The sequence below is a fragment of the Jaculus jaculus genome, chromosome 5 (genome assembly GCF_020740685.1).
Source record: "Jaculus jaculus isolate mJacJac1 chromosome 5, mJacJac1.mat.Y.cur, whole genome shotgun sequence".
Taxonomy (NCBI): domain Eukaryota; kingdom Metazoa; phylum Chordata; class Mammalia; order Rodentia; family Dipodidae; genus Jaculus; species Jaculus jaculus.
Window position 1 is genome coordinate 115,512,922 of NC_059106.1, and position 144,179 is coordinate 115,657,100.

The window sequence follows — 144,179 nt, forward strand, 5'->3', positions numbered from 1 at the left end:
AATACCTTTGGATATGCCCTCTAACCCTGTGGCTCTTACAATTTTTGTGGCCCCTCTTCCTCAAATTTCCCTGAGCTGCAGTGGGTACATTTTAAGCCTAATTCAGTGTGAAACTCTCAGGAACTTCTGGATTTCTGCATTGAGTATCCTCAACATCTGTCTCCATTACTCTGGTGCAGATTGTCATACCCACCATGGAAGCAGCACTCTTGTTCACCTCACCAAGTCCTCTGTGATTTCACCAAGGCCTTGGCCGAAGTGTGCAGGGTAGTTTATCTCCTCAGGTCTCAATATCTTGTAAAAGAAGAATAGATTCTACAACAGAGAATGAAGTCACCATGGATTAAATGTCATAAACATTTTTAATTTAATTTAGAGAGGTTTTGATGGATGTAGCCCCTTTTTTTTTGTACAAAGACTAGTGGAAGCTTGTCATTGGAGACCATAAACTTGGTCTCCATGGGATTCTGACCTGTTTTCTAGTTCCAGCTATGGGTTTATTTCCACTGAGAAGATCTCTTAGCTGATCAGAAAGCTACTGGTTAACCAAAGCTGAGTGACACCATTGAACTAATGTGTAAATCTTGTTCAGGCTGGTTGCTTTTGAGTAGTTGTAACCCCTGCTTGCTCATAACATTGTTGGCCACTTTCCCCCAGTAGCTCATGTAGCACTTTCCCGCACTAAGTGGGCTTCCCATCTGGGACTGATTCCCTTCCAGATTCTAGCCTGGCCTCTTGGTGTTCAGTGTCAGCAGCATGTAATGTCTTCTGCAACAGGGTCTTACCTTGTACCTCAGGCAGGTAATAAAGTGCTTTGAAAGAAACCTGTCTTGTTTTGTGGACCTCGTAGGTCACTCTGAACAACAGCTCAATATAGGTAGCAACTGACTTCTGGCACTTGGTGTTATAAGCCAGAGTCAAATATTTTAAAGTTGGACTTCATCCCACCCTCTCTAGTGCCCTTCTTACAGGACAATCCCCTCATACTCATGTAGGGAGTTTTATCTTTTAGTGTACTATAGAGAAAGATTTTTTTTGGAACCAGTTCATTTTGGGTTTAGTTTTCTGTTTATTTCCTCACAACCACCCCATTCCTCTCCCTGCCCACCCTTCTATCCCTATTGGCTATCCCTTGAGTTGCCTGTAAATTATGCCAGCAACTCAAGCTGTTCTAAGTTAGGAACCACAGATGAGTGAGAACATAGGGCATTTTTCTTTCTGTGTTTTGTGAGTTCACTGAGCATGTTCTGTTCCAAGTCTGTTCACTTCCCTACAAATTTATTGTATCATTTTTTTTCTTACTGCTGAGTACAATTCCATTGTACTCATCTTCATGAGTCATTATTTCAATAATGGACAACTGGGTTGATCCCAGTTCTTAGCTATTATGAATTGAGCAGCCATAACCATATTTGAGGAGACATCTCTGTAGCAGAGCATGGACCATTTAGGATAAATAAGGGAATAATTGAGTCTGTTGGTCAGGAGTCTCCATATTGACTTCCATAGTGGTTGTACAAGTTTGCACTCCTACCAGGAGTGAATGAGGGTTCTTCTTTCCCCACACCCTTGCCAACACTTATTGTAATTTGATTTTGTTTGTTTGTTTTTCAAGACAGGATTTCACTCTAGCCAAGGGTGACCTGGAATTCACTTTGTAGTCTCAAGCTGGCCTTGAACTCAACTCATAGGGATTCTCCTGTTCTGACACAACTGGCTGTCATTTGATTTTTTAATGATTGACATCTGGGCAGGAGTAAGGTGAAATCTCAAAATTGTTTTAATTAGCATTTCTCTGAAGGTTGAGGATATTGAACATTTTCATATGCGTTTGTTAGTCATTTGTATTTCTTTCTTTGAGAACTCCCTATTTAATTAATTGCACCATTTTTTAAAAATTTTTATTAACATTTTCCATGATTATAAAATATATCCCATGGTAATTCCCTCCCTCCCCACCCCCACACTTTCCCATTTGAAATTCCATTCTCCATCATATTACCTCCCCACTACAATCATTGTAATTACATATATACAATATCAACCTATTAAGTATCCTGCTCCCTTCCTTTCTCTACCCTTTATGACTCCTTTTTAACTTACTGGCCTCTGCTAATAAGTATTTTCATTCTCACGCAGAAGCCCAGTCATCTGTAGCTAGGATCCACATATGAGAGAGAACATGTGGCGCTTGGCTTTCTGGGTCTGGGTTACCTCACGTAGTATAATACTTTCTAGGTCCATCCATTTTTCTGCAAATTTCATAACTTCATTTTTCTTTACCGCTGAGTAGAACTCCATTGTATAAATGTGCCACATCTTCATTATCCACTCATCTGTTGAGGGACATCTAGGCTGGTTCCATTTCCCAGCTATTATAAGTTGAGCAGCAATAAACATGGTTGAGCACGTACTTCTAAGGAAATGAGATGAGTCCTTTGGATATATGCCTAGTAGTGCTATAGCTGGGTCATATGGTAGATCACTCTCTAGCTGTTTTAGGAACCTCCACACTGTTTTCCACAATGGCTGGACCAGATTGCATTCCCACCAGAAGTGCAGAAGGGTTCCTTTTCTTCTACATCCCCGCCAACATTTATGATCATTTGTTTTCATGATGGTGGCCAATCTGACAGGAGTGAGATGGAATCTCAATGTAGTTTTAATCTGCATTTCCCTGATGACTAGTGACGTAGAACATTTTTTTAGATGCTTATATACCATTCGTATTTCTTCCTTTGAGAACTCTCTATTTAGCTCCATAGCCCATTTTTTGATTGGCTTGTTTGATTCCTTATTATTTAACTTTTTGAGTTCTTTGTATATCCTAGATATTAATCCTTTATCAGATATATAGCTGGCGAAGATTTTTTCCCATTCTGTAGGTTGCCTGTTTGCTTTTTTCACAGTGTCCTTTGCAGTGCAAAATCTTTGTAATTTCATTAGGTCCCAGTGGTTAATCTGTGGTTTTATTGCCTGAGCAATTGGGGTGGTATTCAGAAAGTCTTTGCCAAGACCAATATGTTGAAGGGTTTCCCCTACTTTTTCCTCTAGCAGTTTCAGAATTTCAGGTCTGATGTTAAGGTCTTTAATCCATTTGGACTTAATTCTTGTGCATGGCGAGAGAGAAGAATCTATTTTCATCCTTCTGCAGATATATATCCGGTTTTCAAAACACCATTTGCTGAAGAGGCTGTCTCTTCTCCAATGAGTATTTTTGGGATTTTTATCGAATATCAGGTGGTTATAGCTACTTGGGCTTACATCTGGGTCCTCTATTCTGTTCCACTGATCTACATGTCTGTTTTTGTGCCAGTACCATGCTGTTTATGTTACTATGGCTCTGTAGTATAGGTTAAAATCAGGTATGGTGATACCACCAGCCTCTTTTTTGTTGCTCAGTATTATTTTAGATATTCGAGGTTTTTTGTGATTCCAAATGAATTTTTGGATTGTTTTTTCTATTTCCATGAAGAAAGCCTTTGGAATTTTGATAGGGATTGCATTAAATGTGTAGATTGCTTTAGGTAAGATTGCCATTTTCACAATATTGATTCTTCCAATCCAGGAACAAGGGATGTTTCTCCACTTTCTAGTGTCTTCTGCAATTTCTCACATGAATGTTTTAAAGTTCTCATTGTAGAGATTCGTTACTTCCTTGGTTAGGTTTATTCCAAGGTACTTTATTTATTTATTTTTTTTTGATGCAACTGTGAATGGGAGTAATTCTCTGATTTCATCCTCTGTGTGTTTGTTGTTAGCATATATGAAGGCTACTGATTTCTGTGTATTTATTTTGTATCCTGCTCCATTGCTGTAGGTTTTGATCAGCTCTAACAGCTTGCTAGTAGAGTCTTTAGGGTCCTTTATGTATAGAATCATGTCATCTGCAAATAATGATAACTTGATTTCTTCCTTTCCAATTTGTATCCCTTATATGTGTGTCTCTTGCCTTATTGCTATGGCTAAGACTTCCCAAGCTATATTAAATAAGAGTGGGGACAGTGGACACCCTTGTCTTGTTCCTGATTTTAGTGGGAAAGCTTCCAGTTTTTCCCCATTTAGTAATATGTTAGCTGTAGGCTTGTCATAAATAGCCTTTATTATATTGAGATATGTTCCTTCTATTCCCAGTCTCTGTAGGACTTTTATCATGAAGGGATGTTGGATTTTGTCAAATGCTTTCTCTGCATCTAATGAGATGATCATGTGATTTTTGTCCTTCAACCTGTTTATGTAATGTATTACATTTATAGATTTGCATATGTTGAACCATCCCTGCATCTCTGGGATAAAGCCTACTTGATCTTTTTGATATACTCTTGTATTCTGTTTGCCAATATTTTGTTGAGAATTTTTGCATCTATGTTCATGAGGGAGATTGGTCTGTAGTTTTCTTTTTTTGTTCTATCTTTTCCTGGTTTTGGTATCAGGGTGATGCTGGCCTCATAGAAGGAGTTTGGTAGAATTCCTTCATTTTCTATTTCCTGGAAAAGCTTAAGAAGCAATGGTGTTAGCTCTTCCTTAAAAGTCTGGCAAAATTCAGCAGTGAATCCGTCCGGGCCTGGGCTTTTTTAGTTGGGAATTGCACCATTGTTTGAGTTTTTATTGTTTAGTTTTTTGAGTTCCTTATAGATTTTAGATATTAGGCATCTGTCAGAGATATAGCTGATAAAGAGCTTCTCCCATTCTGTGAGTAGTCTACTGACTCTCCTTATGGTATGTTTATGTATACAAAATGTTTTTAGCTTCATGAGGTCCCACTGGATGGGGAATGTTTAATTTCCTGGGCTATTGGAATATTGTTCCAGAAACTGTCCCACCCACATACTGAGGAGAGTTCCCCCTATTTTTTCTTCTAATGCTTTATGAGTTTAAGGTCTTATACTGAGGTCTTTAATCCATTTGGATTTGATTATTGCGCATGGTGAGATGAGTAGGTCTAGTTTCTTTTTCCAACAAGTTCAGTATGTCCAGCACCATTTGTTGAAGATGCTATCTTTTCTCCAGTATACAATGATGACTCCTTTACCAAAGATCAACTAGCTGTAGTTACTTGAACTAAAGACAGCAGAAAGAAGGAGCTTTTTTTTTTTAATCCACCTTGTTAACTTGTGTCTTTTAATGAGTGAGTTAAGACCATTAATATTTAAGGTTATAACTGTGAGGCTTGATTTTATCCCTGTCAATATGTAGGTTTTATGAAGTTTGGTGCTTTCTTGGAATGTGCACTTTTTGAGCCTTCTCCAGTTTTGGTTATTGTGATCTTTCCCTTATGGGCTCTTGAGGCTGGTTCTTTGACTCATTTGGGTTGGTGTATTCCCTGAAGTATTCTCTGTAGTTTTGGCTTTGTAATTATATGAACACAGAGCTGGCTTTTTAATGAAAAGTTTTCTTGTCATCATCTCTTATGAGGAATACTTTCACTGGGTACAGTAGTGTTGGTTAGAATCCATAATTTTTAGACTTTGAAGTGTTACATTTCAGGCCCTTCTGGCTTTCAGATTTTCTATTGAGAAATCTGAGGTAGTTCTGATGGAATTGCCTTTGTATGTGATGTGCTGTTTCCTTCTTGCTTCTTTGATCACTCTCTCTTTGTTTTTGTTGTCTACAGTTTTAAATATAATGTGCCATGAAGAGCTTCTACTTTGGGCCAGTCTGTGTGGAGTTCTGTGAGTTTCTTATACCCTGGGTGGGTTTCTTTTGAGAGGGAGGATGAGTTTTCTTCAATAATTTTTTTGAGTATGTTGTCCATGCCTTTGGATAAAATTCTTCCCCTTCTGGTATATCTATGACATGAATACTTGGTAATTTTAAGTTATCCCATGTTTCTCTCATGTTCTGTTTACATGACTATTTTTGAATTTATCAAATTATTGGGGTTCCCAAACTGTTTCTCCTTTCTTGTCTTCCAGATCTGATGTTATGTTCTCTACCTGATTAACTCTGTTATTGAGTAATTCTAGGGAGGCTTTCATAAGCTCTATTTGAGTTGTATTTTCTGTTGCCTTTTTCTGTATAGTATCTTCCCTATGTTATGTTCCAATTTCAGGTCATGATTTGATCTCATTGCTGCATCTTGGAATTCATTCTTGCATTTAATTATGTATTCAATAAGCTTAGTCAACTAGTTATTGAGATCTATTTTCTAAATTTACCTTTGATTTATTTATCTCTCTTTTGAGGTCTCTGTTTTTCTTCAATTAAGTTAAGCCTAGTGACAAAAGCTGTGTCCTGTAAGAGATGATACTGCTCAATTGCATTTATTCAATTGTTGGCCTTTAGATGAGTTGCTTCCTTTACAGTGATTTGCTTGGTCAGGGTAAATAAGCTTGTTGAGCTTTCATTTTGGGATTCAATTTCTGTTGTCCCTTCTATATTTTTACTGGAGACTACCATTGTGGAGCTAGGCAGACTTTCTGGAAGTCTCTGTTGTTCTGTGTTCATATTTTGCATTGTGGTCTAACATCTTCTGGTAAATGTCTCTTTTTATTAAGGTGGAAGCAAGTAGTTGCCTATGTAGAATCTTCAGTGGGTGTTCCATTTTGGATTTTCCTATATTGGAGTGTTATGGTAGTGTATCCATAGATAAATAGGTTCTGGGGGTTATACTTTTGCCTATAGCTCTGGGCTCATGGCTGATAGGGGAGCTATGGTTGCACATTTGGAATCTCTTCAACCCATGACCATGGCTGTAATTTGTCTGTCAGGCTTTAGCACTTAGCATTGCTGAACTGAGCAGGCCTTTGAGGACTAACTGGTAAGCCCCTGGTGAGTAGTTGCCAGATAATTCTTTGCTTCCCATGTGGGGCACGAGAGATGTGCCAAGAAGGCACTGGTAGGAAGAAGCCAGTAGTGTGTATGTATAGAGGGGGAAGGGTAGGAATGAAGAGCCTGCAGGGGGCACCAGGCTCCAGGTACTATCCTGGAGCTTGGGTCCACAGAATTAGCACCAATTGGCTATACAGGCCCCCCCCCCACAGAACCTTAGAATAGCCCAGTATATACAGGCCATAGACATGTCCCACACACTCAGGGGATGGCATGCACAGGCTACAGACTCACTGAGCCCCTCACCAGCCCTGAAGGCACAGACTTCACACATGCCTAACCCATCATCAGCCCAGCTGGAGAGGGAAGGTCTCATATATTCTGAGTACCTCAAAAGCCCCCAGAGCCACATATTTTAATTTTAATATTTTCCTGCCATCTCCAGGGCCTTTATTACTAGATGATTCCCCCCATACTCCTTCCTGGTCCCATCTTATTTTTCAACCTTTTAATTTTTAAAAAAAATTTATTTGAGAGAGAGAGAGAGAGAAAAAGATAGATAGATAGAGAGCTAAGATGGGTGTACCAGATCCTTTAGCCACTATAAATTAACTCCAGATGCATGTGCCACCTTGTGCATCTGACTTTCCTGGGTACCCAGGACCCAGGAAAAGAAATATTAAACTACTCTAAACATATAAACAAACAATAACTCATTCTGAGCTTGAATGCTTTTATTAGAAAAGTATTTCACATAGTTAGCATGAAAGATTATTTCTCATGTCACATAAACTATTCCACTAGCACATGCCAAGACTTGATCCATAGCATGGATTAGGCACTACACATTGATCATTGATATAAGTCTGTACACATAATAGCAGGAGAATTGCTCTATGAGATTTTCCTCAGATTTGTTTCTATTGTCTCACTGTTTCTTCGTGGGCTTGCTTCACTTTCTGAAGAAATATAAATACTAATAGGTATGTCCTTCAGCCTTGGCCCATGCAAAACACTCTGAACTTTTCTGCTTTTTATCTTTTAATAATGATTGAATTGGCATGGAGTTCTAGATCAAGTCATATTTTCTTAGCACTTTGACGAAAACTGTTATTATTATTTGATGCATTGCTGCTGATGTAAAGTCAGCTTTCAGGTGGGTAGTCATTCATCTTCAAGTAGTTTGTTTACTTTTTGAATAAGGATTTTTATATTTTTTTAAATTTATTTTTATTATTTATATATATACATATATATATATATATATATATATATATATATGGACATATTTAGTATGTAAACAACACATGCCGGTACCATCCTTTCCCTCCTCCCTGCCCCTTTCTGAAGAGAACTTCCAGGTTAGTGATTCAGGTCAATCCCATGAGGATTGTGGGTAATGCATTATGGGGGGAGCAATCAGTTATGAGGGAGAGGCAATATCTCTGGACAAAATGTCCCAACTTGTGGCTCTAACAATCTTTCTGCTCCCTTTTCCACAAAATTTCCTGACCCATGCTGGGAGTATATTGATTCTACTTCAGTGATGGGTACTTATGAGCCTCTGGATCTCTGTTTTGGTAGGTGTTGAGTATCCTTGGTGTCTATATCCTTCACTCTTGTGTGGATATCAGATTCACTAAGAAAGCAGCACTCTTCCTCATTTCTCTAATTTTTCTGTGGTTTCAGCTGGGGCCAGGGTGGAATGCACTGGGTCATTTATCTCCTCAGGTCCAGCTCCAATCTGAAAAAGAGAAGCAGATTCTCCAATGGGCAATGAAGCCAGCACCAGTTAAATATGATAGCCATTATTAATTTAGAGAGAATTGAAAGAGTATAGACCCTCTTATAGCCCAAGAGTAGTGGGAGCTTGACGATGGAAAGCATAATCATTATCTGCATATAATTCTGCCTTGTTTCTCAGTTCCAGATATGGTTTCATTTCCACTGAGCATATCTGTTTGCCAGTCCAAGAGTAGTTGGTTACCCACCATGGCTGTGTGCCACTATCATACTTGTGTGAGCATCATATTAGTTGTTTGCTTCTGAATTGCTTAGCTTTTGAGTTGTTTGGACAGACATTGGCCCCTTTCCACCAGTTGCTCATGTAGCACCTTTCAGCACTAAATGGGATAATTCTCTGGCTCTCCTCAAAATTCCAACCAGTTCTCTCCATGCTCCATGCAGATAGTGTATGGTGTGTCTTCAGCTGTAGATTCTTACCACTAACCTTTGTTGGGTAATCAAGTGCTATGACAGAAGTCTGTCTGACAGAAATTTGTTTTGGGTGATCTAGCAGGTCTCTCTGTGGATATTAACCACATCCTGGTATGGGGAATTATAGGACAGTGCCAAGAGAAAAGACAAAACAGACAAAAAATAAATAGAGCAGGAGAAATTTAAGGTTAGGTTCTGTCTCACCCTCTGCAGGACCCTTCGATTCAGGTCCTCCCCCTAAAGTCCTCTTGAGGGTTCCACATTTTAGTCTGACTTCCAGGATATAAGATTATATGGTACAAGTTCAATTGGGCTTAAGAAATCTTTTGACATCATACAATGTAGGTTTAGTTTAACCTTTCTTGGGACCCAGTTTGATTTTTATTTTAGTGAGAGAGAGAGAGAGAGAGAGAGAGAGAGAGAGAGAGAGAGAGAGAGAGGAGAAAGATGCATATGCAACCTTGTTCATCTGGCTTACATGGGTATTGGGAAATCAAACCTGGTCCTGGAAAAACAAACCAATCCAAAGCTTCAGACATAAAGATAAAACTAAGAATATGACAGAAATAAATGAAATTTTAAAATTCCAAAAATACTAAAAATTAATGAAGCAATGAGTTGGTTCTAGGCAGATGAGAAACATTAATCAAAAAACACAGAAGACTCCAATTACTAATATTACTGTTGAAAAATGAGACATTATAACCATATAGCAATAAAACTTGGAGAATAATCAGGACATACTTCAAAGTTTATATTGTACTAAACCAGAAAAAAATAAATAGATGAATTTCCAGATTCATATTACCTAACAAATTTTAACCAAGTGAGATAAATAATTTAAACATAATCATAAGAAAATTAGAATTAAATGTTAATAAAAAATTTTCTACAACAACAAAAAGTCTAGTTCCAGACCATTTTTACAGCAAAATTATATCTGACTTTTAAGGAACTAAAACCAATGCTTCAAAAATTATTCCAGAAAATAGAAAAGGAAAGAAAGTTTTCCAATTCTACCTATGAAGCTACCATTAGACTTACACCAAAACTAGACAGAAATGCCAACAACAAAACACACTGTAAAACAATATCACTGATAAATGGTAAAGTTTTCTATGAAATACTTATAAGATTCAGAGATTCAGGGGTGGTTAAACATTATAAATCAACAAATATATTATATCACTTAAATTGATTCAAGAAAAACAAGTATATGATCATCTCAATAGATATAGAAAATACCATTAACAAAACCTAACATTTTTTTTTAATGATAAAAACACTGGAGAGACTAGGGATAAGGGAAACATAAAAGTTGCCTCTCCCCATTGTTATTTACCATAGGGATTGAATTTTTTTTTTGCTTGAATTTTTTTTAAACAAATTATTTATTTATTTGAGGCAGAGACAGAAAGAGAGGAAGAGGGACACATAGAGAGAGAATGAGTATACCAGGGCCTCCAGCCACTGCAAATGAACTCCAATACATGCACCATTTTGTGCATCTGGCTTACATGGGTCCTGGGGAATTGAACCTGGGCCCTTTGGCTTTTCAGGCAAGTGCCTTAATTGCTAAGCCAACTCTCCAGCCCTTGCTTGAATTTTTTACTAGAGTAACCAGACAAGAGAAACAAATAAAATGGGATACAAACTAGAAAGCAAGAAGTCAAATTATTCTTATTTGCACATGATGTAATTCTATATACAAGATCTAAAGTATAGAGAATTCTTACAGCTGACAAAATTTTTATTTTTGGCTTTTTGACATAGGGTCTTGTATTAGCCCCAACTGACCTAAAATTCAATATATAGTGGCCTCGCACTTACAGTGATACTCCTACCTCTGCCTTCTGAGTTCTGGGATTAAAGGCATGCACCACTTTGCCTGTTACTGATAAACTTTTAAGAAAGGTAGTAAATACAAAAGAAACACAAAAAATAATATTCTTCTTATATGTTAATCATAAGCATATTGAGAAAAAGTCAGGGTAACAGTACCATAAACAACAGCCACAAAAATTCAATATCTCAAAATATTCCTAGACAAGGAAATGAAAGACCTCTACAATGAAACTTTTAAAACACAGAAGAAAGTCATTGAGGAAAATACCATAAGGCGGAAAAATCTCCCACAATCATGTAGTAAAAGAATTAATGTCATAAGAATGGCCATCCTACCAAAATAAATATACCGATTCAATGTAATTCCAATGAAGATTATGCACAATTCTTCAAATAAATAAAAACAATTAATCATAAAACTTATAGGGTTGAACAAAAGACCCCAGACAAAACTATCTTCAGCAAAAATGACTGCTAGAGGTATCACCATACCTTATTTCAAGTTATATTACACAGTCATAGTAATAAAAATAGCATAGTACTGACACAAGAACAGTCATATAGAACAATGGACTATGAAAGATAAGATTAGGCCCATGTAACTACATTCATCTCATTTTAGATAAAGCAACCACGGAAAAGGCAGCATTATCCACAAATGGTGCCATACAAATTGTATGTTAACTTATGGAAGAATTAAATTGATCCTTTTCTCTCACCCTGCATAAAAATCAACTCCAAATGGATCAAAGGCTTCAATGTAATATCTGAAACTCTGAAATGACTGGAGAAAAGTAAGTAGAACACTAAAGATACAGGTATAGAGAAGGACTTTAAATTTTTGACAACATCCATGATTATAAACGATATCCCAATGTAATTCCCTCCCTCCCCCCACTTTTCCATTTGAAACTCCATCATAACCCCTCCCCCTCACAATCAGTTTCCTTTTATTTTGATGTCATGATCTTTTCCTCCTATAATGATGGTCTTGTGTATGTTGTGTCAGGCACTGTGAGGTCATAGATATCCAGACCATTTTGTGTCTGGAAGAGCATGTTGTAAGGAGTCCTACCCTTTCTTTAGCTCTTACATTCTTTCTGCAACCTCTTCCACAATGGACCCTGAGCCTTGGAAGGTGTGCCAGAGATATTTCAGTGCTATGCACTCCTTTGTCACTTCTCATACCAAGATGCCTTCTGAGTCATCTCAAGGTTACCATATGAAAGGAGAAGGTTCTCTAACCAGAAGTGAGAGTAGCATTAACATGTGGGTATAGATATTAAGAGAAGTGCTTACTGGGCATTTTGATGAGCACAGAATATACATTTAGACAGCCACAGATGTTACATTCCTAAGGCTCATGACTACCCCTGTTGTAGATTTTCAGTACCAGGTATGTATTCCCTCCCATGAAGCAGGCCTCTAGTCAAATTAGAAGGCGGTTTCTCCCATAGCAGACATGCCACTATTGAACCCGTTGGTTCATTTGGCCGGAGTGGCCAAATGTAAGGCTTACAGTGTACACTGCTGAGTATCTTCATTGGTAATTTGTCTCTCTTCCATTGAACTCCAGGCAGTGTGGCTTTTTCCAGCTTTCTTTCAGCTGATTTACATGGAGGAGGTTTCAGCTCAGCTCCAGCAGGATTTCTCGGTGATCTTGCAGCCCAAGTATATTAAGTATTTAGCAATAAGGTCTTACCATCTATTCCTGGTGGCAAATCAAGGGGCCTCAGCAATGGCCTGTAATGTTTTGGGGTCATCAGGGATCTCCCTGGCCAACAACTCACTTGAAGGTATCCCATCCCTGGCACTAAAATTTTTCTAGTGACAACCTATGGCTCTTGTGTGTTCCATTGTCCAAAAAAAGTAGGTTTCCATATGACTTGTTTGGATCCTCTTAGATTTTGATTAGCCTTCCCTCCACCTTTCCTTTACTCAATCTCTTCCCCTGACCTTACTTAGACCTTTTCACCCCCATTAATCTGTTCTTCTACTTACATATATACAATACCTTCCTATTAAGTCTCCCCTCCCTCCCTTTCTATTTCCTTTATATCTCCTTTCTACCTTACTGGCCTCTGCTACTGAGTTTTCTTCCTACTCACAGAGAAGTCCAATAATTTGTAGCTAGGATCCACATATGATAGAGAGCATGTGACGTTTGGCTCTCTGGGCCTTGATTACCTCACTTAGTGTAATACTTTCCAGATCCATCCATTTTCCTGCAAATTTCATAACTTCATTTTTCTTTGCTGCTAAATATAACTCCATCATGCAAATGTCCCACATCTTCATTATCCACTTATCAATTTTCTGAGTTTGTGAACATTTTTTAACATGAGGGACAGTGGACAATGTGTTTCTGTAAGGATTTAGACTTGGTGCCCCTGGGTTGATGGGACAGGCTCTGCATGTGAAGCAAATAGAAGTACATTGGTTACAGCATTGTCCATAGCACTCCTATTTTGTAGAAATTGAGATAACTACAGGCAGAGGTTTTTCAACATGCACTTTTCTATGCAGTGAATTCATATTTTGTGCTGCACAGAGGCGAGTTCTGTGACAGAAGCTCATTTCTGATACACAACCACTCAACAACTCACCAGATTTTATACTCATGAGGATGGTTGAATATCAGCCCTATCTGGGAAGAAGGAATAATCACAAAGATGTGGACCTGAAGGGGTTCGAACCTTGTGACAAAAACAAAGAGAAGCCCAGTAAATATCACTGAAGCCAGTCTGTGTCAGGCACTTACACAGATGGTAACTCATTTAGCTTTCACATGCATCCTGCCATGCAAAGATTCTGCTTATTTTTTTAATTAATAGAAGTATATGACCTTGGTGCATGACCCAGAGCACCCAGAGCAGAACTAGACTTTACCAAATATGATACTTAATGGATGCGAGGCCTTGGAGCTATCACCCATTCTTGGTTGTTATTTAGACCTGGCTTTACAAGGCTGAAGACTTTTCTAGCCCTAACACCCATGGCTAGTTTATTCCAACTGCTTGCCAGTCTGTTCCTCACACACGCCAGAGACATTGTTGGCTGACATGGCACTTTCCTTCTCATTTACGTGATTGTGATTTACAAATATACACATTCTTTGTGCATGCCAACTGCTCTCTTCAGAGAAGACCAGAGCCCAATACTCCACTAGAAGAAGCTGGCTCAGTAAGAGCTTCAGAGGCTACTGATGGCTGGCTTGGAAATTCATCCTTCGAAATATGCCAAAGAAGGGTGCCAGTTTACTCAGCAGGAGAGCCAAAGCCTCACGGAGAGAGGGATATAGGCATTCTGAGCTACTCCTTCTTTAAGACAAAGGTAACAGCATGCCAGTTTTGGTGGCAGCCATGGGCACTACAGTTACTACTCATAAATATGATGAATGTAAGTTTCAGAATCATATCTAGGAGGTAAAGGCAGTCTAAACAACTGGAGAGCTTAGGCTTTTTTTTTTGGTGGGGGGGATGTGCCAGTGACTCCTTTATTAGAGACACTTGTCCAGCCAGGAGGTCTGCAGTCATCACTTGTTTCCTTTCTGATATTCCTATTGGATAAGGTATCTCACCCACCAACGCTAGCAAGGAACAGTATTAGCAGGTATCAGTTGCCTGTGCATGGGTACTAATTTATGAGTTCTGTTTATGTATCTATACTATAAACATATGTGCCATATTTGTATAGTGGGTCCCAAGAAATGTATCAAAGATCTAATAAGGCCATTTATATAAGCAGAAGGAAGACAAAACACTTGGAAAAGTTTAATACTGGTGGTGTCTTTGTTCATGGTACCTTCATGTAAAAAAAATGATAGTACAACAGATTTTCTCACCCAATTATTATTAGGCAATAGAGCTTTTTAGCACTTTTATACAGATAGTCATGTAGGATCCCATGCAGTATGTGCATCATCTTTTTAAGTAGAGGAGTAAGTTTGCAAGACAGTTTCAAGCATTCTTATGGGGGGAAAAAAGTAGAAATGTATGCTTAGGAGGCTTTATAGAGACAGAGTCTGGGGTTGTGCTTGGCTCAGGAAATAAGAAGTTTGCTTGATGAACCAGCAAGTTATACAAGGTTTAAAGCACACAGAAATCTCAACTCCATGCATTTCATCCATAACCTACTGTTATCTTCTGATAGTATGAAAAGGCCATTCATGATTTATATTTCTGTTGAATAAACAGGCTGATGACTTTTCTAAGTATCTAAAGTTTAATAAGTTAATTTTCCCTCTAGTGGGTATGAGGAGAAATAATAAAAGCTGGTTAAAGGCATTATCCAAACTCCCTTCTTTGTGATATATGACACAATATTTATTCTAAAAGTCTTGCATGTGAATGAAAAAATAAGAATGCATTGTGTTGATTTTGCAACTTAATATCCATTTAAGTTTGAATTTATGGCAGAAAGAACTATAAAGTTGCAAATAAATATCATCTAAAAGCAAAACATATGCAATCCCCATATCCCACTATAAAAGTCTGGAATTTTTCTCAGGCATCCTTCAGAAATGCTTTATAGGCTTCAACATGTCCATCAATCCTCCTGCTGCTGAATTCAGATTCCAAATTTCCCCCTGCCTTCATTTCTACTGGGATAACAACTATACACCCCATCTTGAGGTCTCCTTTTCACAGCTTGAAAGACTGACTTTCAGAACAATGATCAGAGCCTTTGTATGTGATATTTTCAAATTTTATATGTGCCTTTTCCACATTTGTCAGGTCTTCTTCAAACTTACCCTTTTCTGCAGTGACTTTAATTTGGTGATACTTCAGTAATCAAGACCCTGTCTCTTAGACAAGATTCAATCTCCTTATCTGCAGTCAATAAAAGCTGAAGAAGGAAATATAATCCTATGGTCTAGAGAAGAAAATAAAACCTGGATTTCAGAGTAGAGGTGATTACATGGCAGAGAGAAAGATTTGCATGGTGAAAAGATTATGTTTAGGGTACAATTTGTTGGAAAATCTTGGCTTTACAATAAGAGTTGTGAGGCTTCAGAGAAGTACTTTAACTTTCTTGAGAATTTGTTCTCTATAGGCAAATAAGGTAAAATGTCTTATTCCAATGGTCCTAATGGATAACAAAGATGTGGTATATCTACACAATGGAATTCTATACAGCAGTAAGAAAAAACGACATAAAGAAATTTGAGGAAAAATGGTTGAACCTGGAACAGATCATTCTCAGCGAACTTACCCAATCACAGAAAAAAAATCGACACATAGTCTCACTCATCTGCAACACCTAACCTGAATCTGCCCAAGATGCCTTACATACCCAGCAAGCACCTCATGGACTAGACAATAAGATGGATGGGAGGGCGGGGAGGGAATCAAAGGGTGGAAAACAGTAATGTGGACACAAACAGCAATGGCACCATAAAATTCTACTTCCTAAAAGACAGACCAAATGGGTGAACCTTCACTAGACCCTTACAGGAAACACGTGAACTACAAGACACTGGAAAGGGTAGGATCAAGACTGACCTAAATCTCCTACATCTTCCCTCCCTCCCTCTCCCCCTCTCCCCTCTATCTCTCTCCTCTCTAACTCTTGTATATTAGTTATCTTTTTCCTCAATTTCTTAGTGGACACTGACCTGTAACCCCCACTTCCAGCTTGGGGCTACCATCCACAATGAGCTTTTGATCAGAGAAACCTACAAGGTTTCCCAAAACAATGACAGACTTATGTCAGAGTACTTGATGACCCACCAAAGGCCAGCGATAAGACCCTATTGATGAAGACTCCATATGCAGCTGACACGTAAAATGGAATGACATGGCTGGAAGCCAGGAGAGAGTCAGTCCCCAGACAGTCAGCGTGTCTAGTGCCAGAAGGCGCTACATAGGCGACTGGGGGAAATGACCAAGATCTGTCCAAGCAACACATTGTTTAACCTAATTAGCAACAAATAACCGGATGTGATGCCCACACAAGTGCAATAGTGGTACACAGCCATGGTGAGGAATCAATTGCTCTTGATTTGGCTAACTGATCCACTCAGTGGTACTAGACCCATAGCTGGAGCTGGGAAACAAGTCAGAACCATACCCAAACACAAGCCCACTCTACAATATTAAGCTACCATCAATCACGGGGTATAAGAGGGCCTAAACCTACCATACTGTCTATCAAAAAAGTAAGTCTTATCTCAATTTTCCGGGTGCTAACTTACTCTCCATTGGAGAATCTGCTTCTCTTTTCCAGATAGATGCAGATCCTAAGAAGAGAGCTGCCCCAACATACCTCAAAAGGGGCCCAACTGAAACTAAGGATAACTGGAGAAATAAGCAAGGGTGATGTTTTCCTGTGAACCGGATACCAGCACAAAGGGGAAGGAGATCAATGCAGAGAAAAATCAACTCCTACCAAATCAGAGAGCCAGAGCCTCAGAGGCCCCCAACACCTCAGCACTGAAGCAGACCAAAAATGAACCCAACATGGCTCAGGGAAATTTTGCGGAAGAGGGGGTGGAAAGAATGTCAGAGTTACATGTTGGGTCATGATTTGCAGAGACATTTATCATACCAATAACTGGGGGCTAACGCCACAATGCACAACCCATTTTCATTAAGAAGGAGGGTCTAATGGGAAGGGGTAGATCACAGATGAGCCTAAATAATGGTACCAAACTGCCTGTATTTACTGAAAAGAAAACTAATAAATTAAATTAAAAAAAAAAGAATCTCAAAAAAAAAAAGAGTAAAGGACTATCAATGTTGAATTATTTTCTTATTAGCTGTCCTGCTGTGATCATAGCTTTAGTGATGGAGCTATTAGAAATGGTGATGAGTGACTTGGTATAAATAGTGTTGTTGGAGATAGTTGTGGTCATGTTAATGGTGGTTATGGCAGTAGTTGTAGTTGCAAAGAAGTCTGTGATGGTATAGGATATGATGGTATCAGAGTTGATGGTGTTAGTAATTGAGGTGTTTGAAGATGACATCGGTATGTTGGAGGTAACAATGGCATAAGTGTTAGAGGTAGAAGAGAAGGTGGTAATATTAGTTGTAATAGAGGTGTTGATATCATTGCTCATGATTTTGAATGAGGTAGTATTGGCAAAAATAATACTGGTAAATGATGTTAGAAGAAGAAGAGTTGGCGTGTTGTTGTATTGCTTTAAAGATGGAAGATGTGGTATTTTGTAAGGAAAAATGACAGTGGTAGTGGGAGAAGTGTTCGAATTAGAGAAGGTAATAGGAGTGGTAAAATGTCAGCTGGAATTTTTGGTGGTGATGATGAAAAGTGGTAAGTTGTCCAATCCTTGAGCTTTGTCAAAGTTAAATGAAAGTACTAAGCATAAGTCCTTGCTTCTATGGTATAACTATGTGGAACTAGTAAGATAATAGACTACAAATATTTCCCAACCCTACAGTTTCCATGTTGTATAGATTTCTATAATTTGAGATATTTTTTGTTATCTCTAAGCAATTTCTTGTTCAAAGGCCTCTGTTAATTTTTTTTTGTTCATTTTTTATTTATTTATTTGAGAGTGACAGACAGAGAGAAAGACAGATAGAGGGAGAGAGAGAGAATGGGCATGCCAGGGCTTCCAGCCACTGCAAACGAACTCCAGACGCGTGCGCCCCCTTGTGCATCTGGCTAACGTGGGACCTGGGGAACTGAGCCTCGAACCGGGGTCCTTAGGCTTCACAGGAAAGCGTTTAACCGCTAAGCCATCTCTCCAGCCCCTCTGTTAAAATTTTTATACTTCATAGATTTCTGTCTTTATCTATTAGATTTTGTGGCCTAAACTTATACTAAAACTATTATACTAAAAGATATATAAGCAAGATTTACCACATAGGATAGTTATAAAAGATAACAAGTTTAAATTAGTTTCTTTGCATAAATAAATGTTTTGTAATTATCATTCATTATTGTTATCATATAAATAATTTCATATAATACTTACAGAATGGTATTAAACAGATTTTTACTATTTTAGAGTTTAGAGAAAACTTAGTTTCTCAAGCCCTCATAATTATCTTGGAAAGATAACTTTCCAAGGTCACACACATAGTTGGAGATCAAAATGGATTGCTTCCTTCCACGTCTGAGCCTCTGTTATGTATGTGCTTTGCTATCCTGACTCCCCATGTGGACCCAAGAGAAAGATGTGGTATAATTCTTGTCTCCAAGCCAGTACCCAGTAGAATCAGCCACACAACAAGTGGCTTCTGAATGCTTGTGCATGGGCTGGTAAGAGTAGATCACATCCAAATATTGAGGGTATATTTACAAAGATGGGAGCAATTCTGCCTAAGAATCAAAGGGTGTTATAGTTATGACCAGTCCCAATGTCCCCTCTGAGCAAAAAGCTCTAGCTTTCCAGGCTCTGAGAAGTTAAGCAGACGAGTACCAATCTGAAGAAAACCCTACAACATTTTCCCAGGAGATGCCTTTGGCCAAGGCTCTAGCATTGAGTGTCCTTGAAAGGAAGCACAGATTTTTTGGTCCTTTGGGCAAGGGCAGGCTCTGGTGTCTGGGCTGAGGATGAAATCTATACTCCACATCTGGCAACTGGGGAGTTGAGGAAGGCTGATGTGGTCAGCAGTCAGGGGAGCAAGGCCATTTCAGAGTGGTTAAACTGGAGTAATCCGAGTATAGCAGGGTCTGACTCATCCTCCACAAGGGGAGCTCCCAGTTGGGTGGAACCCGACACCTGAGCCCATCTGTGGCTTTGCCCTAGCTGGCCCTGCCCTGCTCTGTCCTGTCTAGAACAGCTCAACTCATCTAGACCAGTTCAGACCTCTCTGGGCATTAGTCCAGAGGAACTGAACCTATGCTACAGAGCCAGGAGCTCTGAGGAAAGGCAGTGATGTCAGCGAGGGTGGGATGCGGTGTGTACACAGTGCACTGACTTGTCTCTGGGTCACTGTGTCCATTTGTGAATCCTCACTGTGAGTGTTTCCTGTGATCTTGTTCTGGAGAGCTAGGCATACATTTGTGGGAAACCTGAGTGTATCGTTGGTTTGGACAACATAGTTGGCTTGCCAAATTTGATTGATTGAAGAATAACCATCACTAAGGGCTTAAAAAAAAACTCCCCTCATTAACAAGCTCTAGACTAAGGACTTGGGGGATTTACGAAAGTGAAAGAAAATTGGCCCTTAAACTCAAATGTGTGCAGTCAGCCACACACCACACACTTTTGCCCAGGATTACTTGTGTGGGTCACGGGACAAGATGCAGAGAACAGTGGCTCATGGCTCATGGTGGTTTGGTGTAGCCCTAGACATTGGTGAGGGGTGCTGGTGGAAGATATGCAGTAGAGTCTGCCTCCCTTCTTCAAATATTAGCACAATTTGATACATACAGAATCGTTGTGTATTCCTTTTGTAAAATCAACATTTTTAATATTTTAAAAATATTTCTAAGAGAGTATACATGTCAATATTTTCTTATTTTCCACTCTTGGCAAAGAACCACAACATCAAGATGGGGAACACTGGCCTCTGATCTTTGTGGTTCCTCCTTACCTCCTCCATTTACATGGCACTCTTACTGTTCTCTCTTAACACTGTGCAGATTCAGGGTGGGATGGTGTGGGGAAAGGGGAAGTGGAAAGGTGCTGTTACACTTGGGTTAATGCATCTCCTTATTTTTCTCTGCAAAAGGGACTGCATGAAGGAGGAAGTTACAGAAATGTGGGTGAAGCACTCAGATCTAAGAGACAGAATCTGAGGAGGTTAACAGGCCCTTTAGAGAGTGTTGCAGTTATCTACCCATTGTGGGGACAGATACACAAACAGAAGCAGCTTATGGGAGTAAGGGTTTTTTCAGGCTTACAGAGATTCCAGGGAAAGTTTCATCATGGCAGAATAAGCTGGCTCACTTCAGCATCTACAGCAGAGACCACCAGCAAGTTCAAGTTGGCTCTATACAGCTAGAATGGCTTGACTCAAGATCTGCTTAGTGACCCAGCTCCTCCAGCAGGGTTCCACCTGATGAAGACTAAGCAGGAAGCTTAATCAAAAAAAAAAAAAATCTAAGGCTATGGGATCATGCATTTATATACAAACCACCATAAAGGTAAATTGAGGTGTGGGAAGACTGTCTGAAGAGAAGATGGACAAAATGAGAAAGGAAGAGGAAGATGGAGGGAGATAGAAAAGCAGAAATGAAAAAAGACACACATAGAGAACAAGTCATGCTTGACTATCAGATAATGTTCTGATGACACATCTGAAGGCAATGCCTGGGCCTCTTCCTACATTACAAGTTGCTCTGTAGGCCTCCTAGTAAAATTTTACAGCCTATGGTATCTTGTCTATCCTTATAACACAAAATGTATCATGACAGAGAGAGAACAATCATAGCCCTGCCCAATATGTTTGTTTTTGCCTTCTGATGAACTCGAAGGAGAAGGAATGTTTACCTTTACTTGTGTCAACACTTCAAGGAAATTTGAGACAGTCCCTTAAAATCTATTCTTAGATATTTGATGGTATCTCCTTCCATAGAAGAGAGAATCGCTAGGGAGAGTTTTAAGGCAATCAATAAAGGGGGTTGCCATCTTAGTTTAAAAACTTACATGTTAACCTTAAGCCCTGATGTAGAACTCTGGACCTGATGTTGCTTCCCAGGTGTTTTTAAAATCTTGTAATATACCAGACATAAGCCTCAGAGTAGGGTATGTTAGAAGAATACATATGTGAGAAAGTAAAAGTAAAAGGGCTTTGCTTGCTTACCCCTTCTCTGTACTGTGGCTAGTCATCTGCCAGTGGACATTGTGAATTTGAACCAAGTTTTTTATTCACCCGGAGAATAAAAGGATGCCAAGAAATTGACAAAGAGGGGCTGCCTGAAGTGTCCCATCCTCTTAGAAAGCAAAGTGTCCCATCTTCATCTGACACCATAAATGGCCTTCCTGAACTTCTATGTCTTCAGTCTGTGCCATAATATTTCATTCAACTACCCATTTGTTACGCACACATTCTGAAAGCAAGTGATGTTAATGTAAATAATTTGGGAAGCATTGTTCCATCTGTTGGAAATGTTCAGTAGTTGCTTCTCCCCTTGTCTAAACTGGGGCAGCTACTCTCAGGCAAGTTTGGGAGGTAAATGAACTGTCTGAATGCTTTTCTTGGCAGTTGCTCTTATTAGTGGGAGGTGGCAGTAACGAGAACATGAGGAAGACAGAAAGTGTTTACGTAAAAGTCATGGCCAAATGGCGAGGGAGAGTTAAGATAAATCATAAGCTGTCAATGATGACAACTTCAGACTGCTACTAGTTCACTCCTGTTTATGGAGTTTCAGATACTGCAATTAGATGCTGAGTTTAGCAAAGTCCTATTGGAAGAAGTTTCTAACAGTGTATATGTCAATGTTAGAGGCAAAAAGTAGCATCCATGCAGAAGGCAAAAATGACAATAAATTTACAATAGTAGTATTTTTTAAATGAGGGGCTAAAAATACTACTATTGGAAATTATATTTCATGTTCTTTCATTTTTTTTTTTGAGTAATGGTTATATTTTACTATTCCAGCGGCTCATTTGGCTTAGAACTGTGTCCTGTTTTTAATTTTAAAACTGCATCAGCTCACAGTCATATCGTCGTGTAATAAGTTATGGACTGTTACACACCTTGCTGCCTCTGGACCCATTTTTTTCCCCCCTCTTCTGAAAATAAACTTTCCATTAGTGGAATATATCATAATATGATCTTTCCTGGAAAGGAAAGGTAAACCTAAATTTGTTTCTATATTCTCACATGGGTCTTTGCATCATTGGGTTGGCCCAAAATGTTGGGATGGGGTGGGTGGGTATCAGTATTTGTTTTCAGAATGAGATGGGAGTATCTTTCCTTTGCCACTCACTTTGTGTTTGGTACCATCATGTTTGGTTAGAACAACATGAAGCCTTGAGTGTGAACTTGGAGTCAAAACATCTCATTCTGATCACTTAGATTTTCTTTTCTTTTCTTTTAATAAGGGAGGGAGGGAGGGAGGGTTCTGTGTCCCATTTGGGAGGGTGTCTGTACTAAGGGTTTAGAGACACTTTGGAAGCTCATATAACCTCGTTGGAAACTGCCTTTAGCCATACTCCTTGACCTTCTAGATGAGTAACAAAAAGATGAAGTACTTGGATATTAAGCCATGTTATTTTAATTTACCACTCTCCCCCCACAACATTCTCTGTATCTTAAGATTGTTATTGTGGAGCCAATTGTTTCTGTAGAGCTAGGTAAGATGGTGCACACCTTTAACCCAGAACTCTGGAGGCAGAGGTAGGAAGATCACTGTGAGGTTGAGGCCAGCCTGAGACTACAGAATGAGTTCCAGGTCAGCCTGGGCTAGAGTGAGACCCTACCTCAAAAAAAAAAAAAAAATGTTATTGTGGGATGATTTTCTTGCCAAACCTCTTTGTCAAGCAAAATTAGTGGCCTAATGGGAGCTGAAGTGAACAGCTTTTGGGTGAACTTAAATGGACTTTGGTGAGTTTGCAATTCCACTTTATATTCATAAAGATAGTGTTTTTAAAACTCTGAAAGAAAATCTGCTTTCTCTAAAAACTCATCTTTGGAGTGAAGGGTTAAGTGTCCAAAGGTTGTAACCGGTTCTGAGGTCAGAGGGAGCTAGCCTGGCACCTGGACTCTGCCCCTCCACAGCTGACAGATTCCAACAGAAGTGTACTTAAATTCTCCAGTAGACAGTGCTGGGCGGGGCAAGGGAGGGGGCAGGGCTGGGTTATTAAGATACAGGTTACTGTATTTTAACCAGTGGTTGTTGGGGAGGGGTGCATGGAGAAAACAGTCATTTCCTGTTTTTGAAAGAAAAACTTAAAAATGTAATTTTTGTTAAATCAAAATGGGAAATAATTCTAATGTCCCTAGCCACAAGGGACCAGTTCCATGCAAACAGTGGGAGCTTAAAATTTTGAAAATAATTTTTTGGGAAAGGGAAAATTGGCTTTCTGTTGAATTGGCAAATGTTCCAGTGGAGCTGTTTTTGTTGGGATGTGTTAAATTGTATGTACATGGACCAGAGTCCTTGCTGAGTTTACAAGAAAAAGATGGTTGGGAAAAATCTTGATTTTTGTTGTTGTTGTTAATTTATCTCAATAAAAGCCCACTGGAACTCTTTAAAAAATGACAATAAAAGTCCCTTCTTCAGCCATTTCTGGTGATTCTCTGTCCAACAAGAAGACTGACTTCTATCGCTCTCTAAATTCCAGATTGTAAGTCAGCTGTGATTGATGACACTTTTGCCAACTGATAAATAATGGTATAATATTATGGTGAAGGGGAAAAGGGATAAAAGAACGGGGTTCAGTTGTATTTCTTGTCCAAGGCAGTTTTTCTGTGCTAGTGACTTTCAAATTGCAGCTTGGTGCATGTAAACAAAAGACCACAATGCCTTTAACAATTTTCTCCAAATTTCTTAGTAGGTGAATATCCATATGAAGATTTGTCTCTTGTGAAGCTTTGGTGTTTCCTTAGTCAAGGTCTTTCTCTGTTCGTAAGGCTCCTTCATACATTAATGTAATGCATCAGTGATGGGTCTCAGAGACCAGCACAGTTTATCCTTGCATGCATGGTTGTGAAGAGCTGTAAACAGCTCCTCTGTGATATATATACCAATTCTCTGTGTCAAAAATTTATTGAGTGATGGATGGGGTCCAGACACAATGGAGAAGGTTGCTATGATGGTAAATTTTATCTACTTGATTGGATATAGAATCACTATGGAAACAAACTACTGGACTTACATGTGAGGGAGTTACTAGATTAAATTGAGTTAGGAAGACACATCCTGAACGTGGGTTATACAATCCCATGGGCTGAGCATCCCAGAATGTACAAGAAGGCGAAAGTGAGCTGAGCACTAGCTTTCATCTATCCCTACTTCCGGACTGCAAATACAAAGTAGCCAGGTGCCTCATGTGCCCATGACACCATGCCTTCCCAGCCATGATGACATGTGCCCTTAACCTGTGAGCTAATAAGCCCTTCCTTCCTTAACTTGCCTTTGTCAGATATTTCATCATAGCTACAAGAAAAGTACCAGTTCAGTGGCTGGCCACACTATGAGAGAGAGTGTAATCAGAAAAAAAAAAAAAAAAGGATTGGAAATATGACAGAAGTTTACATAAGTTATTAAGAAAGGAGAAGATTCAAATTTCAAAGAATATGGGAAAAAATGGCATTTCATTGTTGTCTTAAGTTTTCCTGATGGACAAGAAAAGTCAGGTCATTCTGCAGATGAAACAGCTCTGAAGAAGAAAACCAAAGGCATGCTCAGGCTGGAGATTCCTTTGTTGTCTTGTTTGGTAAGATGGTAATTTCAAAGGATTGTGGTAGAAAGGACAATGGGATGACTGACTGTCAGATTTATAAGAATGAAATAATTGGCAGAGGGAAAAATAAAGCAGCACCATGGAAACAAAATAATGTCTTACCTCTTTCTTTTACTTTTCCTTAAAAGTAGCCATTCTGTGAAGAATTTTGGAAGAGACCAATATACTAGAATTTCAAATTGTGGCATCTTTGCAGAGACAACTGATTTCTTTTATGAAAGAAAATCAAACTAATATTATCTGATATTAATTTGGTAAAAAAATTAAAATTGCAAGACTTAAAGTGGGAGAGATGAGATTTTTAAAGATTATATTATGTATTTATTTACTTATAGAGGGAGAGCGAGAAAGAGAAGGACAAAGAGAGAATGAGAATGGGTACCCCAGGGCTTCTTACCAGTGCAAATGAACTCCAGATGCATGTGTCAATTTGCATATCTGGCTTTATGTGGGTATTGGGGAATCAAACCCAGGCCAATAGACTTTGCAAGCAAACACTTAACTGTTGAGCAATCTCCCTAGCACAGAAAGATGGGATTAGAGAAATCAATATTGTGTTTTGATTGAAATATGAAATGCTCCTCTCTCCTCAGGTTCATATAATGAACACTTGGTCTCTGTTGGTGGTGCTGTTTTGTGAGGTTATGGAAACTTGAGGAGGTATGACCTAGTTGAAAGATGCAGGTCACTAGGACTGTGCTTTCAGAGGTTATTCCTGGTTCCTCAGGTATCTTATTCCTACTCTGCTTCTTGTTGCCATAAAGTGAGTAGTGCCACATTTTTGTTTCTATTATGTTCTGTCAACAAAGCCAAGCAAGGATCATGGACTAAATAAAAGTTTGAGCTAAAATAAATCCTTCTTACATTGTTTACATCAGGTATTTTTTCCACAGTAACAAAACTAGCTAATACAGTGAACATTTCAGAATTGACCAATAGCTTGAGATATAGAACTTGGGAAATCACGACAGAGATAGAAAGGGTCCATTGAAGCCCACTTCCTCCTTCTATCTGCTATGGGTTGAATTGTATCTCTCCAAAAGATATTGTAGTCCCTGGCTGTTATCCTTGAAAATGATCTAATATGGAAATGGGCTTTTTGCTGAAATGAAGTTAGCAAGAGCTTTTAAGATAAGCCCTAATTCAAACTGACTGTCTTTACCAAAAAAGCAAGTTTTGCACATGCTCATGTACATACACGTGCAAACCAAGTGAAACTTAGGCAGAAATCTGGGTGATGCATCTATAAGCCCTGGAATGCCAAAGATTGCCAGCAATCACCAGACGCACAGCAAGAGACACAGAACAGATCCCCTCACAAACCCCAGAAGGGGGCATCAGCATTGCCAATACCTTGATCTTGGATTTAAAACCTCCATAACCTAGAGACAGTATACATCTGTTGCTGAAGCCACACAGTGCAGGGTACTTTGCAATGAAGTCCCATCCAATGAATGCGGAACCAAACTATGAACTTAGCTTTGAAATAGTCTGGCTGATAGGGAGAGAATTTCAGATAGATTGGAGCTATGTATGCGTCAACCAAGAGGAATGGAGTTCCAGATGGTTCTGAGCAGTAAAAAATGACTGTCCAGACCAGGGGCTGTATGTGTCAAGCTAGACATGGCCATTTGATACTATTCAAATGAAAATTGATTGGATAGCAATGAGCCTCAAAAGATTTTAGATTGAAGAGTCCTGCAGAATACAAACAAATGCTTCACTGCAAATAAAAGTAAATTTTTTGACTGAAAAAATATGTTTATTTTATTATACATATTTAATGTAAATAATCATGTGACATGGGTTATGAAAACATGTGCTTCAAAAGGGATAACATATTTTTTTTCTTCAAGCATTGAAGGTTTTAAACTTTAGATGGGTTTTAAACAGTTGTGTTTATAACTTACATGCAACAACTTCTCAAAACTTAGCCTACAGCACATAGTATTTTCAATAAAACAAAGTAATATATATTTTTTTCACAATTTCTTACTTATTCCTTGGTAAAGAAACAGTATTTTGATGTCTTAGGATGTTTCCTAAAGTGTCTTAAGTGCTTAAAAAGAAGGCTGTGCCATTTTACCATGGAGTGAGCATACCTATTTGATATTCCTTTCCTTTTCTCCTCAGCAACACAGCCAAAGAACCCCAGAAGGGTGTTGCACTAAGAACAAAAATTAATTTTTACTCTTCACAAGAAAAGTAGCTACAAAATAACGTGGTGTCTCCTTTATGCCAATTTGAGTAAGACATGAGCATCAAAGGGGATCATCTGTTAGAAATGGCCCCTTTTCCAGAACACCCCCAGGCCATCTTCAGATTTTTAGTTTAGACAACCATGCTGCCTACTTTGCTATAATCCTGTGTCTGGCTGGTACATCCTTGAGTAGGTTTCCTGTGATGATTGCTGTAGAAGAGCTTTGTTCTGATGCCATCATTGTCTCCCTCACATTGACCTGGAATTTCCCCTGTACTCTAGGTTCAGAGAGTGAATAATTTTTCTCTCTTCTCAACTGACAGCAAGCTGAAATTGGATGAGACTTCTTAAAGACCTAACGGCAACTGAAGTTGAACTCACAGTCAAGTTGGTATCTAGACCCAAACCTTCCCTCAACATCTAAGCGATACCCTTCTGTGGTCAATTCATGGATATGCAAGCTCGGCTTGGTCTTATTTCAAGAAGACCAGTGTAGGAGTGTGTGGTGGTGTTTCCCTGAGGGGACATCCTGGTCCATATTCACAAATAAGTATCCATTTGATACCAGGGAATTAGCCACTTCAATAAACATAGCCAATTAAAGATTAATAACGACAACTGCATATCAATAATAAATGAGCTATTATTCATCAAATTATTTTTTGGATTGTCACAAAAATGAAGAGATAAATTTTCTTATCTTATGGAACTTGGACTTTATGGAGAGAAAATGTAGGAGGAAAGAAAACAAACAAAAAACCTTGCTGGTGAGATTAGTGCCCTGAAGAAAATTAAAGGATGGATGTGAAAAGTTACAAGAGGCTAGCAGCACCTGACAAGGGAAGGGAAGATTGATAATGCTTTCCGAAAGAATGAAACAATCACCTTACATTGTAGGGTAGAATAAGTATCACAAGAATGGTGTGCAAGGAGACACAGTGGAGGGGGAGCTCCTTCTCTGAGCTACATTCAATGGGGTATGTCCTGTACAGATTTCTTGCTGCCCTTTGCCATTGGCTTGTGAGGGTTAACAAAAAATTATGCAACCCTTAAGCCACGGTACCCCATTAAAGCAAAAATTTAGGAGCTTCTTAATGTTTAAAAGTCTGTCAGAGAGGGAAGTTGCAACTGAGATATGATATTCAAAACTTTCTTTTCATAACACTCTCTTATAATGCATTTCAGTCCTCAAAAAGTACAACAGAGGAAGAAAAGACTGCCATGACCATCCTAGCATTCTTGTCAGTATGAATTTCCTGTCACAGAAAATTCTTGGAGATGAGTACAATCTAGCTGTGCCTTGGATTTTATGCCCTTGAATAATACCATTAACAATTTTGGGGTCACCGGGCGTGGTGGCACACACCCTTAATCCCAGCACTCGGGAGGCAGAGGTAGGAGGATCACTGTGAGTTCGAGGCCACCCTGAGACTATGCAGTTAAATCCAGATCAGCCTGAGACAGAGCGAGACCCTACCCGGCAAAACAAAACAAACAAACAAACAAACAAACAAACAAACAAATGTAAAATGAGTTTAGTAATGTTTAAATCATAGCATAATTGTAAGAAATACAAAACATGGGGAAATGCATGGAATAGTTCATATTTGGGGTCCATTTGTGTGTGTGTGTGTGTGTAATGTATGTACATGTGAGTGCAGATGTAGATGTACTATGTATATGCAAGTGGAGGACAGAGAAGGTTGTCAGTTGTCCTTCTCTGCCATTCTTCCACCTTATTTCCTTGAGAGAGAGTCTCTCACTGAACCTATTGCTCCCTGTTTTTGGTGAAACTGACTAACCAGAAAGTCCCAGAGATTCTCATATGTCTGCCTCCTTCAATGCAGCCCTGGCATTACAGGCATGCACATCCATAGTGGCTTCTTACATGGGTTGTAAGGCTCCAACTCTGGTCCTCATGCTTGAACAATAAGTACTTTCATCCACTGAGCAATCTTCCCATTCCTGGGATACTTATCAACCACACTGTACAGTGGAAAATTTAGGGTTTGTTCATTCTATGACATTCACTCACTTATTATACTAGAAACTAGCTTATGAAAAAAAAAAAAATTACCTGGGGAAGGGAACTCACCTACACAGCTCCCAGCACAGCCTATCAGAGCAGCAACCCACTGACCCAGCCAGCCTACCTGAGCCCACAGCACAGAAAAGAGGGAATCAAGCTAGTGAAGAACATAGCTGAGACCAAAGCCATTCCAAAAGGTAACAAACAGAACATAATTATACCAGGTTTTAATTATACCAGGTTAGTACCCACCACAAACTTGGTGTATAGACCTGCATTGGAAGTGCTAAATGTATCTTCCATACCAAGGTAGTTTGTGTGTTAAATCTGATGTTTGGATATGCCATTCTTTTTTTAATTTATTTTTTAAATCTTATTTTATTTTTTCTCAAATAAATATTTGGGGGTTGTCATTTGCTGCTTACTGATTTATAGTGCCTTTTCCTCCTCTTCTGTCATTCACAGGGGCAAGGTTTCACTTGGTCAGAAGCTGATCTTGGAACCCTCTACAGACCAGAAATCTCAGCCTCCCAGTTGACAGGATCAAGGGTGTGGAGCAACACACATTCTTATGGTCTTTGACTTTGTTAGAGGATCTGTTTATTTTAATACCCACTCTTGCATAAATATTCTGTATTGGTTTTCATTAAATGTGTATATTGTTCAGTTAAATTTTAGAATTTGTCTTTAGTTTGCTCCACGTAGCCTACTAGAATACTTTCAAAGAAGGCATTCCCAACACCTAGGATCAACTTTGCTGTTACTCTAAGAGTCTTTTAACAGCCACACCTAGTATCATAAGCTCCTACCCTGAAGATATATAACATCAGTTTTATACATCTAATAATACTAATAGTACAGATAATCAGAAAACCAATGCATCAAACTAATCCAAGATACAAAAGTCTGTACATTATAATACAAGCAAAACAAAATATCAAGACAATATAATTCCACAAAAATTATAAATCCATTAGAAATGACCGCCAGTGAGACTGAGTTAGAGAAAATGCCTGAGAAAGAGAAAGATTACAAAAGAATGATTATAACTATGTTCAGAGAAATCAAAGAGGATAAAAGAAGACACAGGAAACCAATTTAATGAAATAAAGAGATCAGTACAAGACATGAGTAAGGAAATATAAATACTTAAGAAAAAATAGCCAGAAATACTAGCAATGAAAAAGTCAGTGAGTCAAATAAAAAAGTATGTAGAAAGTCTCACCAATAGAATCGTTGAAGGAGAGAACAGAATATCTAAGCTAGAAGACCAGGTTGGAGATCTAATACTATCTAACAAAGAGAAAGATAAGCTAATAGGAAGGTAAGAGTGAGAATTTCAAGATATTTGGGGAATTATGAAAAGATCAGACATAAGAATTCAGGGTATAGTAGAAGGAGAAGAATTTTACTCCAAAAGCATAGTAGGTATTTTCAACAAAATCATAGAAGAAAAATTTCCCCAAATTGGTAAAGAGAGGCCAATGATACAAGAAGCCTTTAGAACACCAGACAAAACCTGAGAAGAACCTCTCCTCACCATATTATAATTAAACTACCAAACACTCAAAACAAAGAAAATATATTGGAAACAGTTAGAGAGAAAAGGCAGGTCACTTATAAAGGAAAGATCATCAGGATAGCTACAGATTACTCAATGCAAACTTTAAAAGCCAGAAGGGCTTGGAATGATGAATTACAAATTCTCAAAGACAACTGTCAACCAAGAAGAATTTACCCAGAAAAGCTATCTATTTAAATTGATGGAGAAATCAGAACATTCCCCAACAAAAATAGGCTACATGAATATATGACAACTAAGCCATCTCTACAGAAAATGCTTGAAGAGATCCTCCATGCTGAAAATAAAGGAAAGCACACATATTAGGAAATAGGAAAAAAAATAAATGAATTACACTTGAAAAACAATTAATACAAGAGAGTAAATGGAGAAAAGGAGGCACTACAAAATAAGAAGAATGGCAAGTATAACTATGTACTTTTCAATAATAACTCTTAATATCAATGGCCTTACTATTCCAACCAATGGACATAGGCTTGAAGTTTGGATTAAAAGGCATGATCCTTCTGTTTATTGTCACCAATGCCACTTAATGTTAATATCCATATATTAATGCTACTCTCAAGTTTGGTTAGAGTGGCTTTTCTTTTCAGTTGGCAGTGACCACTGAGATGACTCAAAAGGAACCATAGTGCTGAGAAGTGATGGAAGAGTATTTGGCATTGAAACATTTCTATCACACCCTCCTCCAAAACTCAGGGTCCATTGAGAAAGAGGTGGCAGAAAGAATATAAGAACTAATGGGAGGGTAGGCTGCTTACAGTGCAACTGTCCAGACAGAAATTGGCCTCGATATCCACAACCTTGCAATGCTAAGCAATACCTTTACAAGACCCCCATGATAAGAGGAAAAGATGATAACATCAAAATAAAAAATAGACTAATGGAGAGAGGGAGGGGATATGATGGAGAGTAGACTTGTGAAGGGGAGGTAATTATCATGGTTTATTGTCTGTAAATATAGAAGTTGTCAATTAAAAAAATGACTGATTTAAAGTCATGTTTAAAATTATTCACAATAGGATAGATTAAATCATAAGCCCAGCTGTTCACTTGTGGCTAGTGAAGTGCAGCTGACCTAGGGGCTGTGTACTCCTTAACTGGGTCCAAGAGACGTATTAGTGTGTCTGGCACCTGTGCAGTCATGGCTAGTGAGGTGCAGACCAGTTTTGTGCCCCAAACTAGGACTGTCTTGTTTGGTACCTGTGTGGTCTGGGTGGATGAGGTGCAGGTGTTTTTGAGGCCTGTGTTCTGGGATAGAGGGAGGTCTCTGCATACTTGGTGCCTATGTGTCAGGGGCTGGTGGGCTGTAGACATGTTTGGAACCTGTGCATTCAGCCAATGATGCAGTTAGGTTCACATTGCTGGAAGAAATTGCCCAACCAACAGCAGCTTTGGGTAAAAAAGAGTTTATTTTGGGTTACAAACTTGAGGGAAAGCTCAATGATGGCAGGGGGAAAAGATGGAATGAGCAGAGTGTGGATATCACCCCCAGGCCAACATAAAATGGGCAATAGCAACAGGAGAGTGTGCCAAACACTGGCAAGGGGAAACTGACTATAATACCCATAAGGAAGCCCTCAACAGTACACTTCCTCCAGGAGGTGTTAATTCCCAAATCTCCATTAACTGTGAACCTAGCATTCAGAACAACTAATTTTATGGGGGACACCTGAATCAAATCACCACATTCCAACCCTGGCCCCCCAAAACAGATAATCATACATTATGTAAAATGCAATTCATTCAGTTCAACTTTAAAAGTCCCATTAGTTTTTATCAATTCTAATGATGTTCAAACATTCACATAGTCCAAGATCTTTAAACTGAGCCATAATACCAAAAAATTCCCCTCCAAACCTATAATGGTACAGAATAAACATTCACATTGCAAATTATTGCATTGGTAATAGCCAAGAAATGTTCACCAATACAAGATTTAAGACAACCAAGGCAAATATCAAATTCTGTGGCTTCAACTCCAAAAACTAGCCAGTGACAAATTTCCAAATCCAATAATTACAACCAGCAACAAAAGACTGCATTCTTTCTGTTGTCCCAATGCAGGTCACCTGGCCCAATCTCAATGTTTGGGGCCTGCGGCTCTCAGCCTAGGTGAGGTGCTAGTGTGTTTGGGGCTTGTGTGCTCAGGGCGGGAGAGTTGCAGGTGTAACTGGGTTACATGCATGTGGAAAGACTTGCTTAGGGACTGTGTGCATGAGGCTGAATAGGTGCAGGCATGTTTGGGACCTATGCATTGGGAGTAGGCAAGGCACCCACTTGAGGGTCCTGTGAACTCAGAGAAGGGGAGGATTGCCGTTATGTTTGGGGTCTGGCCTGAGGTTGGTTAGGCAGTTCTGATTACTGGCATGTTTGTGACAACCTACAGGAGATTCCCATAACTCCTTCAAGTTTGAAGACAACATATTAGACTGGAGTAACCAAACCACCAAGCATGTGCATATACCACTATTGTACACATGCTTTTGTGGCTGATTGAAATTGCAACCTCCAAAACAGAATACTCACTATAGATCCTACAAGTGGAACTTTTTGCTTGCTCCTTAATAAAATAATACTTTTACCCCAAGATGTTTAGACTCCAACACACACACACACACACACACACACACACACACACACACACACACAAACAAACAAAAACTGCAAAAAAAACAAACAGATATTCACCAAGATTTCCTACTTCCACATTGGGAATCCCCAAGTAAAACATAAGGAAACACCGTAAACTGAATCCCTAAGTGGAACAATAAGCAGTGTGAACCTCACTAAACAAATCCTGCACTGGATAAAAGTCATCCCCAAACCAATAATTGCATAAGTGAAATGCAACAGAATTATCTCTTACAACACACAGCTTTCATCACTAGGTTTACCTTAATTGAGAAAAACCAGAGAGACCTCAAAATTGAGATAAATGAAATGAAGATGAGTCAACAAGTAGATCTTAATAACCAGCTGATTAATCTTAGTAAAGATATGTCAAATGCAAGAAAAAATTCCAGAAAGGCTCAAGAAAATCATACTTTGCCCTAAAATTGGAACTCAATAAAAGGATGGATATGATACAGAAAAATGAAACAGAAATTAAATAGAGTTTGTAAGGCCTCTCTGTAAATCTTTGCTAACAGAATTAAACATGTGGAGTACAGAAACAGAACTTCAGATCTGGAAGACAAGCCAGAAGAAATGATTCAGGGGTCCAAACCTGTAACAAGTTCAAAAACTTGTATGGACAGGATATGAGGGAATTGTGGGAAACTCTAAAATGACAAACATTCATATCATTGATGTACTCAAATTGGAAGACATTCAGGATAAAGGCATGTAGAGAATATACAACAAAACTATTGAAGAAAACTTTCCCACTCTCTCAAAAGAGAGATCCATTCAGACACAAAAAGCTCAGAGAAACCAGACTAGACCAAAGAAAAAACTCTCCAAGACAAACCATAGTTAAAACACTAAGCAATGAAGACAGAGTTCTAAAAACAGCAAGAGATAAACAATTCATTACATACAAAGGCTGTGGTAATGTCAATCCCAACAGAATTATCTCAGATTTTTCAAGAGAAACCATGAAAGTCAGAAAAGTTAGGGATAGTGCACTCCAATGTCTAAAACACTATGGTTTCCAACCAAAACTATGGTATCCATCAAAAGTATATCTCCTAATAGGTGGTGAAAGGAAAGCATTCCATGATAAAAGCCAGCTCTATGATTATATGAACACAAAGCTGAACCTACAGAGAATACTTCAGTGAATATTCCATACAGAAGAGTCAAACAACCAAATTCAAGAACCTACTAGAGGAAGAACACAAACTACATCAGGTACAAAAACATACAAAGCCCAAGGAATTACCAAACCCCATAAAACCTCCAAAATGGCAAGGATTAAATCAAGCCTCACAGTTATAAACTTAAATAATAATAATGTTCTTAACTTACCTATCAAAAGACACAAATTAACAGGTGAATCAGAAAACATGTATCCTTCTATTTGTTGTCTTTAAGAAATCTACCTCACCCCTAAGGATTTATACCTTTTCAGGGTAAATTGATTTTCTAAAAATATGAAAATAATAAACAAATGGGTGTGGCTATGTTAACATTTGTCAAAACAGACTTTAAACCAAAAGTAATCAAAAAGGACCCAGAAGGCCTCATTTCATTCATGAAGGGAATGATTCAAAAAGAAGACATCACAATCATAAATCAATATACACCAAAAAAAGGTTGGCACCATTTCCTATAAAATAAACTTGAAAGAAAAAACAGAAATAATCCCCACTACCATCATAGTAGGGGACTTCAATACTCCACTATCATCAATGGACAGATCATCCAAGAAGAAAATCAACAGGGAAAAATAACTCTTAAAATACTATAGATCAATGAGACCAAACACACATCCACAGAATATTCCATCCCAATTCTAAAGAATGCACATTCTTCTCAGCTGCTCACAGAGTCTTCTCCAAAATAAATCATATATTAGGACATAAATCATGCCTCCATTAATTCAGAAAAATTTACATGATGTCCTGCATCATATCAGACCACAATGCTTTAAAGCTAGAAATTAACAAGAGAAACAACATAAATTTCATCGGCTCCTGGAGACTAAACACTTAATGTGACAGGAAAGAAATTTAAAAGGAAATTGTAAAATTTCATGAGTTGAATGATAATGAAAACTCAACATACCAAAACTTATAAGACACACACAATGAAAATAGTTCTAAGAGGAAAATTCATAGCACCAAATACCTTAAAAGCAAAGACAGAGAGATTGCAAATTAATAATCTAAGAATTTACCTGAAAATATTGGAAAGACATGAACAGTCCAACACAAAGAGTTACAGATGGAAAAGCCGGGTGTGGTGGCGCATGCCTTTAATCCCAGCACTTGGAGGCAGAGGTAGGAGGATTGCCATGAGTTCAAGGCCACCCTGAGATGACAGAGTTAATTCCAGGTCAGCCTGGACCATAGTGAGACCCAACCTCAAAAAAACAAAAACAAAAACAAAAAAAAAAAAAAAAGAGTTACAGATGGAAAGAAATAAGAATAGAGCAGCAATCAATGAAATTGAAAATAAGAAAACAACTTTTTTATTTTTTTGTGTTTTTTTTTTAATTTATTTGAGAGCAACAAAGAGAGAAAGAGTGAGAGAGAGAGAGAGAGAGGGAGAGAATGGGTGTGTCAGGGCTTCCGGCCACTGCAAATGAACTCCAGATGCCTGCACCCCCTTGTGCATCTGGATAACGTGGATCCTGGGGAATCAAGCCTCAAACCAGGGTTCTTAGGCTTCACAGGCAAGCACTTAACCACTAAGCCATTTCTCCAGCATAGAAAACAAGTTTTTGAAATGATTAAAGGAAGAGCTGGTTCTTTAAAAGGAACAAACAAGATTGATAAAACCCTGGTGAATTCAATTTAATGAAAAAAGGAAAGAGAAATCCCACATTACCAAAATTAAAGATGAAAATAAAGAGATCACAAAAGACATCAATAAAGTTGTAAGAATCATAAGGATATATTTCCAAAACCACTACTACACAAAATTCGATAACCTGGAAGAAATTTATGAATTTCTAGCAATATACCTCCTACCAAAACTAAATTCAGGGCTTTTTCACATAACTGGAGAACAAGGAATGCTCCTCAAATCCAAACCTAACAGAGATACAGCAAGGAGAAAAACAAAACAAAACAAAACAAAACAAAACAAAACAAAAAAACCCAAAAACTGTAGATCTGTATCCCTGATAAACTTAGATACAAAATTCCTGACAAAATCCATGCAAAACAAATTCAACAACACATCAGAAAGCATTATCCACTTCAGTCAAGCTGGCTTCTTCCTGGTGATTCAAAGATGGGTAAAAATATGAAAATCAATTAAACATAAGTACATGCTCATTTTAATAGATACAGAGAAGGCCTTCAACAAAACAATGACTCATAATCAAAATGCTAGAGAAACTGAGTATTGAGAGATTATGTCTCAACAAATAGAGGCTTTATACAAAGCACCTAAAGCTCAAATCATACTTCATGGGGAAAGACTCAAGTAGATTCCATTAAGATTGGAACAAAGACAGAGGTGCCCACTCTCACCATTGTTCTTCATCATAGCACTAGAAATGTAGCCTAAGTAATAAGACAGGAAGAAGTTAAATAAGCCATATTTGCAGATGACATTATCCTATACATAAATGATCCAAAAGACTCTACCATTAAACTCCTAAAGTTGATAAATTCCTTCAGCAAACTAACAGGATGCCAAATCAACATACAAATATTAGTAGCTTTTCTATATGTAAAATACAAAAACACGGAGAAGGAAATTAGGGAGGCCATTCTCTTTTCAATAGACACACAAATAACTGAAATATATTTGAATAACACTGATCAAAGATGTGAAAGACCTATATAATGAAAGCATAAAAGGACTCAAGAAAGAAAACGAGGAGGACAGAAGAAGATAGAAAGACTTACCATGCTCCTAGATAGGTTTAATTAATGTTGGGAGAATTGCAATTCTACCAAAACATTCATTACAATACCAATAAACATCCCCAAATCTTCTTCACAGAGATAGGAAAAATAAATTCAAAATTCATATGGAATAGCCAAAGACCTCAGATATCCAAACATATACTTAGCAAAAGAAATATCTCTGGAGATATTATCACCATACCAAATCTAACACTGTACTACCAAGCAATAATAAAAGAAAAAAATAACTGCATGAGACTAGCATAATAACAGACATATACACCAGTGGAACAGAATTAATGACCCATCCTTACTTCAGGCAATGACAGCTACTTGATCTTTGACAAAGGAACCACCAACATACATTGGAAAAAGACAGCATCTTCAACAAATGGTGCTGTACAAATTGGATAACCACATGTAAAAAATGCAAATAGAAGGAGACAAAAAGGGAGGGGATGAGAGACACAAATCTAGACCCAAACAGCAATGGTACCATAAAATTCTACTTCCTAAAAGGCAGAGAAAATGGTTGAACTTTCACCAAGCCCTTAGAGAGAACACCTGAGCCACAAGACACTGGAGAGGGTATGATGAAGACTGACCTTATCTTCAACAGCCCCCCCCCACTCTCTCTCTCTGCCTCTCTCTTCTCTCTAACTCTTTTATATTAATTATCTTTTTCTTCCATATCTTAGTGGGCACTGACCTGTAACTCCCAGTACCAGCAGGTGGCTATCATCCACAATGAGCAGTAGATCAGAGAGACTTACAAGGTTTCCTAAAAGAAAGACAGATTTCTGTCAGAGTATTTGATGACCCACCAAAGGATAGTGGTAAGGCCCTACTGCTGAAGACACCATATGTGGTTGATGCGTAAAATGGAATGACATGATTGGAAGCTGGAAGAGAGTCAGTCCCAAGACTGTCAGCATGTGTAGTGCCAGAAGGTGCTACATGGGCGACTGGGGGAAAATGACCAATATCTGTCCAAGCAACTCATGGTCTAACCTACTTAGCAGCAAATAACCTGTAGTGATGCTCAAACAAGTGCAATAGTGGCACACAGCCATGGTGGGAAACCAACTGCTCTTGATTTGGCTAACTGATCCCCTCAGTGGTATGGGACCCATAGCTGGAGCTATAAAACAAGTCAGAACCATATCCAAATGTGAACCCGCTCTCCATTACCAAGCTACTACCAATCATGGGCTACAAGAGGGCCTACACCTATTAAATTCTCTCTAAAAAAATAAGGGTTATCCCATTTATATGGTGCTAACCTTACTCTCTGTTGGATAATCTGCTTCTCTTTTCCAGATAGATGCAGATCCTACGGAGACAACCACCCCATCATACCTCAAAAGGGCCCAGGCTGAAACTAAGAACAACTGGCAAAACAAGCAAGGGTGCTGTTTTCTTGGTGAACGAGGTACCAGCCCAAGGGTGAAGGAGATCAACACAGAGAACAATCAAATCCTACCAAATAAGATATCCAGAGACACAGGGGCACCCAACACCTCATCACTGAAACAGACCAAAAATGAACCCAACATGGCTCAGGGAAATTTTGCAGAAGAGGGGGCACAAAGAATGTCAGAGCCACTTGTTGGGTCATGATACACAGAGACATTTCTCCTACCCATAACTGTGGGCTAACTCCAGAATGGATGACCCATATACCTCCACAAGGAGGGGCCACGGGTATCGGGTAAGAAATGGATGAGCCTGATAGTGGTACCAACTTAACTGTATTCACTGAGTACAAAACTAATTAATAAAAAATAATCCAAAAAATGCAAATAGATCTACTCCTGTCACCATACACAAAAATCAACTCCAAATGGAAAGACCTCAATATAAGATATAAAACAGTTAAATGTCTAGAATAATAAAAAAAAAAACCTGGGATTACCATGATAAAGGAGTAGGAAAAGACTTCCTGAATTTTCTGTAGCCCAGGGAACAAACAATTACTCACCCAGAAGGATCTCACAAAGCTAAAAAACTTTTCTATAGACAAACATATCACCAACAGAAGCAAAAGACTACCAACAGAATGGAGAAAATCTTCACCAGCTACCCCTGAAGCCTAATACCTTTCCCTATATAGGAACTCAAAAAACTAAGCAACAAAAATTCAAAAAATCCACATGAAAAATTGGCAGAGAATTGAAAATGAAATGCTTGCAGGAAGAATTACAAATGGCTAATACTCACCTAAGAAAATGCTCACCATCCTTAACTATCAGGGACATTCAAATTAAAACAGCTATGAGATTCCAACATACTATAAAATGGATGGAAATCATTAAAAAGTCAAATGGCAATAAATGTTTGCAAGGATGTGGGGAAAGAGGAACCTTCATTCACTGCTGATAGTTGTGCATACTTTTACAAATCTATGGGAATCAATATGGAGACCCCTTAAAAAAGATGAAAATAGAACTACCCACTGACCCAGCCATTCCTCTACTGAACATCTATCCTAAATGCTCCACTCCTCACTGCAGAGATATTTCTTCAACCATGTTTGTAGCTGCTCAATTCACAATAGCTAAGAGCTGGAATCAATTTAGACACATGCCATTTGATGAATGGATAATGTAGATATGGTACATTTATATAATGGAATACTACTCAGATATATGGAAAAATGACATAATGAAATATGTAGGAAAAAGGATGGACGTGGGTCAGATCATGCTAAGAAAACTCAAACATACACAGAAAAACACTACATGTTCTCACTTATCTGTGTTTTCAGATAAGTTACCTATGTCTTGGTACAGGCAACTTGTGAGATAAATAATAGGGATGGAAGTGTGTCAGGGAAAAGTAATTGGATGGTAGGGGGAGATACACACAAAACTAAATCCCAAAATTAATTGGTATCATAGAAACATTTCTCCTGGATAGGAGAATAAAAGACATAACATTCAACAAGTATATCCAGGGGTTGTCTGGTAAGAAGGGACCTGGAGAGGGTGGGATGAAGCCTAAGTAAACCATTTAGCTCTGGCTTGTAACTCCCAGGGCCAGATATTATTTATAACGCACATTGATCTGTTAATTGGAGAGACCCAAGAGGTCCCCACAATAAGACAGGCTGCTGTGAAAGCACTTAAGTAACCATCAAAGATAAAAGGTAAGACCCTGCTGCTAAAGACATCCCATGCTACCTATAGAGATCATCGATTATTGGCTGGAATATGGAAGGAAGCCAGTTCCAAGATGGTTAGCCCATATTGTGCTGTAAAGCACTACATGAGCTACTAGCGTAAAAATGACCAATGTTGTGAACAAGCAAGGAACACCACTGTATGAAAGCAACCAGCCTGTCAATATGTACACACCAGTGCAAAGGTTATATCCAGCCTAGGGGGACAACCAATAGCTTTGTGATTGGCTGAGAGATCCACTCAGTGGAAAGGAATTTATAGATAGAAGTGGGAACTGCATCTGAATCCTATGTAGATCAAGATTATCAACTCCAGAGAGAAGCTCCCACTATTTGTTGGCCAAAAGACAGGTTATTGCCATCAAAAAGAACAATTCTTAGCCCCTTTAACCTATGATCTTACTCTCTATTGGAGAGTCTGTTTTTTTTTTTTTTTTTTTTTCTTCTTCAGATGGCAGTGAGAACTGAGAATAACCAAAATTTATTAACAAGACAAGAAAACATAGGTGGCTCCCTGGCAGAAGATGAACCATCCCTTGAACTTCAGCTAGGGCCCAAGTGAAACCACAGAGGAACTGGCAAGATGAGTAAGACTGCTGCTTCCACTGGAAGCCTGACAAACTGTGCCTGGGTGATGGAGTCAGGTGTTAAAGATTTTCAAAATGTACCAAAGCAGAAATACAGAAGCTGCTGAGAACACACCGCTGAAGTAGACTTAAAGCACACCCACCATGATCAGGGGATTTTGTGGAAGAGTGAAAGGAAAGATTGCAATAGCTTGTTATAGACAGCTTCAGGTTGCTAAGATAAACTTCTAGACCAGGCACTGTTATGGAAGGAAGGGATTTATTGAAGTTTACAGATGCAGAGGAAGTTCCATAATGGTAGAAGAAGCTGATCTGCTTTCACAGGTCCAAGCAAACAGAGGGAGGGAGGGAGGGAGGGAGGGAGGGAGGGAGAGAGAGAGAGAGAGAGAGAGAGAGAGAGAGAGAGAGAGAGAGAGAGAGAGAGAAAGAGAGAGAGAAACCACAAGCCGAAAGCCAAAAGCTACACAGCACACTTCAGAAATTTCAGGTGGAACTAGGTACTTTGCATACCTTTAGACTGGAATTTCAAACCTACCACCACATTGTAAGATGTGCCCACTGGCACCTCCAACCAAGTGGCTGCAGATCTAAAATACAAACTAATAAAACACTGCATATATTGGGGGCCATCTATTCAAACTACCACAGAACCACAGGATAGGAGGTAATATCCAGAGGCACTGCCTCCATCCCCCAAATGGCTGACTGCTGCTCTCACAGCCCATAACCCACAACCCCTTGGTGAATGCCAGCAAACCCACTGAGGAAGGCCCTCAGTGGAATGGGGGTAGGGGCAAGGAAATGATTGTACCAACACAGGATGTGTCCATACAAATTTTCTACTTAATAAAACAGTAGAAAAATGAAATAAATTGTGAAAACCAGTGAAGATATACAACATGTAGCTTAAGCCTAACTAAATATAAAATGTCAGTGATGGTCTTTACCTGCTCTGGTTTCAAATGAGGGAGCCATTTCATCAGGAGCTTGTAGCCTCACTGGGGGAGGTAGGCAAGCAAGCAAGGCTATAATATAAGACCTACCTCTGCTGGCCTACCTCCCCCAGTGAGGCTACAACCTCTTAAAGGCTCTACAACAATGCCACCAAGGGGCTGTGAGAACATTTAACATCCAAAACATTGTGAGGAGTATACTTATAACTTATGCATTTTATGCCCTTGTAACATGTGGGAGAATAATATTTTACATTCTAAGCTACAAGCAGAAGTATCTATCTCTTTTTCACTATCAAGTCATAATGTGGATGTATATGTATGTGTCTATATGCATAAGTCTCTGAGTATTTAGATAGTAAAATGTTCTAAAAGTGAGAAGACATATTTATAAACATTTATTTATAAATAAAGAAGCCCTAGTCTATCTAAATAATATTAATGAGGTCAATCATATCTCTCCCATAATTGGAAGTAAATATGCATTTAATACAATTTTATGTACTTATTCTTATAGTTGTCTCACGAAAATACTCACTTTAGGTAGATACTTAAGTATTTTGGGTGAACACATATATTAGTAATATGCATATACATTAGTTTTCAAGTTAAAAATATAAAAACATACTTTGTATGGATACATCATCAGGTGTTATTATCATCTTTTTCTACCTTTCTGCCCCCATGCAACTAGATGCCCTCCTTAGTGGTATTCCTCATGGGGTCTTGAGTTATGCATTGTGGGAGCAACAGTCGGTTGTTGTGGGGAGGAAGTGCCTCTTGGCATGACATCCCAATCTGTGGCTTTTATAGTCTTCCTCTACCCCTCTTCCACAAATTTTAAGTCTACTTCAGTGATGAGATCTTAGGAGCCTCTAGCTCTCTACTTTGGTATGTGTTGTGAATACTCAAATTTAAAACATTTTTGTTTTTAGAACCTTTTAAGATTCTGGTAAAATTGGACCTTTTGCTCCCCACAAGTTGCTCTTGGTAAGGTGATTTCTACCAGCAATGTGAACTGGACTGCAATAGTAAAGTGGTACAGAAGAGTGGGGTTGCTGCTAGACACCTGACTGTGTGGCTTTGGCCTTTTGGAGTTGATTTTCAAGAGGAATGTGGGAGGATTTGAAAGCTTGGCCTAAGAGATGCCTTACAGTGCTGTAAGAACAGCTTGATGGATTATTCTGGTCGGCAAGACCTGAATACAGTAAGAACTATGGACTGTGAGGTTTGGCTTATGAGGATGAGAAAGAGCTTTGCTTGTGCTGGGCTAGCAGTTTGTGTGAGAAGCTTGCTCTTATGCCAGTGTCCTGAGTTGTGCAGGGTTGCTTTGTGTAGAAATGAACTGGTGTGAGCAGAGGGATATGGCACAGAAAGAAAAATCTTTGGGTGGACCCGTTCAGCAGCAACTGAGAGAATACAACCTTTGAGACTGGGCTAGCTGTCCTGAGTTGGGGAAACAGGAAGATTCTTTTGAAAGGGCCTGAGTGCTCACGGAGTGTCCTATTCTTCAAAGCCTGCTTTATTCCCCCCCTCCCCATTAACAAATTGGCACCCTACTGTTATCGTGGAGTATATATCCCCATGGGCCCATGAGGATGAACCATGGCTTGCAGTGGAGACCCAGTGGAGATGCTGAGACCACGAGAAGGCTGCCAAGGAGAGCTGCCGGCCCTGATGAAGTTTTCGAGGACTGTGAGTAGCCTAGCTGGAGGGGCAGAATTGGAATGCTAAAGACTTGTTGCTGGTTAGAATTATCGGACTTGAAGATTTGCCACTGGCTAGAGTTGTTGGACTTGAAGCAACAGAGTTCGATGTTTGCCCTGGTTGTTTTACATCTTGTATTGGTTGAATGTTTCTTTGCTATGCCCAATGCCATCTATTGCAGTGTGAAAATTTATTCTGTGCCATTATGGGTTTATTGAGGTTATTATTTTATTTATTTATTTATTTATTTATTTATTTATTTATTTATTTATTTGAGAGCGTCAGACACAGAGAGAAAGACAGATAGAGGGAGAGAGAGAGAATGGGCGCGCCAGGGCTTCCAGCCTCTGCAAACGAACTCCAGATGCGTGCGCCCCTTTGTGCATCTGGCTAAACGTGGGACCTGGGGAACCAAGCCTCAAACCGGGGTTCTTAGGCTTCACAGGCAAGCGCTTAACTGCTAAGCCATCTCTCTCCAGCCCGAGGTTATATTTTGGTATTTTGGCTCAGTTAAAAGATCTTGGACTATGGGGATGTATGAACATATTTGGAATTGATAAAAAAAACTATGGGACTTTTAAAGTTAGATGAATGCATTGCATTTTACATCATGTATGCTTATCAGTTTATGGGGGCCAGGGGCAGAATATGGTGGTTTGATTCAGGTGTCCCCCATAAACTTAGATATTCTGAATGCTAGGTTCCCAGCTGATGGATATTTGGGAATTAATGCCTCCTGGAGGGAGTGTGTTGTTGGAGGTAGGCTTATGGGTATTATATCCAGTTTCCCCATGCCAGTATTTGCCACATGCTCCTGTTACTATGGTCCACCTTATGTTGGCCAGGGGGTGATGTCTACCCTCTGCTCATGCCATCATTGTCCCCTGCCATCATGGAGCTTCCCCTAGAGCATATAAGCCAAAAGAAATCTTTTTTCCCAGAAGTTGCTCTTGGTTGGGTGATTTCTACCAGCAATGTGAACCAGACTACAACATTCACTCACAGTCATTCACCCACAAGAATTATCAGCCTACCATGAAACTTTGTCAGTACTCAGTACATGGTCCATTCTTGGTATTGAACACACTGTCAGTTTAGAAAAACATACAATGGCATGGATTCAATATCATAGTATTACCAAATAGTTTTATTGTCCCAAGATAATTAGAAATTCTTTCTGAAAATAAATTCTCAGTGTGAAACTTCTGTTCTTGACAGTATTTTAAACTATAGTCACACATTCCTTAAAGTAAGTACATTTCAAATTTCATACTGTAAAAAGTGATAGTAAATTAAGTAATTGATTGATATACTAATTAGCCTGATTTACTCATCTATGCTGTGTACACATATCAATGCATTATACTATACTCCACAAGTGTATCCAATTATGTTTCTTCCACAAAATAGTGTTTTAAAATAAGAGACAGAGAATACCACAGAAAACAGGGAGAACCATGCCTACCTTGTGCTACCATTTGTAGAAAATAGAAAGTAACTCTGTGTTTAATTATATCCAGACATTGCAATGACTGATAAAAACATCAAGTGACTTTCAATAGATATTCTAATTAATATCACAATTCTTGTTTAAACTCAGATTATTTTTAATGACTATAACAAAAGTTTTGGACTCAGATAACCCTAAAACATATTTACATATTTATATTTTCTCAAAATAACCTTCCTGGGTGTCCTTTTCCTTTTCACATAGTTGTCATTTTAATTCTTGTTGGAGTCTGGCTCCCTAAGAGTTTAAAATTTTCCAAGTAAAGGTTTACAAGGGTTCACACTATTGCTTCCAACCTTGAACCATGACAGATATGGGTTAGGGCCCATGTACGTTTTGTAAAATCAACTCAATGGAATTATGATGGTCATAGAAATTAAGAAAACAGTCATTTAATCATCATGACCAGATCCTCACTTTCTTTTCAAAGGAATAAGTTATTAAATTGTGTCAGATTTCTTGTTTAGTAGGGCCTCAACTAACCATTGTTAGGGCAATTTAGTATAAAATTTCTCTTTTCCTCCAATTATGGGATAAGATCAGGTAGGAAGGTCTGGACTATGAATATGTGTTCCACTTCTTTATACTTGATATTGGGACTCACACTCCCTTTGTGCCTGTCAACTAGGAAACAGATATAAGAGAATCTATCTGCCAGGTCATGAGAGAGAATGTTTTATGGAAAAGCTGTTTTTTAATGACAGTGTACTTTTCAATTGTCTGTCGTTTTCTTTAAAGACTGTTTCTGAAATGTCTCCAAGTTAATTTAATTTCCTTTTCCATGTAGTGTCTTCCATATTTATTATCTCTGTCTCCCTGTTCCATGTGAGTTACCCAAGGATGCTATGATTCCAAGAAAAGATACTCCATTTAGAGCTGGGGGGTCTGGATTGGGATCTGAGAGCAGCCGTGTGTCTAAACATATTATGAGAGAGCTCTGCCTTTGTTTACTTGGTACTGCACAAGCTGATAATAAAGAGTACTTCAATTTCTTGTTTATTCCAGCCCATTTTTATAATCCCTTTGTGGACTTTATAGAAAACAACTGTAGGATTCTGACAGAATTCAAATTTTCCTGGCTGTTTATCCCTAGAAGAATACCATCTTACATTACCTAAAATTTGTCCATCTTTCTAAAGCATCACTTTTCCTTTTAAAATAAATTTACCTAAATGTCTTCTATATTTAAAAGATATGCACAATCCCTTTTCAATGACATTCTAATAAAAGATGGTATGTAAATCATAGCTAGGTAAAGAAATAATTGGAAAGTACTGTTTTGGAGTGCCAGATATCATGGCACAGAGGTTCCAATTACAAAACGTAGCAACAGGATCAGGCTTTTTAGATAGCGATATTACCAAGGATGTACAGATCTGACCACATTTGGAGTGGTAAAACGGGTTCTTGTTCCATATGTTTGATTTCAACCAATGTCATTTTGCCATGTGGGATAGGAAAGAGGTACATCAATTGTGGTGGATTACTGGCAAGTCATCATTATCTATTCAGAGGATACCACAGTCAACATGGCTCTTGTTCAGACAGTTTCTGAAAGTTAGAGGTGAGAACATGGCAAGTCATTACAAATCTTAAATTTAAATTTATCACTGGAAACATAAAACACTTTGAAAAGCAGGAATACATAGACTATAATGAAACTTAAAACTTATTTTTTTTTATTTTTGTACTCAGTGAATACAGTCAAGTTTTTACCATTGTTAGCCTCCTCCCTGTCCTCCCCCCTCCACAGGGACCCTCCTTGTTGGAGTATATAGATCATGCACTGTGAGGTTAGCCTTCAGTTTTGGGTAGGAGGAAATGTCTCTGTGTATCATGACCCAATGTGTGGTTTTGACATTCTTTATGCCCCCTCTTCAGCAAATTTCCCTGAGCTATGTTGGGTTCATATTAGATCTGCTTCTGTGTTGAGATCTTGGGAGCCTCTGTGTCTCTGGATATCTGGTTTGGTAGGGGTTGATTGTTCTCTGTGTCTATCCCCTTCACCACTGTACTGGTTCCTGGTTCACCAAGAAAACAGCTTTCTTGCATGTTTCCCCAATTATTCTTAGTTTCAGCTGGGACCATTTGAGGTATGATGGAGTGGTTTGCCTCTTAGGATCTGCATATATCTGAAAAATAGAAGCAGATTGTCCAACGGAGAGTAGAGTTAGCACCAAGTAAATGTGATAATCATTTTTTTTAAGAGAATGTAATATGTGTAGGCCCTCTTGTAGCCCATGATTGGTGGGAGTTTGATAATGGAGAGCAGGCTCAATTTTGGATATGGTTCTGACTTGTTTCCTAGCTCCAGCTAAGGGTTCTATTCCACTGAGCAGATCAGTTAGCCCAATAGAGAGCAGTTGGTTTCATACCATGGTTTTTCCCACTATTGCCCTTGTGTGAGCATCACATCAAGTTGTTTGCTGCTAAGTAGGTTAGACCATGCATTGCTTCCACAAATATTGCTCCTTTTCCCCCGGTTGCTCACGTAGCACCTTGCAGGACTAGACATGGTAACTATCTGGGGACTGAATCTCTTCCAGCTTCCAGCCATGTCACTCCATTTTATGTGCCAACAGCATATGGTATCTTCAGAAGTAGGGTCTTGTGACTAACCTATTATGGGTCATCAAAGACTCTGACAGAAATATATCTTCTTTTGTGAAACCTTGTAGGTCTCTGTGATCAAAAACTCATGTGGATAATATCCATATGCTGGTACTGAGAGTTACAGGCCAGTGCCCAAGAAGAGAAAGAAGAAAAAGATAAGTGATATAAAAGAGAGAGTGTGAAGAGGGAGACAGAGAAAGAGAGAGAGAGAGAGAGAGAGAGAGAGAGAGAGAGAGAGAGAGAGAGAGAGAGAGAAAGAGAGAGAGGGAGAGGGAGAAAGAAAGAGAGACAGGAGGAGATAAAGGTCAGTTTTCATCATACTGTCTCCAGGGCCTTGTGAATTGGGTGTTCCCTCTAAGGGCCTAGCAAAGTTTCAACCATTTTTTCAGTCTTTTAGGATGTAGAGTTTTATGGTATAATTGCCATTTAGGTCCAGTTTTGTATCTCCCACTTCTCCCCTCCCCCTCTCCTCTCTTCCTTCCCATCCTATTGTCTGGTCCTCCAGATGCTTGCTAGGTATGTTGACAACTTGTGTAGATTCAGGTTAGGAGCTGTAGATGAGTGAGACTATGTGGCAATTATCTTTCTGTGATTGGGTGAGATTACTGAGAATGATTTGTTCCAGGTTCATCCATTTTTCTTCAAATTTCATTGTGTCATTTTTCCTTCTGTGTAGATTTCCATCATGTAGATATATCACATCTTAGTTATCTGTTTTTCTAACAATGGACATCTGGTTTGATTCCAGCTCTTAGCTATTATGAACTAAGCAGCTATAAATACGGTTGAGCAAATCTCTGTGAATTGAGGCATGAAGCATTTAAGGTACATGCCCAGTAAGGGAATAACTGGGTGTGATTGTAACTCTATAGTCAGCTTTTTTAGGAGTCTCCATATTGCTTTCCAAAGTGGTCATACCATCTTAAATTCCCACCAATAGTGGATGATGATTCGTATTTGTCCATATCCTCTCCAGCATTTATTTTCATTTGATTTTTTGATGTTTGCTATTCTTACTGGGGTAAGGTGGAATCTCATAGTTGTTTTAATTTGCATTTCTCTGATGATTAGGGATGATGAACATTTTCTTTAAGTGTGTGTTTGCCATTAGTATTTCTTCCTCTGTGAACTGGCTGTCCAGTCCTTTGCCCCATTTTATGAGTGTTTTTTTTTGACTTTTTATTGTTTAGGGTTTTGAGTTCTTTATAGATACTAGAGATTAGGCCTCTGTCAGTTGGATATTCAGCAATATTTTCCCCCATTCTGTGGGTAATCTATTGGCTCTGCTCATTGTATGTTTGTCTGTGAAGAAACTTTTTAGCATCAAAGGATAACATTGGTTGAATGAATGATTAAGATCCTGTGCTACTGGGGTTTTGTTCAGCAAGTCTTTTTCCATTCCTACATCATGGAATGTTCTTCCTAAATTCTCTTCCAGTAGTAGCCAAGTTTCCAGTCTTATATTGAGATCTTTGAACCATTTGGACTTGAATATTGTGCATGGCAAGATGTGTGGTTCAAGTTTCAATTTCCTGTATAGGCTTCTCCAGTTTGTCCAGCCATTGTTTGAAGATTCATTCTTTTTTTCCAGCCCACATTGTTAGGGCCTTTGTCAAATACCAAGTAGCTATAGTTACTTGACCCAAAGTCTGTGTCATCAATTCTATTTCATTGTTCTATACTCCTGTTTTTATGCCAGCACCATGCTGTTTTTATTAATATGGCTTTGTAATATAGTTTTAGAACAGGTATGGTGATACCTCCAGAGGTGTTTCTTTTGCTGAGCATATGCTTGGAAATCCAAGGCCTTCTGCTTTTCCATATGAACTTTGAGATCATTTTTTTTAATCGCTGTGAAGAACGATGTTGGGATTATGATTGGAATTGCATTAAATCTGTATATTGCCTTTGGTAGGATTGCCATTTTCACAATATTAATTCTGCCTATCCAGGACCATAGGAGGTCTTTCCATTTTCTGAAAACCTCCTCAATTTCTTTTTTGAGTGTCTTTATGTTCTCATTGTGGAGATCTTCCACTTCCTTGGTTAATGTTATTCCAAGGTGTTTTTGTTGTTGCTGTTGTTATAATTGAAAATGGGACAATGTCATTTTTTTCTCTGTATCTTTGTCATTTGCATATAGAAAGGCTACTTATTTTGTGCATAAATTTTGTATCCTGTTACTTTGTTGAAGGAGTTTATTACCTTTAAGAGTTTTGGGATGGAGGCTCTTGGGGTCTCTTATGTATAGAATCATGTCATCTGCAAATGGCATTAACTTAACTTCTTCCTTTCTTTTATTTCTTTCTCCTGTCTTATTGTTTAAGCTAGGACTTCCAGTACTATATTTAAGAGCAGAGGTAAGAGTGGACACCCCTGTCTTGTTCCTTATCTAATGGGAATTCCTTCAGTCTCTCTCCATTATTATTTTGGCTTTAGGTGCTTTATATGTAGCCATTATTGTGTTAAGATAAAAACCATCCATGCCTATTCTCTCCAATGTTTTGTTCATGAAATCATGTTGTATTTTTTCAAAGGCCTTTTCTGCATCTATCAAAATGATCATGTAGTTTTTGTGTTTAACCTTGTTTATGTATTGATTGATTTACATATGTTGAACCACTCCTGCATTCCTGAGATGAATCCTACTTGATCAAGGTGGATAATGCTTTTGATGTGTTTTTGGATTCGGTTTGTGAGGATTTTATTCAGGATCTTTTTGCATCTAAGTTCATCAGAGAAATAGTCCAGCAGTTTTCATTTCTTGTGGCATCTCTGCCAGGTTTTGGTTTGTTTGTTTTTTTTTTTTTTTGTTTTTCAAGGTAGTGTCTCACTCTAGCTCAGGCTGGCCTCAAACTCATGGTGATCCTCCTACCTATGCCTCCCAAGAGCTGGGATTAAAGGCGTGCGCCACCACACCCGCCTTCTGCCAGGTTTTGGTATTAGGGTGATTATAGCTTCATAGAACAAGTTGGAGAGCTTTCCCTGTTCTCCAATTGTGTGGCATACTTTGAGAAATACTGGTTTTAGTTCTTCCATGAAGGTTTGATAGAATTCAGCTAGAAGCCATCTGGTACTGAACTCTTCTTTTGGGGAAGTTTTTTTTTATTATTATTACCTTTTCAATCTCGATGAATGGATAGGTTTGTTTAGGAGATTAATCGGTTCTGAGTTTAGCTTTGGTAAATGGTATGCGTCTAGGAATTTATCCATTTCCTCTATATTTTCCAGTTTTGTGGAGTAGAGGTTTTTGAAGTAAGACCTGATGATGTTCCCAATTTCACTTATGTCTGTTGTAATCTCTCCTTGTTCATTTCTAACTTTGTTAATTTGAAGCGTCTCTCTTTATTATTTTTTTTTTTTCTGGATCAAATTGGCCAGTGCTTTTTCAACCTTCCTTATAATTTTTATTTAATTTTTATTAACATTTTCCATGATTACAAAATATATCCCATGGTAATTCCCTCCCTCCCCACCCCCACACTTTCCCATTTGAAATTCCATACTCCATCATATTACCTCCCCATTACAATCATTGTAATTACATATATACAATATCAACCTATTAAGTATCCTCCTCCCTTCCTTTCTCTTCCCTTTGTGTCTCATTTTCAACTTACTGGCCTCTGCTACTAAGTATTTTCACTCTCACACAGAAGCCCAATCATCTGTAGCTAGGATCCACATACGAGGGAGAACATGTGGCACTTGGTTTTCTGGGCCTGGGTTACCTCACTTAGTATAATCTATTCCAGGTCCATCAATTTTTCTGCAAATTTCATAACTTCATTTTTCTTTACTGCTGAGTAGAACTCCATTGTATAAATGTGCCACATCTTCATTATCCACTCATCAGTTGAGGGACATCTAGGCTGGTTCCATTTCCCAGCTATTATGAGTTGAGCAGCAATAAACATGGTTGAGCATGTACTTCTAAAGAAATGAGATGAGTCCTTTGGATATATGCCTAGGAGTGCTATAGCTGGGTCATATGGTAGATCAATCTTTAGCTGTTTTAGGAACCTTCACACTGTTTTCCACAATGGCTGGACCAGATTGCATTCCCACCAGCAGTGTAGAAGGGTTCCTTTTTCTCCACATCCCTGCCAACATTTATGATCATTTGTTTTCATGATGGTGGCCAATCTGACAGGAGTGAGATGGAATCTCAATGTAGTTTTAATCTGCATATCCCTGATGACTAGTGACGTAGAACATTTTTTTTAGATTCTTATATGCCATTCATATTTCTTCCTTTGACAATGCTCTATTTAGCTCCATAGCCAATTTTTTGATTGGCTTGTTTGATTCCTTATTATTTAACTTATTGAGTTCTTTGTATATGCTATATATTCTATCAGATATATAGCTGGCAAAGATATTTTCCCATTCTGTAGGTTGCCTCTTTGCTTTTATCACTGTGTCCTTTGCAGTGCAAAATCTTTGTAATTTCATGAGGTCCCAGTGATTAATCTGTGGTTTTATTGCCTGAGAAATTGGGGTTGTATTCAGAAAGTCTTTGCCAAGACCAATATGTTGGAGGGTTTCCCCTACTTTTTCCTCTAGCAGTTTCAGAGTTTCAGATCTGATGTTAAGGTCTTTAATCCATTTGGACTTAATTCTTGTGCATGGCGAGAGAGAAGAATCTAATTTCATCCTTCTGCAGATATATATCCAGTTTTCAAAACACCATTTGCTGAAGAGGCTGTCTCTTCTCCAATGACTGTTTTTGGCATTTTTATCTAATATCAGATGGCTATAGTTACTTGGGCTTACATCTGGGTCCTCTATTCTGTTCCACTGATCTACATGTCTGTTTTTGTGCCAGTACCATGCTGTTTTTGTTACTATGGCTCTGTAGTATAGGTTAAAATCAGGTATGGTGATACCACCAGCCTCTTTTTTGTTGCTCAGTATTATTTTAGATATTCGAGGTTTTTTGTGATTCCAAATGAATTTTTGGATTGTTTTTTCTATTTCCATGAAGAAAGCCTTTGGAATTTTGATAGGGATTGCATTAAATGTGTAGATTGCTTTAGGTAAGATTGCCATTTTCACAATATTGATTCTTCCAATCCAGGAACAAGGGATGTTTCTCCACTTTCTAGTGTCTTCTGCAATTTCTCACATGAATGTTTTAAAGTTCTCATTGTAGAGATTCGTTACTTCCTTGGTTAGGTTTATTCCAAGGTACTTTATTTTTTTTTGATGCAACTGTGAATGGGAGTGATTCTCTGATTTCATCCTCTGTGTGTTTGTTGTTAGCATATATGAAGGCTACTGATTTCTGTGTATTTATTTTGTATCCTGCTACATTGCTGTAGGTTTTGATCAGCTCTAACAGTTTATTAGTAGAGTCTTTAGGGTCCTTTATGTATAGAATCATGTCATCTGCAAATAATGATAACTTGATCTCTTCCTTTCTAATTTGTATCCCTTTTATGTGTGTCTCTTGCCTTATTGCTATGGATAAGACTTCCAAAACTATATTAAATAAAAGTGGGGACAGTGAACACCCTTGTCTTGTTCCTGATTTTAGTGGGAAAGCTTCCAGTTTTTCCCCATTTAGTAATATGTTGGCTGTAGGCTTGCCATAAATAGCCTTTATTATATTGAGATATATTCCTTCTATTTCCAGTCTCTGTAGGACTTTTATCATGAAGGGATGTTGGATTTTGTCAAATGCTTTCTCTGTGTCTAATGAGATGATCATGTGATTTTTGTCCTTCAACCCGTTTATGTAATGTATTACATTTATAGATTTGCGTATGTTGAACCATCCCTGCATCTCTGGGATAAAGCCTACTTGGTCAGGGTGAATGATCTTTTTGATATACTCTTGTATTCTGTTTGCCAATATTTTGTTGAGAATTTTTGCCTCTATGTTCATGAGGGAGATTGGTCTGTAGTTTTCTTTTTTTGTTCTATCTTTTCCTGGTTTTGGTATCAGGGTGATGTTGGCCTCATAGAAGGAGTTTGGTAGAATTCCTTCATTTTCTATTTCCTGGAAAAGCTTAAGAAGCAATGGTGTTAAGCAATGGTGTTATCTCTTCCATTAAAGTCCGGTAAAATTCAGCAGTGAATCCATCTGGGCCTGGGCTTTTTTTAGTTGGGAGATTATTGATAACTGTTCGGATCTCCATGTTTGTTATAGGTCTATTTAAGTGATTAATCTTATTTTGATTTAATTTAGGTAGGTCATATAAATCAAGGAAATCATCCATTTCTTTCAGATTTTCATACTTTGTGGAGTATATGCTTTTATAGTATGTCCCTATGATTTTTTTTATTTCTCTGGAATTGTTGTGATGTTACCTTGTTCATCTCTGATTTTATTAATTTGTGTCTCTTCTCTCTTTCTTTTGGTCAGATTTGCTAAGGGTTTATCAATCTTGTTTATCCTTTCAAAGAACCAACTCTTTGTTTCATTAATTCTTTGGATTGTTCTTTTTGTTTCTATTTCATTAATTTCTGCCCTAATCTTTATTATTTCTTCCCAGCTACTGATTTTTGATTTGCCTTGTTCTTCTTTTTCCAAGGCTTTAAGGTGAAGCATTAGGTCATTTACTTGTGACCTTTCTAATTTCTTAATATAGGCACTTAAGGCTATAAATTTACCTCTTAGAACTGCCTTCATTGTGTCCCTGAGATTTTGGTATGTTGTGTTCTCATTATCATTTGACTATATAAATTTTTTGATTTCCTTCTTGATTTCTGCATTGACCCATTCGTCATTTAGTAGTGTATTCTTTAGTTTCCATGATTTTGTGTATGCTCTATAGCCTTTCTTGCTACTGTTTTGTAGTTTAATTCCTTTGTGGTCAGATAGAATGCAAGGAATTATTTCAATTTTCCTGAATTTGTTAAGATTTGCTTTGTGTCCTAATATATGGTCTATTTTAGAGAATGTTCCATGTGCTGCTGAAAAGAATGTATATTCTGCAGCATTTGGATGAAATGTCCTGTATATATCTGTTAAGTCCATTCCTTCTATGACCTCATTTAGTCCAGTTGCTTCTCTGTTTATTTTTTCCCGGGATTACCTGTCAATTGATGAGAGTGGGGTGTTAAAGTCACCCACCACCACTGTGTTTGGTGTTATCTGTGACCTTAGTTCTAATAGTGTTTGTTTGACGAATTTGGGAGCCCCCATGTTAGGTGCATATATGTTTAGGATTGTAATATCCCCTTGCTGGAGTGTACCCTCAATCATTATAAAGTGACCTTCCTTATCTTTCTTGACTAACGTTGGACTAAAGTCTATCTTGTCTGATAGACTTTAATAGGCCCATTTGCTTGAAACACCGTCTTCCAACCTTTCACCCTGAGATAATGTCTATCCTTTGTAGAAAGGTGAGTTTCTTGGAGAAATTGTAGGATCCTGCTTTTTAACCCAGTCTGCGAATCTATGTCTTTTCATTGGGGCCTTGAGGCTGTTGATATTAAGAGATATTATTGAAAGTTTGTTTTTATGTTTGTCTTTTTTTTTTTTTTTTGTGGTCCGGTTCTACCTGTGCTCTCTTGTGTCAACTAGTATTTGAGTATTGCTTGTTTTTTCTAGGTTTCTTATATGTGTGCTTTTCCTTTTCTTCAGCATGGAGGATTCGATCAAGTATTCTCTGTAGAGCTGGTTTTGTCTTCAAATACTCCTTTAACCTGCTTTTTTCATGGAATGTCCTCATTTCTCCTTCTATTTGAATAGATAACTTTGCAGGATAAAGTAACCTTGGTTGATAGTTGTTATCTTTCAGAACTTGGAATATATCACTCCAAGTCCTTCTGGCTTTAAAAGTTTGTGTTGAATAATCTGCTGTAATCCTGATGGGCTTGCTTTTGTAGGTAACTTGATTCTTCTCTCTAACTGCTTTCTATATATATATATATTGGTGTGTGTGTTTGGAAGTTTGATTATAATGTGGCAAGGAGAGTTTCTTTCCGGGTTTTGTCTGGCTGGGGTTCTAAAGGCTTCCTGTATCTGCATTGGCACCTCTTTCCCAATTTGGGGGAAATTTTCTTCTATGATTTTGTTGAAGATGCCTACTATGCCGTTGGAGTGGATTTCTTCTCCTTCTACTATGCACTGAATTCTTACATTGGATCTTTTCATAGTGTCCCAAATACCTTGAAATTCCCACTTATACTTTTCTATAAGTTTGTCATTCTCTTTGTTGGACTGTATTAGATCTGCCACCTTGTCTTCTAGCTTAGATATTCTGTCCTCTCCCTCATCCATCCTACTGGTGAGATTTTCTACAGTGTTTTTTATTTCATTAACTGTGTTCTCCATTGCTAGTAATTCTGACTGGTTTTTCTTTATTATTTCTATTTCCTTATTTATGTCTTGTATTGCCTTCTTTATTTCATTAAATTGGTGTCCTGCATCTTCTTTGTTTCCTTTGATTTCCTCTTTGATTTCTTCTTTGTTTCTTTTGATTTGTTCTTTGACCTCTTTGAACATATTTATAATCATTCTTTTGAACTCTTTCTCAGGCATTTCCTCTAACTCATTCTCGCTGGAGGACATTTCTGATGCATTAATACTTTTAGGTGGATTTATATCGTCTTGCTTTTTAGTGTGTCTTGTGTTATAATGTATATATTTTTGCATCTTGGATTAAGTTAATGCTTGGATTTTCTAGCTAGCTGGGTATTCTTAGCTGTATCAATTGATTTGATGTAATATATTTTCAGGGTAGGAGCTTAAGGTGTTAGGTATGGCTCTTAAGACTCTCAGAGTATCTACAAAGATGTTCGTAGGGGTTGAGTTTCCATGCTATAGGAGTATTCAAGCAGGCTGAGTGGAATAAAATACAGGTAGATTCTAAAGTTTAACTAAGCATTGTACACATTCAATCAAAAACAGCTCCAAGTATGTATGCACGAGTAATTATTATATTGACCAGATCCCCTATCAACAAAGAGGTTAAGATTTCTGGTCTGTTGAGGGATCCAAGTCAGCTTGAGACCAAGTGAGACTCTTCCCTGGTGCAATCCAAGTTACCTTGGATGATTTTGGTCTCAATTTGCTGCCTGGGTCGTCAGGCTGCTGTTCTGATTTCTGGAGCTGGGCACTGGCTTTTCCTGTGGGACAAACTGAGCCTGGCAAGTGTGGCCCTGTAGATCAGCACCCCTGCTGCTGGAACTGCTGCTCAAGCTGCTGCTGCTGGGTCTGTAGCTGCTGCTGCTGAAGCTGCTGCTGCTGGACCCACCACTGCTGCTGCCTCTGCTGCTGCTGTAGCTGCCACTGCTGGAGCCACCACTGCTGCTGAAGCTGCTGCTGTTGGGTCCACTGCTGCTGCTGCCACTGAAGCTGCTGCTGCTGGGTCTGCTGCTGCTGCTGCAACTGGAGCTGCTACTGCTGGGGCCACTGTTATTGGTGCCGGAGCCACTGATGTTGCTGCCAAACTCTGCTCCTGCTTGGGTCCCGCTGTCTGCTCAATTTGGCGTGGCCGGGTCCCGGGACCACTGCTCTGTTCTCTGGAGCTGGGCTTAGGCAGTGGGGGAAGGGAGGGAGCCACAGATGCTCTGGTTCTCTCGCTGCTCCACATGTTCTTCTACCTCGCGGTCTGCTCCTCCATTGCTCACTGCCGCTCTCCCTTCACGTTTCCTGAGTTGCAGAGAGCGCCAGTGTGAGGGGAAGATCCAGCACCTGTCTTTTCCTGCAGCTGAAGCTAAGCCTGCCGGCTTTCTGGTGCACCGCCGCCGCTGCCACTGAGGTTGGCTGAGCTGATGGAGCCGCTTTTGCCAGCCTGTGCGGGCTCTGGATGCTCTGGATCTCTTCTACTTCTCTGCTGCCGCTTCAATTTCCTATACTCCTCGCTTTTTAGTAAAAGTGTATATTTTGCTGAGTTTTTTTGGTCTTTTTTTCCTCCTAGGCTGCTTTGGCATGGTACCTATGCCACCATCTTAACCGGAAGCCACATCTCAATCTTCTTTATCTTTTCAAAGAAGCAGCCTTTTGTTTCATCAATGTTCTTAGTATCCAGTTCATTAATTTCTGCTCTAATCTTAATTATTATTATTTTTTTTGAGTTTTTGGGTGGATTCTTCTTTCTTTTCCAGTGCCTTTAAGTGGATGGTTAGGTTTTTGATTTGGGATCTCTCTGTCTTTTTTATGAAGGCATTTCATGCTATGAATTTTCCCCTGAGGACCACATTCATTGTGTCCCATAATATTTGGTACAATGTGTTATCATTGTCATTCATTTCTAGAAATTTCACAATTTCAATTTTTATTTCTTACATTACCCATTTGCTGTTTAAAAGTATGCTGTTCAGTTTCCAGAAGCCAATGGGTTTCTTGGTGTGTCTTTTGTTGTTAATTTCTAGCAATATAACATTGTGATCTAATATAATGCAGGAGATTATGTCAATCTTCCTATGTATATGGATGCAGGCTTTGTGACCTAGTATATGTTCTGTTTTAGAGACGGTTCCATGGGCTGCTCAAAAGAATGTGTAGTCCATTGAATTGGGGTGGAATGTTTTGTGTATGTCCAGAAGATGTCTATGATTTTTTTGAGCTCTCTCCCTTCCCTGTTGAGTTTCTGATTGAATGATCTATCTATTGTTCATAATGGTATATTGAAGTGCCCAACTATGATGGTGCTGGTGGTTATTTCTGTTTTATTTTCAAGTAGATTTGTTTTATGAATTGTGGTACACCTGTGTTTGGTGCATGAAGATGGATGATTGTCTTATCCTCTTGATAGACTGTTCCCTTGATCAGGAGGGAGTGGCCTTCTTTGTCTTTTTATTATTTTTGGTTCAAAGTCTATTTTATCCAATGTTATTATTGTCTTATTATGTTGGTTTATTTAGTTTGGTGTTTTCATGGACTTTGAAGATTTTGTGCCTTCTCTGAGTTTGTTTTATGTTATTTGTTTCTTGTAGGCACTTGAGGTTGATTATTTGATTTTTCTGCATGGAGACTTTTCTGAAATATTCTCTGTAGGTTTGATTTTGTGTTTATATAGTTGTAAAGCTGAGTTTTGTCATGGAAATTTTTTTTCTTTCACCATCTATTACGAGGGATACTTTTGCTGGGTAGAGTAGTTTGGGTTGGAAGCCATAAATTCTTAGCGTTTGCAGTGTTCCATTTCAGGCCCTTTTGGCCTTTAGGGTTTCCATTGAGAACTCTGAAGTAGTTCTGATGGGATTACCTTTAAATGTTATGTGCTGTTTTTCCCTTGCTGTTTTTAGGACTTTTTCTGATGTCAATGTTTAGAGTCTTAATGGCAATATGTCTTGGACAGTTTCTTCTTTGGTTCAGTCTGTTTATAGCTGTTAGCTTCTTGTAAGTTGAGGGGCCTTTATTTTGAGAAAGTGGGAAAGTTTTCTTCAATTATTTTGTTAAATAAGTTCTCTATGCCTTTGGTCTGAATTTCTTACCCTTCTGGTATTCCCATGATCCGAATGTTAGGATGTTGAAGAGTATCCCCCAATTACCTCATGTTCTGTTTATGGAAATTTTTGAACTTATTGAAACTTTTTAAATAATTTTTATTTATTTATTTAATTTTATTTATTTATTTGAGAGCAACAGACAGAGAAAGAGACAGATAGAGAGGGAGAGAGAGAATGGTCATGCCAGGGCTTCCAGCCACTGCAAACTCCAGATGCATGCACCCCCTTGTGCATCTGGCTAACATTGGTCCTGGGGAATTGAGCTTCAAACTGGAGTTCTTAGGCATCACAGGCAAGTGCTTAACCACTAAGCCATATCTCCAGCCCCTTATTGAAACTTTTTAATTCTTGAACTTTTTCTTCTGTTTTGTCTTCCATATCTGAGTTTCTATTCTCCACATGGCTGACTCTATTCTTGAGAGCTTCTAAAGAGTTTTGGGCTTGCTCAACTAAGTTTGCATTTTCTACTACTTTTCTATGTTTCCATCCCTCTGTTAAGTTCCCTTTTCACATCATTTTCTGATTTTCTTGAGGCTTTTTGGAATTCATCCTTATATTTCTTTATGTCTTCATTTAGCATAGCCAGCTGGTTTTTAAGGTCCTCTTTTTATTTGCTCTCCTTCATATCCTTTAACTGTCTTTGGACCCATTCCATTTTCTTATGTATTAGGTCTAGTCTAGTGATGGCAGCATGCATATGATTATCAAACCTTTGTTGCTTTACTATAAGTTCTGTCATTAGCTTGATCATGGTTGCATAGCTCATAATTTCATTTTGGGATTCTGATCCTAATGTTTCTTCTATGTTTGATTAGAGATGTCATTGTAAAACTGGGTGATCTTGCTGGATTTACTTGAATTTTATTTATTTATTTGGTTTTTTGAGGTAGGGTTTCACTATAGTCTAGACTGGCCTGGAATTCATTCTGAATTCTCAGCATGGCCTCAAACTCACAGTGATCCTCCTACCTCTGCCTCTCTAATGCTGGGATTAAAGGCATGGGACATCACTCTTGGCATTAATTTGACTTTTTGTTATTCCTTTTGTGTTGTGGTCTGCCCATCACACTGTGGGGGCAGGGAGAATGGAACTGTGTTCATGATGAGTGGGGGAAGCGGTGCTACATTGGGAGAGTGGGGTCAAGTGCTGGGGCAGGGCAAAGTGGATCCAAAATTGTATGGGGGCAGTGTGGAGCAGAGAGGGTCTGAAGTCATGCAGGGGTGGAGCAAAGCAGTGTGTGTCCCAAGACATGGGGTGGGCAGGGTGGAGTGGACTGTAGAGGGTCTGAATTTGTAGGGTTTCTTGGAGTAGAGCAGGATGGAGCAGAGAGGGTCTAATGTTGGGGGGGTGCAGGGCAGAGCAGAAATTGTCTGAAGTCAGGGGGGCAGGGCCTGGAAGAGAGGAGAGGGTCTGAAGTCACGTGAGTTCAAAGGCAGAGAGAAGAGGGTCTAAATTCATGGGGGGGGCACAGTGGAGTGGAGAGGATCCGAAGTTGTGAGTGGGGGGGGGGGCGGCAAACAAAGCTGAGATGGTCTGAAGTCACCAGGCACAGAGTAGAGAGGTTCAGAAGTCACATGGGGGATGGGTGGAGTGGAGGGAGTCTGAGGATGCACAGGCAGAGCAGGAGTATCTTGGAAATCACCCATGCCTGGTGGTGCAGTTGGCACTACTGGCCTGGGTTCCCTTGCCTGCAGTTAGTGCTGGAGTATCCTGAGGCTGGGACTCTGGATAGTACATCTGTTTGGGGGCTGGGGGGACTGGTGAGTTACCTAAGAGTGTGAGAATCAGGTGATTCCCTTTCTTGCCCCTCCTCACTCTCCCACTGGTGATCTATTAGAGATTTCTCTCCCCTAAGAGTGAGTGACCACTTAATGCCTTTCCTCTCCTTTCTCAGGAGTTGTGGCAGAGTTAGATGGATGCCATCTTGACCAGAAGTGTTGAAACTTAGAACATTTTAACCTTGTCATTTATTTATTCCTTCTGTACAGAGGATCTATATAGGAAACAGTTATTACTTGCTGACAGAATGACAAATGGACTCTTCTGGCAACTGATGAGCACCCTTAGGAATTGGACCACTTTTAATGTTTGATATGTCTGTGGTACTTATCATATGCTATGCAACTTGTAAACAATTAACAAGTGCTCTTTGAAAAAAATATATATACGCACATATAGATATGTGTGTGTGTGCGTGCGTGTGTGTGTGTGTGTGTGTGTGTGTGTGTGCGTGTACACATATCCTCTACCATAGCCTTATTTTGTCCCCTCTCCTCATGTCAACTGAATATTTTCTTCTTTCCGACTAGCCCTGTTTCAATGTTTATTTTATTTTTATTTTTTATTAGGTATGGACATACCTAGTATGTAAACAGCACATGTTGGTACCATGGTTACCCTCATCCCTATCCCCCTTACAACAGGAGTTTCCTCATTGGGGATGAATTATCTCCATGAGTATTATGGGCCATGCTTTGAGGGGAATCCATCACATATGGGGAAAAGACAATGTCTCTGGGTATAATGTCCTAACTTTTGGCTCTAACAGTCTTTCTGCCCCCTCTTCCATGAAATTCCTTGAGCCATGCTGGGTTCCTTTTTGGTCTTCTTCAATGTTGGGCTCTTAGGAGCTTCTGGGTCTCTGGTTTGGTAGGAGCTGATTGTCCTCGGTGTGTACTCTCCTTCACTCTTGTGCTGACATAAGTTTCATTGAGAAGGCAGCACTCTTGCTTATTTCCCTAATTCCTCTAGGGTTTCAGCTGGGGCCCTGGTGAAGTATGATGGACCATTTCTCTCCTCAGGTCCTTCTTCCATCTGAAAAAGAGAAGCATATTCTGCAATTGGAGTGAAGTCAGCACAGGTTAAATGGGACAGCCCTGTTAGTTTAGGGAGTTTAGGGAGACTTTACTGGGTGTAAGCCCCCTTGTAGTCCAAGATTGGTGGGAGCTTGATATTGGAGACCAAACTTTTCTGGATATCTGAATATGATTCTGCCTTGTTTCCTAGTTCCAGACTGGCTTCCTTTCCACTGAGTGGATCTGTTAGCCAGTTCAGAAGCAGTTGGTTACCCGCCATGGCTGTGTGCCACTATTGCACTTATATGATTATCATGTCAGGTTGTTTGCTTCTGAGTAGCTCAGACTTCAAGTTGCTCAGACAGATGTTGGCCACTTTCCCTCAGTAGTTTGTGTAGCACCTTCTATCTCTAGATGGGCTAACTGTAGAGGAACTGGCTCTCTTCTAGATTCCAGCCAGGTCTCTCCATGTTCCGTAAATAGCATATGGTGTCTTTGGATGTAGGGTTTTACCATTAACGTCTGGTGGGTAATCAAGTGCTCTGTCAGAAATCTGTCTTCTTTTGGGAAATCTTGTAGGTCTCTGATCAACAGCTCATTGTGGGTGTTCAATTTTGATGCTTTTCATACCCTACTCTATTGCCAATGTCAGTGTTGATATCAATATTGTATGTGTCTTGTGGAGATTGTAATAGCTGCTCTGAGGTCATCAGGAAATGGCCATTTCATGTGTGAAATATAGCATCCAAACATACTCTTCCCCATCCTTTGGCTCTTATATTTCTGCCCTATATTCCATAATATTCTTTGAACCTTGGAAAGTACAATAGAGATGTCTCATTTAAAGCTGAATATTTTAAAAGTAATTTGTTCTTAGCACTTTAATAAGTTTTCAGACTACCAAATAGTCACTACCATCTGTAAAAAGAATCTTCTTTGACCAAAGGTGAAATAAGAATTAATCTGTGGGCAGAAACATGACATAAATATTTAGAGGGTAACTTAATGGGTACATCATTTCAATTTAATCAAACAATAATGGCTTTCCCCCTGTGGCTGTGAAAGTTGTAGACCTGAACTTTGATGTTTAACTGATGCTCAAGTATTTTAAATACAGTTTGGGTCCAAATTAGATAGAAACATATTGCCTATCTATCAGAAGTACAGCCCCATGACCCCTCTTCCATATTTATATTCAACTTCTTCCTCTCCTTTTCCATCATGTGTCCACACTTAACCAGAGGCCTCACTGAGTTCTACTTGTTGGTCATCTCATTTATCTTAGTGCTTAAGAACTGCATAGGCTTGTTTTAAGCTTTTTTTTTTTTTTTTTTAATTGCTGGGATTAAAGGCATGTGCCACCATGCCTGGCTTGCTTTAAACATTTTTGAATACATTAAATAAATTAAAGAATTTCCTAAGAGTAGAGGTTTTCTGGTTATGAATCAAAACAGTGTGGACAGGGAAAAGCAAAATTAATAATACAAATGTAATCTACAACAAGAGAAACATTTTTTCACAATGAAGTGTCCAGCCATTCTGTAGACATGTATCATTTCTGAGTTCCAATGGATGTAACTGAATAGTTTACCAATTTTGTTTCCTACTATGTGCCTTTGACCTACCTCATTTAAAAAAAAAAAAGAACATTGGCAGAATGTAATATTAAGTAACAGTACTAAAGTTGATTGTTAAAGGATATTAAACTGTGTATTAAATGGTTGAATCTTAATTATTTAAACAGATAATTGGTCTAATAATATAAATATACAGAAGAGAATATGGAAATTTATCTCATCTTATGTTCAAAGATTTTGAGAAAACATTCTTCCTGTTATTTTTGCAGGCAAGTCCTTGTTTATAGTGAAATATGATGGAAATTAAAATGTCACTTTGTCCAAGTTATTGCATGAAGATATTGAAGGCCATCACTACACAGCACACTGTGACATAAGCATTCTTTTGTTCACCAGTTCTGGCACACTTCCAAAATATCCCCAACAATCCAGTTTGACTTCTGTCCAGGACGCTGGGTACCAATGAACAGATATAATCACATGTTCATATAAGCAGAAAGATTATAGTCAACAGATTCTGAATATTGAACATGGTAGACATCATGTGGCCTGCGGTGCCCCAGCCACATCACCCTTCTATTTCTACTTCTTTATCTGAATAACTGTATTAGTTAGAATGTTTATATCTTTCTGTTTTTTGTTTTGTTTTGTTTTTTGAGGTATGGTATTGCTCTAGCCCAGGCTGACCTTGAATTCACTATGTAGTCTCAGGATGGCCTCAAACTGTCAGCGATCCTCCCACCTCTGCTTCCCTAGTGCTGGTTTTAAAGGCATGGGACATCACGCTTGGCTTGTTAGAATGTTTCTATCTTATTACAAATAATGCTTAGTTAACAGACTTCCAGTAACTTGTGCACATAAGATTCCCCCCCCCATGCTGGGCATACAAACATGTGCATTCATGTTTTGGAAGAATGAAAGGAGCTGTGTTTTACATAGTCATTAAAGGACTCCGGGCAATTGAGGTCTTCATCAACACTTACTTTCCAAATTTTCCCAGAGGGAACAGAGAATGAAGATTCTTGTGTAGGAAGTTTTCATGGGCCACACTGGGACATTCCTTCCTGTATCCCCTACCTCACATAACTCTAAAGCAGTCTTGAAAATGGTGTTTTGAATAGTCTCAGCCTACTATCCTTAAGTACTCTGCCTATATGTCTTTCATAATACCTATACAACTTGATGAACATATGCTGTCTGAATGCTCAAATTCATTTAATTTTATTTTACCATTTCAGATTCCTTTAGTAGGATAAGTTGAGAGTTTTCAGTATATGGAACTTGTCAAATGACTTACACTATCATGAGTCTCTAACACAGCTAATTTTACTACACTATTAGTCACTATATAAGGCACCTATGTTATTATTGCTCTCATTTTATAGTTAAGAAGCTGAGATCCAGTGTTAGTATGTTTTGCAGCCAATGTCAAACCTAGGTGACACTGGTGTAGAGTATATTCCTTCTTCATAATTTATTAAAAACTCATCTGTAATCTTCCCTTTTCATTTAGAAGGGGTTCTTGTTAAAAAGCAAATAAATTTTGATTTTATCAGTTCCTTTTGCATGGATGTTTTCTTTTGCTTCTGACATAAGAAAGAAGAACATCAATTTGATTAATCATGTCCATTGCTTTTTATTGAGGTTTATGGACATTACCCTACGCAATACACATTACCCTGGTATTTTCTGACATTTTGTTTATTTGGATTTACTATGTAGCTTTCCCCAATATTCTGAGTTTAAGTAAGAGCTAAACATGTGTTATTTCAATTTAGCTTCTACTCTCTGGTAAATATGTTCAACATTGTAAAGTTCCTCTATATTCTACTTTATTAGTATTCCATCAATTTAGGCATATGATTTTTAATTGTTACTTAGCTTTAAATTTTCTTTATTATTTCTGCTTTAATTCAATATTTTTATTTAGTAAATTATGGAAATAAGAGTATTGAAAGCCATCTGCTTATGACTTCTGAAAGTCAGCCATCTAACTTATTTTCAAATATATTGTTCTATGTTAAAAACATTGATTTTAGTTTTATTCTACAATTATTTGTGGGCAAGTATGACTGATGTTGGAATATTCAAGACCTCTTCTAAATGAATGAGCATTCTACTTATGTTAAAGATATACAGTTAGCCACTAGCTCAGTTATATTTTACAATCAAAACTCCTCAGGTTTTTGGTAAATATTGTATTGATCAATTCATTTTAATGATTGCATTAAAATCTCCCTTAACAGTTTTTAATACTTCTCCACATTTTATGGTTATGTCTATATTTAAAGCTAATTTACTGGACTGGAGGGATGGCTTAGTGATTAAAGCATTTGCCTGCAAAGCTGAAGGACCCAGGCTCAATTCCCCAGGACCCACATTAGCCAGATGCACAAGGGAGGGCGCTAGCACTTGGAGTTTGTTTGCAGTGGCTGGAGGCCCTGGCGCATCTATTCTCTCTCTCTCCCCAGTCCTGTCAAATAAATAAATAATATTTTTTAAAAAGCTAATTTACTAGATTCTTGCCTGTTTCTCATTGTAATAACTTTCTGAACTACTTTCCTTTTATGAATATGAAATACTTACATTGTTTGTTCTTCAACCCCATAAGTGAATTTGCCCTAAATTTTGTCCTTTATTTCAAGTTACATGTTAACTAATGAACTTTTACTCCTACTTAACACTATGTATAAAATTCAACTCAAATTAGATCTTGGTCATCAATACAGCTCTAAAATGATAAAACTTTTAGGACAAAAAATAACAACACTGTGATCAATGTTTGTTGTTTTGCATTAGAAAATTGTTAACTTTGAATTCTGTTGGTTGATCAAAAAAGAATGCTAGGGGCTTTATTCCATCATCTGTTTTTCACAAATTAAAAAAATATAAAGTTTACAGAAGACATCATGCTCCTTCATTCTGTGCCTTGATGTCAGATCTCACTATGCCAAAGAAATATTTCTTCTCTGGTTCTTTACAGAAAGCATTTGCTGACTTCCCTGATTCAGTAATATTTACAGATGTTATTCATTTCAATTTTTAATATTTTATTTATTTATTTATTTGAGAGAGAAAAAGAGAGAGGAAGAGCCAGATAGAGGGAAAGAAAGAATGGGCACTCCAGGACCTCTAGCCACTGCAAACGAACTCCAGATGCATGTGTTCCCTTGTGCATCTGTGGGTCCTTAGTAATCAAACTGGAGTTCTTCAACTTCACAGGCAAACACTTTAACCACTAAGCTCTTTCTGCAGCCCTCATTTCTTCACTCATCTTTGTTTTCTCTGAATTTGTACCTATTCTTATTTAAATATTTGTTAACCACTGAGTCCTTCAAAGAGACTTTATATAGGGTAAACAATCTAGATCCTTAGATTTCTGAAAATTCAATTACTTTACCTTAAAATACTAAATTATATAGATGTTTAATTTTGTGATTTGTAGAAAGCTTGTTAAGAAATCTAATGACATGACTGTTGCTTTTTGGAAATAATTTGCTATTTCTTAAAACTTCTTTTGAATACATGAAATTTCAGAATTAAATATTTTATTTTTTCCTATAGTTAATAATACTTAGAACTCCATGAGCTTATTTGGCATTCTGAGAGTTTTCCTAGTATGTTTATCTTAAAATATTAGCTCTCACTTCCATGATTCTGACTGTTTAAACTTCTCTCATTTAACTCTGGTCCTTTGCCTTTTTAGAATTCTTTTTGAGAACTATGTTGATGAAAAAATTGTTTCATTCTTTATTTTGCACATTGAAGTTTATATTTTAGCAATCATGTTTTTTATACCCCAAATATTAAGAAGTTTTTCCTATAAAATACATTAGTGTATGGCCCTAGTGATATTTGCAGCATTTAGTGATAGGAAAGAATTGTACTATAGCAATTTTCAAGGGATGAGAAAGGTAAGGAGGGAAGTTATTGGTGTAAAAGGTGACTTTTCATCTCTCATAAAAGAAAGTAAGTTTAAATAAAAAAAGTGTTAAAAAATAGAATAAAATTTTAGGGCACTGTGTAACAAACAGAGTAATGGAACTACTACAACTATGAGTTGAAAGTCTGTCATTTAGTAGGGCTTGGTGTTGTAGAAAATGAGTAGCAGGTAAGATGCTTCTGTTTCAATTAGACTTATAATACTGACTGTTAATGCTCATCTACATGTAGTGTTTGAGTGAAAACACTGAAATAAAAACACAAAATCTGAAGTCACTAAAGTAAGAATTATCAGGTAGGAGAAAATATAAGAGCATGTTTATTCAATCTTAGAGTGGGGAGACCTTCTGAACATAAATGTAAGTCAATTGCAAGATTACTTTGCCTGCTATTAAATACCATGTGGTTTGCCACATATGTATTAATTTTATTTATGCCAGTCTTTAAATGAAGACATTTTCATCTTTAAGTACAGTAATCTGTTACCTGAAAGTAAAATATGCTCCACTGGCACAACCAGGTAAATGGCAAAAACACAAACTCAACACACTCAAAAGAAAATAAAAATGACCAACTATATTAACAGTTAGTGAAAAATCCAGTGAAATCAACAGGAAAATCTCTTTGCCAACAAATTGGAAGCTTTAATGCCAATGCCAGTGTGTCTGGAAGTATAAATCACAGGCCAGTATGTAGATTGGGTACATACTAACATATAACATAACACTTTAGTTCTGTGTATGATATCTTTCTCTTAGCTAGTCTAGATGAAAACTGTAATTTAAAACTTTTAATGAAAAATATGTACAAGGATATTCAATAAAATTCTATTTTGAATAGGAAAAATCTTAAATATCCACAACAATAGATTTACTGTAGAAATAATGACACATTGTTACTGTGATGGCATGGAGACAATGTATCATGTTTGATTACAATTTAAATGCTGTCAAATTATATATAAAATGTAGATCTTATATTTTTTTCACTTTTAAGTTTCTACATACAATTGCATTACTTTATTATCAGCATCTACCCAGTTATTTTTACTAATATTAAATAAGTGATTCTCACAGGAGGATACACTACAAAGAAGGATCTGAAGAACTGGTGAGGAGAAAGACAATTATGGGGTCTGGGAAGCATTATCCTTGACTCTCTTGTCAAGAATGAGGAAGGAAAGGAAAGAAAAAGACAAGTAAGATAGTGGAAACTGACAAGATAATCAACATTTTACCATGTAAAAACATACTTTCCTAAAATGAATAAATAAATTTGTAGTTCATGGGAGAAGTGGAGAAACTTATCTGAATGGCTAGTGGTGGTGAAGGGAGAAGATGCATAGGCAGCTGAGGGTTTATTGTACTATGCAGCATATCTCTGGTATCCGTGGGATTTGGGTTCCAGGACACTTTATAGATACTAAATCCACTGATATTCAAATTCTCTATTTTAATAATATCATATGTCCCTCTAACCTACAAATACCTAATATAATGCAAGTACAATGTAGCATTGTTGTGTTGTATTGTTCAGGAAATCAAAAGACACATATTCAGGATCTTTTGTACATGTGCATTTTTAGTCTGTGGTTGGTTGGAAACTATTGATGCAAAAGGTTTCTGGTATAGGGGTAAAAATATACAGTCTGATGTTTATCATTACATGATTTTAAATACTAAAAATCTATAATCAATGTGATTAGTTGAATTATGGAATATTTGTCAAACATAATTTTTAATCACATTGTAAAATACACACACACACACACACACACACACACACACACACACACACACACATAGTTACTCAACAGGAAAGAAACCAGTACCTGATTGTACATCATTAATTATTTTATGCCTTAATGCCATAAAATAACTTTTCCTAAAAAGTGACATTCACTGAAATAAGGGTATAGTTAAGCATAGAAGACCAAATTAAAAGTTGTTTTGGCACAAGAAGTATTGCATTAGTGTAATTTGAATTTCTGGATTGCTTAGGACAATTCCAAATTCTGGGACTGAATTCTAGATTAAGCAAGTTTCCCAGCCATCTATTTCAGTTATGACAAAAAGAAGGAGCTGAAAATGGGAATGTCATACATGTATTTTTAGGGCAATGCAACATTTAAGGACTTTAGCTTTTCAATAAGGGCTCACCATGGAGGAAGAACTGAGTTCTTTACTACAAAAAATCCAGAGAATCAAGGGATATAGATATGGTAGCTTTATCTTTCCTTCTAATCCATGGAACTGTGAAGGGATGCTATCTTTTTCCTAAAGATGAAATAAGATGCATCCATATTACTTTCTATTAAGTATTGAATTTATATTTTAAATATGGAAATTTTTAGAGGAAAGACCACAAATGTTCACTTTTTTGTTTTAGCTGCTATTTTCACAATCTTCCATGTTTCTCAGTGAAACATTTGTTGGGAGTGACCTATAGTGTTTGTTTCCATTTTGCTATCAGAAGACAGAAATTGAACTTGAATTTGAAACAACTCATTTCTTACTAAGTTATTTTATTACATTATTCAAGCATAGCTGGAAGGATTCTATTTCCAGCCCAGATATTTTGGTAGGACTCTAGGACTTTCTAAAGGGTTAATGAATTGTTTAGGAATGGTGGAAATTGTGATAGTCAAACAACCAAGGCTTTGGGGTTTCTAATGGCAGGGTAACTCAAGGAAGTTTTATAGTTGAATGGGGAGAGTAGGACTTCATGCCACTTTCTCAATGGTTACTAACCTGAGGAAATGACCTCCATTCAGCTAATGAATGAGAGTCATATGAAGAGAACAGATAGCAAGACTCATAAGAGATTGGGGACATAATGGCTTCATGTACATCTAAAGAAATTATTCTTTCTCTCCTAGAACCATTGTGAGGGTATCTAGAGATAAGTAGCATAATCAGTAGGCATGATTTGTGTTTCAGAGACCATGGGTAGTTGTCCACTTTCTGTAGGGCTTGAGAAAAGAAGAAAACTTTACAAAAACTGATCCTTCCTAAGACTCCAGGATGAAAGTGGAATCTGGGTGTAAAAGGTCAGTCACAGGTACAAGACCAAAGTCACATTATGTAACCATAATTATTCAAAGATATTGCAGCCCTGAGAGGTCTTAGGAAAGACCAGGAGCTATGAACTAGACCCCCTTGAACTAGACAGAAACCATATATAACACTTAACACTTAATACATTAACAACTTATTGTTCTATAAATCTAAAAAAATGGTATTTCTGTATTTGGAGAGGAGGTAGAATCCTAAATGTATTCTTATTTAGATCACCTAATTTTTGTGTGATTCATTCTTGGTTTCTGAACCTTATTTTATATTTAATGAAAGGTTGGGGTTTAATTCCACAAACATCAATATAATCCTCATGTAAATTTAGAGAGCATACTCTCTTTGGTAAAAGTACTCTTCCTATTCAAGCCACTCTAGGTCCTGACAACATGCTAAAGATTGTGAAAAGGCACTTTGGAAGGCCTCATAAGAAGGGGACTAGCTGACTCCAAGAGCAAAAGGTTGAAGGATTGTCAGGCAGGGGGCCAAGGATAAGGGGAGCAATTCTGCCAATTCTCCACTCCCCTCCAAGTGCTCCAGCTTCCTAGTTGCCGCCAAGACACATTTTATTTTTCTGACATGAAATATGTATATAATTCCAGTCTGATTTTTTAAAACACAAGAGGGTTGATTCTGTTTATGCCTCCCTTTACTCCCACCCAGAACAAGCATTGGCCTCCAGCCTGGTGGTGACGACAGGATCTAACAAACACGATTAGTGGCTCAGGATGTAGATGGCTAAGTAAATACAGTTCTCCAAAGAGATGCTTCTAAACAGGTAGATGACATGGCGAAGGACCTAGCCTTGGAGTTGCGGGTAAGGTACTTGGCTGGAAAAACAGCAGTAAGCACTTAATTTTTTTTTTTTTTTTTTTTTTACTTTGGGTGAAATGCTCTTTGTCTGATCTGTGCATCTGGTTTCCAGGCATCATCCTCTGGTCTAAGATCTCATTGGCTAAAGCAGTGAAAGAACAGTTTACTGAAATAAGACCCATTTCGTGATATTTCTTAGATGTACTCCAAACCCAAGGCTTCACATATTCGTGTGCAAATATGTTTTGTGTAAGCAAATGAACTTAATGTAAATTAAAGGCATTGAGTAATGGAAGATTTATGAGGCCATAACTCAGTAGACTAGCATTGCTGAGTGCTTACATTGCAACATGAACATGCATATTGATAAAGGAAGCCATCCTCTAGGCACACTTTAGCTGTTACTTCATTTCCTTAATCCTCTGTGTCTACATGTCAATTAGGAGAAAGGAATATTAAAATGCATCTTTTTAACTGCAGTAGGCAGGAATTCATGGCAGTGAAGTTCTTGTACCACTTTTCATGAAATAAAGCTTTTGAAAAATCATGAAATATGTTATATTTCAAGATTCCTATGAGCAGAGTTATCCTGTTGTCAATCCCAGTATCTAGCTCATAATTTATGCATTTAATTAAATAAATAATTAATTAAAAACTTTAATTTACATTTAAATGGATAAAAAAATAAGTGAAGAACGAAGGGTTCAGTTTCTCTGTACCTTTATTCAGGGACACACATAAAGGAATTTCATCCAAAAAGCCACAGAAAAGATTCTTACCCACAGAAAGACTTTCCTTACACATAGCTGATTCACTGTGTTGTTCTTTTAGTCTCAGATAACAAAAGCATATTGGCTGCTGTAACCATAGCTTTTGAAAAGGACATGGCAGCTATTCTTCCCATGTCCAGGGTACATTTTATCCAGAGAGGGGTTTGACATCTATGGAGCTCCAGGGGCTGAAGTATTACCCATTATCTTGATATTTGAGTCAAGTTGAGTCTACTTCTTTAGCTTTAAACTTATTATCTTATCCTATGTGATTTATTATTCTTCTAACAATGGAGGATACTTTAAAAGTTAGAAGTGATTTCTCTTTCTCCCATTGAACTGCCTGCAGAATGGCTTCTTCCAGCTTTCTGTCAGCTGGTCTGCCTGGAGGAGGTTATCAGCTCAGATCCAGCAGGATTTCTCAGTGTCCTTGCAGCTCAAGTATATGGAGTCTTCAGCAATACAGTCTTACCATCTAAACCAAGGGCCTTGGCAATGGCCTATAATGTTTTGGGGGCATCAGTGACCTCCCTGGCCATCAACGCACTGGAAGATATCCCATCCCTGGCACTGAAAATTTTCTAGACACAATCTACAGCTTCTGAGTGTTCCACTGCCCATAAAAGTAAGATTACAAATGATTTATTTATGTCCTCTTAGATTTTGATTAGCTGTCTCTCCACCTTTCCTTTACTCAATCTCTTCCCCTGGCCTCATTTTGGGCCTTTTCACCAGTGAAGATACTCAACAGTGGACACTGCAAGCCTTATATTTGGCCAGCCAGGCCAAATGACCCAATAGGTGCAATAGTGGCATGTCTGTTATGGGGGAAACCAACTACTCTCTAATTGGACTGGAGGCCCACTCCATGGGAGGTAATACTTCCCTGATACTGAAAACTTAAAACAGGGGTAGTCATGAGCCCTAGGGGTGTAATGCCTGCTATTTTCTGGCTAAATGTATATACTATGCTTATCAAACTGCCCAGTAAGCACTTCTGTTAATGTTCACACCCTTATGTTAATGCTTTCTCACTTTTGGAATAGAATATTTTCTTTTCAGTGACTTTGGGATGACTCAGAAGGCATCATGGTGATGGAAAGAAATGACTGCAGTGCTCAGTACTGCAATATCTCTATCACAACTTCCAAGGCTCAGGGTCTAATATGGAAGAGGTGGCGGAAAGAATGTAAGAGCCAAAGGAAGGGCAGGACTCTATATAACATGCTCCCTCCAGACACAAAATGGCCTGGATACCCATGGCCTCACAGTGCCTGACACTACCTGCACAAGACTATCATAAGAGGAGGAAAAGATCATGACATCAAAAGTAAAAGAGATACTGATTGAAATGGGGAGGGGGTATGATGGAGAATGGAGTTTCAAAGGGGAAAGTGGGGGGAGGAAGGGTATTGCCATGGGGTATTTTTTATAATCATGTAAGTTGTTAATTAAAAAAAAAAGTTAGAAGTAAATATGCAAGATCTTCTTGAAGAGTTTTCTGTAGATCTCTTTCTCCTTTTGTTCTCTCTTACCTATAACCTTGTTGTTGATGTCTGTCTGTCCCATAATGGAGGTTTCAGATACTTGTTACAATATCATACTTTTGATCTGCCCCCAACAAGCTCACACTGAAGATTCTTCCTAGTTGTTATAAGAAAAAAGAACATACACATGTGGGAAGATGATTTTAACACAATACATTAAGTTAAAATATTATTGCAAGTAAAATTAATTGTACTAATATGTATTTTTAAAATTTTTTGTTTATGAGAGAGGGAAAAAGAAAGAAGCATAAATATAGACAGAATGAGTGTTCCAAGGTCTTTAACCACTGCAAATGAACTCCAGGCACATGTGCCACCTTGTGCTTCTGGCTTGCATGGGTACTGGGGAATCAAACCTGTTTTTTTTTTTTTTTTTTAGTTTTTCAGGCAAGTGCCTTAACTGCTAAGCCATCTCTCCAACCCTTAATGGATGTTTTTAATTTTCAGCTTTTGTTACCATGCTTTCTTGCTAGACTCATGATCTGCAGCTTGGCCTTTGTGCTTCTTCCCTTCCTGCCCCTCCTTAGTGTTTGGCTTCTCTTCTGAGAGACATCTGAGCTCAAAGCTATGCTCTTCTTTATTCAGCTGCAATTGGACTTGTTCCCACACTCCTGAGTGCAAGTGGGGCAGAATGCTCGTTACATTTAGATGGCATCTCAAGGGCTCTTCTCAGAACAAAAAAAATAACCTTTATTCTTCTCAGCCAATGTCTAGGGCTTCTGAATGATTGTAGCAAATATGACATGTTTTATTAGGCAGGATGGATTAATACTACCATCCGTATGTTATATCATTCTCTTTTGAGATATAGTTTACCTGAATAACACAGTGTATAGTATCACACAACTCTCCTGCTTCATAACTCGAGGGGAACTATTCACATAGAATGCGTGAGAATGGCACACTATAAGCATGAAGTGCAAGGCCCAACAACATCCATGTGGCAAAGCTCTTGAATTCATTACATAGGACATAGCTGCACTAAAAACAAGAGTATAAATAATCTATTCTAACTTCTCCCTTTCCAACATGAGAAATAGAAGTATAGCAATAAAGGTACTTACACATTTTCAAATACTTAGTTGTATAGTTAAATATTCACCATACCCACAACCAGAAGTAGATAGTAAGTCTCTGTTACTGAGGACAACACATTTACCAGTATCATAACAATGAAAGTTCAAATTTACTGATCTGGAAACTTCCCTCCAATTTTCATTGGCTGCCAAATGCTGGGAAGTGCTATGCAGGCTGCTGGGTGAGAAAATTCATGAACAGGCTTACACAACTGCTGAACAATACTATGTACTACATAACTTACTAGACAGCCAAGATATGCATATTGGTATAATAGTAGCATGACTGGTATTAGAGTAACCAACTGTTTTCTCACTGGATCTGTGATTCACTCCATGGGAAAGGAATAAATGACTGGAACTGGAAACCTCTCCATTTATGAGATATCCAGTATCAATTAGCAAAGTAGATTGTGATAAAAGGAGACACACAACATTGTCTGGTGTCCTTTATATGAATTCACACACACATACACATAAATTTTCACACATGCATGCACTCATATTCATACAAACACACATGCACATGCATGCATACCACACTCACAAATGAAGTTTAGACTAGATGGTTTGTAAGGGTTCTTATCTCAAAAATTTATAATTCATTTCCCTAGAATAAGGTAGAAGGTAAAGTCAAATAATTGTAAAAATAACACAGGATTCTTTGGTGCTTAAGAGACCTATAATAGGATGTCTGATTCCCAGGCTTGTGCCTTTATTTTCTTTTAATTTGATAATTTTGCTATAATGCTCACAGCTCATATATGACTTTCTCCTTACAATTCACTAGACTGCTCCACCATAAAATGTCCTGGCCTCAGCCTCCCACTACCACCCATGTTTCCTAAATCCTGGAACTTCTCAGCCACAAAAAAGCATCTGAATTGGGTACTTGTTTATGCAGTATTTTGATCATCTGGGAATTTTCACTTAGGACTCTCTGTTCTGCGTTCATGCCTCCCCAGTCTCTGCACTCTTGGCTTCCACTGATTATTCTCTTGCATGGCTTCTTTCCCTTTTAGAGCCTCCTTTTCATTTGTTTCACATTATTGTGTCAATATATTGAAGCTCAGGGCTGGTATTTCTGGATCCTCTCTAACACATTTTGTTTACTCATTCTTCCCTTCTTTCTATCCTGATTAGATCATTTGTGTTTTTGCTGTAGTTTCCTTCCAACAGTAATTGCATAAAATTTATCAATGCAACTTGAGATTTTTCCATTTGTTTACTGGAAACTCCCTTCTTACTCAGACTTCTTATTCTCAGGTGGTGTCACCTTCTACAAGCTTTGTCTTAAATTCTAAATTTTTCCCATACACAGTAACAGTCAACTCCCTAATGTGCTAAGCAGGATTTACAAAATAACATCTTCCTTCTTGAGATGTTCTGACTTGAGTTTATGAGTATGGCAACATTGTGTGCTATAATATAATTCAGTAATTCATAGGTTTTTGTCAAAAAGTGAAAAGATACACAAAGGAGGAAAAGAGACAGGAAGAGGTAGATATAGCACCAGAGACAGAGAGAGTTTGAGATCAGGTAGTATAGGCTCACTGGGTTATAGAAAAGTCCTAAACCCCACATCCTGCTATCTGCAAGCTGAAGCCTTGGGGTACTGGTGGTATCATTTTGAGAAGGAGGTGAAGTGGGAAGGCACCAATGATCTAATGATTGGAAGTAAGAAGAGTGATATCCTAGTTTTGTAGGCAGAAAACTGAATTATTCCTTCTTCTCCCTTTATACTCTGTTCCGGGGAGTTGGTGAAGCCCACATGCTTTTGAGTGATCATGGGTTTTAATCAAGACACCATTTCAAATGCAAACACCATCTGGAAACACTGACAGACATAGCCTGGCAGCAAGCCGGAGGGGGCGGGACAGGGACCTTTAACCTGGGCATCAACTTCTCAGTAAAATTATAATGCAATCATTCTCATAGAGTTGATAAGAAGATTAACCAAGTGGGCCAGATCCAATCAAAAAGCCTTAAATGTAGATTCTTTTCCATCTTTGAAGTTGCACTCAAAGAAACTAGAGACCTGAAATTGGACATGCTGTTGCTGCTCTGAAAATGAAGGGGCCCAGTAGAAAATGGGAAGGGTACATGAGCCACCAACAAGAGCAACAAGTAGCCCCTGGCCAATAGCCACCAAGGAAATAGAAACCTATTCCAACAAGCAAGTGAGATGAGCTAAATTTGGCCAACAGTCTGCACAACTTTGCAAGAAGTTTCTTTCTCAGAGCTTCTAGAGGAAGGTCCTGCTTAGCCAGCACATCACTTTGATCCCCTTGAGACCCAAAGAGGAGAATCCAGTTACCATGTTCCTGGATCTCTGACCACAGAAACTACAAGATGATGCATTTGTTATTTTAAGCTGGTAAATTTATGTCAAGTTCTTGCACAACAGTAGACAACTAATATTCAAGCTATTTTGCTAGTTTGGGACATCTGCTGTCCTGCCTTCATATCTAGTTTCTGTAGAAATAAAAGTTTCTTAGATTATAAGAACTGAGCAAAGGCTTTTCAAGCCAAATAACTTCTGAACTCCATGGTTAGAGAGGGCAAAAATCAACATTTAAAATTTTTCTAATTTATAATTGCAATATTGCTTGATTTGAAGAGAATTGGGAAGGATCTGACATAGGATTTCCCCACTGTGTTGTTGGTACCATATAAAAATTATGTCACTAAGTGTTTCAATAGGTGGGGCAGTGGCTAGAAAATAAATGTGAATGATGTTAGAGAGGCACACATCCCAATGTAATTTAGAGGTAAATTTAAAATCATAAGATACATATTGTTAGGGATAGAACAGATTATATATACAGATTATATGTATAATATATAGCAAAATTAGAAATACTACAGCTAGATTGACAGAAAAATTCCAATTCCAAGAATGTGAGTTAAAGTACTTATAGAAGAACAATCGTCTTTAGAAGTAATGGAAAATTAGTTGACATGAAGACTAATTTCTACTGTCAACTTGACTAGGCTGGGGATATTGTAATGGACATGCCTCTTGGACAGGTCTGCGGGGATGTTTCCAGGTAGGATTAACTGAGGAAGGAAGACCTTTCCCAAGATTCTATATCCAAAAAGGTTCTAGGAAAAGCCCTGTCTTGCTCCTTGCTGGTGAGTGCATCCACCCTGTTGCTGCCGCCCTTTGCCTGCATCAGAGCCTAGCTTCTTCAACCTTCCATCATGTGCTGAAGAACAATAACTCTCCAGGCTTCCTACTTCATGGACTGAATAGTTACAGGATTCTCGAACTTCCCAATTTGCAGAAACCAATGTTAGATTGCTTAGCCTGCACTGGGTAAGCCAATCTGATGAATTCATTTAATAATACATATTCATTCAATCAGTTCTGTTCCTTTCCAGAACCCTGTGAAAATGCATATTTATGTTACGTTCATTTTTCATAATGTCTGGCAACAAAGTAAGAAACTTAAAAGAAGGTGTTTTTACTCTGATAATTTAGACTTTTACATATTGAAGGTAGAAGAATGGGATAAAATAATTAATTGTAAGAAGTTTTTGGAGTAACTTTATCTTGATTTTGTAATCCTTAAAAGTTATCTGTCTTTAAAAATCAATAATAAATGTTTAAGCCAGGCAGAGTGGCTCATGCTTATACTCCTAGAACCCAAGTGTCTGTGGCAGGCAAATTGCCATGAGTTTGATCCAAGCCTCAGAATAACATGGGCCTTATAAACAATATAAATAAGAAATTGGTTCAGGTACTTGCCTTCTGAATAAAAATACATTTATTCTATTTAGTAAAGATATTAGTAGAAATAAAAGTCTAAATATGTCAGAAACAAAGATTTAAATTTGTTAATTTGGAGACTTTTTTCTAAAATGTTATATTTATATGTGTATCTGAGAGCTACATAATACTTATATATATCAATTTTCCAATACAATGAAAAATTTAAAAGTACTGTAATTATTATTTGCAGTGCTGACTCCAGGGTGTTTCCATACTAGCCAAGTACTTTACCATTAAGCCACACCCACAATCTGAAACATTTTATAGAAATAAAAATAGAATATAATTGTGTGTTATTCTAGCCACATTTGTGGCCAGTGTCTAGCAAGAGCAGAGGCTGTTATAGGCCATCTAAAAAAGTAAGCCTTTGATAATTTGAGGCTATGAGATCTGTTACAGATTTTATTCAGTAACTTGCCAAGTTTCCCTTCTAGTGGACCAGGGCAAGGTATAACTGTTCCTACATTCACCCTAAACTAAATTTCTTACTGGTTCTTCTAAGATGGAGGCCACAACAGTCACTGTCACTTCAGTAGGACTGGGAGAAAATGAAATCATGGAAGACATCTATCTCAGTGCTTGTGATTTGAGTATAGTTTGCCCTCTTCAAAATTCAAATTGAGCAATAAGGTTTTAATCCAATAGTGTTGGGTTATGTGGCCAAGTGGGCTGTGTTTGCCATCTTAGTGTGACTGAACTCTCACTATCTAACTGGGATTAGGTACCAAGATACCATCTGTATTCTTTCCTGTGTTCTGATAATCTCATGTCATCCACCATGTTGTGACACAGCATGCATCCTGTGCCAGATGTGGATGGCCAGTGTTGAGCTTCTATACCTCCAAAAATATCAGCCAGAATAAACCTCTTTTCTTTATGAGTTATCCTGTCTTGCTCATTAAGTTGTAGCAAGAGAAAATGGCTTGAGACAGGCTGGTCATTTAAAAAGGGGAGAAGATAAGGGGACTATGTAAGACTTGGAATACAAATAGTGATGAGTCAGGTGAGGTGGCAAAATAAGGAAAGATATCTAGGTAGAGAAGGCAGAGAGGAAAGTAGACAGCAATTATTGCTAATGTGAAAATTATGCCTAATATTTTCAAATATTTCTGAGCTAAAATGTTAGCATCTTTTAAGATATGTTCAAAAAACAGCTTGTTTTGAATAAGCAAGGGTCTCAGTCTAGCCCAGGTTGATCTGGAATTCACAATGTAATCTCAGAATGGTCTTGAACTCGTGGTGATCCTCCTACCTCTGCCTCCTGAGCACTGGGATTAAAGGCGTATGCCACCACACCTGGAAATTTTTTATCCTAGTTTTAAAGATGTAGTTGAGGTTCCTAGGAAATTCATTAGCTCTCCCAGTGTCAACCACAACTGACAAACTGACATAAACTGTAGCCCCACATGTTGCCATGATAGCTTGCATCATCTTCAAGTATTTTACAACTTTATATTTACTTTTTTAAATTTTTTATTTAATTTTTATTTATTCATTTGAGAGAGACAGAGAGAGAGAGAAAGGCAGAAAGAGAGAGAGAGAGAATAGGCTCGCCAGTGCCTCCAGCCACTGCAAATGAACTACAGACACATGCGCCCCCTTGTACATCTGGCTACCGTGGGTCCTGGGGAATCAAGCCTCGAACCAGGGTCCTCAGGCTTCACAGGCAAGCGCTTAATTGCTAAGCCATCTCTCCAGCCCAATATATTTACTTTTCAACATGTTAATGTATTTAACTAACATCACCATTAGGATAATGTCAATTTGGAAATAAAGAAACTGAATGCTTGAGTTTATATAGTATATCCAAATCACAACCACTTGTAATTATAATAACAAAAGATTATAGACTCTACCTGAAATGATGAAAGACCTATTAGAATAATAGATCAGAACCCAAACTTTTACCTTTGCTAATTTAAATCATTCACATGAACATATAAAGATAACTTAACTCTGCCCTATAGTAATCTCTCTTTTTGATTCACCATGTACAACATTGGTAATTGCCTAAGACATTCACTGTTTCGAACAGCAGTGTATTTTGTATACATTTCAGTGCTCAGAAGTGTCATTGGCCAATGGGTAGTAATAGAACTTTAAATATACAATTGATTATGTGTCAAAGGAGAGGTTTTTTTGACTCTCTTAGAGTTAGGGAAGATAAGAAAAAATAAAGGAAGATTTGATAGATGGTGGGAGAGATGGGGAAAAGGGAGGGTAGAATGATGGTTCCAGGAATATGGAAAAAACTTGGAATAATGCCCAGAATGTGGAATGGGAGCTAGGGAGTGAGACATGAAGAAAATAAGACAGGCGATAAAGACAGACTCAAAGTATAAGGAGGCCTTGAATGTCAGAACAGGAAGTCTGAAATTGATGGCAGAGGTACATAGAAGACAGAGACATATAGGGAAGTGGGGAGTCATGCTGTCATAGGAACCCTGGGGACTTGTCATGGGCACCGGGAGTCTGGGCTGGCTGGGGCTTTGGAGAAGGAAAGACTGCAAGAGAAGAACTTCCAACTCTCATGTGCCTCACACATAGATAAATAAAGCACAATACAGATAATAATGAGGAAATAAATGTCATAAAATGTTTGATAGCAGATGGGACATGCAAACATAAAGAGATGCCAATAGCCTTCAGCCAAGAACAATAAGGGAAACAGCTCTGTCTCTGTGACCTCAAAGTTCTGCTCCAAGCTTTGATTTCTCCACTTTGCTTCAACTTATTGCATTTAATTGTATTTGGGGCTATTGCTTATAGAGAAAACTCGACTCTAGGAGCTAGGGAAATGGTTCAGCTGGTAAAGTTCTTGTCTTATAAGCATGAGAACTTGAGTTTCATGCTCCAAACCCATATATAAATAGCAAAATGTGGTGGTGTGTGTTTATAATCTCAGGACTGTGGAAGTAGAGACAAGCAGACCATTGGGGCTTACTGGCTGGTCTAGCCTATTGGGTGAGCTCCAGGCCAGTGAGAGACCCTGTCTCAAGGAAAGGTGAACAGCCTGAGAGGAACAACACCAGATGTCCTTCACAAGCTTTCATAAGCATTAACATACACCTTGTCTGCACACCTGCATATACGTGTTGGCCCCCCACACACACTTGAACAAGTACACACATATGTGCACACGCACGCACATACACACACGAAATGAAAAAAGAAACAAAACACCCTGCTAGGTGACCTAGTGCAGAACATAGAATGAAAGAGAATGAGGTAAAGTGTGAATGTATGGTTTAATCCCTGACCCTGATTCTTGTCTGTTGGAGAATATACTGAAATGTATAATGAATGTCAGTGTGAGCATGTTTCAGTACATGCCTTGCAGAGTTTTACATGTGAGATAAACTTAGAAAGAAGGGTGGAGACTTCAAGTCATCCATGAAATTCTTATTTTTAGTCATAGGACAAGAAAAATGAGCAACTGCTTTTTTATCATCAGTAACAACAAAAACAACAAAGAGTTGAGTATATGAAGACACACAGAAGTGAATATAATCTACAAATTACTCCAAATATAACTTATATTTCTTCTAGTACCACTAGCCTTTAGAGTATGGGACTCACAAGGAGAAGGTTTGATTCCTTTTTAGTTATTTATTTCTTGAATAAGTGTGTGTGTGTGGTATGCATATGTCTATGCATGCTCACGTAGTTGCTGGTCCATGCATGTGTGAGCACTTGTGCACACTTGTGTGTGTGTGTGAAGGCCAGGGGTTAACATTACGTGTCCTTTTCACTGTTACTTACTGAAGGCCAGAGGTTGACATTAGGTGTCATCTCTCTCAATCTTACTCTCATTCAGGGTCCCTTGCTGCAATCCAGTGCTTTCTGATTTGGCTTGTCTAGCAAGCCAGCTAACTTCCAGGTTGCTAGTTTAAATATATGCCCCACATGGACGCAGGCATTTCATTAAAGCGTATTATTGGGTCTCTAGCAGCATAGTTGGAGGTGTTTCTAGGGATCAATCCTTGTGTCAAGTTCAAAGGTGTGTTTGGGGAGGGTCTGATTCCAGCCCACAGGTGTGCAGAGCATTCTGAGCTCTGGTGGATTTTGTGCTTACTACTTTTTGGATTTTGCTAGCTGTTTCCTCATTTCTCTCTGCTTTGATGTATGGAAGCAGCTTATTCTGCCATTTATGGAACTTCTCCCTGGATATGTAAACTCGAAATAAACCACTTCCTCCTATAAGCTGTGTCTGGTTTGTATGCTCACTCCAGCAGTGTGGGGCTGTCTACTACACTGAGGATCTCTTATCTCTATTTGCTGAGCTCTAGGATTTCAAGAGGTCAATCAAGTCTACCTGACATCTATGCAGGTGCTTGAGATCTGAACTGAGCCATTGTTCTAGCACCGAATGATTTATTTAGAGATGCTTATAAAACCAAAACGTGCTTGACTTTACTTTTTAGAATTTGTATCCCAAAGTAAAAGTTACTCATGCATTGCTATGGTATCAAGCATGAGTCTTGTCTCAATGATACTGATTTGTTAATCTCTGAAATGTTTGCAAGTACTTCTTTTGCCTTTATTTGTTTAATATTCCTTTTTTTTTTCTAACTGTTCATTACCTTTAGAAAAACACTGGTAATGACAGGTTTAGGTTTCTTTCTGAGATTGGACTTTTAACGTCAGGGAGTGCAAAGCTCCTTATATATCAAAGTGTACTTGTATATAGCTCCTATGGTCAGCCTATTGCCTCTAAGTATGTGAATTACAATAGTTCTCCAGGCCCAGTAATGCTAGAATGACAAATACTTGAAGTGGAAGCTGACTTAAATAGCTCAGAGTCACCCCTGCTGGTCTCTGTAAAAAGTTCTGTCTGTTATTCCCTGAAGCTCTTCCATCATGAAGATAGAATGGAAAAAGAGACAGACAAAGATAGAGATTGAGATAGAGGAAAAAAATTGAGAGAGACATGGTACATAAATAATAAATGCTACATGTTCTGTAAGAGCACATATAATGGTATGTTAGTTCTCACCTTTTACCTGACTCAGAAGGTTAAAAGCAATTTATCAAACTGTGTATTCATCTAGACATATTTCCCTAGATAGGAATGCTGTAATCATTTCAGAACTATAACCACTGACCCATCAGACACAGATGAATATCTTGGACATTTTAGGAGAATGTCAATGATATCCCAAAATGAGTCAATCCCTAAAGCCAAGATAGGTGAATGAATCCCCTTGTATCCTCCTGTAAGGTCTATCCAAGGCCTTGTCTGATAGAAAATGTTAGATAGCTGCTTTAATAGCAGAATTGCCCCTGGGAAGCATTCCTGAGACAAAGCATGAAACCCACAATCAAATGACCATGCAGCTTCCCATGCAGTTCATGAGTAAGCTTTGGAAAGAAATCTAAATCTATGTATAGACCATTAGGTGGCTAGGGCCTATAATGGCTTCACTGTCTTGACATGAGAAGAAGCAGTATATGTACCCATTGTAAGCATATTTCTATGAAAGTGACCATTCCAGGGATTTTTAGCAACTTATAAAAAATGTAATTACCACTTCTGCATTCAGTGAAATATATTTTATCTATAATTGGAAACAAATGTATGCTTGCTTAAACCTCATGTTTGTGACTCTTATCTTATTATTTTCCATTAATTAAAATAATATGAGCTAGTATTTACTTGAATTTATTTAGTTACAATTCATTGGAGGTTCATAACAGACTTTTTAAACTTAGTGTTTTCTCTGCAGCACCAGCTGTGTTGACCACTGTGAGTTCTGCCATAAATTCTTTTCATCTTGTGAATTATGAGAAAAGATAAAAATAAAATGCACTTTTGTTTCTGTTAAAAACAAATCACATTCAAGGGCTGAAGAAATGGTTTAGTGGTTGAAGCACTTGCCTGCAAAGCCAAAAGACCCAGGTTTGATTCCCCAGGACCCATGTAAGCCAGAAGCACAAGGTGGTAGGCACATGTCTCTGGAGTTCATTTGCAGTGGCTGGAGGTCCTGGCATGACCATTCTACCCCTTTCATCTCTCTTTCTCTCTATGTCTCTCCCCCTCCCTGAAAGAAAGAAAGAAAGAAAAAAAGAAAGAAAGAAAGAGAAAGAAAGAAAGAAAGAAAGAAAGAAAGAAAGAAAGAAAGAAAGAAAGAAAGAAAGAAAGTAATGGGTTTTCTTTAAAAAAAAATCACATTCAAATTCATTGAGCACTTTCTTTCCCTTAGCTTAACAGAAGGGGCATCAATGGCTATGACACCTGATAAATTTGGAAGAAATATTATTTTCCCCTCTGTTTATAATTATAGGAGTGCTTAGGCTTTTGAACTGATATATATGCCTGTTTCAAACCATATGCAGGAACCAGGGATCTCATGGCATTTGTTATTTTTTTTGCCATAGATTAGAAGTTTTATCTCAATATATTGGGATCATTTTATTTTCAGGGATTATATGTAGCTATAGAATTTACCAAATATTTTTCAAACCTTAAACTTGGAAACAAGAAAATTGGTTGCAACTCTAATTAGATGCAATGTCAGAGAGGTTACTTCATGATCCTGAATTTTCCTTCTGAAAACTGGGAAACTAAACCTGGTCCTCTTATTTAACTGGGAGGTTTTGAAGATTTAGAAGATAGCAGCAGTTTGGAAATACATGATGAATGCTCCAGAGGTTGTTATCATGGTAATAAGTATCTTCTTTCAACATAGTTCTGTAGGGCTGATCTCCAGAATAGCCTAACACAACAGATGCTGAACAATACTTTTGAATAGTTTCATGATGTGCATCTTTACTGGTTATCATGAAGCATTTAAGATGGGCATTCCAAAACCAATCTTCGTCTCAGTTAGGGGAGTTTGGAAGGAAGTACTTAATTTTGACATGGTGGCCTGTTGAAGTTTTCTCCCAGAATCTTTATTATTATGTCCTTCCACTAGATCTCCTTAATCCCATTATCAAGATCAACTATGGCCTTCCTTTTGTCATTGCTTTGTTTTATGTTGGTGTGACAGTGGGCGGTGTCAACTCAGTGATGTGCCTGGAAGAAGAACAAACTTCATCACAGAATGAATGGGCAGTCTTCGGGAATCTAAATTTAGTACTAAGACTCTACAGAAAAGTCTGATATAAAAGGAGATAAAATGGCATTTGATTTCAAGATACCAAATTGACAAAAATCAAATAAGGATCACTTTATAGTGAAGTATATTTACTAAAAGTAGCTATCAAATAAGCATCTAATAAAAGGTTTCATCCAATCTGGTCCTTATTTGTCTTCCCACTTTGGTTAATCAATCTCTGGCCACTAAGACTTACTTAATACATACGCTCTGTAATAGAATAACCTAAAATGTTCCCATTTTCTGCAGTTACAATGTTTTATGTCTCTGCATCTTTGCACATGGTATCGTCTCTACTTAGGATGATTCCCACCTAAGAAGCTCATAGTACTGTGAAGGCATAATCCCAGGCCTGCTTCACATACAATCCATGAACCTCTTGAATATTAGCTCATTTGTTTATTTATTATAATATTTGACAATTAACAAGCTAGTAAGCTTGTTGTTTTTTATATTTTTCACAATTCAGCCCTGTGCTGGCATTCTATGCCTTACTGGAAATCCATGTGTAATATTGGTATCAAACAGAACTTTATGTGATGATGTTAATGTTCTACATTTGTTCTGTGCAATTCAGTAACCATCAGGCACTGTGACTATTGACCACTTGAATATGACTAGTGAAAATGAGGAGCAAAATTTATAATTGTAATGAATTTCAATTTTGCATGTAAAAACTGGATACAACAGATGCAGGTAATGATAGAAGTATAGTCAAAGATGATGCTATGTTAGGAGGGCCAATGTCTATGATGTGACTGCTATAATCCCCAAAGAGTAACCTTTTAGATGACAAAGGACACATTCACACATACATTTTCTACTCACACAATGTTGTTCTTATAGTCTTGAAGCATAGCTAGAAGATACTACACTGCTTCTATGCCTTGATTTGCATGTACTCTCAAATGATTGGGACCTTTTATTTGGTTGATTTCTGTAAAAATGAATCCTTTCCTAGAAGTGAAAGATGACTTTGGGAAAGGGATCAAATAATATGATGGTGGCAGGGTGAAAAAACAAGTTGCTTAGGATCAGCTGACTCCTTTATTCTAATATGAGGTAATGTTGTAATGCCCCTCTCCAGGGTGGAGTCAGTTTGCCTTTGGCCCAGTCATTCCTACCAGGCCAGGGAAGATACAGGGCAGCCAGAGAGACAGAGCATGTCTGGGTCTGGGTGGGAAGAGAGCACTTTGGGGTCACCAGTTGGAACAAACTGAAACTGAACACAGCTGGAGGTCACACTCCATGTTTTCCAGATGCCTTCCTGGAACCAGCTCCCATTGTGTCTGCAAAGGAGGTGCTTGAAATAAAAATGAAATCCTCATGGCTCCATGGTCCTGAAACCTTGGATTCCAGAGACATAATGTTCATGCAGTCAGCAGATCTCAGCATAACTTCTTCAGCCTGAATATTTAAAAGTTAGATGGACAATCAGTCATGGTCTTTCAAGAGCCATATACCACATCTCCTCCAAAAGAAAGTGGGGTTATTTGCCAAAAGGATGATCCTTTCAGAAGTGGACACCAGCAGACCTGTAAGGTCAGCTGAGATAATATCTGCTAGGAAGATGTGGATCTCTAGGTAAACACCGTCAACTTGTTCTCAAGGCTCATCCATGGAACGGAGCGGCTTACATTTACCATCTTCTTCAGCTGAGTGTGGAATACTCAACAGCTCAGGGCTTTCCATCCTCCAGACTCCAATGCTCCATGTCCTTTCCTTTAGCCAAGGACATTACAACCCTTTACTTCAATGATTCTTTTCAACTATGACACTAAAATGCCCTCATTTCGCTTTTAAGATTCCTACAATATCTATTTTCATCATAAGTGTGTTTTCAAATATTTATTTTCTAGGAAGTAGCTTTACGAGTGATCTGTGTATCATAATCATAGTTTTATTGACTGCTAAAGAAAATAAAGCTCATGCCATCAAGGTGAAGGAAGAGAACAGGAGAAAATGAGAACTCTACATAGGGCCACTTGAAAATTTATAGGGTAGAATCTCTATTTGTGTGCTGGGAGTTGAGTTTCCAGTTTAAAGAATTACCAAGGACAAACAAGACTGAAGTTGGACATGAGTAGTTATAATCATAGAACCCATTATAAGAGTTTTATATTATGCCATGCTATTTTAAGCTGCCAAACAAAGACATTTGTAACAGACTTCTGACTCCACCTCCACCCACAGGAAACTCATACATGTAATACCTTGATTTCAAGTGTACTTTGCATGTGATACACTCATGGGATTGCTGCATTCCTTGAAACAAGGAGAACTAGCTTAAAATGTCTACCCAATTTTCTAAGAAAGAAACTTTAGAGATTTTGATAATGTGGTTTGGACAAAAACGTATGATTGGGGAATATCATAAAAGCTAGGCAAATCTGGAAAATGTTATGTTTATAGATGTCCTTCAGATCCACTAGCCCAGCAACACTGGTTGCCTAGAACTGGTTGCTAACTGGTATTTACTTATCACACAGTCTTCCTGAAAATTTTCAATGTTGATTAAACTTTAGAAAGAATATTTCTCAGCATTGGTTTTATAAGATGGCTGTTGATTTTATTTACAAAGTATTTAATGAGCACTTGTTTTTAAGTATTAGTAACCCAAACATAAAAAAAAGAAACTTTATATTCTGAGTAAAAGACCAGCTCAGAGTAGGAGGCTTGTAAAGAGAGAAATCAATGGTTGGATTCGAAGAGAATCCAACACAAAAGTGTCTTTTTTTTTTTTTTTTTTTTTTTTTTGGTTTTTCGAGGTAGGGTCTCACTCTGGTCCAGGCTGACCTGGAATGAACTATGCAGTCTCAGAGTGTCCTCGAATTCTCGGCAATCCTCCTACCTCTGCCTCCCAAATGCTGGGATTAAAGGCGTGCGCCACCATGCCCAGTTTACTTTTTTGTTTTTTTTTTGAAAAGTGTCTTTGTGAACAAAGTTTTATGGAAGAAAATCATAGAAAATAAACATCGATAATGGCAAATGATAACAAATTATATATTCTATAAAAATTAATTTTATAAATATCACCGAAGGTGAGAAAATGAAAAGAAATTCTGAAACTATACACTTGACATTCCTCAGATCATAATTAAAAGTATATAATTTCAGAGAAGAAAATGGACTTTTATGAGGTAGTAAAGTGATGAGTTAGCTATGATAGCAACTTTTTAACTGCCACCCTAGGATTTCTTCCTTCTTCCTAACTCTCATCTACTTCTTGCTGTATAATGAGTTACCCATAACAAAGACTAGTTTTCTATACAATAATTCCCTTTGAAGACACCATTGTAAAGTACAATGCAAGTTGCCATTTAACTGCACATAGGCAATCGACCTTTTTGCTCACTGAGTTGGAAACATGATGGGATGCTATTGACTGAGTAGCATATTATAAAAGTAAGTAATGAAAGTATCTATATGAATAAAAAGATCTGTTTGCCTCCTCATTAAGTTATAATAATGTTATATATTACAGTATTGGGCCCAAGATAAAGTTCTTTTACAAAAAGGAGATGGATTGGCCATTTTAACATTGATTAATACTGGTCAGTATTTTGAGTGCTATTTACAAAAAAAAAAAAAAATCGAAAAACATGTATATTGCCAGTAGATTCATTTATTCATATGTATATTCATGCTATCAGCTTTCTGTTCTGAGTATATGACTGTAGAATTTATGTTGGGTGCTATAAAAGACAGACCTTCCTCAAGGCTTTTCCTCTTTATGAAGCACAAATCCAAGACAAAAAGTGAGTATAAGGGCAAGTGAGGAGTGCCAATGAGATATGCTAATGGGAGGCTCTTTGTTCATGACCCTGGAGTGAGCATTCTCCAGGGGCACTGACTGGCCTCTAATAATCCCAACAGCCCCACATTGACTTGACTCATTGTACTCTCATTCTAGTCCCATGGTTGGGCCCTAAAAATGCTTGCATGTTTAAGACGTCTCTTCAGTAAGAATAATGACAATCAGTCACAGGTTCCATCTTATTTTATCCCTTGCTAGGACCCCCTGAGGCTGGTCACACACAATGTTGGCAGTTGTAGGCCACTGAATAATGTTTATGATTTCTCTTTGGGTCTTAGGTTAAGTCCTGGAAGACCCTTCATATTCTTATGTTGGACTGTTATGAAGTTTACAAGCTGGGAATATCTGGAGTCTTGACAAAATTTTTCACAAAAAGAAAGAAGTGATATTCCATTTTCCAGATGTTTATTGAAATAGGGAAAGCCAGGTGTCAGAGATAGAAACAATGGACAATGTCACTGTGAAGAGGTCCACAGCATGATGGTGAGCAGACACGGAAGCAGAATATCACAAAACAAGTATATTCTTGATGGATAGTCATGCCTATGTATGTATGATGGTCACAAAGAGAATAAAGTCACTGTCTGCCTAAAAAGTTATAAAAAGTTATGAGAACTGAGATGAGAAAGTTAGGGAAGGGGTAAAACATCTAGACAAAAGATACAATATATACAATATTGTGGAACAGTGTATTACTATTAATTACTACTTTTATTCAAGGGTATGTAAATGCAGAATATAGCAAAATAATTTCAGCTTCCTTTTCACTTGATGGATTTGTTGTTTGTTTTAAGAACTAGACAGTAGTCCCTTAATAATGGAACTGCATCCTGAGAAATATGTGGTCAAATAATTTCATCATTATATGAACATTGCACTTGTACTTTACCAAATCTAGATGGTATAGGTAAACCCCTTCATTTTGCCTCTTGATGCAAAAAAGAGATGTGGAAAGCATGAGATGTATGAGACTGATGGTGGCATAGAATAGCATACAAACTTAAATCAAACTTGGTTTAATTTATAAGTAGAATGATTGCATGTTAAATTAATAAAAATAAACACATATCATAGTTATCTATTATCACTTAGTCCTGTGTTCATGGCACATAAATGTATATGCTATTCTTCAATGACTGGAAGCGCAGTGAGTTCATTTGTTCATTTGCATTAGCAAAAGTTTGCAAGCAAAAAGTCTTGCACCATGATGTCATTATGGCTGTCTGTAGATGATAGGAAGTTTTCAGCTCTCTCTATCTCCATGCATACATACATACATATATATGGTCATGTAGCCCAGGCTGGTCTTAATTTCACTATATAGTTGAAAATAAAATTGAAGAATTGAACTTCTGATCTTCCTGCCTCCACTTCCTGAGTGTTGGGCTTTTAGGTATGTACCACTATACCTAATTTATTAGGTGCTGGTGATAAAATCCAGGATTTTGTACATGCTAGGCAAGTGTTTTACCAACTGAACTATATCCCTAGCCCTCAGGACCCATTGTAAGCTCACATCATAACTACCACTGTATACATGTATACATGGTCTGTTACTAACTAAAATGTGTTACCATACTATTGCTATGAAGGTAGAGAGGAAAAGAGGGAGAGTTTGGAAGAAAGGAAAAGAGAGAGAGAGAGAGCCAAGAGTGATGGAAGGAAAGAGAGAGAAGAAAAATACATTTTCTTGACTTGTTTGCATATAGAAAGATGGGAAGAATATTTGTCAGCTACTTATTGATTTGTCAAATACCTAGTAACTTCCTCTTGAGGAAATTGTCAAGTTGAGCCTAGAAAGGTGCATTCTATTCCCACATTTACAAGACCTTTTACTGAACTGGGGCAATGCTTTATGGAATCCTTAAGACTACCTAACTCAGGATCCATTCCATCCCTTCTAGGCAAAGAAGCATATTGAAGGGGAGCCACCAAATTTGAACAGCATAACATCATAATCTTCTCCCAACAATTCTCATGACTTGTTGGAAGGATGCTTCTATAGAGGTGGCCTCTGTTTAGCTTTGATAACCTAGAGAGGTGGACTTCTTGCTCCTTGAAGTTAGGTAATGGACCCTAATCCTTCAGCAACTATCCACACAGGACTGCTTCCTAAAAATCATAAAGATGATTCTGAATAAAACAACATTTTACTGAAAAGTGGTGTCAAACTAAGAAATGAGATGGCCTCTTGCTTGAACTTGGGTTCCTGGTAACCCTTCTGGGAAGATAGACTCCCACGGCTGTAGGAGGTTTTGTCCAAGGGTGAATGTAAGGGAGCAGCAGAAAGCCAGCTGCAGGTGTGGATGTGCCCCTCCTCCACCAGAGGCCTTCTGGAGAAGGCTGTGCATTTTGAAAAAGTCTAATGAAAAGGATCAAGGACAGGCAGAGGCCCTGCTGTGCAGGAAGATTGCTTCCAAGAAGCGATTCATTTTAGTTTAACAACTGTGCTTTTGGTCCCCACACAATTTATCTTCATGCAAAATCACATACCTGTGTGCCAGATGTGCACAGCTGCATATGAGCAATTGCTGATCTATCTGTATCACATGCCAAGTAGCTGTTTCTTTAAATTAGGGTGGGTTGGGAGTTGGGCCGTGTGAAAATTTCATTTTGAAACCAGAAACCAAGCAGAAACCTGGCTTTACTGGGGTCTGAACATAGCATGATGATGAACCAAGATTGAGTTAGTTTCTTCCAGGACCCCCCAGAAACTCCCTCTTTCATGACCCCCTGAAATTCAGCTTCATTCTGGATCTGGAGAGTCTGGCCTATCTAGAGAAGAGATCCTGCCAAAGTGTATGGCTCTTGTAAATGTTTGTGGTGAAATTGCAAAACCTCTGCCCTGCCCTTGGGAGCACTTGAAAAAAATAGAACCTGACATTTGTAGTTTGGATTTCAATTTTTACCCTCCAGACTCAAAAGAGAAAAGACAATAAAAACACTAACTGAAGCCTAGAACCCAAGAAGTGAGGGCATAGTAGGCTGCCCTACACCAAAAGACCAAGATGACAAGAGGATTTGTCCTCTAGAAACCACCTTTCTACATGCCTGAGGGTTCCATGGCAGGGTACGTGGGCATTGCCTCTCCAGTTCTTCTAATCTCTCCTTTCACAGTCATGGACAGACAATATTAAGGGAGATTCAGGTATTATTCTGACATCCAATAACTTATGATGTATTACATGTCCACAAATGCTAGAATCCAAGTAAATAGGAGGCACAAGACTGAAGTGTTGACACTTTATAAATGCTCAGTACTTGTTAAATACTGATGGGATTATTGTAGCAGAACCATTTATTTAGAAATTACCAGATGACAGATCCTATGCATAAAGTCTGTTAATTCTGAAAACTCCAGGAGATAGGCACCATTACTTTTCTCCTGCCAACTGGAAAATCAAAGCTCAGAGAAGTTATGAAACTTTCTCAAATATCTTATATCTTCTGCATTGTGGAGCAAGAGGTAAGATGTACTTTGTCTAGTTTTAGACTCTGTCTTCCTTCTATAATGCTCTTGTTGTGCCTCTATCCATTTGGCTGTCCCCAGAGCTTGAGAAAAGGTTTCATTCTGTGATGGTGAATGGCATGCACCTTCCTGTTCTGTGGGCCAGGCAATTTTAATTTACATGGATGAGGTCTGCAGAGTGACCTTCTAGTTGCTGTACTTCACAGTTCCTTTCTGGTTTTCACATGAGCAAGTACTGATAAATCAGCCCACACCACACAGGCTCAGTTTGAATTTCAACAAAATTCACTAAAAACATTAACCAGATGCAATTCAACTAACATTGTGTCCACATAAGGAATCCATTCCATGAAGAGTCAGTGGATGTAGTGATTTTCAGCCAGATGAATAGCTTCTAACCTTCCCTGAACTCCTTTGAGCACTTCATGAAGAAATAATATGTAGATTAATTTTCAAGTTCAATCTCTGAATACAGTCTCTGGAAGAGTGCATGTATTTAGTCTATAATGATGATCCCTTAGACCACCAATCACTCATGGGTTGTGGCTCCTTCTAGACACCTGCCATGCTCAAGGTAATTTCCACTTTCCAATTTAAGGAACTACTTCAGACATTGCTCTTTAAAAGCTACTTAGAAGAACCAGGCCACCATTCTGTGAGTAAAATAGACTCCTCCAGGAATTACATCATTTATTTTCAACAAAGATTAATTTAATTTCATTTGGTTTAACAAGAGTGTATGATCACAGATTTGATAACCAAATCAATGCCTTGACATAAACTTCAGTCCTGGTTTAGCTCTCTTTTGGTGAGAGAAGCAAAAATTCTCAATGATAATTGGTATATCACTCCTCCCAGGGAGAAAGAAAGGGTAGGTTTTCAATTTTCTTAAACATAAAACTTAAAATCCACATATAATAATAAACAAATGGTTTAAGGCATTTTATGTCATAAATGTGCTGCCATTATTTAGTTATGAATTTTAAGGTTCAGGAATTATGGTAAATCCCAAGGGTCATTATGGAATGTCTGTATATTTGATTTCCAAAGCTCCAGATAGGTTTTAATGTGTTCAGTGTTATACCACTGCACTCCCCAAGCTATTTCCATATCCTCAGAGACATGTTCTAATAGCAGGCCTTCATGTCTTCTACTTAGTGAAAAGTGTGAATAATAGCTCCAGAAAGAATATATATATATATATTTCCCACATAGCCAAGTGATTTAACCCAGTACAGTTAACAACTTAGGAAGAGATTCATTGAATTTTCAAGGTCTCTTCATGGCCAGAGTTATTTTGTAAGGGGACCTTAAATGTGGAATAATCAACATGTTAAAGTAATCTAGATGTTTATGATTTGATAACTCTTTGGTGCATTGTTTAACAACATGTTTTCAATTTACTCTCCTTCAAATAGCTCCAAATAACCCCATGATTTGGGATGATTGATTATGGGAATGCTGCTTTTACTGTACATCCAAGGTAATTTTAAAATTACATCTTCTTTTCATTGTTAAGGAGTAAAATCATTTGCAGGTCTTGACATGATTTATCAGAGGAAGGGAGACAGAAGGTCAGTCTTGGCCTCACTCTGTTAGAATACTATTATGCGAGCACATAAGCAGGGCATGAGGCTTTGTGAAAACTAGGTTCTAGCCTCCACATGCTGAATAATCAATCAGTCTTCAGCTGAAGAAAAGCTGGCAACTTTATGGGTTTCACTCTCTTTCTATACAAAACCCAACAGAATAAGTGAGGCTCACACCTCACCATTGGAGAATCTAAATTCATTGTAAAGTGGACTGGATGAAGAAATCTGCATTTTATATAAAGAATTTGATGTTAATAACCAATAATCTTTGGAAATGCTACATTAAATGAGTTCTAACTCCAGTCTAAGTTCTGCAGCCCTAGAAGCAAGGTTTTCTGCTCTCTAAGCATCTTTTAATATATCACCATTTAATTTCCTAAATGATGGGAACCTCATTTTGTCATGCAGCAGATGTGAATTTCTCTGAAACCCTGCACTCCTGCTTGCATGTGAATAGCTTGCTTTTTCCTCCTGAGAATTTTGTGTGATTAAATATATTATTTGTGGGTATATGCTGGTACTTATAGAACAAATTCCACAATCTTACTGGTTTAGCACTGTAGTTTCACTTTCCTCATATGTAAAATCCTCTTCCACCTTTCAATGTTCTCTGTAACATATCCTCACAGGAAAAGATATGTCAGATCTCACTCATCATGACACTTTGTTAACAGCCCATTGATTGGAATAAGTTACCTGACCCTGATGCAAATGAAGATCTATGAAACTTAAAAATCAAACAAACAAACAAACAAACCAAAAAAAACATGGACAAGTAAGGAGAACAAAACTGTCTACAAGATTTCAGCAGTTTGGGAAAACAAGGCTCAGAAAGGTCAGTTAAGAGTGAGGGTTGAATGTCCCTAGATCAATACTACCAAGAATGAGGAGTGTCAACTGGTATTTCTTTAAAAAAAGTATAGCTTGCAAGAGTAATTAATTATACTTAGATTTTAAAAAGATTCATATATTTTATGTATGTATGTGTGTGTGTGTGTGTTTATCACACACACACACACACACACACACACACACACACACGGGAAATTATATCTTTGAAGTCTCCTTTGCTACAATGTTTTTGCTTCATGAAACCGAAAGACATCTCTGTCCATCAAATTGGCAGATGTTGCTACCAAGGCTCTAGCAGTTCTAAGGAGACTGTCTTCTTGTGATCTTCTTAGAAGGCCACTTTCTTACCACAATGAAACAGGAACTTCACAATGTCAAAAGGAAATGTTTTCATGAGCTTCTAAGCACAGATTATTTCTTCACAACTGGATCTTTGAAATAACATCTGTGTCTAAAGCACACCTGTTGTAAATACATACTTTCTTCCAGCTTTTTGAATCAGAGAAATCTCAATGATGCAAAAAGTAAGTTTAAGAATGTAGGGGAATTCCAAGATCTATACAAATAGAATTTAGAAGATTAGGTATTATATTGGAGAAGCATTTACTGTGAAGGGTTTTCAAACTAGTCAAAATAATAAACCAAAACTGCTACAAGAAGTACCATCATGCATATATGAACTGACATGCTATTTGGTGGAGCCTGGGAAATAGTTACTTCTACCTGTTTGAAGAAGCAGAAATGGTATCAGAGGATCAAGGCATAAAGGTTTATTCCTATACCTCCAGCACTCAGGAGGATAAAGGCAGAAGAATTGCTGTAAATTCAAGGCTAGTCTTGGATATGCAGTGTGTTACAGACCAGTCTTGGCAACAGTGGGAGACTCTGAATTAAAATAAATAATCATTTAAAACCCCCAAGAACTAATAATGGAAAAATATATTAAACCATCATTGGAGGGAGAAGATGTCAGATCATCTAGTTCTGCTAGGATGAGGTATCATGTGTCAGACATATGAGGTGGGGCAGGAACAAGATCCATTCCAGGGTAAGGAAGAGCTGGGGTAGCAGGCTTCAGGTGGAAGAGGGCCTTAGTATCTACCTGAAAGATGCTTTAAGCAGAGGATAGCTAGAAATCTAAACTTGGCCAAATATCCAAGACTCTAAATATCTTAGAAAGGATTAAAGATTATGCCCAAAGTGGGTCAGGAGGTATATGAGGATCAATAGCAGGGGATAAAGCACGGGGTATGGAAAATTGTTCTGGTATCTGGTGGAGATGGAATGTTATGACCGCACAGTGTTTCTGGATATGTCTAAACAACCACTTAGCACTGACAGCTAGTTGTGTACCAATATCTATTGTTCTCTACTAACACACAATAAAGAGACATTTCAACTGGGACTGTGACTACTCAGAATGAAAACAATATTTATAATGTTCCTTTAGAGTTGTTATGGCCATTACCTTAAATTCTAGCCAAAGAGATTAAGGTAAATGCCCCATGGCAGCCCCTTATTTTCTCTAACAGATAGGTGGCATATACAAGGCATCTCTTGTCTTCTTGTTGCCATTTAGAAAGCAGCAGATATACCTACATATTTGGACCAATTTTTGAAAAGGCTATGTGGTTTGGAAAGGACAATTGAATTTTCTTTCATTTGAATTGATTCCTTCTCTCTTGTCAGAGCCAGTGTGTATTTGTGAGAGTCTGTGACTGGGTTCTATATTTTGTTCCATTGATCTATTCTCTCTATGCTTGCATTATATTTTATTAGACTGCAGCTCTCCAGTAATTTTTTATGTCAGAATTATTTTTCCCAATTTATTTTTTCAAGACTCATAGTTTTAAAAAAAATATTTATTTGAGAGAGAGATATGGTGGGGGGAAACACAGAAAGAGTGAGTATGGATGCACCAAGGCTTCCTGCCATTGCAAATGAACTTCAGATGCATGCACCACTTACTGAATCCGGCTTTACAATATGGCTGGGAAATTGAACTCAGGTCGTTAGGCTTTTACAGGGAAATTCCTTAACTGTTAAATCATCTCTCCAGCCCTTCAAGACTCATTTTAAGAGATATAGTTTCTATATAATTTGTCACACAAAGCCATGTGCATAAGCATATATGAAGAAAGCACATTATTTGCAATGCAACTGATTTGTTTCTAACTTCTTCATATTGAATTCTTTTATTAAGAAATCCTGCTTGTGATACACTAAAATGGCAACACATCACATTCAGTTGTAGTTTTAAAGATTCTCTATTAGAAAGGGACAGAAGTGGATATTATACATCAACTCACTAAACCCCTATAAAGAAACTATAGTTAAAGAAAGAGGCCTCCCTCACTGGAGATAAGATAACCAATAAAATTACTCCTTTACATTGGGTCTCTTTCTAACTGGGAGGCAAACTTTTGAAGGTCACACAGACCACTTTTGAGAAGGTTCTTGTTGGGAGATAATCCCTGTTCAGTAAACAGCTTTATTTTCATAGAAAAGCCATTTAGCAAGAATTGAAAGGCTCTGCAAAATGCCATTTGACATCATGAGAATCAGTGGGCCAAATATGAAAATAATTATTTTTATCAATGCAGTTTTACAGATAAGAAAAATATAGACTTGAAGATGTTAAGTTCAAACTCCCATACTCTAGAAAAAACAGTTCTGATTTGAGCTAGTAATCTACCTGTCTCTGTGGCCTTAGATCTCACAAGTGAACCCATACTGATGTACTTATTCCATGTGGTCAAAAGTCAAAAGTCTATTAAAGAATCAGAAGTTCTCCTTTATATAGTTCATGAGATTTATCTGAAGGTGTATATAACCACCTGTGTGGACCACAAAACTGAAAGCCATACTCTGAGCTGTGAGAGTCCTGGGATATCTCAGAGACTTGATGAGCAGAAGCATCACATAGTCCAGGACAGCAGAGCTGGTTCCTCCATGAGCAATTAAAAACTTTTTCAGTTTTTTAAATATTTTTTTTGGTTTACTTTATTTATTTATTTATTTGAGAGTGACAGACAGAGAAAAAGGCAGAGAGAGAGAGAGAGAGAGAGAGAGAGAGAGAGAGAATGGGCACGCCACGGCCTCCACCCACTGCAGACGAATTCCAGATGCATGAGCCCCCTTGCGCAACTGGCTAACGTGGGTCCTGGAGACTGGGGTCTTTAGGCTTCAGAGGCAAGCGCTTAACCACTAAGCCATCTCTCCAGCCCACTTTTTCAGTTTTAAATTGCTAATCCTAAGCAATACAACCTCTGTCCCATAAGAACTGTGGCAGAATAATACATATCACATATCCATCACATAAATCCACTTTTATTAGGAAATGAAGTCAAATCATTTCCTGCAATAGAAAATTGTTTTGTAACATGACCCATGTAGAAGTGCCATTTTTTCACTCTCCTCTACTCAAGGATTTGGCAACTCTACCAGCACAGGTAAACATGCATGAAGTAGTTTCCATGGTATTATGAGGTGGCAGGCCATGGAATTAAATAACTAAAAAGATAATACTTGATTGTCAATTTAGAGAAAACTCTCTAAATTGCTGGTTATAAGCAAGATGAACAACTTTCTTGTGTTCCCCTCTCAAATCTGAGAGAAAGAAGGAAAAAGACAATGGAGGGTAAGTGGACTGGAAGAAAAATGAAATATAAACAAACAAACTCATCACTGAACAGAAAAGTTCAATTAAAGAAAAAAAAAAGAAAAAGAAGAGAAATGCAGGATGCTAATTTGAACCATAGCCCCATGTCTAATGCTTTTAGCCAAGGAAAGAAGAGAAAAGCAGAAAGAAATCTGAGTAGGAGAGAAGATGTCATGGTGCGTTTCAATGGGATGAATTCCTTATTAATTCTAAAGAACATGGAGCAACATGGATTTAATTATGCAAGTCAACTCACCCACATTCCTCTCTTGCTCTTCGCACACATGAGCTTCTGAGGAAGATGAAAGGTGGATGGGTAAAAGGAGAAAGACATGGTGTGCACTTAGGCCACAGAGAAGGTGGTGGTGTCTCAGAACACTGCTCTTCTAGCCTATCCTTTCTGTGTAGGAAAGCCCCAGTACCCAGTGTCCCTTATTGCAGCAGTGCCTGTCCATGTCACCTACAGTTGAGATATTAGCCTTGACTCCCAGAGCATGTCAATTTTGTTCTATTTCCTATAAAGGGAGTTTCCAAAAATTCTGAAGAATGGAGAAGGAATATCACAAGTGAGATAGATAGCTTAAAAAAATCACCTGCTTTTAATTTCTTGTGGCATTTACAACAGAATCTCACCAAGAATTTCATGAAGAACAAGTATCCAGAAATTCCAAGGAGTTCAAATGTATTTGAAATTTGAAACATTCAGGCTCTGGTAAAGTTTTTTCTGGGACTTTCAACCTGTACTATCATCAATAATTCAATATCAGTACCAGAAAAATAAATAGGTAAAAACTTCCCTTTAGATTTCATTGTTTCCTCATGTTTTCCTATTTTATTTTCATATAATACCTCAGAATGTTTTACCATTCAACAAGCAACGCCCCAATCTATATCTTTAGCTAAAAATCTCTGGATGTTTTATGATTTTTCACATGGAGATATCTCACATGAGAAAGAATCCAATGGAAGAAAAAATGGGCTTATGAAGACAGTAATAGTTATAAATACAACATAGGCAAACAAATGAAATTTCCCCTTTTACTTCAGGAGGCTAATCAAGTACTTTGACAGAAGGCTGCCTTGTTTTGAGGACCTTGTAGGTCTCCCTGACAAACAGCTCAATGTGGGTTGTAACCAATTTCTAGTACTGGGAGTTATAAACCAGGCTTAATCTCACCCTTTCCACAGCCCTTCTTAATAGATGATTGCCACATTGAGGGTTATATCTTTTAGTCTGCTAACTAGGATGAGGGTTTCCATGGAACCAATTAATTTTGTCTTTAGTTTGGTGTATATCTTTCCCATTCTCTGCTCCCTCTACTCCCTCTAACCCCTTCTTATTGCTGAAGAGACAGCATGGTGCTGACATAGAACATCCAGACATCTGACTGGAATCTGGAAGGAAGCCCTTTCCCAGATGGCTAACCCATATAGGACTGGAAAGCACTACATGAGCTGCTGGGAGAAAACAGTCAACAGTGTTGCTAGCTAGTAAGGAACACCACTATATGTAAGCAACCAGTCTGAAAAGATATGCACACCTGTGCAATAGTGGCACCTAGCCTTGGTGGGTAACTAAAGGCTTTCTGATTGGCTAAGAGATCTGCTCAGTGGAAAGGAACCCATAGCTAGTATTGGGAACCAAGTCAGAATCCTATAATGACCAGGATCATGGACTTCAGAGAGAAGTTCCCACTATTCTTTAGGCAAAAGAGAGGGTACACCCATCAAAATCACTCTTATTAATATGCTATGCTTATCCCCTTTAGCCTATGCTGATCTCATTCTCCACTGAAGGATTTGTTTTTATTTTATAGAAGTCAGTGAAAACTGAGGACAACCAAAATATATCAACAACAAAAGAAACGATAGCTAACTCCAACATCATGAGATGAGCCACCCTGCGCACATCAGCCAGGGCCCAGGTGTAACCAGAGAGGACTTGGCTAGATGAGCAAGAGTGCTGCTTCCTCAGTGAACCTGACAACATGTGCCAGGGTGATGGTGATAGAAACAGAGGATACACAAAATATACCAAGTAGAAATCCAGAAGTTGATGAGAGCCAACACTAAACACCTACCAAGGCTCAGGGAATTTTGTGGAAGAAGGGGTGGAAAGATTGTAACAGTCACAGGGTAGGAGGGAATATACAGAAGCATTACCCGTCCCCCCCCCATAATGACTGACTCCTTCCCTCAGAACTCATAACTCACAATCCCGTGATGAATGCCAGTAATCCCACTATGGAAGGCCCTCAGTACAATGGAGGCAGGGAATAGGGAAATGGTACCAACAAGTGATGTGCCCTTACAAAGATTTTACTCAAAAAAAAAAAAATCATTCTATCTCTTTTTTTCATTTTATTTTATTTGAAAGCAGAGAAAGACAAAGGGGAGAGAGAGAGAGAGAGAGAGAGAAAGAAAGGAAGGAAGAGAATGAGAACATCAGGGCATTTATCCATTGCAAGTCAACTCCAAACATATGTGCCACTTTGTGGGTCTGCCTTTATGTGGATACTGGGGAATCAAATTCAAGTCTTAAGGTTTGCAGACAAGTGCTTTAACCACTGAACTATCTCTTCAGCCTCCTACTATGGCTCTTTTAAGCAAACATATGCAATGAAAGAAACAATATGCCCAGCAAGACTTTGAAAGGTCTTAGCAGGCATTTATGAATGGTTCTTCAGATAAATACAACCAAACTGGCTGTCAGGATGGCTGCTACATCATAAAGATGGAGAATTGGCAAAACTCCTTTGGAATAGGAGGACACAGTCTTAAGCATTAACAAGGAGTCAGAAAGTGTCCTTGAGAACCCTTGGATCAGAGCTCTACTGTGTCTGCCATATCATCACCAACAAGACAACTGATGTCCACACTTTGCTTCTGGACATGTACAAGGCGAGTAACTAAATCTCACAAGTCTGCTCATTGCAAGGTGGGTTGTTGCAAGTATAAGTGTATGACCCAGTACTATGTGGCCATTCATCCATTCCCTTCTCTGGCTTCTGGAAGTACATGTACATGTACATCATATATGAACCCTAGTTTCAGAGGGATATGCACTTAACACTCTGGATCCTGCCATACAAAAAAGTATATTAAAAAGTTTTCTCAACTATGAACCAATTCCAAAGTTAAATGTATCTTGAGATAATAAAATGTTCATATGTAAATACTTAGTAAGAAATACTATGGAAACATTACACACTGTAATATATTTTGGGTTTTGGATATCTCACAAAGGCTCATGTTATGGGATTGGTTTCTAACTTGATGCTGTTGACAGGTGGCACTACCTTTATTGGGTTTAGAGGGAGAACTTGAGGTCACAGAAGAATATGCCATCAAAGGAAACTTTGGAATCCAAACCTTTTCCATTTCCTATTTTCACTTCTTGTTTACCATATGATCAGTTTTACTCCACAGTGTTTCCTAAGCTGTACTATGTTGCCTTCCCCCACACCAAAAGCAACAGAGCTAGCTGGTCGTAGATTAGAATTTCTGATATTTTGAGCCAAAATATGTCTTTTTTTGAATTATCTAAGATATTGAAGAATTAACACACAGTTTTCTATTGATCATAACATCTTACAAAACCATAGTACAACATCACAACCCAGATATTGACATAGTCCATTTCTACTTATATCAGATTTCCTCAGTTTTACTTGTATTTGTCATTTTTAAAACTTCTACTCACATCCAATATTGTATTCTCTCATGTTTATTCTTACTAGTGCATTTCTTCAGCCTCCAGGACCATGGCTTTCATTGCTTTCCTGCTTTGGGCACATCAGATTTTCTGTTCTCTGTCTATCTGTCTGTCTGTCTGTCTCTCTCCTCTGTCTGGCTCTCCAGCCATTCTACAATTATCTCCATCCTTTTAGACCTTCAGAGTTCGTTTTATTTACCATAAGGACATAATATATTCTCAGCTCCATCCAATTACACTATCTACTCTTCTCCAGAAGCCAGATATGACAACTGGGAACTCGGCTCACAGAGTGAAGTTCCTTATATCTTCTGTTCCTACCTGGTTTGTACAGAGGTTGTAGAGTTTAAAACTTATTTTAATCAACTATAATTGATTCTGTTAAAAAAAAAATTAACCTTCTCCAATATCCCTTGTGTCTGTAAGTTCATTGTCTCACCTGATTTACTGTTTCATCCTCAACAATACTGTTATCATCTGTAAAGTACTCTCAGTATTATGAGTTATTTATCTGACTTTCTCCGTCAAAACCTATTTTTTGGGCTGGAAAGATTGCTTAGTGGTTAAGGCACTTGTCTGCAAAGCCTAGGGACCCAGATTCAATTCCCTAGTACCCACACAAGCCAGATGCACTAGCCGGTACATGCATCTGGAATTCATTTGCAGTGGCTGGAGGCTCTGATGTTTCTATTCTCTCTCTCTCTCTCTCTCTCTCTCTCATTACTTTCTCTTTCACTCTCTCAAATAAATGAGTAAATAAAATGTTAGAAAACACTATTGATCACCTCACCAGTATTCATAAAACTCTACATCATTATTTGGATATTAAAAGTCCTCTTCTACATGTATTTACTTATTGTTTCTGGAAATGTCAGAAAACTTTTATTTGTTTTTTTTTTAATTTAATTTATTAGTTGTCTTTTCAGCAAATGCAGACAGTTTGGTACCATTGTTTAGGTTCATCCATGATCTACCCCCTCCCAATGGACCCTCCTTGTTGATGGAAATGGGTCGTGCATTGTGGAGTTAGTCCACAGTTATTGGTACGGTAAATGTCTCTGCATATCATGACCCAACATGTGACTCTGACATTCTTTCCAGCCCCTCTTCTGCAAAATTTCTCTGAGCCATGTTGGGCTCATTTTGGGTCTGCTTCAGTGCTGAGGTGTTGGGGGCCTCTGAGGCTCTGGCTTTCTGATTTGGTAGGAGTTGATTTTTCTATGTGTTGGTCTCCTTCCCCTTTGTGCTGGTATCCGGTTCACAGGAAAACATCACCCTTGCTTGTTTCACCAATTGTCCTTAGTTTCAGTCTGGCCCCTTTTGAGGTATGTTGGGGCAGCTCTCTCCTTAGGATCTGCATCTATCTGAAAAAGAGAAGCAGATTCTCCAATGGAGAGTAAGTTATCACCCATAAAATTGAGATAACACTTATTTTTTTGATAGAGAGTTTAATAGGCGTAGGCCCTCTTGTACCCCATGATTAATGGTAGCTTGATATTGGAGAGTGGGCTTATGTCTGGATATGGTTCTGACTTGTTTCCCAGCTCCAGCTATGGGTCTCATACCACTGAGCAGATCAGTTAGCCAAATCAAGAGCAGTTGGTTCCCCACCATGGCTGTGTGCCACTATTGCACATGTGTGGGCATCACACCAGGTTATTTGTTGCTAATTAGGTTAGACCATGAGTTGCTTGGACAGATATTGGTCATTTCCCCCAGTTGCCCATGTAGCACTTTCTGGCACTAGACACGCTGACTGTCTGGGGACTGACTCTCTCCTGGCTTCCAGCCATGCCGTTCGATTTTACGTGTCAGCTGCATATGGAGTCTTCAGCAATAGGGTCTTACCACTGACCTTTGGTGGGTCATCAAGTACTCTGACAAAAGTCTGTCATTGTTTTAGGAAACCTTGTAGGTTTCTCTGATCAAAAGCTCATTGTGGATGATAGCCCCATGCTGGTAGTGGGGGTTACAGGTCAGTGCCCACTAAGAAAATGAAGAAAAACATAACTAATATACAAGAGTTAGAGAGGGGGGGGGGAGAGGGAGGGAGGGAAGATGTAGAAGATTTAGGTTAGTCTTGATCCTACCCTCTCCAGTGTCTTGTGGTGTTATTTGTTTTTGAAAATTTTCTATGTTCTAGGTTTATATGGCCAACCATTTACAAATCCCTAGAGTATGCATTATTATTTTACATAAATGTGATTTTCTTGTTTAGTATAAATTTTAACTCTAAAAGTACCTTCACATTTCTTTGTTCAATAAAAATCTTACTTTGAAGCTCCTCAAATGTTTGTTTTCTTTTTATTCTGGAACTACCTTTGGAGTAGCTTTCTGGTAACTTGTATCTAGTGTTTGTACTATGGGATGATAATACTCAGAATTCCAGATTGTCCTTTTAAAACAGTATTTAGAACAGCTATAATTACTGAGAAAACTATTCTAAGACATAGAAAAGCTTTGAATGATAGAATAGCTGGGGAAACTCACAGGGGAACAAGTGTCTGTGATGAAAGCTGCCATGACTGAGAACTTATTCCAAATGTGGGAGGAATGCCAGATGTTTGATAGGCATTGTAGTTAACCATCAACTGAAAAAATGGTAATGAAGAAGTGGTACACAAAAGACTATTTTTTTTTTATTTTGTTTCATTTTTATTTATTTATTTGAGTGTGACAAAGAGAGAGAGAGAGAGAGAGGGAGAGAGAGAGAGAGAGAGAGAGATAGAGTATGGGTGTGCCAGGGCTTCCAGCCACTGCTAACAAACTCCAGAGGCGTGTGCCCCCTGTGCATCTGGCTAACATAGGTCCTGGGGAATCAAGCCTCGAACCGGGGTCCTTAGGCTTCATAGGCAAGCGCTTAACTGCTAAGCCATCTCTCCAGCCCCACAATAGACTTTTAGTCAGCAGTAAGGAAAAGTGAAACAACAAAATTTACAGTTAAATTGATGAAGTTGGAAAAATCAAGGTCACACAGGCACAGAAAGACAAATGACAAATGTGCTTTCTCATCCTTGGTCCCTAAATTTAAGTCCAGGGAGACTCATGAGGTCCCAAAAACAATGTAGGCCATTGCCAAAAAACTTAACTGCCAGACCTAAAAGGTAAGACCCCATTGCTGAAGACACCATAAGCTGTGGCCCCAGGACATCAACTTACCATGCTGAATCCAAAAGGGAAACTAGCTCACTCCTAGCTAGCCCCCATAGTACTGAAAAGCATTATGGGAGCTGCTAGAAGAAAATGGTCACTGACAGCATGAATAAGTAGGGGACCCCTAGGCTATGAAATCAACTAGTCAGACAAGAATTACACACTTGTGCAATAGTGGCACACAGCCTCTGTGGGTAACCAACTTCTCTCTAATTAGACATGATGCCCACTCAATGGGAGAGAACTCATACCTGGTAATGGAAATGAAGTCAGATTCCCATATTCAGGAAACTATTACTTCAGAGATAAGCCCACAGTGCACTCTGGATAAGAAGAGTGGTTTGCACACCAAAAATCTCTCAAATAACTTTGCACACCCATTTTAACCCAAGCTGTTCTCACTCTTGGTTGGAGAATCTGCTTTATTCTACTGATGGCAAAGAAAACAGAGGAGAGTTGTAATCCACTGATGAGACAAGAAGATAACCAGCTTCCCCTAATGAGACTTTCCACCTATCCTACATATGCCAATACCCAGGAGAACTTCCAGTGGAAGTGGTGCTATGAACACTGTTGTTACTGCTAACCTGACAATCAGTTCCAGGGTGATGGTGACAGACATGGTGATCAATCACCACCTATCAAGGCATATCTCTAGAGGCTACAAAGGACTCAACACTAAATCAGACTGCTAACAGGCCTGCTATGGCTCAGATAACATTGCAGAAGACGGGGAGGAAAAACTGTAAGAGCCACAGAGTGGGTGGGAATACCTAAGGCATGGTTCACCTACTATCCCATTGGTACTGACTGATGCCTTCATGACCATACAATAAATCCCATAACCCCACAGAGGAGAGCGCTCGGGAAACAGAAACAGGGGAGAAGAAATGAAAATACAAAATAAAATAAAATAGATAACTATATTTCACAGGTGGAAACACTGTGGCAGAGTGGTGAGGTAATATGCTCACAGTCACACTGCAGTATGGCAGCAGAATCTGCCTTTGCCTTCTGAGCACATGGTCTTTGCACTTCACTATGATGCCCACTGAAGATGACAGTGAGGATACTAGGACAGAACAGTGTCAAAAGGAAATTCAGAGCATTCATTGGCTAAATGAAAAACTTGTTCTTGCTCATTATTACAGAATTGCCTGAAATGTGGCACAGCCTGGGAGAGTAATCGTATCAGTTGAATTAAATGAAGAAGAACTTATACTAGTGTGCCACGCATTATGCTATATTTATATGCCTTCATTGTGTCTTCTAAAATTTAGTCCAGCATTCTTTCATTTGTGAGTGGAGCTTCCAGAATGACACTTAAAGAGGAAAAGTGACCATTAGCTATTGTTTACCCACCAACACCCCAGTGGATGGGGGCAGAGATAAGAGAGGGTGCTACCAACATATGATGTATCCATACTAAGTACGTCCATAATAAATAAATAAAAGAATATGAAATGTTCACAGAAAACATTTAAAGAAGAAAAGTGAGCATTAAAAGTTTCCTTTAATTTTTGCATTTTATTTATTTTTGTGTGAAAGAGAGGGAGAGAGAGAAAAAAAAAAAAAAAAACACCAGGGCCTCTAGCCACTGTAAACAATCTCCAGACTCATGTGTCACAATGTGCATCTGGCTTACATGGGTACTGGGTATTTAAGCCTTGGTCTTTAGTCTTCACAGGAAAGTGCCTTAACTGACCCCCAAATATTGATGTTTTGTGGAGGTTTGGAGAAGAGTCTTGTGAAGGTTAAGTTCTGTTGTCAAATTGGTCGGATTAGAAGTCAAGAAAGAGAGACATCTTTGAGGAGGGTCTGTGAGGGTATATCCAGGAACAAATAAATGAAGGATGAAGTCTTTATTCCTAGTGGGTAGCCCTTCTTGTGGAGAACTATATATAAAGATACTCCAAGAGAATTAAAAAAAAAAACAACACATTATTTTAGCCTGGCTGCCATGCTACTTGCTGGTGTATGCTTTTTACCTCACTGCCCTTACTACTTATTCAGGGGTACATCTACTCTGTTTTAGTTCTTCATCAACTTTGGGACTGAGTTTTATCAGATTTCTAATGTGTACTAAAGACTGGAAGATCTTCAGGCATCTTCCAGGCTTTCAGTGTTAGATTTAGACTGCTGTGGCACCCAACCTAGCAGACTGTGTCTACCAGGTTCTTTGACAGTCAAGCCTGATTCTGTGAACTAATCTGATAAATCCCCTTGGTAATAATCTTTGATTGTGTCAGTTCTGTTCCTCTAGAGAGACTGATTAATACAGTTTGCTTCAACAACAAGAAGAAAGAATGATTGTCATTGCCCATGTAGTTGAAATATGCCAGCATCAGCACACTGGAAATCTGAGGCTAAGAACAATTAATAAATGCATGCTCACTTCAGCCAGTTTGTCTTTCCTTCTGGGGATACTTCATGAATGACCAACAGAACTATCTGTTTCTTCTCTATGTTTATAACCCTAGAAAAGAGTTCTTCAACTCCATTTATATGATCCACATTGTCAAGATCATCCACTTATGGCTTTCTCTGGTCATTTCCTCAGTTCTTCCTGCCCTTCTTAACTGGATCCATCACATTCCATGAACTAATCCTAATGTATATTCTCAATGTCATATTCTAAAATTGATTGCCTGCTAACCTTACAATTTTCATCATGTTCTACAGATTAGTATGTGTGTGTGTGTGTGTGTGTGTGTGTGTGTGTGCATGTCTAATCCTTCTCAAATTAAAAAAAAAATGTTTTTAGCTGAAATAAAGAAAATGAAAGTTTTAGAGTCTTTTTTTGTGAGTAGTGTCCAATCATGGGATTTGAGAGCTGAGGTGGCAACAGGTGGTATCTCTCTTCAAGCCATCTTGCCAAGTCTACTCATGGAGGGTCTAGAAAGGAATTCTAGCACAGACTAGCTTGTCATGTCAAGATAAATGCATGTAGGCATGCTTTTTCAACCTTCAGGTCATGGATTGTACACCTCTGGATTTAATGTTTTTCTTGAAACATTCCTAGTTTGTCAAATGTGTCTCAGTAAAGCCAAAGGATTTGACATTTAGACATTTCCCCATTTTAAACATAACAAGTAAGAAAACATGGAGTTTCCTGGTGAAAAAGACAGATTAAAGGACTGGGTGCTTCTTTGGACAAAAGATGTTTGAATTTCTGTAGCATTGTTGAATTCAGGAGTCATGGTTCAAAATGAATTTGTGCCTCTTTTCTCGATGGAATGCAATACTTGGAAATGTGGTCACAAAGGTGATGCAAATCTAAAGTTCTTCCAAGGACAATTGCACTCCATCCCTACAGTCTTTGTCTAATTCCCACAGGGATGGTCGGATGTGGAATGAATTTTCTGCATTTCTAACTTCAATGTCATTTTTGTATACAATGATATTCTTTTTTTAAGAAGAGTTTGTCAATATTCACTTTCTACTATGTGAAGTGGTAATTTCTGGCTTTTAGGCAAAGCAGTTAGAGAGATGATCAGTTCTCTCCCTATACCAAGTAAGCAGCCATCATACTCTTGGTGGCCCTCTTGTCTCAAAGGCTTCAATCCTAGTTGTAATTAAGCTCTAGTTTTCCAAATAGAAGATAGCTACTTGTTTAATATATCTGGCTGGCTGCACATGTCAGGGAAATTTCGGGGTGTGAACTAAGTACAGAAGTTCTTACTACCCTGCTGGGACATTTACTTTTAGCTGAAAGCATCTACCAGCTTCCTTTATGTGAAGTGGCCTTAATTGTCACACAGAAATCTGACTTCTTATACTAGCTTTGCTTTGTCCCTTTGATTCACAATGAGCACATATTCTCAGCTGAACCTTCCTGTTTTATTTCATTTCTATCAGTCATCACTTCCACTCCACTGAAAAACTTTCTGTTTACTTTTACCAAATCACATGATGTGATATAAATGTTCAAATCCTTATTTATGGGCATTTCAAGATTGCAACACTCCTTTTACAAGGCAGCTATTTGATTCCAGAATGGATAAGCTGCAAAGTTACAGTTGGCCCTCATCACAGCTTGCAAAGTAACAGAGGAATAAAGTTGGCTTTGCTAATGAAAAGGTAAATAATAAGGCACAGACTTGGAAACAAACAGATCAACGTGTACCCTGCAGAGTGCCAGTAGGGTCCTTCAGAGTGACATCATTGTGCCATCACACTGACATTTGCAGATTGACAGATTCCATTCCTACAGTTGAGGGTGATTATTATTTTTTTAATTTAATTTATTAGTTTTCTTTTCAGTAAATACAGGCAGTTTGGTACCATTATTTAGGCTCATCTGTGATCTACCCTTTCCCATTAGACCCTCCTTGTTAATGAAAATGGGTCGTGCAAGATTATTTAACTGTGATGCTGAATAAACCCTGCTCACAGTAACAACACCTGAAACAATTGTCACCATTGGCTGAATTCTTAGCCAATGCTCAGTAGTTTCAGTGCCATGCATGTTTACTAACCGCTACCCTTAGTAATATTTTTTATTGGACTATGATTATATTAAGCACTGAGAGGTTATAACTTGTATCAGGTCACATGACAGGGCTGTGGTTAAACCCCAGCCCTCTATTTCTGGTGCCTATCCTCTTAGAAGTAATGCTCTGCTTTCCACAAATGTTCCCAGCAAGTCAGATATTGCTGTCATTCGGGAGTGTCATTTTTGTTTCTTTGAATATATTTGAGAGTACTTTTCCTCATGAGTTTAAATCTACCTTCTCCAAATTCCCATTTGATCAGAGCCATTCAGAATATGATTTTGTTATTGATGTTTACCCCTAACCAGCCTTAAATGATTTATCAAGTAAGTTTCTAATGTATATTTGGATATTATATTTGTACTTAGTGAAAGCAATCCTAGTTTATGAGAAAATGAATAATGAAATCACTCTATCCAGGTGTTACTTGGCAGAATAGGTCTAAAGTGGACTATAAAGTGTGTCAGAAAAAAAAATCTCAAGGAAATAGATATGTGGAAAAATCAAATAGTTATTCACAGGGCCATTATATTTACCACAAATATATAATAATCTATTTTTTAGAATAAGAAATTATTAATAAATTGTAATTTATCCATGTGATACAATATATATTAATTATTGATGAATTCATGTTCTCAAAATATGCTTCAGGATGACAAGTTGTGATAATAATTTTAAATTTTAACAATGAGGTTTAAAATGATCAAAGTATTGTCCCTTGTATGAAAAATGCAGAGAAAAATAACATGAAATATCTATAGAAAAATAGCAGGATAAAGAATAAATGTATCATTATGTTATCTCTTCTGTTAAATATTCTGGGAATTTACCAAATTTTCTAAAGTAGCAGTCATTATTTTTAGAGCCAAATGCAATGCCCCTGTGTTGATGTTTCAGAGATTCCTATGCATCTGAAATTCACTTGTAGTTTAAGTACAAGCATTGAAATGCGAGTTCCACTATCCATTTGGATACCAGTGTTTGATGCCTAAGTTACTTTGAACTCCTCAGTACAGTGAATAACTCAACCCATCCAGACATGAGAAAAGTTATTGGCTCACTCCTTCTGTATATGCTATCTCCTTAGATCTTGTAGTGGACAATACCATCTGGAGTCAGTTATCTAACCACTAATTTGGCATGAGACCTATGTAGGTTAAAATAGTCATTGTCTGAGAATCAGATTTATGTGTGTGTCCTCTGTTTAAGATATTGTATCTGGCAATCCTGCATATATTATTTTTTAAGATTTTTATAACTGTAAAAGTGTATAACTTTTCCTTTGTTCTGTCCTTTCCCTTTTTACTATATATTTATTTTACCTGTTTTCACGTTTTCTTCCTCTATATCCATTTTCTAAAAGTTGCTCTCATTTTTACATACATCCCCAAAATATCCTAATCCTTAATGTATGCTTACTAGTGAAAATATTAATTCAATCCCAAATTAATACAATACAAAATTGACAAAGATTAAAGGCCAAGAGTTGACAACAAATCCATTAATAAAAGCCAAACCCAAATATGTTTGACAAAATTAGGAATTGTGAGATCCAACCTAGAAAAAACTCAGCTTTACAATTATATGAACACAAAACCAAACCTACAGAAAGTATTACAGGAAATTCTCCACAGAGAAGAAACAAATAACCAAACACAAATGCCTACAAGAAGCAAATCACAACAACCAAACCCAGAGTAGACACAAAAAATTTCAAATTTCATGAAAACACCAACACACCTCTATGACCATAACATGGCAGGGATCAAATCATCTCATAGTCATCACCCTAAATATTAATGGCCTTAATTCACCCATCAAGAGACACAAGCTAACAGGGTGGATCAAAAAATTAGACCCCTCAATCTGCTGCCTTCAAAAACCCACCTTACCACTAAAGACAGAAACCTCCTCAGGGTGAAAGGGTGGAAAACAATATTCCAAGCAAATGGGAATAAGAAACAAGCAGGTGTAGCTATATTAATATCAGATAAAGTTGACTTCAAACCAAAAACAATCAAAAAAGACAAAGAAGGCTACTTCCTACTTGTAAAGGGAACAATCCATCAAGAGGATATTACAATCATAAATCTGTATGCACCAAACACAGGGGCACCGCAGTTCATAAAACAAAACCTACTTGACAACAAAACAGAAATAACCACCAACACCATCATAGCTGGGAACTTCAACACACCATTATCAGTAATAGACAGATCATCCAAACAGAAGCTCAACAGGGAAGTAAGAGAGCTCAACAAAACCATAGAACACTTAGACCTAACGGACATCTATAGAACTTTCCATCCCCAATACACAGACTACACATCCTTCTCAGCAGCCCATGGAACATTCTTTAAAATAGACCATATACTGGGTCACAAAGACTGCCTCCACATATTTAGGTAATCGGCATAATTCCCTGCATGATATCACATCATAATGCTATATTTCTAGAAATCAACAACAAAAAAACCACCAAGAATCCCAATGGCAACTGGAAACTGAATAGCACACTCTTAAACAATAAATGGATAGTGGATGAAATAAAAAATGAAATTGCAAAATTCCTGGAATTGAATGACAATGAGAACACATCATACCAAAACTTATGGGACACAATGAAGGCAGTCCTCAGGGGAAAATTCATAGCACTCAATGTCTTCATAAAAAAGACAGAAAGATCCCAAATCAATAGCCTAACCATCCACCTAAAGGCATTGGAAAAACAAGAAAAATCCAACCCAAAGAGCTCCAGAAGGAAAGAAATAATTAAAATCAGAGCAGAAATTAATGAATTGGAAACCAAGGAAACAATTAAGGCAATTGACAAAACAAAGAGCTGGTTCTTTGAAAAAGTAAACAAGATTGACAAACCTCTGGCCAATTTGATCAAGCAAAAAAAGGAGAGACTCCAAATTAACAAAATGAAAAATGAAAAAGGAGAGATCACAAAGACATCAGTGAAATTGGCAGAATCATCAGGACTTATTTCAAAAACCTCTACTCCACAAAACTGGAAAATGTGGAGGAGATGGATAAATTCCTGGATGCATATCATCTACCAAAGCTAAACTCAGAGCAGATTAATCACCTCAAAGAACCCATCACACTCATGGAGATTGAAAAAGTAATAAAAAAAAAAAACTCCCAAAAAAGAAGAGTCCAGGACCAGATGGATTCCCAGTTGAATTTTATCAAACCTTCATGGAAGAACTCAAACCAATCTTTCTAAAACTGTGCCACACAATTGAAGAACAGGAAAGCTACCCAACTCCTTCTATGAAGCTAGTATCACCCTAATCCCCAAACCAGACAGAGATGCCACAAGAAAAGAAAACTAGTGGCCTATTTCCATAATGAACATAGATGCAAAGATCCTGAACAAAATACTCGCAAACCGAATCCAACAACACATCAAAAGCATTATCCACCTTGACCAAGTGGGATTTATCCCAGGAACACAAGGGTGGTTCAACATACGAAAATCTGTCAATGTAATACACCACATAAACAAGCTTAAACATAAAAACCACATGATCATTTCAATAGATGCAGAAAAGGCCTTTGACAAGATACAACATCACTTCATGATCAAAATATTGGAGAGAATTGGCATGGCCGGTTCATATCTTAACATAATAAAGGCAATATACAAAGCTCAAAGGCCCAAATAATATTTAATGGAGAGAGACTGGAGGAATTCCCATTGAGATCAGGAACAAGACAGGGCTGTCCTCTCTCACCTCTGCTTTTCAACATAATTCTGGAAGTCCTAGCTCAAGCAATAAGACAGGAGAAGGAAATAAAAGGCATACAATTTGGAAAGGAAGAAGTTAAGTTAGTTCTATTCGCTGATGACATGATTGTATATGTAAGAGACCCGAGAAACTCCATACCAAAACTCCTGAAGGTGATTAACTCCTATAGCAAAGTAGCAGGATACAAAATCTATGCACAAAAATCAGTAGCATTTCTGTATGGAAATGACAAAGATACAGAAAAAAAAATAAAGGACATAGTCCCATTTTCAATAGCAACAAAAAAAATAAAATAACTTGGAATAACGTTTACCGAGGAAATTCAATAGGTATAACACAATTATGAAGAAAATTATCTTGGAAAAGTAGAAAACAAAACTGTAAAGAAACATACGATGATCTGGTTGGGTTACTTGGTGAGTGAGGCACTGGTAGGTGTGCCATGGATTCAGGTTATATAGTCATAATGGAAGCTATCATTTCTTACGTTGTGGCGTGAATGCTAAAGTAATAACAATAATCAGACTAACTAAATCATTGGTCCTGGATGACTATTTCTGGTAAATATGAATAACTATTGGGCACTCACTAGGAACAGGAAATTATCTCAAACAATCATATTACCTCATTTTACATTATATGTTTATCCCAATTATATGTGAATCTTGAGGATTAGTGGTTTGTGTGTTAGTTATTTTTTTTCCCTACTGTAGCAAAATACTTGACAGGTAACAAGTTAAGAGAGAAAGGATTTATTTTGGCTACAGTTTAAGAAGGGATATAGCACATTATGGTGCGGGAGGCATAGTGGAAATGTGTGAGGTAGCTGGTCACATTCAGTACAGAGTCAGGAAACAAAAAGAGTGGACTGGTAGTACTCAGCTCATTTTTTTTCTCCCTCTTTATTTAGTTTAGGACCTCAGCAGATGAAATGGTGCTGCCCATGTCCCCTATTCAATTAAACCTTTCTGGAAAAACTGTCATAGACCTAGAGATATGTTTTCATGATGATTCTAAATCCAGTCAAGTTGACAATGAATTCTAATCAACACAATTAGTCTAAACAAACTGCATAGCCAAGAGGTCTAATTTAAAAGCATATCCTCTTAATGATTGAATCCTTAATATCCTGTCTTCCCCACTTTCTAATTTCCTTCACTTTGGGTAATTTCCATGTTAAATTGATGAACTTGAACTTAACTTTTTCAGTTTATCCTGGAAGTAAGTATAAGCTCAGAGGAAGATAGAGGCAAAAGAGGTTATTATTTATTTTGATATTACAACATCTCAAAAGCTTGATCCAAGTAAGTGACAGTAAGAATAGAGAAAAGGTGAATTATAGATAACATACTATGTACATGAATATACCAAGACTTAGTGATCAACTAAGCAGGGCATGGTGAATGGGCACAGAAAAAAATTCAAATTTAAATTGGCATGATGGAGAAGTTTTGATGAGAAAGAAAGGTTGGATATTTACATCATACCAATTATCATATCAAAACTTTTACTCATCTATGAAAGCACTAACTAGAGTTTAGGCATGCAAAATATTGGCATCATTATACTCTATAAGTTAAAATGGTTTTGAATTTTTTTTATCATTTTTCTTTCTTCAGTAGAACTAAAGTCTATTACAGAGGAAATTCAGAGATTTTGCTTTGTTTTGTTTGTGTTTTTGCCTAAGTGGATATCTCATGTTGAAAATTCAATGCTGGTGAAAACTACTGTTCTTTCTCCCCACTCTTTCAAACTGTTGGTACTGAGCTATAATTCCAGAGGTAGACATACAGTAGGAAAATGAAAATGGTAGGGAATAAATGAGAGATAAGGAGTTGCATGAAATCAAGCCCTGTTTTGGTGGTAGGTAGGATGGTGCCCTAGTTTTCTTGGTCTAAGTGCTATTGTGCCATCTTGAAATATTGCTGTCTTATTGCTGTTAGATGCATGTATGATGGCACTGGAGCGCCTCCGTGATATAGCCTGGACACTCCTTAGCCCTTTGCCAATAAGATACAAACACATCTTTTACTAGATGACTTATCATTTATCTAGTTCTCTGGAATCCATGGCCTTTGGCTTTCTGTCTATCTTAGAGCTTCTGGCTCCTTATAAATCACTGAATATCCAGGAATCCACAAGGGGTCATCTTGCTCATCTGAACCCATTTGTCTGGAACAATGGGACAATCCCAGCATTTGTCTAAGCATCACTTCCGTTCTTCACTTTTTATGAGTTTCTCTAGAAGAAGATGGAGATATCTACTCAGTTCTCAGACTTATTGGGGGTGTTCTTACATCCCTTTTCCTAGGAAATAACAGGGTTAGGAAAGGCAGGACCCTCTCATAGAGGAATAGCTGATCTAGGAACTTCCCATAACTCTCCATCCCTATCCTTTCTTTCTGGGTTCTCATGTCATACAAGAATAGATGTAGAGGTCAGGAGATTTCATCTTTACAAACAGCTTTGTCTTTTAAATCTTTGTATCATCCTTGTAGCCATAAAATTTCAATAACTAAATGTTAAATGTTAACATATTAACATATTAAAAGTTGGCTCCTCCATTTTCTAATTCACATTCTAGGAAGTTGTCCATATAGTAAACAATCTTACCTAGGCATGTTATTTGAGGAGAGTGGATATGAGAAGATAAAACTATGTTCCCTAATATATTATCACATTAAACCACATAGTAAATCTGTTTGTTTAACAGAAGTGACATGAAAAGAATCCAGCTAGAATTCAAGATAAACAGAGACTAATCCAATTCCTTTTGTTCTTTAGTACTGAAAGTTGCTATAGAATAAGAGAAATAAAAGAAATAGAATAATATAGAAAGATACTCTGTACCAACCTCAAATTGATCAACATCTCATTGGATTGAGCTGAAAACAAATCTGATTCCTTAAGTGGCAATAAAGAACAAACAGAGCTCAGGAAGGCAGAAAATATATGCTGAGTATGAATAAGGCAACACACAAAAAGAGATGTCTCAGTGATAAAAAGAGAAGACATGGGAAATGAAGATCACTCTGCTGCCATTGAGTTTTAGGTTTGCAATAGTGATTTTTTTAAAAAGGCAGAGGCAGCAAACTTTATCTTTATCTGATATGGCATGCTTTGGATTTGATGGTTAAGAAACCAGAAATATGACTTGTAAAATTTTTCTTTAATTTTCTTCATGTCCCTCATGTTTGAACTTTTTGCCACAAAGAGAAAGATTTCTAGACTCAAATGAGGAAAGGCTGGTTTAGTTGTCTGGTAAATCTCTGGACAAACATTTGAGGGCAACCCTGAGGTGTTTGAAGTATTAAAGGTAACCATCCACTTATTAACTTTATTAACTAACTCATTCATTGTGGTGGATAATTTTGATTGTTAACATGACCAAGTTAAGAAACATGTAGTGCATCAGTGAGACACACATTTGGGTGCATCTGAAAGGGGGTTTCCAGAGAGAATTCACTGAGATAGGAAGACCCTGAATGTAGGCAGCATTATCCCATGAGCTGGAGTTCCATGCTGAATAAGAAACAGAAATATGAGAAAGAAAGCTGAGCATTAGTCCTCCTCTGTCTCTTGAACCTGATTCAAGCCACAGCTGCTTATATTCCATGCTTTCTCCTGTGACAAACTATGCCAACAAATCACAAGCCAAAGTAAACTCTCCTCTAAGTGGCTTTTTGTCACGTATTTGGTCACAAAGAGAAAAGGAACCAATACTTTTTGGAGCATGTGCTGCATTCCAGCCCATTGTTAGGTAGTATACTAAAGACAAGACAAAATCCAACAGTGGGCACTATCTAGGCTCACCATGAGGTGGGGGACAGACATAATATTCATTATATCATCTATGCAACAATACCATGGCTTGGATGTATATAGGAAGAGGCTAGTTCTCTCAAGAGAGGCTAAAGAAAACCTGAACATAGATATACTAGGGCTGGAGGGATGGCTCTTGCCTGCAAAGTTTAACAACCCTGATTTGATTCTCCAGTAGCCACATATAACCAGATGTTCAAATTGACACATGCATCTGGAGTTTGTTTGCAGACGTTGGAGGCCCTGGTGTGCCTATTCTATCTGCCTATTTCTCTTCTTTATATCTCTCTCTCTGCTTGCAAAAGCATAAAATATTTTTTAAAAATAGATATACTTTTTAGGAGGGTACTTAATAGGTTGATATTGTATATATGTAAGTACAATGATTGAGATGGGGAGGTAATATGATGGAGAATGGAATTTCAAAGGGGAAAGTGTCAGTGGGGGAGAGAGGGAATTACCATGGGTTTTTTTTTAATAATCATGGAAAATGTTAATAAAAATTTAAAAATTATAAAAAAAATTCTTCTAAAATGAACCTGGTCTGTGGTACTTGGTCATTAACAATGTAACTGAACACTGACAGGCTCCTTGGTCCTTGTGTTTGCCAATTTTCTGATGGTACAACGTGAAGATGAAAGCACTATTTTTCATGGTTCAGAGGTTTCTGTACACTATGGCATGGAGGCTGCAGTAAAGCAGAGAAGAGCAGTCCACTTCATGGCAGGCATGAAACACAAAGAATGCTTGTGCTAACAAGCTTCCTCCTCATTCCTGTTATATTCCTTTTGAGGTAGTAGCCTATTAGATGCTTCCCATATTCAGGGCACACCTCCAGTTTCTTGGTTAATCCTCTCTGGAATTGCTCTCCATAAACATACCCAAAGTGTAGTTTACAAATCACCTAAACATTTTAAATCCTATACAGATGACAATTACAGTTACTTATCAAGGCCCATGATCCAAAGATGGACATTGCCCCTTGAGAATGATGAGCAAACCATTACCACGATTTTGGCAGGCAAAAAAGGAAAACCATATTACCCTTAGAAAGAGCATTCCAGAGTTACTGGGTTAATTAAAAGAAATTCAGGGAGGAAACTGGATGGTCATTCACATAATGGAAGGGAATTAGAATACAGTCAGACTTAACTAGTAAGAGTGGGAATACAAGGAAGTGTAGATTTAAGAGATTGTGGTTATACAGAGCTAAGGAATTGAAACATGCACAGAGGAAAAGAGGATAAAGATGAAGTTCAAGTTTTTGGCTTGGGTAGGGAATAACAAAATGAACAGCACAGTGAGGAGGCTTCCAGAAAAGAACTTGAATTTAGACATGCCACATTCTTTTTTAATTGGGTAGAAACTTTGTATGGGCACATCATATGGTTGTACCATCATTTCCCTCCTTCCTGGCCCCTTTCTACTGAGGGCCCATATCAGTGGGATTGCTGGTATTCACCATGGAATTGTGGATTATAAATTGTGAGAGTAGCAGTCAGTCATTTTTTTTTTTTTTTTTTTTTTTGGTGGGGGGATTGCCTCTGGATATTCCCTCCCATACTATGGCTCTTATGATCTTTTTTTATCCCCTCTTCCACAACATTCCCTGAGACATGGTGGGTGTGTTTTAAGGCTGCTTTAGTGTTGAGCTCTAAGCAGCTTCGGGATTTCTACTTTGGTATGCTTTCAGTATCCTCACTGTCTGTCTCCCTCGCCCTGGGGCAGGTTGTCAGGATCACCATGGAAGCAGCACTGTTGCTCATCTTGCCAACTCCTCTGTGGTTTCACTTGGACCTTAGCTGCTGTGCTAGGACTGGTTCAACTTCTTCTAGGGAGTCAGCTCTCTTTTCTTGTCTTGCGTATATATTTGAGTTTTCCTCTATTCTCACTGCCTTCTGAAAATACAAAAAAAAAAAAATTAGAGGTACCAATGGAACATCTAAATATAGATGTCCACTAGCTATTTGATGTACCTATGTGATGCCCAGGAGAGATGAACAGATTTGTATTTGAGAGTCATATCCATGATGCTGATAATCAGACCTTGCCAGGTCATGGATATTGATAGAATAGGAATGAATAAGAAAAGCAACTATCAGAAAAGCCTAGAGTCAACTTCAAGTAAGAAATATTGCCAGGGGAATATCAAGAAGGGAATAATTGACCTTACATATTTTTACAGTAAGCATTACACTGTGAAGTTGTAAACCTGACACCAAAATGACTGCTAGACAAAAGAAGACAGATTTTGGTCAAATATATGAATGAACTTTCGATTATTTTTCTCTATCCTGTGGCCAAATGATGATAGGAGAAACTTAAGAAAGGAAAGGTTTTCCGGGCGTGGTGGCACATGCCTTTAATCCCAGCACTCGGGAGGCAGAGGTAGGAGGATCGCCGTGAGTTCAAGGCCACCCTGAGACTCCATAGTGAATTCCAGGTCAGCCTGGGCTAGAGTGAGACCTTATCTCGAAAAACCAAAAAAAAGAAAGGAAAGGTTTATTTTCACTCATAGTTCGAGGACACAGTCCAATATTGAATAGAAGCACTGTGAGTTGGCTAGTGACATTAGTTCAGGAGTATTCAATCCAGGACCCCAGCCAATGGAATGTTACTACCTACATTTAGACTATATCCTCTGTTGGTCAAATCTTTCTGCAAACACCATCATTGATGCATTTAGAAGTATGTTTCCATGGTGATTTTAAATCCAGTCAGGTTCACAACAAGTAGTTACCTTCAAAGCAGCTAATCACCCCCATAATGTAGGCATTTTAAGCTCTTTAGCAAAAATCAGGATTGTTTGATAATGGGAGTATTTGTTTGAGAGTCACACAGTTGCCCATTAAACAAAGATGGGATGTTCATTTGTCATGAAATGGGTCCCTACAATTTGTGAAAGATATGTATAAAAACAGACACTTAAACAGTTTGGATAACAAATGTTTTCTGTGAGAGTGATTTTTGTTGATTATATTTTTGTTAAATCTGAGTGAAATTACTTTGGGAACATGAATACTAAAAATTCAGGATACCCCTTACTCAATGTGTCATTTAAGGTAATTATTGTACTACAGAATTCTCTTGCTCATAAAGTTGGGACACATCATGTCTTGCATCAAGTTCACAGAGTGCAAATGTGTTTGTTTAGTGTTTGGGAACACTAAGGGATAGGGAAGGGCAATGGAACAGGGCAGGCAGGCCTGGGGGAGCTAAGCCTGTCTTTGCTCTTTTACTAGGTCAAATGAGGCAATATAATGTTTACTCTTGTAAAATGAAGGGGGTGGAAAGGATGATGTCTAAGATTCTTCTTTCTCCAATTCCCTTTGCAATAACCACCATCACTTTTTTACTTAAATTTTTTTTTTTTTTTCCAGGTGTAGGGCACGCACAGTTGAAAAGGAATTTGTTAATCCCCAGTACAGACCACAGTTGGGGATAAAGAGGGAACTTATTATTGCATCTACTTTTCAGATAACACTGAGCCTTTCTAGGTTAGTGACTAGTAAAGGTTAAAATCCTGAACTTAGTTCCTTTTTCCCTTGAAGCCATACTTTTCCCAATTCCTTAGATCCCTGTGTTCTTATGTTGGTTATTATCATCATTCAACAATAACAAAAGACTCTATAATCAAATGGTATGGAAAGACATAACTTTATTTATTTATTTTTGTTTATTATTATATTTTGCTTATTTTCGAAGGAAGATCTCACTGTAGCCCAGTCTGACCTAGAACCAACTCCATAGCCCCAGAGCTGGACTTGAACTCAGGCCTGTGCCACTGCTCCCCACTTTGAAATGCCTTCTTTAGTATGTAACACTAATATAATATTTTCCTTAGGTAGGATGTTGAATTTCTCCATGGGCAAGGAAGATTCTACACTGCATGTTCCAAAGATGGCAAAAGGAAGTCATGTGATCAGGGAGACACACTGGGAATTGTTACGCACTTTGTTAGCTGCTTGACTGGCAAGGTTTCAGATATATAATCCAGCCCCAGTTTCACAGTGATGCCCTTGCTCTCCAGGTCTGTGGAGCTTGGCATGCTAGTGCTGTGAGTTGTTCCCTTCTTGATGGTTTGGGTAAGATACCTCTCAGAAAGACCACATTCGCCTTCCCATTCAATCCAAATATTTAGCTTCAAGCATGCCTCAGCTGTGCTTTGGCAAGGAGTGTTTGGGAGGAGGAGGCTGCTTTGTGAACCTTCCTTTGAAGCCCTGGGTGTCCTACAGTGATGTGGGGTCTCAGCCAAACATGTTGGGTTTTGAGGCCATCAGCAGGATTGAGACACTCTGGGGACTGCTGACTTCAGCTGAATGGACCCAAGGCATAGCTAAAGGCTGTCAGGAAAATCTCTCTGGTTGGTATAGACCCATAGAAGCTATCTCAGCCAGACCTGGAGAAGCCCTGTCTGCAGCTTCTGTGTTTCCAGAACATCTTTTCACTGAACATGCTACATGGGTCTGTGTAGGAATAAATGAAAAATCAATTATTATTATCCCTAAGGCACATTCCTTGGTGCTCTCTGTCTTGCTCAGTAGTGAATTACTTGTGGAAAATTATTCTTCATGTTTTTGAAACCTTACATTCCGAGTCTGTTCCTTTCAGGGAGCAAAAGATTCATTGCAATAAAATCATGACTACTTCTGCATTATTTTGAGCATACTGTAGTGGTACACCACCAATGATACTTGATACTTACCATATTAACATTATCATACACCTTGAACTTAAAAAGGAAGAGCTACAATTCACACAGAGGAAAAGAAGGGACCTTTAAGAAGGATACTCTAGATACTTCTGTGCCCAACACTAGCTACAGGTTCAAAATTAAAGGTCTGCAGACCCTCAAAGACTAGAATATGGGCACACTATGTAGAAACAGCATCTAGACAAATGGCTCATGGAACCAACAAGGAGAAGGGGGAGGATTGGTAAGTCTGGTGGACCAGTAACATGATGGATCTTGGTTATTCTAAGAACTCATTACAATGGAAGAGCTAGATTCAGTCTTTCTGTAGTACTTTTCATTAGAAATTGTGATTAAACTAGAATTTTGGACAAACTATGCCTGGATGAACTGCCTTAATGTAAGAAGCTTGGATGGTGAAGACATGAAGCAGAGTAGATAAGAATAGATGCTGTTAATGGCCTCCAAAAGCTCCTTCCCAGGCCTGTGCATCTATTTCACACAGCTTTTCTTTTTTAATAAATGTCCTACTAATTGGTAGCCATCTCTTCAATGATGCTATGGATTTCTTTTGTGAATCCTCGGCTGTTTACTTGCTGATACAAAATTGAGAAAATACTGGCCTTTGTTGCCTTGAGGAAGGACTCATTCAGTGTTCATCATGAGATTCAGTTAGAAGTATACTTTATCCTGGACCATAGCCTTATTTATCTCTCTTGTTCATTTTCTCCTAAAAGCATTCTGAGTTCTACTTTGATCCACATTTCTAGGCACTAGCTCAGAGTTAGTAGTAGTCAAGTCCATACTTGTTTGACCAGGCATTGGGAAAATATTTAATCTATTATATACAAATGTCAGTAAACCTGAGGAATAAACATTTTCAATTGTTTTTATTTTGAAGCTGAATAAAACATGGCTCAGAGAAGTTGAGTAACTGCTCAAGATTACATGAGTCCAAATACTACCTAAGTCCCTTTTTACTTTTCCATATTCAGTTCTAAGTACTGTTACTATAGAAATGACCTAAATAAGAATTTTGAAGAGCTACAAAAGAAAAATCTCCGGAGAGGCACAAGAAAAGCATGATATTATTGGTAAACCCATGAAACACTATCAGTTAATGCAACATAAAAATTGGGAGACAAATGAATTCCCTAAAGTTTTGAAATCAAGTGTACAAAAATATCAGAGATGGAATAAAAGTCATTCTTTATTTTAAAAAAGAATTATTTTATTTATTTATTTGAGAGAGAGAGAATGGGTACTCCAGGGACTCCAACCAATGCAAATAAGCTCCAGACATGTGTGCCCCCTTCTACATCTGGCTAATGTGGGTCCTGGGGAATTGAACCTGGGTCCTTTGGCTTTGCAGGCAAATGCCTTAACTGCTAAGCCATCCCTCCAGCCTAGAATGAAAAACATTCTTATTCCTGTAGGAAGTAATGCAGAAGGACCCTGGAGGTTCTCTCTAACCCACAACCTTGTAGACTCTGTGATGAATTTGATGGCCATGTGCATATTATTTAATCCTTTATGGATCAGGTTGAGAACCTTGAGCCTAAGTCATGACAGGTGCACTGTGCTGAGTCCAGGAAAGCTCCTATAAATGAAATAGCTGAGTGCTGGCTTCAGATTAAAATAACAGAGACCACAGATAAAAGGTTGCTCACTCTACCCCTTCTGCAAGGTAGGTAAGTGACACAATCTCTAGTTGGAATACGAAAGCCATCATTCAGCAGCAAAATGCCAGTGATCCTGGATGTAGCGCCCTTTATCATGTGTAGTTTATACTACAAAATCATTTAACTCATAACTATAGAAAAGCAGGAAGTAGGTGTTATCATGAATTCACTTTAATTATAGGTAAACTGGATCAGACAGGTTTAGCAATACATTGTTTGTTGTGACTGTACAGTAGACTCTTCCACAGGCTACATGCTGTGTGAAGTTACTAGAGATTGATAGAGAAGCAAAAATAAGAATCTACCTTCTAGGCAAACAACAAATAAATTTGTTTCTTCTCTTTAATTTATTTTTAAATGATATTTTCATAAGTACATTATTTATGTCAACATGCAATAAGTATATTATTTTCAAATAAATTAATAAATTTCTTTGACAGTTTCTCAGTTTAACCTTCTATGATGGTATTTCATTTTTCATTGCCAAGTTAACTAGATCTTGAATCACCTATGAGATAGGCTTCTGGGCAAATCTTAAAGTACTTCTGAACAGGTACAGAAAAAAAGTAAGGCCCACACTGGAGCAGGGTGGCACCATTCCATGGGTTGTGGTCACTGACTGAATAAAAGGGGAAAAGAAGAAAGCGAGGTAAGCACCAGAATTCACTTTCTCTACTTCCTGATTACAGACACATGTCACTAGGTGCCTGTGCTCCTGCCACCACAGCTACGACCACGTTTGCCCCCATGTCTTCCCAAATTTGAGGGGCAGTACCTTATAACTATACAACAAGATAACACTGTCTTTACCTTTCTTTTGTCCCTACTGTGATGGGATATATCATTGACCTGTATAACAAGATAACCCTTTCTTTAAGTTGCATTTGATAAGAATTTTGTTAGAACAAGACATAAAGTACCTAGTATGGCTTCAAAAACTGAACAATGATAGCTATGATCTACACAACAGTATTTTAAATTACTCCATAATTTTAAAGATATTTTAAAGCAAAAAGAACTGAGAATTCTCTTAACTGATTCTATTCTTTAACATCAAATATTATTTTACCCCTTCAGCTTGACATAATCGTTGATGAATAAAGTATATGCCTATCAAATATAATCAGACTTTTGTTCTTGTAACTTACCTCACTTGTTTGTCACTGCCCCTTCAAGAAGAGCATTCCTTTTCCCTCTGGAGATTCTCTGTAACCTAAATATTTAAATACTTATTGAACATACTGAGATAAACAGACACATAGGTACTGATAGTACTGCACCTGCAATGGGATTTGGATTTGAGAGGTAACAGAAGAAGAAGAATGGAAGTTAGAGGATCAGATCCAAGGATATGGAAGGGAAGTTCTTCCTTTGAGGTTCATGTGTGCCTTTGACCAAATAAGAAGGGCATGATGCATAGAAGAAGGAAAATGCAATTTCCCTAATGACCCAGCATATCTATCTGATGGTCCCAGCTCTTTTTCATTTTTGTCAGAATTTGTTTTCAGGAAAAATACATCACTATTCCATGACAATTCCTTATTTGAGATAGTCAGAATTAAAATAAGCCTCAGCACAAGGTCATGATGAACCTTTTACAGAAATAGAAACCCTAGCAAACATCCAAGTAAATTCACCTGGTGATTGTTAGAGCATTGCTAAACTGTGTTTTTGTTTTTTTTTTTTAATAGCCAAGACTGAGAGTGATAAGAGAGGGTAATGTGGGACATATCTAAACAAAATATAATATAATATGAAAACGTAAAAGTACAAATAAAGAAGTGCATACAAGATATTTATAATAGAAAAACTTTGAAATCATTCCATTGGAAGGAGAACCTTGAATATATTAATGATTGTGGGAAGAATCAGAGGCTGAATATTTATATTTTTATTATCTCATGATCATGCCAATAATATCTTCAATTGATGTGTTGACTACTTAGTCTGTAATAACCAGAGCAATTATTGACACATATAGAAACTCAGAAAAGAGTTGTTCATGTACAAAATTTTAAAAGTGAGAAATACAGGAGTGAAGAAAGAAAAGGGAAAGGAAGGAAAGAGAGACATGAAGGAAGATTTATGAGAGGAGAGCAGTGGAATGAGAAAGCAAGGGGAAAGAACAGAAAGGCAGAGAATTCACCTGATCATATTTAGAAATCACACTTTCAGAGAACTCCATGATGATACATTTCGTATTACTGGGTATAGGAGAAATCCATTTTATCCATAAATTTATGAGATGTATGATTTTACTATGTTTATGGGTTGGCGAAGTGTTTTTAAGAAAAAAACTATCCCATGTGTAAAAGTATGCAATCTCCTCGCTGTTATGTTTTCCTATTATAAATTCAGAATACAAAACAGTTTGCATATCCCTTTTGGTTGAGTTATCTTCATTTGGTAGATGCTTCTTTCTACCATTTCTGCAATATAACTGAGTCACTTTGAATTTAGACTCCTCTGTAAGCCAGTTTATTTCTGCCTGATGCTAAGCAGCATGAGTTGAAAGGAAATGTATGGAATATACACACATATGCCCTAGAGCTACCTTTAAATGCATTTTTCCAAGGCATATCAAAATACCATTGGAATTTGTTGTGAAAATTTGACCACATCCTCATTAGCATGAGGTTAAAATTAATAGTAACATGTGTTTCAGAGATCTCAATTTGCAAAATATTAATAGAGTTCATGGGCCGTTAACTGTAATAAAGGGAGGAAATGAAGTTTACAGGGCAAGGCCCTAAGTATTACAGCCTTCCCTACCCCTGAGAACTTGACACAGGTGAAGGAGGCATAAGGGAAATGTAGGATTATTCGTGAGGGTACAGCCATGGTCCCCTCTTCCCTCTTACGGGGGCTTGAAATTCATTACAGAGAGCATCAACCAGCCTTGGCTTCTTCTGCAATTCAGAGCATAGACCATTCAGCCAGAGTGCAAAAGAAGGTACTCACAGCAAGGTTCACAGTTGCTGTAACATCAGAAAAGTACTGACAAGATGTCCTCAGCCTAACCGCGGGGCACCTTGGGGGAAGGAAAGGCAAGACATTAAGGCTTCACTGGGTCTTCAAGGGGCGAACAGTCGCTAATAGACCTCCAGTGGGAGTGCAAAGAGGAGCAAAAAAAAGGAATCGGCCGATTCCAACGCTCTCAGGTAGCCCACCTGTCCCCCAACCCCCTCAAGCAGCCGTCCTAGCCTTAGTCCCAACCCGAACCTGTGCTAACTGCAGGCAAGGGGACATAGGACAGCATAGTTCCACCTATGTCACTGCACACAGGTGATCGCCTGCTTCCTCTGTCCCACCACCCAACCCTGAAAGCCCCTCACAAAAATTGCCCCGCTCCTCCAGCCCCGTGTGAAACCCCGACCTGCTCCCCCCATCTTGAATCTTTTACCTGAAAATGTGGTATTTTCTGGGTTGGATCTCCATTTGAACTGCATATACATATATATATATATATATATATATATATATATATATATATATATATGTATGTATATGTATGTATATGTATATATATATTTTTTTATTTATTTGACAGAGAAAGAAGGAAGGATGGTGGGAGGGAGGGAGAGAGAGACACACACACAGAGGGAGAGAGAGAGAGAGAGAGAGAGAGAGAGAGAGAAAATGCATGTGCAGCCACTGAAAATGAACTCCAGCCCATGCACCACCTTGTGCATCTGGCTAACGTGGGTTCTGGGGAATTAAACTTGGTTCCCTTGGCTTTGCAGGCACAGGCTTTAACTACTAAGCCAACCCTCCAGCCCATGTTTAGATTTTTTAAAATTTTAACTCATGGAAGTTGTCCTTAACTGAGGGTCAGAAGACATGGACTTCTCATTCTCTACCACTGACTCTTATGTGATCTTCTGATCTCTATTTTTACCTTACAGTGAAATGGCTGGTCTGGAAAATATGTAGGGATTGGATGCATCCTGTCCTTTTACCTATACTTTAATGTGAGTCTGAACTTTATCCAGGGACCTTTGTATAAAACCCAACTAAACCATTGTGATCATTTTATGCAAGATTCAAGTATTAGGGCCGTAAAAAGTGGGTAGAAGCCCACATGATCCTTATAGTGAGGTAGAATCCCATACAAAGAGAGCACAGAAGTAGAATGATTAGATAGAAGAGGGTATTCCAGATAGGAAAAGCTTTTGGTAGTGTAGATATTCAAGGTGTAGTTCACTGTGCTTGAGAAGCAAAACAGTGGAAAGAAATTAAAAAGGAAAACACAGCAGAACCACAACTTTCCAACATGGAAGGAATGGAAGAGTTTTAGGGGACTAAAGCCTGGGAACTTTCAGTGTCATACTTAAAGTTAATTTATAGGAGCCTCTGGGGACTCAGCATGTAAACTATCTAGCTTATAAGAACTCTACTTCTGCTCTCCTGACATTCTCATAGCTTACTCCTGATTTTCTCATTCTGGGTACTAGATGTTCTCATGTTAGTTCCTTTTCCAATGATTCTTTCACAATCACCTGTTTGCATAATGGCATCATTTTCTAAGAAGAGCATCTATGGAAAGGATTTGGAATCAATGACCTAATAGAACACTGACATAGGAAAGTTTTCAGCCTCTTTGGCCTCTTGGGGCCAATTCCCCCCACCCCAGTCTCTGTGACTACTAGGTTATTCAGGTCAAAAGACAGTCTTCCTTATAGTACAAGTGGTCCGGAGCCTTTGGCCATATAACTTTTCAGGTTGGTACATCTCATGTTATTATGTGCTTCTGCTATGTTCTGTTTACTAGGATGATAGCCAGGCAACCTCATTAGATTCTAATCACATTTTTTTCCAGTGAGGCCAGAATGTGTTACTCTCCCAAATAATCTTATTGATATTACCCCTCTTTCTGATCTTCTCTTTTTAGTACTGATATATGTTCTTGTGTTTTCCTTAGTTATGAAACCCCTATTTTGTTCAGTACTCCAAGTCATCCAAGACTACAGGTATTCCCCAAATCATCTCAGTTATCTAGGGCAATAGCATCTTATCAAAGCCTAGGGTTTTCTCTTACTGGCAGATGAACAAGCCTAGATTGTTTTCTGAGCTATTTCTCTAGGCTACCATAAGTTAACACCTCTTTTCTTGGGTCCACTTGTGTAGGTGCTCTCATATTACAAGCATTGATCATGTATTCATGTTTCTTTAGCTTGAATTCCAGCCCTTGATTTGCAAGGAGTTGGGACAATAATAGACTCCACAGAAGTATGGGAAAGTGTTGGCTATCATGAAGACCTTGTTTCACTCTCATTAAAGATCTTCTAGAGAAAGAATCTCATGATGCTAGCATATTTCCTTTATAGGAATTATTTAATGCATACTTGATAAAATTTTATGCTCACCATCAGTTTCTGTGTGTCTGCAGAACACGGGGAAATTGAAGAAAATATGTAAGGGTTGTTTGTTCTTTTATTTACTTGCTTTAATGAAAGTACTTGCACACAAGTTGCAGTCTTAAATTGTGCACACTTTGTTCCTTAGTTTATCTCTTCACAGTTCTTGCCCAGAGGTAATTTGTTTTCTAAAAAGAAGAGAATGAACATGTGTGTGAAGCATCAGATCTACAGACACAGCTCCATGGTTCCTCCCTGAGCCTTCTTCCTGTCCAGTGCAAAGCATGAGAACTATTATTTGGTACATATACACTATGAGCAGAATCTAGAGTGTGTCCTGGCCAACTACTTCTGAGCACTCAGAACACTGACCTAGGTCTTGAATAACCAGGCATCTACTGCATGGTAACTGTCTCAACTCGCATCATACACAGGAAAGGACTAAGGCCAGGCTTCACAGAAAAAAACACTGAACAATCTGTATACCATGGAACTAATCAGCACTGAGTTATCAGACCCTGATGGAGCAGTGGACCCCTGACCAACTGACGGCGTCTATACCACGGCCTCACTCAAAACACTCCCAGCATTTGTTTCTACAATGGGATAATATAACAGTGTCCTATTATGTTTCCATGCCCAAAACAATGGTAGACTTACTGTTTTGTTCTGTTGAGTATCTTATGATAAAGGACAGGATTATTTATGTATTTGTTTACTTATTTTTTTGTGAAAGAGACAATGAGCATGGGCACACTAGGGCTGACTTCTGGCTTTATATGGGTACTGGGGAATAAAATCTGGGCAAGCAGCAAGTGCCTTTAAAGTCTGAGTCATTTCTCTGGCCTAAGGCCAAGATTATTATCCTCAACACTCATCTACTGTGAATGAGAAAAGGGAGCCTCCTTGAGAACAGATACACTAAAGGGACATCACTGGCAATCTTAAACAACTCAGCTATCTTCTCTCTCGCACAAGTGTCAGTGTGGATAAAATTCTTTCTGAATCTTATCCAAGATTCTATGCATTCTGCTCTTTTAGTAGACTCCTGAATAAAGCACACATTGTTATTAAGGTTCCATGCATATTTCCTTAGGCTCTGGATGCTGAAGAGGAAACAAATCTTGGAGATATAGGTATTTGCATACTGGGCAGGCTCAGCAAAGGCATTGCATAAGGCAGCATTTTCAGAATAGAAGAAACATGACTTCTGTTCAGTTGCAACTAGAAAAGACTACTGGTCTGATTCAAAAGACTGCAATGATAGAGCCTTTTGAATGGTGAGGTAAACTGTAAATCACACTGGCTTGGCAGAAGACAGGCTTGGGTTCTAATTTGCACTTAATCACTGCTCTACAACTGTAAGGCATTATGTTTTCTTTCTCTTAGCCCTGATATCTTAACCAATTGAATAGAGGCAATAAATAATATGCTACTTGAGGAATTACCATTGTAATTAAATGTGGACATGATTACAAAATATCCAAACAGACTTTGTTACACAGCAACTAGTCAGTACATAAAAGCTATTTATAGCAATAAACAAACATTAGTGCAGGTTATTGGAATTGCTTTCACATTCTCTCTAGATTTGAGAGACTCCAAAGGATGGCATATTTAGTTCTATGAAAAATCCATGAGAAAATCTATAACAGAACTCATTACTTTAACTTTTGTGTATGTATGTTTATATATATGATATGTATGCATTTGTGTTTGTAATATGTGTGACTGTATATGTATAGGTGATTCTCGCATACATATTTGTGTGTGTGTGTGCATATGAAAACCAAAAGTCAAACACGTTTCTTCCTCAGTTGATCTTCACCTTATTTTATTGAAATAGGGTACCTTATTGAACCCAGAGCTCACTGATTTGGCTAGATTAATTAGCCAGTAAGCCTCAGGGATCCACTCTTTTTGCTTTCTTGGTGTAGGACTTGTGGACCTGTGTACCATGCCTAGCTTTTATGCAGGTGCTAGAGATCTGAACTCAGGTCCTCATGTGTGGCAAGCACTTTACTGACTCAACCGTTTGCCCAGTTCCTCATTGTCTTTTTCTTCACAGGACCTCATGTAGCTCATGCCAATATTGCACTTGCTATGCAGTTGAGGCTGACTATAGTTCATTATCCTCCTGCCTTAATCTCCCAGCTGAAAGCATTACAGGTAAAAGTAGTCATTTCTTATAAGCTTCTATATCCCTGAGAGAAGCCACAGCCCCAATATTTGTAGAACAGAAATTTGAATTCAGATCCCATTAGCCTTTTGGTTGAACTCCCCTATGTCATATCCTTCACCATACATATGTATATGTGCACATAATTACAAATATGTGCAAACTTGAGGATACACATGCACTCACGAATCTTGCTCTCTCCTATGGCTTTCTCCTATGAGCTTTTTCCTATGACTTCTTTGTTATAGTTCTTAGGAAAATCATGTCCACTTCGAAAGGAGAAGAAACTGATGCTTTAATCATGTTGAACTTTACCTTATCAAAATAGCTCAGATCACCTCTCTACTACTTTACAAGGCATGAAAAACATTTTTCCATGGGGCTTGAAATCATGTTGTAATAGTAAAAAATAAGACTATACCCCCCCAAAACATCAGCACAATTTCAAACCCAGAACCCAGGAGGTCAGAGTTGGTTGAAAATCACAAACTCCTTTTCTTCAGCAAAGCAAAACATATTCTGGGAGAAAGAGAGGAGGCTAAAAGTAGAGCACAGCAGTTTCTAATATTTTTCCACTTGACTTTTCTTAATTAGTGTTGACTAGCTTAACGAAGCAATTAAGGGGCTTATTTGCTTTTTTAAATCACATGTGAAATTTAAGAAACCTTGAAATAGAAGAAATATTTGTCCCCAAGTTATTACCCCACAAGGGATATCAGTTTGACTATTCTCCAACCACTAAAAAGTGAGAACAGCTTGCTCTGCTCTCCACGTGAGACTCAAGCAAAACAACTTTCAGTAGCCAGCTGCACTCATAGGAGCCTCAGATGCATGGCTCAGGCTTTCACTGAAAGCGACAATCATAATTTGTTGTTAATAACAACTTCAACAAGAACATAGCCAATGATACCTACCACCTGTAGATTCTATACTAACAATTATGTTATTTATACTTCTCATGTTATTTTCATTTAAAACTCCAAATATCCCTCCTTTTCAGAGGTGTAAGAAAGCAATGACACAGAGAAGGCAATAGGCATGTCCACATTCACACTGCTGGCAGTTGGTGGACTGAGGCATTTCTCTCTTGAACAAACATGTCCTTCTATAATATTCTCTTCCTCCCCTATGAACATTCTTGATGATGAGAATGGTGGCTGATGGAGTAAAAACTGTCAAATAATTAGACTTGTGTAAGCATGTTTAAATTATAATCTATAAAAATATCATCCACAAATAGCATTGTTTAAATTTAGGCTATTTCTAGTCTGTCTATATGACAACTTTTATGCCTTATAATGTATATGAAATAAAAGTTACCTAACTGTTGTTAAAGCATTTTATCTTAAGCTTTATAGCTAAATGAAATAATAAACATATCAATATATAATTCATGTAAACAAAAACTAAATACAACATATATGATAATAAATATATATGAAATATAAAACATGATATGACATATTTGCAATTCATGTATAAATAGGATATATACAAGCTACAGATCTACAATATGTAACGTAAACTATTTTAATAGGTAAAATATAAAGCACAACATATTATAAAATATTGTGAGGTATATTGTTTAATATATATCATATATAATGAATGGCTATTATATCTTAAAGAACTATATATGTTTATAGAATCAGCAGTAACTTGATAGAGTACTTATAAAATAAATAATATTTATAGAATAAGATTTTATATTAAAGTTAAATATAATGATATGATATTTAATAGGATAATTAAATTTTCCAAAGTCTAATACAGTGGCATTAGCCATGGAAAATTAACCCTCATCACTTACCATTTACCAGAAGATGTGGAAGGTACTTTATATGTCACCACTTCTAGGCTTCAACAATCCTGCAAAGTAAGTTCCATTGTTGGAAAAGCAACTGAGCCTTAAGCTCTGTTTTGTTTTTTCATTAGTGACATAGAGCAAGTAAATGCACCAGGGATCAACTCTGATTTTGTCTGATTTCGAATCATATGGTCTTTTTCTACTAAGTCAGGTAAGTAAGAGGAAACAAGGCAGAAAAATACATTATCTCTTAGTGCCTGCTGGTCCTTACAGTACAGGACAGTGTGGATTGTGTAAATTCTCACTAATCCAGTCAGAAAGGCAAAGGAACCTTGTCCTGGAACAATTCCACTATCCCTCCATGTCTTGTTTACTCAATACATTATTCCTTAGACTACAGGGCAAGAGGCAATCATTTGGAGTGACAACCCATAGCACGTGTCCTGATATAGACACATGCAGACTGAGTGCCAGGAACCCCACAGTTTGACACCCTTGTGACCAGAGTCCACATTCTCAAGGAATTCCATTGGATAAGTCTAATTTCACTTTGCCTCTAGGATTGCAACTTAAATACTTGATATTAGAAAGATTGCCAGCAGCAAGTCAGAATGGGAGGAGGTCCCAGATGGGCAGTGAATCAAATCAACTGTGCCAACAGTGGGAAAAAGCATGCAAGTCCATGGAGATCTCTTTAACTATTTACCAAGGAGGGAAATTTGTTTATTTTCTACATATCTCCCAAAGAGTCCATTTATGAGCGGCATTTACAACTTCAAACAGGCTAGTTGGCAGAGACATGGCAAGGCAGATAAGATGAGTACTAATTAATGCTCTTGCAACAGGTTTCAACACTCAAATCTAAACTACTTGAATTTTTTTTCTCAACCACCAGCGTTTCTTTTAAAATACAAACATGCTTTTAAGTATTTTTTAAAATACACCTAATAGTTTTATCTTGTTTCTGGCATTATTTCCTCTTCTTGATAGGGTTATAAATAGAGTATTCTACTTGGCAAGAGTTTTGCCCATGGCATTGGAGCAATGGTTCTATAGTTACTCTAACAAAACACCACATAGCTGACATATTTCACCTCAAACTTTCCTAACATTTACACTGCCATCTGCATACTTTTGATTTGACTTCACTCTGAAAGTTGTCTATTCTCGTGACGCATACCAGAGACTTGGCTACTTGGACACTTTGAGGAGAAATAGAGAGGGGGAAAGGAGAGGGGAAAGAGAGAGAGGAAGATAAAGAGAGAAAGAAACAAAAGCATTCTCATTTTTTTATGTCTGGCATTTAATATTATAGTAGTACAGCCATTTATGAAGATGGTTTAAGATATCTTTCTTTGAGACTAACAGAGGGAGAAAGGGGGGATATGATAGAAAGTGGAGGTGTGAAGGAAAAAGTGGGGGAGAGAAGGAAATCATCATGGTTTATTGCCTGTAAATATAAATGCTATCAATGAAAAATTTAAAAAGAAAATGCATAAAAATGAATGGTATAGTACACAAATAAAAATAGCAATTCAAAAACAGATATCTTACTTTAAGGTCTATTTTAATTTTAAGATCTTAAGATTTGAATGGAGGGAAATTTAGTGTTAATGCACTAAAATTGATAATTGCATTACTTTCTTTGGATTTATGCAATTTATTTACTAAATTCCATCTAAGTATATAGAAAAGTACACTGGTATTATCTGTTGGCTGTGTGTATGCATGTTCATCAAACATAAGTTTTAGAAACACTAATTATTAAGTTAAAATTTAATATCCAGAATGAAAACTCTTTTTAAATTTCATTGTTGATGTTTCAAAGAACTGTTATATAATTTAATATATTTAATTTATATATAATTTAGGTGAGAGTTTAAGAATATCGTAGTGGCAGAAAATATGTTTTGACATTCAACAGTTTTCATTGTTGTGAGAGAAAGAAGAAACAGGAGTACAAATATCCACAGGTTCTTCACTAAAATAATACAGGGACCATAGCAGGTAATCCTTGCCTTTCCTTCTCATCTAAACATGAGGAAAGAAAGCTAGTAAATTTCAACGAATTCTTCCAAATGCCTCATAGCTACTCACATATGGCCAATGGCTGCCCTTCTCACTAATGCTAGTTACAACATAGTTTCTTTCCCTGAGAAAATTCTACAGGATAGAACTGTTCAAGAGTAGGGCTTTTTCAGGAGTCTCCACATTGCTTTCCAAAGTGGTTGTACCATCCTGCATTCCCACCAACAGTGAATGAGTGTCCCAACATGGCTCAGGGAAATTTTGCGGAAGAGGGGATGGAAAGAATGTCAGAGTCACATGTTGGTTCATGATATGCAGAGACATTTATCATACCAATAACTGGGGGCTAACTCCACAATGCACGACCCATTTTCATTAACAAGGAGGGTCTAATGGGAGGGGGTAGATCACAGATGAGCCTAAATAATGGTACCAAACTGCCTGTATTTACTGAAAAGAAAACTAATAAATTAAATTAAAAAAAATAATAAATACAATTTGAAAAAAAAAAAAAAAGAGTAGGGCTTGTCCTCCAAGCTCTTTATCCCTTTGCCATCCTGTACAAGCAGACTTCCAACAACCTAATGTAAATTGTTTTATAATATACTGTGCTGTTGGATGTCTATATCTTTATTATTTCTTTTTTTCTCAATTTTTATTAACATTTTCCATGATTATAAAAAAAAATCACATAGTAATACCCTCCCTCCCCTGCCCCCACTTTCCCCTTTGAAATTCCATTCTCCATCATCTCCCCTCCCTATCTCAATCAGTCTCTATTTTGATGTCATGATCTTTTCTCCTCTTATGATGGTCTTGTGTAGGTAGTGTCAGGCACTATAAGGTCATGGATATCCAGGCCATTTTGTGTCTGGAGGAGCATGTTGTAAGGATCCTACCCTTCCTTTGGCTCTTAAATTCTTTCCGCCACCTCTTCGGCATTAGACCCTGAGCCTTGGAAGGTATGATCAAGATGTTACTCAGTACTACAGTCACTTCTTTCCAGTAGTATGATATCTTCTGAGTCATCCCAAGGTCACTGCCATATGAAAAGAGAAGATTCTCTACCCAAAATGAGAGTAGCATTAATATTAGGGTATAAATATTAAGAGAAGTGCTTAGAGGGTAGTTTGATAAGCATAGTATATATATATTTCCAGACATCAGCAGATGTTACACCCATAGGGCTCATGACTACCCCTGTTTTAAGTTTTCAGTATCAGGGATGTATGCCCCACCACCCCCCCACCCATGGAGCAGGCCTCCAGTCCAATTGAGGGCAATTGGTTTCAACCATGACAGATGTGCCACTATTGCACCCGTTGGATCATTTGGCCTGGCTGGCCAATTATAAGGCTTGCAGTGTCCACTGCTGAGTATCTTCATTGGTGGTATCTCTTTCTCCCAATGAACTACATGTGGAATGGCTTTTTCCAGCTTTCTTGTAACTGGTCTACATGGAGGAGGTTATCAGCTCGGTTCCAGCAGGATTTTTCAGCGGCATTGCAGCCCAAGTATGTGGAGTCTTCAGCAAAAGTGTCTAACCCTCTATTTCTGGTGGGAAACCAAGGGCTTCAGCAATGGCCTATAATGCTTTGGAAGCATCAGGGACCTCCCTGGCCAACAACTCACTGGAGGTATCCCTTCCCTGGCACTGAAAATTTTCTAACAACAATCTATGGCTCCTGAGTGTTCCATTGTCCAAAACCAGAGGATTCTATATGATTTATTTGCATACTCTTAGATTTTGATTAGCCATCCCTCCACCTTTCCTTACTCAATCTCTTCCCCTGACCTCACGTTGGGCCTTTTCACCTCCTTTAATCTATTCTTCTATTTACATATATGCAATACCAACCTATTAAGTACCCTCCTCCCTTCTCCCTTCTTTTCTCTTCCCTTTATATCTTCTTTTTAACTTACTGGCCTCTGCTACTGAGGTTTTTTTTTTTTTTTTTTCTCACACAGAAGCCAAATAATCTGTAGCTAGGATCCACATATGAGGGAGAACATGTGGTGCTTGGCTTTCTGGGCCTGGGTTACCTCACTTAGTATTATCCTTTCCAGATCCATCCATTTTCCTGCAAATTTCATAGCTTCATTTTTCTTTACCGCTGAGTAGAACTCCATTGTATAAATGTGCCACATCTTCATTATCCACTCATCAGTTGAGGGACATCTAGGCTGGTTCCATTTCCCAGCTATTATGAGTTGAGCAGTAATAAACATGGTTGAGCAAGTATCTCTAAGGTAATGAGATGAGTCCTTAGGATCTATGCCTAGGAGTGCTATAGCTGGGTCATATAGTAGATCAATTTTTAGCTGTCTTAGGAACCTCCACACTGATTTCCACAATGGCTGGACCAGATTGCATTCCCACCAGCAGTGTAGAAGGGTTCTATATCTTTGCTATTTCTAAATCCTAGGTGCTCTTTTGAATAATGTTGTTATCTTGGGTTTAGAATAGAGAGGTTTTTTTTTTTTTTCCCTAAGAAGACTTTTCTTATCTTTTCAGAGTTCTGAATGACCTAAAATCGTCAATACCTTGTATTTCAGCCGTACCACACTCTCCCTATATGTGTACCCTACTGTAGTCTTCATTTTTAGCCCCAATGTCCAATTATTATTTTTTTGAGGTGTGTAGTTCAGTGTTTTGTATTTTCCAAGCTGTAGGTTTTGATGTTTGATAATGACTTATTCTTCCTAAATTAGGAAAAGTTATAAAATGGAGAGGAAAGAGACATATAGTGACAAAGCTTAAAGGAGACAGGAAAGAAATGATACCTTTGTGAAAAGGAAAGAGAATGAGGTTGATTTACATCCTAGTAAAGAATCCTTTTTTCACTGATTTTGCCAATTAACCTTATGGATCTGAGTTTACTCTACTTAGAGTTCTGCTCACCACTCAGGTTTATGTGACTATCCCTCAAGGTCATTTACACACACACAGAAACATGCATACATACAAACACACATACACACACAGGCATATATACCTCAGTTGTACTTCACATGTGATTCTACTTCAGTGTGATTCTTCCCATCATTTTCATGTCCATATGTATATATGATATGTGTGTCTGTGTCTCTGGAGTCTCCTATAAATATGAACAGTTGTGCTTATATCTAGCTTCCAGAGGAGAAGGGTGTCAAGGGGAAAGAAGCACGTGGTGCCTGACCCCACACAAACTTACTTTCCTCTGACAAAGCTCTGCTGGATGATAGAGATCCAGTAGATGCTTTGTGTGTTATCCACAGGGTTCTCTTTTTATCACACAGAAATATTTCTGTATCTATAAGTCTCCATATACTTTTTATTCCACTCTTCTTGGGACATAGTCATGGCTGTTGAATATTTACTTTTCAGGCATTCCTTCTTCCTTTGAATAAATCCACAAAAGAAAAAGCAAAATGCTGACAAGTTCTCAAAATCATGAGTTACAGGAATTAATTCTCAAAAGCAAGTGAACAAAATATCAGTTCATCATCAAATATCATCCCTAAAGCCCTCTAGTATCTGTCCCCAGCCAGATGAGCTAGGCTCAAGGAAGCTACAAACACTTTCAAAGCAAAGCAGACTCAGCTTAGCTCCTGGGAATCAATTCTTTTATTGAAGTTGCTTTAGGGCTCACTCTAAATAAATATTAAGAGTGGATTGTTTGGGAAAAAATTCTATGATTAGGCACATAAATATTATTAAGCAAAACTCTAATCCTATTTTGAAATAGTAAGATTTAGAGTGATTCAATAAAAATGTCTTAGGATAGAAAAATCTTCCCTGCCATTAAAAAGTAAAATGTACTTGTGGAAAGACAATATTGGCAGGTGTAGATAAGTGTCACTCATTGAGGTAGGCGGGAATGTAGAACTTATTTGAAAAATAATTAAAATGATCAAAATGATCACACCGTGACTACTGCTAGGACGTAGTCATGGCCCAGTAAATTCTCATGTGAAAGTATGAAAAGAGTAAGAGATGTGGAAGCAGAAGACTCATGATCTAGGGTCATTTCTATGTGACTTAAAACAGTGTCATGGAATATTTATGACTTGTAGCTTTTTCACACGTTAAAATAGTGATAACTCTGCCAACTTCACAATGATTTTTTTTTTTTTTTTTGGCTGAGAGACAGGATCTGTTTGTATTTGAACATAGTTCTTGCCACCAAAACGTTACCACATTGCTTTAGATGAATGTTTGAATAGGCAACTTCATAATACGCATTTAGTAGGTTTACAACATATATCCAATATGAAACTTGCATACCTCTTATTGCTTCATCTTATTAGTCTCACATCTTTGAGAATGGGATCAAATTCTACATGATGAGAGTGAAGAGTCAATTTCTTCATAGTCTAGCTTCCTTTAAAGTTAAATGTCCATCCATTTATTTATTTGTTCATTCCTTTAATACCCAGCCACTAAATTGGGAATGGCACCTTCATAACTAGAAACTTTATAAATACAAAGAACTGGATGCACTTTTCACATAATATGAAATACCTTTATGGCAAGGAGAGCAGACTGAGGCATTATAAGAAGTCACATTGGACATGACTTTTTAGTGTGAAAGAACTTCCACTTAAAGCTTCACTTAAAAGATTATTTATGATGATGTGGAACTCTGGCCATTCCACCCTGAGAGCACCCAATCCTGACCAATGATGTGGAATTGAACTCCCACAGCTGGGGTCAAGGAGGATGGGTACACAGGTGTCTGCCTATTTGCACAGGCAGGAAAAAGTGTTGTAAAATGAGCTGCAGCCTTTTAAGTTACTGTCTTTCCCTTTATAATAATAATCTCTTCAATTTTACAAGGTCTATATTATTTTTAGGTTGAAAAAACACTGTAGAGTTCATGTTTTTATTGTTCCTTACAGTTATATAAATTATATTTGGCCAAAACAAATGTAATTCCTACTGTGTGAACTAGGAACCAAAAATGTTGATTTTCCTCAAGTTATAAACAATGAGAAGATATGTTATACTAGGTCACAATTTTCCAGAGCAGAGCAAAATATCAAACTCAGTTTTAATAACAAAACTGCATATATCATTGAAGTTTCCTGCTCCACACAGAGTATATTATGTGATTCTGCCCAGCAAGCGACATCCTGTGTATTGACCACAATTTCTAAAATACCATTTGATTGAATGGAAAACATTTTAGCTATTTTCTAGTTTAAAGAAATAGTGTGATGATTAAATGATCATGGAAATTATGTTTTTTCTTTGTTACTGAATATTGAATTTCTTATAGGTTTGAATATCATAAGTTTTGCAAAAAAATCAGGGAACAAATATTATGAGCACATCCTAGTATATGAATATTTACTTTTAGTACCTTAGCAGATATCTCTGCTTTTTTAGTACCAATGTATCTATCTATCATCTATCTATCTATCTATCTATCATCTATCTATCTATCTATCTATCTATCTATCTATCTATCTATCTATCATCTATCTATCAGTATTCAATGTCAAACTAGATTGTAATTACTTACAAGCTTTTCTGTTCAGATAGACTTGTTATTCAACAAGGTATGTAACAAGACACATTATGTTTTTATGCTGTGCTACTGGGCCAATACCTAAGCTAGACTTGGAGGATTAAAAAATTAAATTGATGGTTACTGCTGAAAAACACCACCAAACATACCTATCTATTATTTTTCTTTACATTTCAGTTGATACAGAATAAAGGTGCACATTCATAGTTCTGAATATAAATTCAAGTGTGCTGTGATGTCTCAGTATATGTTTTCTGTATATTACGATGGTTAAAATGACTAGCATCTCTGCAACCTCAAGCATTGACCACGTCTTTGTGTTGTGAATATGCAGCATCCTTTTAGGAGGATTCTTTAGGCAGTGAATTAGTGTCAATTTTAGTTACCTTTGTTCATTATAGAATACTGGAACTGATTCCTGTGATCAAACTGTATTCTATATCCAAAAACCAAGATTATCTCTATGCGTCTGTCTCTACCATTTTTTCTTGCCTCAAGCTCCTGATCTAAAGCTATTCACCTGTCTAAGCCTTACAAGTAGATAAAATGTTCAGTAAAATGATAAAAACCAAAGATCAAATAATGACCAAGAATTCAGAGCCAAAAAATACATTCATAATACAATGTTAAATGATGAAATTAACAATTTAAAGACCCATTTAAAGATATGGACGATTGACCATAAAATGCCTAAAATTATCATCAAAATTCTAAGAGAATCATAGGATAGACTATTATGTCTAGATATAACATCATTTTAATGGGCAGGCAAAATAAAAATACTTCCAGATACTGAGATTAGAAAATTTCCCACCAGAGGACCATAACTAATAGCGCCACAGAATAGTTAACTTTGGTCTGAGTTGACATCGTAGAGTGCAATTTCTATACAGGAAAGAACCCAAAATTCTTGATATATGCAATTTGAGTGGAGATATATGTATGTTGTACCTGATGATTTTAGATTTCTCCCAGAAAATGAACAATTTCCTTTACTTTTATACAACTGTGTGTTGGAAGAAGAGCAAGGAAACCCATGTAATTGTAGCCAAGAGCATGAGAGGCAATACAAAAAAAGAGATTTAAAAGGTAATACAGGACTTGGTGAAGCATTGCTGTGACCAGGCAGTTTAGAGCAGAGGAGGGACACAGTATAACTTTTGTTTGATCTCCTCATTGTGGCTTTTGTGTCAATAAAAATAAAGAAGGGCAAGTGAAATAAGATTTTAAAGGTTAGTGAAAAAATTCCCTTCAGTTGGTAAGCTATGACAAGAATTATCCCAAACTGCAATGGTTTGAACAACAGAGATCATTCTGAAGAATTTGAGTCCTGAAGATGTCAACTGATAGGCTGGAGAGATGGCTCAGTGATTTACGTTGCTTTCTTGCAAATTCTGATGGCCTGGGTTTGATTCCCAGTACACATGTAAGACCATACATCATACAAAGTGGCACACATATCTGGTGTTTATTTGCAGCAACAAGAGGCCATGGAAAAATCCATTCTCTCCCTCCTCACCCACATCTCTCTCTATCCCTTTCTCTGTCATAAATGAAGATATTTTAAATATAAAATGATTAATGGACTATGTTTTTCAGGTTAACCCAAACTATAGTTCTGATTGTACTACCTTCCTGAGCTCTGCCTTTGTACTATTTGGTGAAAGAGCACAGTAAGCATGGCGAGCTCATTGTAAGGTATTAGCAAAAGCCCCACTGGGCTAGGGAGATGGCTTAGTATTTAAGGTGCTTGCCTGCAAAGCTTGAGGACTCAACTCACATTCAACTCTTCAGGTCCCACATAAGCCAGATGCACAGTGACACAAGCATGCAAGGTTGCTCATGCACACAAGGGGTGTGTACACAGAGAAAAGTGATGATAATAATTACAATTCTTTTATTCTACAAATTTCAATATGATTGAGAATATGAATAATGCAAGGACCTATGAAGAATAAGAAGTGGTTATAGTGGGTATTTATTTTTCAAAAATGTTTTGCAACGGCAGGTGGAAAACAGCAGTAAAGAATGGGTCAAACTAATATTGGCAAGCTAGGGCTAGTAAACTTTAAGGTCCACCTCCATTCTAATACCTCTTGCAGCAAGGCTCCACTTCCCAAACTACCACCAGCTGGAAATCAGGGCACATGAGTTTGTGTGGGACACCTAATTCAAACCACCGCATAGAATAAGAGAAACTATTTGAATGTCAAAGAGAAATTGAGGATGACTTTCCTAAGTCATGTGTCCATAAATGTTCCTTTTAGAAGCATACTTTTTGTTTTGTTTTTGAGGTATGGTCTTGCTGTAGCCTAGACTGACTTAGAATTCACTCTGTAGTCTCAGGGTGGCCTTGAACTCGTAGCAATCCTCCTATTGCTGCCTCCCGAGTGCTGGGATTAAAGTCATGGACCACCATTCCCAGCTAGAATCATGTTATAAATTGATGCTGAGTTAATCTTCTCTACCTGTAATGGTATTACACTTCTTTTGATTTGCACATTCATTTCAAATATCATATTCTGAATGTCAAAGATCTTACCTGTAGATTGTCCTATTACTGAGAATAGGTGATATGATCTGCATATTTTCAGAAGTATCAGTGTTCTCTGAAGACCTCCTCCACAGGAAAGCATCAGCTTTTCCAAAACAACCCATACT